Genomic DNA, 144,179 nt, shown 5'->3' on the forward strand with positions numbered 1-144,179 from the left:
TTCCTTGGATACCCGGGATTGGTTTGTTTCCTGTTTTTCCGCCCGCACACATAACTAACCACCATAGTACCTTTAAGGTGGGTGCGTCACTTTCTCCAGTTCTGGGAGGTCCAGGTGGCGGGTAGTGGGTGGATGGCGGCTGGCTGCGCAACATGACTTCTGACTTCACATCACACTGTGCAAGAGGAGTCAGGAGGAGGAAGCTGGCAGCGTCTGAGATTCCGGGTGGAGGAAGCTGAGGATGTCCATGCGGCGGGCGGCTGGCTGCACAATGTGACCTCTGACTTCATCTCACGCTGCGCAAGAGGAGTCAGGAGGAGGAAGCCGGCAGCGTCTGAGATTCCTAAGAACGCTCAATGCTTCCCAACATTAAAAACACAAAGGACCACCTGATCCAAAAATCCCCGGGATTGATCCCCGGACAATTTTTTACCTAAATCCCTGGATCCTGCCAATCCCGATCCTGGGATTGGCCACCCTAGTTGGAAAGAAATACATTACACGTGACTTTTACCCGGGATCAAACATGTTTGCTAAGATGATGTGACCCAATTGCAAGATTTTGCAAACCCTTTGGTCCTGGGGAATGAATAACCAACTAGATCTACAAGTCCAACATACTTAGCAGAATCACTTTTTCATCTCTTTCTTCATCTTCTCTAGATGCTTTTCTAGTAATTTTTTTAGGAAATGACCTGGCTCATGCTGTCAGTGTCTCAACTTTCTTCATTGGTTACAATTTCAAATGGTTTCAGTAGCTTGCATAAAATGAAGTGTATTTTCCACTGTGTTGCACTAAGGAAACATGCCTCTGCTCCCCTCTTCTATTTATCACATGGTTTGATAAGTATGCTTGGCTGACATGTTACTTTTCTTCCAGTCACTGAAGCATATTAAGGAGAGAATTCCACCTGGTTACTACTTTTTGCTTCAGTTGGTGGCATTGCAAATGGAACTGTTTTGGCAGCCTTTGCAATTTTGTTTAATAACAAAAATGTACAGATTTTTTGTGCCACAGCAAGCATGTTCTGCAAGCACTTTTAAAATAAATTCTGAGCCACCAAGTTTATTGTAATAGCAAAATATGCTACAGTATGTCACCCACTCATAATGCTCATACTTTTTTGCTTGTATTTTTGGAAATGGGAAATCCTGAGGACAGTCTTACAGTAGCATCCTCAATTTCTATGTCTAAATCGTCACCATCGTCACATTTACTAATACTCAGCCTCACATTTGCAGAGGGTCCAGAAAAGGTGGAAGGAGGCATACAGTGCCAGAATCAGTGATGTAAACTTAGACAAAGCAATTACAAACCCTTACACTCTCAACAGGAATTTGTAAAGTTTGTAATCACACAGTTTGTTCTTCAGCCTTAGCGTTTTGTTTGTGCTCTGATTTGTCTGTTTTACAAGGTGACACATTTACACTAAGAACAAGCCGGTGTTGAATGCAAAAAGTTGCAAAAGATATAATACATGAAACAGCAGAAGCAGGACTACCACTTGCAAAGAAAGGTCATGGTCTGAGTATTTCCATGCCACTGTGTGTGGTGTATGGCATGTTGGCAGTTTTACATTTTTCAGCAGTAAGTTTTTTCTTCTTAACTAGAGGTAATGCTTTCTTTAGATTGTAAAATGTTTAGATTTGGCCTCAGCCACAACAATAGAATTTTTCCTCCTGCTCTTCAGTCATCTGATCCTTGACTGTATTTTTATTAGTAGTTAAACCAGTTAATCTAGTTGAACTCCCGCACACCAAATTAAACTATAATGAGATAGAGAAAAAGAGATGACCTACCTTAACATTGCAGTTATATTAAAAGACTAATGATCTTTTTTAGAAAGAGCAAAAAAAAAAAAAAAGATTTATTTTCCTCTAATAATTTTTGGAGTGCAGATGATGGTTGGGATGCAACTGCACACAGTAGCTGACACTAAAACACACTATACACATTTTTGTAAGTTTGATTATAAAATACTGTTTTTATTTAACACACCAGGAACAGAAAAAGGTTTTCTCTGCAATCATTGTTTTGGGGTTCAGATAATGGAGTGATCCCACCGCACACAGAATAGTAATAAGAAAAATGATTATGGAGGAGGTACTTTTATGTGCAATCCAAAATATGCATGCTCCGTTCTGCGATCCGAGCTTGGCAGGAAGACCTAAGCCTGAACTTGGAAATACTAGTATCTATTAAGTAAGGGTGTGTTCATTTTTTTAAACCAGAACAGCGCAATGGCAAGTAAAGCCCAGATCAAGTGTGTCCACTCACATGGAGGTGACAAGGTCCATTGAGAGTGACCAAATGATGATGGGAGTGTGAGGAGTGTGAGGAATTTAGAAACAGTGGTCAGTGGAAACATTAGTATGGATATTGAAGTCAGATAACATGAGGGAGGGATGCCTGAAGAGAGGAAGTGGCAGCTACATGAAGTTGAACAGGTTTGAAGAAATGTACAGCATGAACAATGAATGTAGAGAATGAGAAGGAAAGTATAGAGGACAGAAAGACCTCTACACAACCACCATGGTGGCCCCCAGTCCACAAAGCGAGAGAATTGGTGTCTGAAGGGAAAATCCAAGTTTCAGTGGTGGCATGGAGATTCAGGGAGTTGGAAATGAAGAGGTCAGGCATGGGGACATGTTTATTACAGATTTATCTGGAATTCCATAGGGCACGGGATAAAGGGACAAGGCTAATGGAAGAGATGTAAATGACATGGTGTGGATGAGAGAAAAAGGGGGAAGAAAACTGGAAATAAGAATGGAAGCTGTGTGAAGTAGAGACATCACAGCTAAACCTTCAAAATGAAGATAAATATACTGTGTAGGTAAATAAATAATTATAAATACTGTAGAGAAGAGGAATATTCTGGAGATATAAAATCGGTTGGCACCATAGGAACATCAGCAACATCGTGATCACCATGACTTTCATTTTAACAGCAGCGCAGCCACCAGGTACACACTGGGGCGGGTAATATACATTTCCCCAGTGGCTGCTATTGTCTGCAGTGGCTGGATGATCCTGCTGCTGTGTTGATGCTGCAGTGATCAGCACATGCTAAACACTGGGGGAGGGTGCAGGGAGGCAGAGGGACCTTCTGGTCCCCCTGAGTGCATCAATAGCGCAAAATATCTCTTTCGTCATACAGCTGCACATGCTATGTATCTGACTGGTCAGATCCTGTGCGACCAGATAAGATAACGCACTTCCCTTTGTGGTCGCATCTGATGCGACCATGCCAGGCAAATGGTTACAAATGGTTACTAAAAATGTGTGTTCACTAATTACAATCAACCACCCAAATCCTCCTCCCACTACAAAGGCTGGCAATTAAATTATAAAACAAACATACAAAGAGTAAAGACTTGTTTTAGTTCAGACTATAAACTGCTGAAATACTGTACAGTGCATTTTGAAGAATTTACCAAAAATATTTTCAATACAGCCCTTCAGCTCCACTGGAAGCATAAAGGTACACGTGGGATTGTAGCATTTACCTGTGGGCAGGAAGTACTCTTATATAACTCTTAATTATGTTAATGACTTATTGCTATTAGCTGCAATACTTTGTTATATTATAATCTAAGGATGGGAGGGCTGTGAGTGCATTATATATCACTATATTTTCCTAATCTTTAAATTCTACTTTGTCATTTTGGTGAAATTCAAGAATACTATGTGGTTTCGGGGTTTTCCCATTAACCAAGATAAATTAAAAGCCTTACTTTTGTGTCCAAATGTTTGATCAAGTTGGAGCACAGAGTTCCTGGTATCTTGGGCTCCAAAATAATTAAAATATTCGGGCATAATCTTCCCAAGAAAATCCAGGATTTATACAATATCTATATGTCTGGTGTTATTAAGGACGAGATCGCAGAAATTACCAGGTGGATTAAAACAATGGGGTGATGATGAGCTCTCACACATTGGCCAAGACTTCATGTGCAAAATGATTACATAGAAACATAGAATTTGACGGCAGATAAGAACTACTTGGCCCATCTAGTCTGCCCTTTTTTTTTTTAACCGTATTTTTATCTCAAACCTTTTTTTATCCTTATTTCTTTGTAAGGATATCCTTATGTCTATCCCATGCATTCTTTATTGCTCTACTGTATTAGCCTCTACCACCTCTGATGGGAGTCTATTCCACTTGTCCACTACCCTTTCTGTGAAGTATTTTTTCCTCAAATTTCCCCTGAACCCCCCCCCCCCCCACCTCCAGTCTCAGTGCATGTCCTCGTGTCCTATTGCTTCTCTTCATTTGGAGAATGTTTACCTTCTGGACTTTATTAAAACCCGTGATATATTTGAAAGTTTCTATCATGTCGCCCCTTTCCCTTCTCTGCTCCAAACTATACATATTGAGATTTCTTAGTCTTTCTGGGTATGTTTTGTGATGTAGGCCATGCACCATTTTAGTTGCTCTCCTTTGTACAGTCTCTAATGTATTAATATCCTTTTGAAGATATTGTATCCAGAATTTAACACAGTATTCAAGATGAGACAGTACCAATGACCTATACAGTGGCATTATTACTTTTATATTTCTGCTGCTGATTCCTCTCCCTATGCACCAAGTATCTGACTAGCCTTCCTCATTGCTTTGTTACATTGCTTACCTACCTTTAAGTCATCTGAAATAGTGACTCCTAAATCTCTTTCCTCCTCAGTAGTTCCCAGTATAGTGCCATTAATACTATATTTAGCCTTTGGATTTTTGAGACCCAAGTGCATGATTTTGCATTTTTTGGCATTAAACTGTAATTGCCACACTCTTGACCACTCCTCTAGTCTACCTAGATCCTCAATCATTTGTTTTACCCCACCTGGTGTGTTTACCCTGTTGCATACCTTTGTGTCATCTGCAAAAAGTCATACATAGATTGGTCTGGGTCTCACACAAGTCATTCCTTTTGCTACATGTAAAATGGGATGCATTTGTCATCCTGGTGGTGAGGATGCCAGTGGTTCCATAAAAGTGTTAACACTCTTGATTAGAAGTCTCTGACCTAAAAATAATTCCAGACATGTGGTCAGGACACCACTCAATTTGGTTCTCAGTTGCAACCCCTCAAATGAGATCTTTTTCCATGAAGTTGACCATGTATAGTCCAAGGAGGGGTGTGACTCTCCGGGCTCTTGCAGAAAATCTGGATCTCTCTACTATATTGATTGCCTGTGAAGATTCTTAAAAATCAAAGGGAAAGGAAGTCCCTTTTTTTTAGGTCACTCTTACAGAAATAAAATCACATTATTAGTACCTATGGACTTAGAATCATTAATCTTTATTGGATATGCTTTAAAAAGGATCATTGGAAACCCACTGCTTGGCAAAACATTTTATATAAAACATCATATTTATCAGTAGAAGTTTATTTATGCCCTGAGAATTAGATAAACTGATTTTTTTTATTGAAACCTCAATAGGTTGTGTTTTTTTTATTTTTTCTTAATCCTATTGCACAAATGCTTAAGCGTTCTTGGACCCAGAAATTTCTTTGCACAAAAGGGATTAATCTCTTAATTGTCTATCAGCGTTCTCAATTATAAATGTATAAATTCATAGAACCAATACCGATTGACCGTGTCTCAGAAGCAGGCATATATAGCAAGCCAGGTAATTGGAATTTTAGCACGTATATTGGTATAGCAGATTATGTAGTAGATGGAACATACAACTCCACAAGTATGCAGCATTTGTTCACAATGTAACCTTTATGGTGAGAGAAAATCAGAAATGTAAACCATGTAACAGAATCTTTACACAGTGTAACACAAACTCATAATACAGCTTATATGGTGAGATGAGTTTCTAATTTAGAACAAATTACTAATACAATAACAAGAGTCATAGATATACTGCTAAATAATTAAAGACTAATGCAACTTATGATCAAAAGTTAAATCCCTGGGAATGTTTACCATCAGATGTGTATAATACAGATCATTTAAATGATAGTCAAAGCTAATAAAATAGAAGATTCTGATGACAATGAATGTTGCACTCAGTGTAATTATTTCACATGTATTAGATGTATACATATATACATACATATGTAGCAGGTACTTACCTTATAAATAGAGATGTGCGGCAGACACTTTTCTGAATTTTTGTTTTGTTTTGGATCAGGATCTCCGTTCATGTTTTGGATTTGGATTCGTTTTGTCAATCTGGATTTATAAAAAAAATGTAAACAAATATTTTTGATCCTACAGTATTATTAGCCTCAATAACCTTCATTTCCACTCATTTCCAGTCTATTCTGAACACCTCATAATATTGTTTTTAGGCCAACAGGATGTACCGAGGTAGCTGGATGACTAAGCTAAGCGACACAAGTGGGCCGCACAAATACCTGGCCCATTTAGGAGTGGCACTGCAGTTGCAGACAGGATGGCAGTTTCAAAAACTAGGCCACAAAGAACCCATAGTGCAAAGAAAAAAAAGAGTTGCAAGATGGAATTGTCATTGGGCCTTCCCACCCACCCTTATGTTGTTTCAACAGGACATGCACAGTTTAATAAACCCATTATTTCAGCAACAAGTGGTCCCACTGGAAAAAGCTAGCCAAGTTTTTCGAATCAGAGCTAGCTACAAACATACCACCTCCTTCTATGGTGACTTTTCACATTATGAGAAGATGCAACAGGAAGAGGACAGTGTCAATAAGGTGATAAAAAATTAGAGAGGCACACGCAATCAGGAACAACACACAGGCTTTCACCTCCACTCCTATATTGGTGTGGAACGGAAAGGACTTCAACCAAGAAAATATATCCTTACCATATTGCTAGACAAACTGAAAAACTAGGTGCCAAAGCCTCTGTATTTGTGTCCCCTTTTTCCATTATCAGGGACTAAGATAATCTTGGATTTAGTTCTGGGATGCAAATAAACTGGTGTATATCACAGGATCAAGATTGGATATTTCCCCCTCCACGGAGTCTGGAGATTATTTTGTTAAAATCTTGTGGGTTTCTTTTTACATTTTTGATTGCTTTTGTATGTACATACAGTATTTTGTGGCAGATGCCTTATTTTTGTTTTTCACAGCTCCCAGTTGCACGCATGTGAGCATACCTGTGTGTCCCAGTTACACGCATGTAAGCATACCTTTGTGTCCCAGTTACACGCATGTGAGCATACCTGTGTGTCTTGTTTATTCATATTTTATTTTTAAATAAATCGCCACCTTAGATGTTTGTAGCAGCCCCACTTGAGCCCTCTACAGCAGCCCCGGATCAGGCAAGTTGAATTCGAGTGGGTTAGGTACTGTATTAAGCAGAACTGTGCAGTGAATTTTTTGTTATTGAGCCCCTGCCCTAGTGGAGCTTACCACTGTACAGTCAAAACTCATTTCATACTATAAGTAGGACTATGGGAGAAAGCAATGATAACCTATGTGCCCACAGCATGCCTCGGCCTGGCAAGCTGGACATCTTCCTGTCTATAACCCACCATGAGACACTGGGCCTTATTCAGAAACTGTTTGTTCCTCACATGAGCTCCTGCCCATCTAGTGCTGCAGCGCGATGGAAGGCTGATGCAATGCAAGATAACTGAAACTCCAATCTTCTAACACCGTGAGGTCTTGCGATAACCCTATGCTGCCCTTAGGAAAAGAACCCTGTACAACAAATGCCCATCTTGTAAATAAATAATCCCAAAATGTAGAACATTAATAATAAATCAAAATTAAGGTTGACTTATTGGAGCCATTCATTTGAGTGAGTCCCAAACATGAAATAATTGAGAAGAACCTCTCTCTAATGCTGGGTACATGGTGCACACTAGAAGATGTAGAGGAGCGGGTTCAGACAGGGAACCCCTGGAATTATATGGTAGACATATAGACATTGGTGTGTTTGGAAAATCTAGTTTTCTCCGGCAGTTGCGCTGGATTATGATTAGGCCTCTTCTGAGTCTTACTGACTTTGGCCACAAACATGGACTCATTGGAAAACACTTTGTCAAAATTGAAATTTCCAATGAATACCATTTATTATTATTGTTTCTTAGAGTGGGCCTAATTCATGTTTGTACACAATGCTCAATTATCACGCAGTGGAGCGGTTATCGGCAGACTGCACATATGTTTCGATTGCAATATTCATGTGCAAGAGTGCCGCTGCAATCTTGCTCACAATGAGGATTTCATGGAAAAGTGATAGACAGAAAGTGTCTATTTCAAGGGGTCAATGGGAAGTTTACTGGGAGTAGTTAAAAAAACCAGGGGGGTCATCAGCTGCGAGCTCCTACATGCTAAAACATAGCGCCTACTCCGCTATTGCTGTCTCCAAACTTTGTAGCCATAGGCCAATACAATGTTCCCTGTTTTTGTGTATAGGCTGCAAATGTGTATGCAATTTTGTGATGGCTTCCGTGGACACCTCTTTTCATTTCTCTGTGGCAGCTTATCTAGTGAAAAATAGCAGCTCCATAGCCTAGAAAATCAAAATTGCAATTGAAATTACATACAAACATAAATTAGGTCCTGTATTTGATATGTCATAGTGCAAAATACAATTATTTTATTCTTTATTGTGGCATTGTATAGACTGCTATCATTATTCATTGACCTCTGCATGAATTGCAATAGTTTAGTTATCTGATCTAGCTTACTATGGGGGTAATTCTGAATTGATCGCAACAGCAAGTTTGTTAGCAGTTGGGCAAAACTATGTGCACTGCAGGGGGGGCAGATATAACATGGGCAGAGAGAGTTAGATTTGGGTGGGTTATTTTGTTTCTGTGCAGGGTAAATACTGGCTGCTTTATTTTTACACTGCAATTTAGATTTCAGTTTGAACACACCCCACCCAAATCTAAAGCTCTCTCTGCAAATGTTATATCTGCCCCACCTGCATTGCAAATGGGTTTTCCTAACTGCTAACAAATTTGCTGCTGCGATCAACTCGGATTTACCCCCTATGTTTCTTTCAGATTTGAGCAAAAACTTTTCTATAAATGACAAAAGGCTCCTTTTGATGGACTTAAAAGTTATATTTTTTGGATTTATCCACAATTCTCTTTGACATAAGTTATATATACTGGTTTATGTTGCATTAATTTTTTGGGGGGGAGATGTAATAGGGAAGTGTATTTTACTTTAAGCACTTTTTCTTTTTCTCCCATAGAGAGAGAGAGAGAGAGAGAGAGAGAGAGTGAGAGAGAGAGAGAGAGAGAGAGAGAAAGAGAGAGAGAGAGAGAGAGAGAGAGAGAGAGAGAGAGAGAGAGAGAGAGAGAAACAGAGAGAGATTTATATGGATGTCATAAACAAGACCCAGGTGAAGGTATTTGTGTTTTCTGGACTAACTGACAATGGTAATCTTACCCAATTCCTCTTCACACTCTTTTTACACATTTATATGGTGACCATACTGGCAAATATTGGCATGATGGCATATATTTATAGTAGCACAACCCTCCATACTCCGATGTACTTCTTCCTGAGCTACATCTCTCTGGTGGATATTTTTTTACTCCTCAGTTATAACTCCATAATGCAAGACCTAATTTCTGTATTTAAGACCATCTCATGCAGTTGCTGTGCCCTACAGTTTTATTTCCTTGCTGCCCTAGCATCTACTGAGGCTCTACGTCTCTCCAACATGGCATATGACCGGTATGCTGCTATCTGCCACCCGCTCCACTATGTGTCAATAATGACTAAGAAGAAATGTCTCTCTCTTGTTTCCCTTGTCACCTTTATGGGCTTCCTGCAGTAGCAGTGCAGACCAGTTGTGTGTTCAGTCTCCAGTTCTGCAGGTCCAACCATATAGACAATTTCTATTGTCACACGCCTTCATTGTTCAGACTCTCCTACACGTTCTCCTGTGACATAACTATTTACTTTATAGGTGCTTGTGGCATAGGTTGCTTGATGATAATCCTGGTCTCATACATTCTCATTATTTCTTCCATTTTAAGGATTAAATCTGCAAAGGGCCGGCAGAAAGCATTCGGCACCTGTTCCTCACATCTCATTTGCATCTGTATCTTTTTTGGGGGCTTTTTTTTAATCTATGCTCTCCTTCCAATGACTTTGAAAAACTAGATAAGGTGGCCTCTGTCCTTTATTCAGTAGTTATACCTATGCTGAACCCACTGATATACAGCCTGAGGAACAAGGAGGTGAAAAGGATCTTTATGCAAGCAGTGAAAAAATCTTACTGATATGATATTTTATAGTCAAGCCATTTCCATAGCGCATAGCTAAGACTGAATCATTTCTTCTAACAGAATTTCATAGATATCAGCTACTGTTTTCTAGACGTTTTGTTGTGTAGTATTCCTCAGATTTACAAGGGATTTAAGGACATCACTATTATTGCACCTACTGTATGTCACTTTATTGCTGACACAGAAAGTGCAGTAAAATTAACTATTTTTCTACGTGTGCACAAGAATAGCTAGAAATGTGTATTATTATTATTATTATTATTATTTTATTTATTTCTAAGTTGCCAAAAGGGGTCTGCAGTGCCTTACAAAGTACATAAATAGTGTGAAACAAACAAGAAAGAATTAACTTATGGTACAGAAAATTGCAAGGCATGTACTTAGTTTATACACATTGCGCATCAGCAGTCATGATACTCAATTAAGTATTATGAGTGCCACTCTTGGCATTGGGAAGGATATGATGTATAAGTGATGAAAGAAAAAGCATATGGGGTAGAGGGCCCTGCTCATGAGTATTTGCAGTCTTAATGGAAAAAACAGACAGGTGGGGTGATACAGATAGTGTAGACAGTGAGCAAGGAGCATGGAGCGATTGGTTACGATGAGAACTGCAAAGTCGGTAGAGTGTTTGAGAGGTAGGGAGCAGCATGGGCAAAATCATGATGGCAGGATTGGGAGAAAGTAATCAATTGGCAGAAGAAGTGGTGTTCATTTGTGGATCAAAGTGAGTGTTTTGCAGTGTGATGGGAAATAATATCAGATATGTAAATGAGAGAGGATTGGGTGAGGGCTTTGTTAGTGAGTGTGAGAAGTTTGAGTTGGATTCTGAAGGGAAAAGGGAGCCAGTGTATAGCTTGTAGAAGAGGGGAGGCAGATGTAGTATGTTTGAAAAGGAAGAAGGGTCATGGAGCACAGATTAAGATGAGAAAAGAAAATTATGGAGGACATATAAAATGAAGTTAAAGAAGTCAAGTCTGGAGATGACCAGTTAGTGGATGATTCTTAGTTGCCTCCAGGGTGAGAAAGAGACAGAACCTGTAGATATTTTTGAGATGGAAATAACTGTAACTGTAAGCAGTACAAAAAGTGTGGTATAAAGGAAAAAGAAGAGTCAAGAATAATTCCAAGACAGGGCACTCATCAGTCTAGAGCAGCTGTTCTCAAACTGTTGATCCTGACCACAAAGTGAGTAACAACCATCTCAGCATGGGGTTGCAACTGCATTGCTGACTATCAGGCTGATGACTTCTCTGTACCCATGGGTACAATGGGGGTATCTGGGAAGCAGCAGCAGGGGAGCATGAAGGGGATAGAGAGGAGCACTGATCACAGACTTTATGGGATGTGTCTGTGGATGGGGGAGAAGGGGAACATTCAGTGTAGGATATAGAGGGCAAACAGGTGAAAACTCATTAAATAAACTACCACTGCCACTCCCTAGTAGCACTCTGCCATCCTTATGACACCTCCTGCTATCCTCTATTACCCACTGCCTCTCTGTCACTCTCTTCCATACCCTTTCACCCACAGCCATAGCCCTGCCAACCTATGCCTCCCATTGTCCCTCTCTGTCTTTCTCCAGTCATCCTCTGCCATCACCCTGTAACTATCTGCCATCCCAATGTCACCTCCTGCCATCCTCCATTTCCCACTGCCTCCCTGTCACTCTCTGCCATCCCGTCACCCCCTGCTATCCGTCTGCCAACCTATGCCTCCCCTTTCACCCTTTGCTGCTCCCTATACATCCACTGCCTTCTTCCTGTCCCCCACAGCCATTGTAACCCACTGCATCACATAGTAACCCTCTACCTGTCCCTGTCATCCTCTATATGCAGACACTGCCACCCTCTGCATCTCCCTGCCACCCTCTGCCAGCCTCATCACTCACTCTTCCTCAAGCCACCATCTTTCAACCTCATCTTCCTATGCCTTCCTCTGTCTCTCCCTAGTCAACCTATGCCTCTCCCTAGTCACCGTATGCCTTTCCAAAGTCACCCTCTGCCTCCTTCTGCCATCACTTTTTTTCACCGTCTTCCACCCCATATCAACCTCTGCGACCCACTGTCACACTTTGCCTCTCTTAGTCACCCTCTGCCTCTACCTAATCATGATCTCCCTAATCATCCTCTGCTGCCCTCTGTCTCTCTGTCTGCCATCCCCCTGTCACCCTCTGTCACCCACTTCCTCCCCCTATTACCCTCTGCCTCTCCCTGAGAGACAGATGGAGATATAAATTGAATATACTGTAGAGGGGGAAAGTTCAAGAAAGGAAAGGTAGATCTGAGTGTCATCAGCATATAGATGACTCTGGAGGTGACAAGAGCTGAGAAATTCACCTAAAGAGGATGTTTAGAGGGAGCATTGAAGATGTTCAAACAAGGACTTTGGAAGACAGCTACTGGAAGAAGAAGTAAGGGCACAGTGGAGTTATCAGAGGAGATGGTGAAATAACAGTCAGTGAGTAGGAGGACAGCAAGAAGGGGGCAGTATAATGCAGACAGAGGGAGAAAATGATTTGGAAGAGGAGTGAGTGGTCCACAGTATGAACAGCAGGAAAGACATCTAGGAGAAATAGCACAGAGTAGTGGACTTTGGAGTTGTCAGTAAGAAGGGTATTGCTGACTGTAGTGAGGGTTGTATCTGTGTATTATAGAGAATGAAATCTCAACTGAAATGAGTCAAGTAAGAAGTGGTAGCAAGAAAGGTATTAATGCGGTTGTAGACAATGCTCTCAATATGTTTGGAGGCAAAGGGGAAGAGCGTGATGGGGCTGTAGTTAGAGAGAGTGCCAGGATCAAGGAATAGTACTCAAACCACTGTGTTTTGGTCTTTGTAAGACCACTCTCAAGATTTTGTTTTTAGTAAACCCCCCTTAAATCTTTTGGTTCTATTTCGGCATTGGATTTCTCTTAAATTCTAAAACAGCTAAAATCATGTAAATTGGACATGTTTCCGTTCCTACAGTATTGTTAACATTAAAAACACCCATTTCCAGTCTTTTCCAGTGATTTTTGACCATCTCACAGCTCACAGTATTGTTTCACCAATATTGACCAAATGCTGCATTGAGCAGACTGGCTACACAAAACAACAGAGCAATGGTGCCAGCAAATGGAATTTGTTTTAAAATATGTCATTTCTATTAAATAGATGGCACAGTAGTGGCAAACTGGTTGGTTGTTTAATAACTACTTTATACCACCCCATATAATGTTTTCATTTATCGAGAACTAGATTAGAGGCCCTAGGCAGTACAGAGAAATGGAAGTAAAGTACATGCAGCTGAAGACAGTTAAAGTACTAATTGATTTATAACAAAAGAAACTAAACAAATGAAAGAGAATGGAACAAATCGTAAAATCTAAGACTCTATGGGCCTTATTCAGACCTGATCGCAGATGTGCTAAATTTAGCACATCTACGATGAGTCTTCAGACATGTGGGGGGATGCCCAGCACAAGGCTAGTCAGCTCCGCATGTCTGGCACTACCCCCCCACAAGTACAATAGCATCGCACAGCGGAAATGCTTTTGTACTGGAACAGTAGCTTCCAGCCAGCGCAGCTCCTGTGCACTAGCAGGGAGATACTCGTTGCTGCCCAGGTTGCAGCAGCTGTGTGTGACATCACGCAGCCGCTGCGACCTGCCTCTCCCAATGGTCTGGACACGCCTGCTTTGCCCGTACCACGCCCCCTACACATTGGCAAACGCCATCGGCCAGCCCCCTCCCGCCCAGCAACCGCCTCTGCCTGTCAATCAGGCAGAGGTGGACTTCCGGTTCCGGTCTCATGCTGTGAGGACGCTCCACAGCTGAGCTCCAGTGAATCCTGACTCCGGCATCGGTATATCGGCTGCTCAGTCAGTCTCCAGGGGCTTTAAGCATCCCCACAGTTTCGGCGGCCACATCCCGCGGGTCCCCGCCGGTCCCCGCCGGCTTCTAATACCTCCGGTGAGCTACCCTTCGGCTGCAACAGACGCCCGCCGCTCGGCGCTTGGAGGCGGAGCCCACCTCGGTACGTGCTGAGTCGCGGGTTAAACACCTCGGTCTGTGGCGCTCCCAGCTCCTGCACTTACGGGGAATACCGCCAGCAGATCTCCTCAGAGACAGTCAAACACCCGTTCCTCGAGCAAGGTTGGTAACCATAGCAACCGCAGCACGGTGATTGTTACTACACTGTCCCTCCACGCTACAGCAGAGATCTCACTGCCTAATAATCGGATATGGTAGCATCACTCCAAGTGCTATCCCTAGCTTAAGCTATTCCTAGCTTAATCTGCTCACATTATTCCAGAGTCCCACGGCTGCGCATTCTCACAATTTCACAGTTCACATTAGTGGATGAAATAAGGCACGATTTGCACTGCACAGCACTACTTATCAATCTAAATGACAGTCTACCTCAGATTTTAGCCACAAGCTCAGTCCTTGCAGTCCTCAGACGTCTCACTTCAGTGTACCAGATCAATCCTTCTTCATACGACATCCAGCCTGTTCTTATTTCACCGACAGGGAGATTTATCATCTGATCTTTATTTACCCCCATTTGTCAATGGACCGTTTCCTTTCTCCCAACTCTGCAGCCACAACAACTCCTTCCTCCCTCCCGGTCAGACAAGAAAAAAGGAGAGCTAACTCTGCCATGGCTCCTGGCATTACCACCCCACCTTCATCTCCAGCTCCCAAAAAATTAATTGCGTCTCAATCTCCTTCTTGCAAGACTCCTAATAGCCGATCTCCTGATTCTCCTATCACGTACGCTGATCTAACTGAAGCCATAACCCAAGCTATTTCTCCACTGCTGTCGAAAGCAGTCTCAGATATCTCACTCCAGTTGCAACACCTCTCGCATAAAGTCTCTGTTAACGAAAATAGAATTGGGGGGCTATGTCATGATATGGCTGATGTTCAGGGCTGTGTTAAACGTCTTGAAAAAGAGAACTACCAGCTGTGGATGAAGCTAGACGACGCAGAAAACAGGTCCAGACGGAATAATATTAGGCTAGTAGGACTGCCAGAATCGGTAAAAGGAGACGAATTATCTCACTTTGTACAGATAACACTCCCTTCACTTCTTGGTATAACTGAATCGTGCAAAGATCTAGTAATTGAACGCGTACACCGTGTTGGTCCTCCGCCTCGATCCACTGAAGGACGCCCCAGAGTGACCCTTTTCAGATGTCTCAATTATCTTCACAAGGTTGCCATTTGGACTGCGTCTAGGAAAACCCGGCCCTTACAATGGGAGAACAACCGCCTTCTCATATTCCAGGACTTTTCCGCTGAGTTATCAAGAGCAAGGAAAGCCTTCAACCCAATCTGTTCCAGGTTGGTATCTTCCAAGCGTAAATTCTCCTTACTCTATCCAGCGAAACTTCGGATTTACGATGGAGACAAACACCTGGATTTCTCCACTCCAGAAGACGCAACTTCATACCTCCAAGAAGGTTCTACAGAAGACCAGGAGGACATCGCTGATGCCGCCTCATCCACTAATACTTGATCTTAAGGTTTATATCATAATGTTGTTTTACCGAGGGCCACTCCCTCTGTTCGCTTTTATCTAATTCACCTCACCTAAGGCAGCTTTATTATGCTTTAAATCTTGTGTTAACTTTCAGCTAGATGGTCAATCCCCTCCTTGGCTTTAGACCTGTTATATTTTCTTGTAATTCATAATCGTGCAACTGTCTCCAGCGTTGAGCCTTGCTCTCAGACCACCTAATAATTTACTAATGACTATCATATCTCATACGTTTATTGACATTCATTATTTAATATTGATATGTATCTTTTTGTGTCCTATGCCTACCATTTCTTTTCTCAGAATAGCTCTAACATAATATATAGAATAATTTTCCCCAGATGCCAGAGTCGGGATTTAATCTGGAGCGTTAACCCGGAATAGTAGCAATGTTTGGAATAATTTCAGTTATTATTTTGAAGTTCTGGCCCGGAAGTTTGTTTGCACGTCAAACGTTAACCAACTTAACTTGTACGTATTTATTTTCTCCCCATGCCCCTCCCCCCCCTATCCCCAAGCCCTACTCCCTTCTCCGAATCCAATCATTTAATACACGGCTGATCTTTGTATTCTTCTACCTCTCCTGGTTATTTAAATGTCTAACTTAAAGATTGGCACCCTGAATGTAGGTGGAATTAACTCCCCGTCTAAACGTCGCAAGATCCTCATGTATTTATCCAAAATGAATATCAATGTTGCATTTCTGCAAGAATCCCATTTGACTCTCCAGGAATCCATGAAACTACAGATGTCACATTGGTCCCTGATAGCTGCAGCCCCATACAACTCTAAATCTAGAGGGGTTGTCCTTTTAGCAAAACGTAACCTTAATATCACTCTACTATCTTCTGACATAGACCCTAACGGCCGTTATTTAATCGTCAGTCTCTCTATTGAGTCGCATACTTTAGTCCTTTGTAATGTTTACGCTCCCACTATATACAAAAGTTCCTTTTTTCAGATGTTAATAGCCAAACTAACTCCATTTTCCAATGATAATCTCATTGTTTGTGGAGATTTCAACTTAGTGTCTTCCAATTATTTAGACCGCTCTAACACTTCTAGAACCCCCCAACGCCTCCCTAAACTTGGTATTCCTACCTTTTTGGAAGCCTTGCAGCTAATTGATATTTGGCGTGCTCTAAACCCCATAGAAAGAGAGTTTTCCTGTCACTCCGCTGCCCATGATACATTTTCTAGAATTGATTATGCGTTTATTACCCAAAAGCTTTTTCCCTCAGTCTCCGATCCAACCATCGAACCCATTATTATTTCGGATCACGCCTTGATTTGGTTTTCCCTCTCTCTACGTCCCTCTCAGTCTCTACCCCCACAATGGAAATTCCCCTCCCACCTTTCCAACTCCAAAAAATTTTGTGACTTCATGCAGGCATCTTGGGATAATTTTTACTTCTCAAATGAACAACACTCAGAATTAGACCCCTCTTTATTTTGGCAAACAGCCAAATCAGTCCTTCGTGGTAATATTATTTCATACTCCTCTGCCTTAAAGAAGAATCATACCAAATCTTACCTAGAATTGCAACATGCACTTTCCACAGCTTTCCAAGTATTTAAATCCCACCCCTCCCCGTCTAATAAATCCTCATATTTAACAATAAAACTCCAGTTTAATGAGTTTCTCTCCCAGACGGGTGATAAATATAAATATAAAGTCGATTACCGATTCCACAAATTTGGAAATAAAACAGGGAAGCTTCTCACAAACATGCTGAAAGGTACCTCCCCCCCCATGTTAGTACATCCGCTAAAACTACCTGATGGGTCCTTAACTAATGATCCCCAAACCATCACATCTCTCATGACATCATTTTATGAAACATTGTATTCCAGTCCATCTCCCCCTACTGATGAGCTCCCCCAATCTTGGTCTTTCCCCCTTTTACCCCAAGTACCGTCTACATTTCTTGATTCCCTAGATGAACCTATCACATTAGAAGAAGTTCGCTCAGCTATTACCCACTTAAAACATAACAAAGCTCCAGGACCAGACGGGTTTTCTAATGAGTTTTATAAACTCCTGATTGATAAGATTGACAGACATCTTCTGGCATTATTCAACTCAATAATTAGCTCGAAATCCATCCCTCTATATTTTAATAATGCCACAATCAAAGTCCTTTTGAAGCCTGGTCGAGACCCTTCCATCCCAAGCTCCTACCGCCCAATTTCACTATTAAATTCCGACTATAAAATTTTTACAAAAATCTTAGCTGATCGCTTAAAACTCTCTCTCCCTCACATAATCCATCCAGACCAAACCGGGTTTATATGGGGCCGTCACTCGGTGACTAATGTCCGCAAAGTCCTCTCGATAATCCAACATTTAAAACTTCATCCTACTTTAACAAATAATATCATTTTGGCCTTAGACGCAGAAAAGGCGTTTGACCTCTTAGAATGGCCACACCTTTTCAGTTCCATGAGACTTTTTGGTTTTCCTTCATCCTTCATATCGGTTATCCAGTCCATTTACTCCTCTCCATCCTCGCAGCTCTATTGTAATGGTCACTTATCTTCTCCTTTTGCAATTTCTCGAGGCACTCGTCAGGGATGCCCCCTTTCTCCGCTACTCTTCGCCATTGCTATTGAACCATTGGCAATTTCTATTAGAAATTCCCCTAATATTCATGGGATCCAAGTCGGTAATATTCCGTTAAAGCTTGCTCTTTATGCAGATGATTTATTACTTTTCCTATCTAAGCCCTCTTCTTCTTTACCTAATTTGTTTTCATTAATAAATAATTTTGGCGCCCAAGCAGGATTCAAAATAAATATGTCTAAATCTGAAATCCTACAACTTGGAGGCCCCAATACTTTTACTCTTCATCCCACATCCCCTCTTCTTTCTCCTATGCTCAAAACCGAAATTAAATATTTAGGCTTACATATCCCCTCTGATCTCTCCTTTTTATATAGACTGAACTTCACTCCATCTCTCATCAAAATCTCCTCACTATTTGATTCATGGCTAAATCTCCCAATATCTATCATTGGACGAATAGCGGTAATTAAAAGTATAATTTTTCCTAAGATATTTTATTTACTACAAATGCTTCCTATTAGCCTCTCTGTATCTGACTTGAAACGCTTTGACCAAATTACCTCTCGATTTATATGGCAAAATAAACGCCCTCGAATTGCTTTTCAGAAATTACAATCTCACAAATCTCATGGAGGGATGTCCCTTCCAAACCTGAAATTATATACCTTAGCGATTCATTTCAGATACATTTCAGATTGGCTGCTCTCTAAATCCACTTATACTTCACTTTCTCTAGATACTGCCCTCTTCAGTCCATATTCTCCAAGTGCCCTTCTTCACTCCAATAAATCCGATATTCCTTCTAGTATTTTGCACCATATCATGTTTCACGACACCTACTCAACTTGGATTACTATCAATAAAAAACTAACAAGACATGCGACTTCTTCTCCCTATAATACACTCTGGGGTAATCCCTCATTCCATCCTTCATTATCCAACCCAATATTCCACACATGGAAAAATAAGGGCCTTTTCCTTACCTCACAGGTTTTCGATCCAGGAGGCCAAATAATACCTTTCTCCACTCTTCAAACGCAGTTTTCCCTACATACCTCTAACTTCTACATGTACTTACAGTCGCGACATTACGTTTATTCCCTAGATCCCAAAACTAGATGTCAAAACTCTCCTGATCCTATTAACTCCCTGCTTCGCCTATTACACTCTTCCCCCTACTATATAAAATATATCTATACTCTATTATTACCAACTTCCAATACTAATACTTGGCAATCACTGGCCCTAACTTGGCGAAATGACATCCCGGACATTGACTCCCCCCCAATTCTTTTTGCACATAGCTCTAACACATTGAAATTTCTGAAATCCTCTTACTTACAGGAAGTTCATTGGAGAACATTACATAGAGCCTATATTTCCCCTGCTCAAAGAAGTCATATGGTTCCAAACACCTCAGGCTCCTGTTTTAAATGTCATAGTTTTCACGCTAACTTTTTCCACTGCTTCTGGGAATGCGGGAAAATAAAACGCTTTTGGAATAAAATAATTGTTTACCTAAACTCGTTATTCACTACACATATTTTCCCTGACCCATTAGCATGTTTATGTGCAAATTTTAAAAATTGGCTCCCCAATAGTGATATCTCTCCATATATTCCGCTACTGACCACCATTGTGACACTTGCTAAGAAAATCATTCTCACCCATTGGATCTCTTCATCATCTCCCTCTCTACAGGAATTAAAATTAAAACTCCTACAACTGCTATATTTTGATAGAAATAGCACATTTCCCGATATAGATAAACATGTTGATCGATTCTATTCCAAGTGGTCCCCATTCATACTTTCTTTAGACTCGTCCACTCAAGACAGAATTATGAAAGTATACGAAAATACTGACTGGCACCATTTACGTACCATTGCAAACTCCTAATTCCACTACATGATGATATACTAATGAAACTGTTTATGTGACTGCAAACCATTATGATCCTCTCCTGAAGACAATGATTGGACCCTCCCTCTCCTCCTCCCTCCCTCTCTCATCCATATACCTCTTATTCAGCGATTTCTTTTATTTTTCCTATTTCTCTTCTGTCTTTCTTTTTCTTTACTAAACCCTAGTTATTAACTTCGTCTCAGTTTTGTGTGGATAACTTCATTAGAATCCACATTTCATAACCCACTTTACACCATAGTTATCATTGTATGTTTTTAATTCAATGTATAATAAGTGGAATTGTCTGTCGTGTTAAGAGACTATGTTCGGTTGGAATTCTGTTCTGTACATAACTGACGAAGTATCCTCTGTTTGTGTGTATACTTTTTCTCGCCTTTGTACAATAACAAAATAAAAATTGTATGTTTAAAAAAAAAAATCAGGCAGAGGTGATTACAGGGTTAAGACAGCCGTCGGCTGTCTGGCATGCACCGGTGCACTGTGGCACCGGTGCATGCGCATTTCAGACCTGATTACTGCTGTGTGAAAAAGCACAGCACCGATCAGATCTGAATTAGCCCCTATATGTGAGTCTACTTCTAATGCACTTGCAAACAGATCCATTCAGCAATTCACAGTCCTCAGAAGTCAGGATAATAAAAGATATTGAAGACCATCACCAAAGCCCCCTCAAAATTCATTATTATACAATAATAATTATTATCAAATTTATAATTATATGTTGCCAGTCAAGCACACACAAGAAAATATGCTTTAATAAGATCCATGAGCTGATAAAGGATGTCCTTGGACACATAGAAGACTGTCAACAATGCACAAAAAAATATAGCATTATATGAAGATTATTATTATTATTATTATTATTATTATTATTATTTACAAGCACATACAAGAAAAGATAATAAGACACATGATCAGTAAAATATCAACTTGCAAGAGACAGAAGACTTTCAACAATGCTCCCCCCAAAATAATTATATATTATACAATTATTATTATTATATTATTATTATCATATATTATTATATGCTACAGTCTATCACACACAAGGCAGGATAATAAGAAATATGGACTGGAATAGGATGGCCTTGCTAGAGACAGAAGACTATCAACAGTGTCCCAGTAAAGTACAGCCCATAATGAAAAGAAAAGTGGTGCATGATGTAATTGTCCTTGGGCTCTCCCACCCACCATTATATTTTATATAAAAGGAACATGCACAGTTTAACAAACCAATTACTTCAGTAACTGCCACTTTTGTGGCTGAAGTGCTCAGTTTTTTTCGGCCCCACAAACCAATACCTATACCTTGCCTTGCTAGAGACAGAAGACTATCAACAGTGCCCCAGTAAAGTACAGCCCATAATGAAAAGAAAAGTGGTGCATGATGTAATTGTCCTTGGGCTCTCCCACCCACCATTATATTTTATATAAAAGGAACATGCACAGTTTAACAAACCAATTACTTCAGTAACTGCCACTTTTGTGGCTGAAGTGCTCAGTTTTTTTCGGCCCCACAAACCAATACCTATACCACCAAAGGGAGGTAACAGAGATGTTGTTAAAGCACCTGGAGGTGAAATGGATTTATAGATTGTAGACTGTTGCCCCAAGAAACCTTAAGCAAACATAATTTTCTGAATATTTTTTGTGAGAATATATATTTTTTTATATACAGGCATAGTATATAGTATTCAGAGAGCTTCACTTTTTCCACATTTTGTTATGTTACAGCCTTATTCCAAAATGGAATAAATTCATTTTCCCCCTCAAAATTCTACACACAATACCCCATAATGACAATGTGAAAAAAGTTTAGCAAATTTATTAAAAATAAACTAAGAAATCACATGTACATAAGTATTCACAGACTGCTAAATACTTTGTTGATGCACCTTTGGCAGCAATTACAGCCTCAATATGAATATGATGCCACAAGCTTGGCACACCTATATTTGGGCAGTTTCGCCCCTTCCTCTTTGCAGCACCTCTCGAGCTCCATCAGGTTGGATGGGAAGCGTCGGTGCACAGCCATTTTCAGATCTTTCCAGAGATGTTCAATCAGATTCAAGTCTGTGCTCTGGCTGGGCCACTCAAGGACATTGACAGAGTTGCCCTGAATCCACTCCTTTGATATCTTGGCTGTGTGTTTAAGGTCATTGTCCCACTGAAAGATGAACCATCACCCAAGTCTGAAGTCGAGTACGCTGGAGCAGGTTTTCATCCAGGATGTCTCATTACATTGCTGCATTCATCTTTTCCTCTATGCTGACTAGTCTCCCAGTTACTGCTGCTAAAAAACATCCCCACAGCATGATGCTGCTACCACCATGCTTTACTGTAGGGATGGTATTGGCCTGGTGATGAGCGGTGCCTGGTGTCCTCCAAATATGATGCCTGGCATTCACGCCAAAGAGTTCAATCTTTGTTTCATCAGACCATAGAATTTTGTTTCTCTTGGTCTGAGAGTCATTCAGGTGCATTTTGGTAAACTCCAGAAAGGCTGCCATGTGCTTTTTACTAAGGAGTGGCTTCCATTTGGCAACTCTACCATACAGGCCTGATTGGTGGATTGCTGCAGAGATGGTTGTACTTCTGGAAGGTTCTCCTCTCTCCACAGAGGAATTTTGTAGCTCTGACAGAGTGACCATCGCATTCTTGGTCACCTCCCTGACTATTGCCATTCTCCCCTGATCGCTCAGTTTAGAAGGCCGGCCTGCTCTAGGAAGAGTGCTGGTGGTTCCGATCTTTTTCCATTTATGGATGATGGAGGCCACTGTGCTCAATGGGACCTTCAAAGTAGCAGATACTTTTCTGTACCCTTCCCCAGATATGTGCCTAGAGACAATCCTGTCTCGGAGGTCTACTGACAATTCCTTTGACTTCATACTTGGTTTGTACTCAGATATGCACTGTCAAGCGTGGGACCTTAGACAGGTGTGTGCCTTTCCAAATCATGATCACTCAACTGGATTTACCATAGGGGGACTCCAACTAAGCTGTAGGAACATCTCAAGGATGATCAGTGGAAACAGGATGCACTTGGGTTAAATTTTGAGCTTCCTGGCAAAGGCTGTGAATAATTATGTAAATTTGATGTCTTAGTTTTTTATTTTTATTAAATCCGCAAAAATCACAAAAAAAACACTTTTTTCACTTTGTCATTATGGGGTATTGTGTGTAGAATTTTGATGGAAAAAAATATTTTTTTCCAATTTTGAATAAGGCTGTGACATAACAAAATGCGGAAAAAGTGAAGTGCTGTGAATACTTTCCGGGTGCATTATATTTTTTGTCTGATATCTCGAGTTTTAATTGTTTTCTACTTTCATATCTTCTTCTATTGTTATACTGTATATCGTTTTCTTTTTTTTTTTTGGTTTGTTGGTATATTTATTGTGTAGGTTAATGCTTTATTGTGAAACCTTTGACCATTGGTTACTACCATCCATTCCTTTTTGAATACCATAATTTGAATCTTTGTGGTATATTTAAGTATTACTGGCTTGAATTAGTTAATTATTATATGGGTGTTATACATAGAAACACCTGTTAAAGCATTACCCTCAGATTCTAAGGGGGTTATTCAAAAATGAACGTAGATGGGCACATACGCACCAGATCTGCGTTCATCTCTACACATGCTGAGAGCCACCCACACAGGGCAAGGCCACCCAGAATGTGTGGGGCTGCCTGCTGATGCATCTGCAATCTAATTGCAAATGCATCAGCTCTAAGGTTGACCCATGGCAGTGCAGCCTGCCTGTGCTTTCAGGCAGTCGGCAGCCATTTTTTTGTTCAGAGCTGCTGCATGTGACGTCACGCAGCTGGCCCCAAAACATTCCCAGCCTGCCCACATTAACCCCACTACCCCAACGGCAGTGCACCACCCCAAAAACGATGCGGCCACTAGTAAAATTTATATCAGTACAAAATAAGCTGTCCTCTATTTGTCCGCTCCAGTGCTGAGCTGACCTCTCTGTAAACTCCAGTGCTGAACTGATCCTTATCTGTCCACTCCAGTGCTGAGCCGACCTCTCTGTCCACTCCAGTGCTGAACTGATTCTTATCTTTCCACTCCAGTGCTGAGCCAACCTCTCTGCCCACTCCAGTGCTGAACTGACCCTTATCTGTCCATTCCAGTGCTGAGCCGACCTCTCTGTCCATTTCAGTGCTGAACTGACCCTTATCTGTCCACTCCAGTGTTGAGCTGACCTCTCTGTCCACTCCAGTGCTGAGCTGACCCTTGTCTGTCCACTCCAATCCCCTCCGGCTCCTTGATACTAATATTGGGTGAGCTACTGTAGATACATTAACTCAGGGGTGGGCAGATATTTGAGCTGGTGGGGCCACTTAACACATTCCAGCAAATAGTCGAGGGCTGCAAACAAAATATACCCTCTATTCCTGGACACAGTTGCTATCTACTCTCCCTCCCTCCCTGATCACACTTGGCAAACCCCCTACCAATACTGGGCTGACCTATCCTCCCTTGCCAGGCAGGTTCCGCTGCCACTGCCAGATTTACAAGTATGGATGCACTGCTGCCAACAGTACCTTAGTCTATTCCAGTCTCCACTTCACCACTGGGCACAGTTACCAGCTGCCCTCCCTCCCTGCTTGGGTACAGTTACCAGCTCCCCTCTCTCCCTGCCTGGGCACAGTACCAGTTTCATTCTCTCCCTTCCTTCCGTGGACACAGTTACCAGTTCCCCTCGCTGCCTGGTCACAGTTTCCACCTTGCCTCCCTCCCTGGCCACAGTTACCAGCTCCCTTCTCTCCCTCCTTTCCTGGGCACAGTACCAGCTGCCCTCCCTCCCTGCCTGGGCTCAGTTACCAGGTCCCCTACTCCTCCCTGGGCACAGTTACCGGTTTCCTTCTCAACCTCCTTTCCTGGGCACAGTTACCAGTCCCCCTCCCTTCCTAGGCACAGTTTCCAGCTCGCTTCTCTCCCTCCCTCCTTGGGCATACTTACCAGCTTCCCCTTCCTCCCTGAATGCCTGGGCAGAGATACCAGACTCACTCTCTCACTTCCTGGGCACAGTTACCAGCTTATCTCCCTCCCTGGGCACAGTTACCAGCCCCCTCTCTCTCTCCCTAGGTATAGGTAACCAGCTCCCCTCCCTGGACACAGTTGCCATTCCCTCTGCCTACCCACTGCCTCCATGGGCACAGATGCCACCCCACAACCTCTCTCTCCATGAGCACAGTTGCTATTTCTTCCCCCCACCCCCTCCCTCCCTGGGCACAGAGCTGCCACCACCCCCTCATACCCCTTCTCCCTCTCCCTGGACACAGTTGCCATTTCCTCTATCCTCCCTCCATTGTCATACAGCTCCCTCCCCAAACCCATACTGGACACCCTTGCCCCCTCCCTCACAAGGCAGGTCCCACTGCCCCACAAGCCAAGCATGTGTACCATAAGTGATCTCTCTTATCAGGTTTCAGTTTCAGTGCTGTCCTGCCTGTTCTGCAGTGCTCTGCAGCCGCATCCATCTAAATTTCCCACTGCCCACATCCACGGCCACAATCCATCATTGGCTCCACCCGCAACACCACCTAGCACCTGACATAACAAGGAATTCTGGCCGGCTGTATCTGTGTGACCTTCGGCTTGGAGGCAGCTGCTGTAGTACAAAGTCAAGCAGCTCAGCTAACCGCTTGTCATTGTGTACTAGTGGGAGGCAGTGGGCCAGGCTATATCAATTTGTGGGCCACTTCCAACCAGCAAGTCGTATTTTGCTCATCCATACATTAAATGGTAGGCAGTTAGCAAATTATTGTTTTTTTATTTTTAGATTGTAGGAACTTGGAATTTACATCTATTGTCTAAGTATGTCACACTGATGCTGCTGTATAACCATAAGTGTCACACTGCTGCTAAGCATTAACTCTTGGTGCAACTGCACACTGGTGGTGTATTTTTTTGTCACTGCGGCAGTGAAGCGGCAGCCCAGAGCTCCATATAGGGCAGCATTAACTATGGTGAACAGCACGCAGTTGTTGTTGTTGTTGTTGTTTTTTTATCACTGCCTCCAATGTAGCCCAGAGCTAACAAAATACAGTGGCAACATTAACCCTTTTTTGGTGGCCAGTGCATGCTGGAGCCCCCAAAAGTTTTTTGCGAAGTTGTTTTTATTTGTGGGGGAAAAATTGGTTTTGTTTTCTACAACTTGTATGTGCTACATTCTTCGCTGGCACAGCCAATGTCCACAGTCCCTGGCACTATAAAACTGCATCATACTCACTGACCACTAATGGACATCAGTGACCAGAACTCTGGGTGAATGGGATGTTTAAACACCTCTCCTGACTTTGTGCTAGCTCTGGGGAAGCTAGAAAAACCTTCACTTCCATTTTTCAAAATGTGCAGGTCTTGTTTTCTTCTTACTTGGAGGGAGCTGATCGCACCAGAATGTTAATAATTGTGGTATGACACAAGCCCTCTGAAAACTATATCTATCTATCTAGTCTCTCTCTCTCTCTATATATATATATATATATATATATATATATATATATTGTAGCCTTTTGAGCCGCACTCCACACCACCCACTGCTATATCAATGTTTCATGGTTTATACCATTTCTTCAGGATACAAAAGCATAAAAATAAGTGCTCACCTTTTAAAGAGACCCTCCACCATGTGTTCTGTTGGACGCCGTCCAGGACCCGCGGCTCCTTCTTCTGGCTCTTACATGATGTCATCAACTCCGGTCAGTATGCACTCCACTCACGGAGCTTGCGTTCCACCGTCACCTGATAACACCCCCATCACCGTGGCTGTACAATATACATACAAATACATAGAAATTATAATACAATGTACGGACAGGCTGCATAACAATAATAATACATCAGTCTCAATAGCTACATAAGGTGACCTGCCCATTACTAATATATAATTAATTACCGTATTTTTCGGACCATAAGACACACTTTTTCTCCCCAAAAATGTTGGGGGAAAAGTATGTGCGTCTTATGGAGCGAATAAGACGTTTGCGGTTAGCGGGTAGTGGCGGCGGCCGGCGGGTAGCAGAGGCTGGCGGGTAGCGGCAGGTCCTGGATGCTACTGCTGTGCCGTCATCAGCAGAGTGTCTTGTAACTCCCCCGCTCCCTCATACCTCCTTCCTCCTGTCGGGTAGAGGCGGCCGGCGGGTAGTGGCGGGTCCTGGATGCTGCTGCTGCTTCTGTGCCGTCATAAGCAGAGCGGCCACATCTCAGCAGCAGAGCCGGCGTCAGGTGACTCCCCCACTCGCCCCCTCCTCCTCCCTACCTCCTCCCTTCTCAGAAGACGCAGGGAACCACTGGTACTGTCAGTGTGTGTGTGTATGCTGGCTCTGATGTGTGTGTGTCTGTGTGTTCTGGCTCTGACAGAAGGCTGCACTGTATTGAGTCTGAGAAATCACAGAAATATCTCTTAAAAGTCAGAATATTTTTTTTCCAGTTTTCCTACTCTAAAAACTAGGTGCATCTTATGGTCCGGTGCGTCTAATGGTCTGAAAAATACGGTACTCACCCCATAGGTATTTAACAGGATAACTTATTATAGGGGCATACATATAGGTTTATAGAGAATAGTACACTAGTAAAAAAAAAAACTCTACAAAAAAGAATTAAGTCCTAACTGTTAACTGAGCCCTTCTGGGGAAAGGATATTAAGTCTATAGATCCATTCAGACTCACATCTGAGTAGTTTTAATGATCTATTACCCCCTCTGATAGATTAAGGGATTTGGTTGATCATTCAGTACTTCAATGATACCAATGGGTACCTGAACTGCGCAAAATGGCGAGCTACAGGCTGGTCACTTCTGTTAGATATCAGAGCTGCCTTAATGGATGACCTGTGACCTGCCATCTTTTGGGCTTTCTGATGTAAGAAAGGTCACAGGGACATATAATTGGTAAACCACATATTTTGTTAAACAGGTTAACCAGTGTCTGATAGTATATTGTTTGCCGGAGTGCGGATAATAGAATTTATCTCCTGCTATTAGATAACTACAAGTAGTACATGAACATTTCACCACCCTTTCCTTGTATTTAGATGGTACTGCTTAGAATCTTGGTCCGTTATGTCAGTTTTCACTAATCTCTCCCTGATATTCCGGCGGCGAGTATAGCAGGCCATCAATTTGGTGTCCCCTAGTTTGAGTTCTTTGTCAGTTTGAGTTATAGGCCAGAGTTTTTTGGATATACTGTTAATATTCTAACTCCTATCAGTATATTCAGTGACCCATGGGATCATAGTTTTTCAGTTTCAGTAGATTTCTTTTGCAGGAGCTCCTCACTACTCATACCTAATAGCTTATCTTTAGATTTCAATAACTTCTAAAAGGTAACCCCTATCCAGAAATTGGTGGTAATCTTTTTTATTCTCAATAATTTGAATACGGTAGTCCACATTTTAGGGCTTTAGGGTGATAACTATTATTGTGGAGTAAATTGTTGCGGTCTGATGGTTTAGCATATAACAAGGTATCTAATTTAACATCCCTAAGAGTAATTTTCACATCCAAAAATGTGACTTCAATACTACTGATGGTGGTCTCTGTCATTATACTCATTAATGACATCCTCAAATGGGAACCCTTCCACAAAATCAATAGGTCCTTAATAAAATGGGTGAAGAATACAATGTTAGCCAAAATCTCTGGTCTAGCTAGAAATACATCATATTCTACTGCAAACAGAAATATGTTTGCATACGATGGGGCCACAGAGGACCCCATCGCACACCCCACATGTTGTAAATAAAATTTCCCATTAAATAGAAAATCATTTTTGGTCAATATTAAGTATAATAATTTCATAATGATCTCCGAGCTAGGCCCATCATAATTCAGAATATCCTCAATACATTTCTTGACAGCTACTAGACCAGTATCATGTGGTATAACAGTGTACAAATTACACACATCCACACTGCACAACCATACATCCTTCAAATCTTCAGATAATTCCAACAATTTCCTCAGAAGGGTAGATGTGTCTAATAGATAATTGGGGTGTTGCTGTATGTATGGCTGTAATATGGTGTCCAAGTAAACTGATATAGGCTGAAACAACAAATTTACAGCTTATATGAAGGGACAGCCTGGAGGGCATACAAATGGCCAAAGAACTCAAACTTGGGGAAACCAAATTGATGGCCTGCTATACTCTCAGCCGGAATATCAGGGATAGATTAGTAAAAACTGACATAACGGGCTGAGATTGTAAGCAGTACCATCTAAATACGAGGAAAGGTTGTGTGAAATGTTCATGTTCCACTTGTAGTTGTCTAAGAGCAGGAAAAAAAATCTATCATCTGCATTCCGGCAAACAATATACTATCAGACACCGGTTAACCTGTTTAACAAAATATGTGGTTCACCATCACAGATAGCCAGGAAGTGATGTACACCAGGCTGGCCAGTTACAATGTTTGCCCATTGTGTCAATATACTCTATGTATACACAATTGTATCAATCTGATAGCTCCCAGCGCATCGCCATGGTAACCGGCCAGCCTGGTGTACGTCACTTCCTGGCTGGCTATGATGCCGTAGCCAGAAGTGCAGGATGGGGAAGGTCTGGGAGTTCCGTGGTCCACGAAGCTGAGAGTCATTGGTGGGGGTAAGTGGTGCCAACTATGTTTTATATTTATATTCAATGTTTTGCAGTTTATCATTGTCTGAGGAAGGGGATATATTCCTGAAATGTAACCTGCACTGAATCAACTGGTACACCCAGATGGGTGTCTTTTATGCACACTGAATGCTTGCGAGTGCCGCCTCTTTATTGTATGTATGTATGTATGTATATAAATATATATATATATATATTAGAGATGAGTGGGTTCAGATCTCTGGGATCCAAACCCCTACCAAACTTCATGATCTGAGGTGGTAATCAAGTCTGGCTCAGCACTTCCCACCAGACTCGGATAACAGAATGAGGCAAAACGTCATCATCCCGCTGTCAAATTTTTGCAGGTTTTGTATTCCATATAAGGAGCCACGCGTCACCACTATTTTCACTCTGGACTTGGAGAGTGAGGGAGACAGACCTATGTCTCTCTGTGGGTGCTGATGTCAGGTGGAGTCAGTGTGTGCTCTTTAGGGGTGCTATCCTGTTGTGTCCTGTGCTGTTAGTGGTGCTAGACATGGGTGTTGCTGTCCTGTCGCTGTGTTGTACAGGGGCACTGATCTATATGCTGTAGAAAATACAGGGGTGTTGTATAAATAAAGGTACACTTTCCCTGTTTTGTACGCTGGAAAATTACAGGGGTGTTGTTAAAGTACCTGGGTGCTGGTCCTGTCCTGAATGCTGTAAATACAGGGTTGTTGTTAAAATAAAGGTACACTGGCCCTGTCCTGTATGCTGTAAACATACAGGGGTGCTGTTAAAACACAGGGGTGCTGGTCCTGTCCTGTATGCTGTAAATACAGGGTATTGTTAAAATAAATTAACACTGGTCCTGTCCTGTATACTGTAAAAATTACCAGAGTGCTGTGAAAATACAGGGGTGCTGTGTCCATGTCTTGTATGCTGCAAAAATACAGGGGTGTTGTTAAAATACAGGGGCTCTGGTCTTGTCCTGTATGCTGTGAAAATACAGGGGTGTTGTTAAAATACAGGGGTGCTGGTCCTGTCCTGTATGCCTTAAATACAGCGGTGTTGTTAAAATAAAGGTACACTGGCCCTGTTCTGTATGCTGTGAAAATACAGGGGTGATGTGTCCCTGTCTTGTATGCTGTAAATTACAGGGGTGTTGTTAAAATAAAGGTACACTGGCCCTGACCTATATGCTGTAAAAATACTGGGGTGCTGTAAATATAAAGGGGTAATGTTCTGCTTGCTGTAAGAATAAAGGGGAACTGTCCTGTGAAATGTAGAACAAAAATTTTGGGGGGGAAATAGTGAAAGATCAGAAACCACTTCCAGTTCCTAATACTATTGCTGAAGCTGCTGCTGCCACCACTCATGACATTGACAATGCAATTCCATCAACATCTTCTGCGAAGGCTGATGCCCAAGGTTATAGAGGGCATGTAAAGTCCAAGAAGCAAAAATTAAGAACAAAAAAAACAGAAATTATCTGATGAGAAAATTAATTAGCAATATGCCATTCACAACACGAAGTTGGAAGGAAAGGCTAAAGCCTTGACCTATGTTCAAGACTGGTGGTTCAACTTCTCATGAAGATGGAAGCCCTCCTCCCCCTCGTAAAAATTACAAAAATAAAGCTTGTTACAGCACAGGAAAAAACAACTGTGCATTCAGACTCAGAGATATCACAAATCCCCAAGGAGAGTCCAAGTTTATCTGTGGTTGCATTGTCTAGGTCTGACCTTCAAAAGACTGTATGGGAAGAAGAAGCTTCTACCACCATTTGCATGCCCTCTGCAGGTGCTGGGATGAGCACCGCCAGCCCAATTGCTGAAATTGAGATTGAGGATGTCACTGTAGAAGTACACCAGGATGAGGAGGATATTGTTGTAGCTAGCGCTAAGGAGGAAGTTGATGATGAGGATTCTGATGGTGATGTAGTTTGTTTGAATAAGGCACCAGCGGAGTCAGTTGTTGTCCATGGGATGAAAAATCCCATTGTCATGCCTGTCCAAGATGCCCAAAAAAGCCACCACTTCAGTGTGGAATTATTTCTCCACAAATACGGACAACAGGTGTCAAGCCATGTGTTGCCTTTGTCAATCCATAATAAGTAGAGATAAGGATGTTAACCACCTAGGAACATCATCCCTTATATGTCACCTGCAGCACATTAATCAGAAGTCATTATTAGGTTCAGAAACTGTGGGTAATAGCATTAGCAGTCCACTGACACCTAAATCATTTTTTCTTATTGTACCCAAGCTCCTGCAATCCACACCACCAACTCCCTCAATTTCCTCTTCAGTCAGAACAGAAGTAGTCCTGCAGGCAACGTCACTGGTATGACTGACGAGTCCTCTCCTATAGGGGATTCCTCCAGAGTATCCTTAAGTGCTACATCAAAAGCTGCCGCTGCTGCTGTTGTTGCTGCTGGAAGTCGATCATGATCACAGATAGGAAGTCAGAAGACCACTTGTACTACTTTAACTAAGCAATGGACTGTCCAACAGTCCTTTGTGAGGAAGATGAAATATGACAGCAGTCATCCTGTTGCAAAGGGGATTACTGAGGCCATAACAGTTAGGCTGGTGTTAGAGGTATCGGCCATTAGTGCAGTGGGATTTAGACAGTTGATGGACGTACTGTGTCCCCAGTACCAAATCCCATCTAGATTCCACTTCACTAGGCAAGTGATTCCCAGACTGTACAGGGACATTAAAAAAGGGGTGTCCTCAGGGTCCTCTAAAATGTGGTTGTACCCACTGTTCACTTAACCATGGACATGTGGACAAGTGGAACAGGGCAAACTAAGAACTACATGACTGTTACAGCCCACTGGGTAGATGTATTGTCTTTCAAAGCAACAACAGCAGCAGAACCAGCAGCAGCATCTCACAAATGCCAACTCATTCCAAGGCAGGCTATGCTGTGTATCATCAGTTTCCGTAAGAGGCACAACGCTGACAACCTATTGTGATATCTGACAACGCCATCAATATTGTGCGTGTATTACATCTGGGCAAATTCCAGCACGCCCCATGTTTTGCACAAACAATTAATTTGGTGGTGCAGATTTTTTTTTTTAAAATGACAGGGGCGTGCAAGAGATGCTGTATGTGTCCAGAAAAATTGTGGGCTACTTCCTAAATTCAGCGACTGCGTGCCAAAGACTTAAGAACCAGCAAACACTCTTGAACTTGCCCTGCTATCACCTGAAGAAAGAGGTAGCAGCAAGGTGGAATTCAACCCTCTGTATGCTTCAGAGGAATGAGCACCTGCAAAAGGCAATGCAAGCCGAAACATCCACCTATGATATAGGCAAAGGAGGGGGAATTCACATGACTCAAGAACAGTGGAGAATGATTTATGTGTTGTGCAAAGTTCTCCAACCCTTCGAACTAGCCACACATGAAGTCAGTTCAGACACTGCCAGCTTGGGTTAGGTCATTCCCCTCATCAGGCTTTTGCAGAAGCAGCTGTAGAAATTGAAGAAGGAGCAAAGATGGAGCGATTCCCCTAAGTTTGTGGGACTTGTGGATGGAGCCCTTCATTCGCTTTGCCAGGATTTAAGGGTGGCTAATTTGTTGAAATCAGAGCACTACATTTTGGCCACCATGCTCAATACTAGATTTAAAGCCTACATTGCATCTCTCTTTCCAGCGAACACAAGTCTGCAGAGGTGCAAAGTCCAGACTGGAGGAGCTTCCAACAATTACTTGCATGTCTACTGTCACTGCATATGATGCTGTCACCATTGAAAGAAGGTGGAGGATTATATCGGTGACAGCATCCAAGTAGGAATGTCAGACAGCAGTCTGTTTACTGTATACTGTATAATGTATACTGGCAGGAAAAATAGGCAATTTGGAAGCCCTTGAACAAACTGGCTTTATTTTACCTAAGTTGTCTCCCCTCCAGTGTGTACTGTGAAATAGTGTTTAGTGTAGCTGGTAACCTTGTTAGCGATCGGCGTAGGAGATAATTTCCACAAAATGTGAAGAAGATGATGTTCATCAAAATGAATTATGAATTCCTCCAGGAAAACCTTTACCAGCAATTGTCTACAGAAAGTACACAGGGACCTGTGATGGTGGATTCCAGTGGGGACGAATTAATACTTTTGATGATGAGGGTGTAAACACTGAAATAGAGAGGAATCAGAGTATAATCATGAGGACAAAATCTTTCCTATGTAGAGCCAGTTTGTGCAAGAAGAGATTAATTGCTTCTTTTTTGGTGGAAGCCCTAACAAATCGATCATTTCAGCCACAGTCATGTGGCAGACCGTGTCGTTGAATGAGTATGTATGTCCTGTTTATACAACATAAGGGTGGGAAGGCCCAAGGACAATTCCATTTTGCATATATTTTCTTTGTCTGCTACATCATTCCAGGTCTGCTGCCCTATATGAAGTGCTGCCCCTCTGCCCTATCAGTCCAGTAATGCTGCCCTACTGCCGTTTAAGTCCATGGGTGCTTCTGCCTGTCTGCTGTGCAATTCTCTTATAATTCCAGGGGTGCCCTGTCTGAACCCACTCATCTCTAGTAGATATATCTTCTAGTGTGCACTGTGTACCCAAAATTAGAGAGAGTTTATTGTCAATTATTTCATGTTAGGAACTCAAATGAATGGCTCCAATTAGTCAACCTTAATATTGATTTTTTATTAATGTTCCACATTCTGGGATTATTTACAAGATGTGGATTTGTTATACATGGTTCTTTTCTTTTCTTTTGTAAATGTTTTCTCTATAATAACTGAACAATATAAGGGCTGTGTAGGGTTATCGCAAGACCTTACGGTGTTAGAAGAACAGAGTTTCAATGATCTTGCATTGCATCAGCTTTCCATTGCACTGCAGCACCAGATGGGCCAGGACCTCCTGTGAGGCACAAACAGTTACTGAATAAGGGCCCAGTACGGAGTCTTATGGTGACTTACAGTCAGGAAGATGTCTGGTTTGCCAGGCTTAGGCATGATGGTAGCACAGAGGTTAGCATTGCTTCCTCCCACAGTTCTACTTGTAATATGAGATGAGTTTGGACTAGAGTGGTAAGCTCCACTAGAACAGGGACTCAATAATAAAAAAATCACTGCACAGTCCTGCTTAGTACTGTACCGAACCCGCCTGAACTCAACTTGTCCAAACTGAGGCTGCAGTGGGGGCTCACAAGGGGCTGCTAAAACATCTAAGGGGACATTCTATTTAAAAATAGAATATGAATAAAATAAAGAAGACACACAGGTATGCTCACATGTGTGTAATTGGGAGCTGTGAAAAATGAAAACAAGGCATCTGTCACAAAACATGTGAACAAAAATGCAATTAAAAAATGTTAACAAAGAAACCCACAAGATTTTCACAAAATATGTCTCCAGACTCTGTGGAGGGAAAAATATCCAATCTTAATCCTGTGGTATACACCAGTTTATTTGCATCCCAGCATTAAATCCAAGATTATCGTAATCCCAGCACACCAGGCTGATGAGGCCAGGTTACTTATTATTTTCTTGTCATTATGACTTACTGTTTGAATAATTTATTTTGCAAATGATGGGAGTAGGACAATGGGCAGCAAATTGTGGTCCTGGAGGTGGTAGAATGTTGAAGTTTAGGCTGCTTTGGCAGTCTTAAAACATCCTGACTGGCCCCAAAGTGAAGGTGGCGGTGATGTGATGCTGGTGCGGCCAATAATGTGCCTAGGATGGCCTGACCCCTAAATCTGCCCTTGTCCACCAGTCATGTTTCCAAATAGTTACATTTGGTATATCACAGTACATTTGTATGAGCCTAGAGCCTATTTAGAAAATGTGTGGCTTTCTGTGATTTATAGGATGATATGTCATTGTGCACCAGCCAGTTTTTTAGTTTTTTTCCTATTACATGGCAGTTCAGGAGCTATACATCCTGAGAACAAGTTAGTGATTTATCTGATTTTGGGGTCTATTTACTAAGCCTTGGCTGGAGATAAAGTGGACAGAGATAAAGTACCAGCCAATCAGCATCTACAGCACAGGTTCTCAAACTTGGTCCTCGTGGGCCCACACAGTGCATGTTTTGCAGGTCTCCTCACAGAATCACAAGTGAAATAATTAGCTCCACCTGTGGTCCTTTTAAAATGTGTCAGTGAGTAATAAATACACCTGTGCACCTGCTGGGTTACCTGCAAAACATGCACTGTGTGGGCCCACTAGGACCAAGTTTGAGAACCTCTGATCTACAGTAATTGCCATGTCACAGGCTGTGTTTAAAAATGACAGTTAAGAGCTGGTTGGTTGGTTGGTTGGTTGGTACATTCTTTAGAATACATTCCACCATTCTGTTTATTGGATTATTCTGGGATTAAATCTGTTTAAATAGAAGCTATAGCATTGGATAGCTAGACCTTCCCCACAGTCGTCAATGTGATGTGTGAATAACAGTATATACAGGGCCAGGTGTAATGAAATTTGAGTTGGCCGGAGGAGCGAGTTCCTGGCTGAACTCAGACATTTGTTTAAAGTGGCAATTATGTACAAGGAAAAACCATGCCTTGTTAATGAGTGCCACTTTAAAAAATGAACTGAGTACGGCCAGGAACCCGCACTTCCAGCCAACACAGACTTCATTGCATTTGGCCCATTAGTTAACTTTAAAAAATGATCTGAGTACGGCCAGGAACCCGCACTTCCAGCCAACACAGACTTCATTGCATTTGGCCCATTAGTTTTTAATGATATGATGCGAACGGGTTGCAATTACGTGACCGGCGGTCAGGAGACCACCGGTCACAATAATGGCCCCTAAATCCTGCCCGCTCACAAGCCCAATGGATAGAATGGGAATAGAACCTGTGGCGAGCCCTCAATGGCATTGTTGCACTCGCCCCCACCCCTGGCATTCCGCTGCTGGGATACCGGTGTCGATATGCTGACCAGCAGTCTTACCCAACCCGTTGTTAACAAGTGTCTGTAACATTATGTGTGCAAAGTTAAAAAAAAGGCACACAAGCAAAGGATTATAAATAGGTTAAAACAGGCAGGGTAGATATTTTAGTCTTGGATATAACATATCATCATCATCTACACCAACATTTTGTAATAAAATAAATAGAAGCTTTGAAAGAGTTTAATTTTATTATTTCTATTTTTGATATTACCAGAATTTTTTTTATTATTGATCCAAAATAAAATTTGATAGCAAATCACCATTTTTATTAAAATAAAAGGTGAAAATTAAAAAAGCTCAATATTAATTTATAACTGCTATAAAAGTAAAGCATTTCAATAAATATATTCCTTATGTACATGGATATACTGTGTAAAACTACCTTTTGGAACTTTTTACCATGTTGCTATTATAACCAGTGTCGGACTGGGGCATGTAGGGCCCATCGGCGGAATGCAGTGGTATGGGCCCATGTTAGGGGTTTGGCCAATCTGCAGAGGGGGTGTGGCCTGTCAACTCATTGGTTTGACTAACCATTAGAGAGTGCAACGTCTGGGCCTCTTACAAAATATATACAGTAAATTCAGCTGCTGCATGCATGATAATGTACCAGATTAATAAAAGATAAATAACATTAATGCATTGTAGAAAATACACTATTGTCCAATATAAGGTAACATGTGTATAAAGTATAATTCAAGTGCACAGTCTGTAACCTGATTCTTATAGCAGGAGGTGGGCTCCCAGGCAGTGGCGGCCACCGGTGGTTTCCCCTGTTCTTCTGTGGGCCAGTACAAGCCTGATTATAAATGTAAATGTTCTGGTGTCAACACTATGAATGTTGCCATAGTGACTGCGTACCATGTATTGCCAATTCATATTATTATTTTGGAAGTTAAATTGTTATTCTACTCGAGAACAAGCTGGTCCAAATATATTCCTGACCTTACTTCAACCCACGGCATGGATCAGAACACATAGATCATTGTCAGCCTGTCTCTAGACTATACTGTAGGTGGCACAAACTAAAACTACAGCACAATTTACCTATTCCATGGAATGGTGACAAAAAAGTCATACTGTGATTATGTCAGGCAACCTCTATGAAATTACCTGTTTTGCAAGAAAAATATCAATTGAGCAAATATATTAATACAATTTCTAACAACTACAGTATGTGAAAGAGAAAATTATTAAATGTAAAAAAATGTATTGCTTTTATCAGGATCATATGTGTCCACAAATTCAAATAAACAGGTTACTAATTAATTAGATTCCAATTTATACTAATGAACATTATATGCTCTGTGGCTGGGGATATTTATACTCCCAGGTTATTAAATGTAGTATATAAAACGAACTGGATTCACATAGAGGAGAAGCTTTGTATATCCTGTATATCACGCAGACAGGTAAGAGACTTCAAACACAGCAATAATTTTACTTTTGTTATTAATAATGATTACTTTATTATATTTAAAAACAAGACAAGAACTAGGTGACTTATACACAGTGGTGCTCACTAATACCAGGAGATGCAACAAAATATTTTAATTAAAAAGGAGTCCTACAGTAATTCTTAGTTGACAGCAATGGGGATGTAGGGAGCTCCTGCATTATTGATGGGGCGCCTGTGCTAAAGAAGAGGCTGCTAAAATTTTTGGGGCATTTTTCTTATGAATTACATTTGTTCATCTCAACTATGTAATGCTATAAATTTATTTTTGCTAATATCAGATTGGTGGGATTAATCTTGTTCCATCATAAGTGACTTCACGCCATTTAAATCTGATAGATTCTCCCTTCAAAGATCTTATAAACAAAATTCCTCTTTGTACCTACAGTAGTCAACTAATTTAAGTTTGTCTGATCCAAATTGATTGCTGTCATAAATATAATGGTATACAGTAGATTTTTTAAATCATTGCTTATTCTTAATGTTTGCCTCTTTAAAAAATTACTAAAATTGTATATTCTCATTTAATAATTTCTTTGTATACTGCCTTTTATAGGAAGGGTAAAATAAACAATTTTCCTATGTCATACAACTTGTGGCCATTTGTTTTCCTTATATACGTACAGATATACTAACACCTCTAGCACTGTGTACGATACAATGGATAAGTAAATTAGCAAAATTCAGTTATCATGAACAGTACACTTTGTTATAATATAGAATAAATAATTACCAGGTGCTCTAGCTGACACCCCTATGCTGTGATACTAGAACAATTACCAAGATCATTTCAAGAGTAAAAAAACAAAAAAAACTATTAGAAATAAAAATGTACAGAACAAATTTCTCACCAAATCTTGGCTGACTACTTAATGAATACCTTTATTTTTTCTAACAGTATATCATATGTCACAGAGCAAAATAAAATTATATTTTTTTCTTTCCTTTCACGTTGTATAGTCTATGATTATTAATTGGTCTGTGCATGAATTGTGAATGTTTAGTTATCCAACTTAGCTTATTATGTTTCTTTCAGATATAAGCTAAAACATGCTAAAAAATTCTAAAGGCTCTTTCTGGTTGTCTTAAAGTAAATTTTGAGGTTCTATAAATTACCTTAACCACAATTGTCATTGAAACAAGTTGTATATACTGTTTTTTTGTTGCATTTATTTATTTTTTTATTTTGAAATGATCTTGGGAAGTGTCTTTTAGTTTAACTATTTCACTTTTTCTTCCCTCCATAGAGAGATTTATATGGACCTCATAAACAAGACCCAGGTCTTTTTGTTTTCTGGACTAACTGACAATGGTAAACTTGCAACATTCCTCTTTATACTTTTCTTTTATATTTATATGGTGACCATACTTGCCCAATATTGGTGTAATCAGTGAGTAGCACTGAAAGGACATTTCATATTGAGTGATAAGGACTTGTTAATGTTTTTCCTAGTCATTTATTCTCTCTGAAACTTTACTGAGTGCCAATGTAGTATTATATTAAAATCTTAAAAGTTAATTGTTTTGGTGTTTTAATAATATTATACACAATTTTCTTTGACACAAGTTTTATACTGGTTTTATGTTGCATTTATTTTTAGATTTTACTTTTTATTCCATCTAGAGACAGAGAGAAATTCATATGGAAGTCGTAAACAAGACCCAGGTGAAGGTCTTTGTGTTTTCTGGACTAACTGACAATGGGAAACTTGCCCCATTCCTATTCATCCTCTTCTTACACATTTATATGGTGACCATACTGGCAAATATTGGCATGATGACTATTATATATATAAGTGCAACTCTCCATACTCCGATGTACTTCTTCCTGAGCTACCTCTCTCTGGTGGACATTTTCTACTCCTCAGTATTTACTCCTAGGCTGATGCATGACCTTATTTTTGAAAGTAAGACCATCTTATTTAGTGGCTGTGCCCTACAGTTTTACTTTTGTGGTGCACTGGCATGTAGTGAGGGTCTTCTCCTCTCCAACATGGCATATGACCGGTATGCTGCTATCTGCCACCCGCTCCACTATGTGTCAATAATGACTAAGAACAAATGTCTATCTCTTGTTTTCCTTGTCACTGCTCTTGGTTTCCTGCAGTCATCAGTGCAAACTACCTGTGTGTTCAGTCTCAAGTTCTGCAGGTCAAACCTTTTAAACCATTTCTATTGTCACACGCCTTCATTGCTCAGACTGTCCTGCTCTGACACGTTCGCCTGTGACATGATAAGTTTTTTCATTATAGGTTCTTCTTGCACAGGTTGTTTAATGATTATCCTGTTATCATATATACTCATTATTATTTCCATTTTACAAATTAAATCTGCTGAAGGCCTTCAGAAAGCATTTAGCACCTGCTCCTCACATCTCACGTGCATCTGCATCTTCTATGGGGCAGTTATGTTCACTTACCTACGTTCTGCTTCCACTGATTTTGATAAATTAGACAAGATGGCTGCTGTCTTTTATACAGTGGTGACTCCAATGCTGAACCCACTGATTTACAGCCTGAGAAACCAAGAGGTGAAACGGATCATTATGCAATCAATGCACAATCTTACTGTTGTAAATATTTTTTTGTCAAATATTAAGTTTCGTGCTGGGGCTCTCCTAGTCATATTTAGCAGATTAAAAAAATAAGTGATTTTATGGACAAGCCATTTTTATAGCACATAGGTAACATTTTCTTAGAAAAAAATTATCTAAAAAGTAACCAGAGTGACATAAATGGCATAATACTAAAATCATATAGCACAGGGAGTTCTTATTTATATATATATATATATATATATAATGGGAAAAGAGAGGTGGCACTCACAGACTTGTAAATGGTGAAAAAACGATCTCCACGCTGTGGAGACTTTATTGGAACAAACAGGTGACGTTTCGGGGACGTATCCCCTTCCTCAATCTGAGGATCGTTTTTTCACCATTTTTCACCATTTACAAGTCTGTGAGTGCCACCTCTCTTTTCCCATTGCATGTTGTTGGACCAGCATGTCCACAAGGAAGTGCACCTCAGCAAGGTAACAGGAGGAGTGCCGGGGCAAAATTTTGGATATATATATATATATATATATATATAAAAATACATACAGTGGGGAAAAAAAGTATTTGGACAGCCACCGATTGTGCAAATTGACCCACTTAAAAAGAAGAGAGAGGTTTGTAATTTCCATCATTAGTACACTTCAACTGTGAGAGACAGAATCTGGAAATCACATTGTATGATTGTTAAACAATTTATTTGTATATTCTTGCAGAAAATAAATATTTGGACAATCAAAAAGTTGAACTCAATACTTTGTAATATAACCTCGGTTGGCAATTACAGAGATCAAATGTTTCCTGTAGTTCTTGACAAGGTTTGCACACACTGTAGCAGGTATTTTGGCCCACTCTTCCATGCAGATCTTCTCTAGATCTGTCAAGTTTTGGAGCTGTTGCCAGGCAACACAGACTTTCAACTCCCTTCACAGATTTTCTATTGGGTTGAGGTCTGGGGACTGGCTAGCCACTCCAGGACATTGAAATGCTGCTTACAGAGCCACTCCTTAGTTGCCCGGGTGGTGTGTTTGGTGTCACTGTCATGCTGGAAGACCCAGCCATGTTCCATATTCATTGCTATTACTGAGGGAAGGAGGTTTTTGCCCAAAATCTCACGATTCATCCTCTCCTTAATATGGATCAGTCATCCTGTCCCCTTTGCAGAAAAGCAGCCCCAAAGAATGATGTTTCCACCCCCCATGCTTCACAGTGGGTATGGTGTTCTTGGGATGCCATTCATTATTCTTCTCCCTCCAAACACGACGAGTGGAGTTTATACCAAAAAGTTCGATTTTGCTCTCATCTGACCACATTACATTCTCCCAATCCTCCTTTGGATCATCTAGATGGTCACTGGCACACTTGAAACAGGCCTGGGCATGTGCTACTTAGCAGGGGTACCATTTGGGTGCTGCAGGATTTCAATCCATGACGACATAGTGTGTTACTAATGGTAACCTTTGTGACTGTGGTCCCAGCTCTCTTGAGGTCATTGACCAGGTCCCCCCATGTAGTTATGGGCTGATTCCTCACCATTCTCAAGTTCATTGATACCCCACGAGTTGAGATCTTGCATGGAGCCCCAGGTCAAGGGATATTGTCAGTGAACTTGTATTTCTTCTATTTTTTAATAATTGGACCAACAGTTGATCTCTTCTCGCCAGGCTGCTTGCCAGTTGTTGAGTAGCTCCTCCCAGCCTTGTGCAGCTCTACAATTTTGTCCCTGGGTTCCTTAGACAGCTCTCTGGTCTTGGCCATGGTGGAGAGGTAGCAGTCTGACTGTTTAAGGGCATGGACAGGTGTGTTTTATACAGATTACCAGTTCAAACAGGTGCTATTAATACAGGTAACTAGTGGAGGATAGAAGAGCTTCTTAAAGAAGAAGTAACAGGTCTGTGAGAGCCAGAAATCTTGCTGCTTGGTAGGTGTCCAAATATTTATTTCTCACAAGAATATACAAATACAGTTTTAAAAATCATACAATGTGATTTCCTGTTTTTTTTCAGATTCTGTCTCACAGTTGATGTGTACCTGATGGAAATTACAAACCTCTCTCATCTTTTTAAGTGGGTCAACTTGCACAATTGGTGGCTGTCCAAATACTTTTTTGCCCCAAGCTGCATATATAATCCCTGCTGTAAATTGTGGAAGGAAATAATTTGTTCCTTGTTTCTCTTTAAATCATCAGACTGGCACTTAAATAAAATGTTGACCTGTATGTATTGTGACAAGAACACTGGGATAGTGTTTGAGGGCAGGTATGTTTGTCCCAGGTTCTTGTCTTACATGTTTTAGAAAATGAAAACTTCTAGGAAAAATGCTTTTGTTTTTTTCAGAACCTTTTCAATTTGCTGTAAAAGCTGGGTATAGGCTCTAAGAGAGAGCTAAGGAGAGTTCTAGACATTGGGCCCCGTTCGGGTCTTTGGCCTCACAGAGGACTAATCAGGGTTTCAGCTGTGTAAGAGTGTTATAGGGCTGCTAGCCTGATTAGTATGGGGAGATTGCCTGGGAAGGCTGCAGGGTCTGTGTGAGAGGAACATGCTTTCTGATACAAGTGAGCTACACAGTATTTACTGGAGAACCCTGTGTTTTTTGTTTAGTGACAGTTAGGAATATCCTGTGTTTAGTTAGTGCCGGACAGGCAAGGTACTTTCTTTTGGTGTTTGTTTTATTTTCTGTTTCAATAAAACTGTCCGGGGCCAGTTGTACCAGAAACTGGACTTGTGTTGTTCCTCAGCTGCTGCGTGCTGCCATATTCCCCAGGAAGAGGCGCCTTGCACCCCTACAGTGTTACAGTATATAAAGGTATCTTTATCCTCTCGTCATTACCAATGATAATCCTTCAAATAACCTTTTCATCATTGCAGTGCGGCTGCTGTTGATTCATTCTGATGTAGGTACACGGTGAGAAAACTATACCTCATTAGTGTGATTGTGCAGTCGGGGCTTGCTTTATACAACCTGCAACCATCACCATTTCTCATGACCATTCAGTCACTTCTCCATGCACAGAGCAGTACCTTGTTACCTCATCATGCTAACGTACGTTTCACATCAAGCTTGTTCACAGCATGACCATAATTCCCTTTATTGAGGAATAATACTACAAATTATGGCCAATCACTGGTATCAAGCTCAATGAGTGACAACAATCTATATCCAGTGATGGTCTCCTAGGTTGGACATGTTACTTTGTATTCAGTTAGATAATTCCAACTAAGTTATTAATAATGTAGAAATTGTGTCTTTCATTATAAAGATCATGTAACTATTGAAATGTATTTATATAAGGAACTAAAAAGTAACTTTAGATTGAGTATTCCTATTAAATCCAGTATTTCTTACTATAAGAATTGTTACTATGTGGCTTAAATGTAACATTATAGCTTAATGCTACACAAGTGTAGTCCAATATAGAAAAAGACAAGACAAAAAAGTGGAGAAAGAAAGTAATAGAACTTATTTTTGTATCTCAGCATTAGTGGTATGGCTTATAATGTGAATGTTTGAGCCTAAAACAATAAGCTAAGCGTGTATATGTGTAGTATTTGTAAATTGATAAATTAGTGTGCTAGGACTGTGTATAAAGTAAGTATACATTTTTAGAATTATTACGTGAAAAACTTAATTAAATTATATTTTGTGTGAAAACAAAAAAATCACCTTCATCTACAGATCTTAGTAATCGAGTAAGACAGTAAGGATTTAGAAGCTACTTCAAGAACCTTGGAACCTGATCATGAAGGGCTTTGAAAGTGAGTAAGCCAATCTTGAAAACAATTTGCCATTTTACAGGCAGCCAGTGCAGGGAGTAAATAATGGGTGTTATGTGGCTAAAATGGGGCTTGTTGGTTAATAGTCTGGCAGCTACATTTTGTACCATCTGCAAGCAGTGCAATAATTTTGCTGGGACACCAAGGTAGTGGGCATTGCAGTACTCCAGGTGTGATGATACAAATGCATGTATGACTTTAGGCAGGTCTTCTGGGGTAATAAAGTACTTGATTATGGCTATGTTCCTCAGATGAATGAGGATTTGATTGTGCCTGACACCTGATGTTTAAGTGTCAGGAAACTATCCAGGACAAAACCAAGATTCTGCACATGTTCAATGTTTTGTAGTTCTGAACCCCCAAGCGTAAGTCCTGTCAGTTGGCTATGCTGCAGTCTTGTCCTGTGACCTATCATTAGGACTTATGTTTTTTCAGGGTTCAGTCTCAGCCAATTGGCACTCATATACTCCTGGAGCTCAGCTCAGCAGCCATTTAAGGTTGTTGTTGGGTTCAATTAAATATTTATAGAGAGCGCATATATTCCAATAACATTTATTGCATAAAAAATATTTTACTTCTTAAAAATCAGCATAAATAATGCATAGACATACATAATAACACTTATTATGCTAAGAAACACTGCAGTGTCTGATACTCAATTTCACAGCTCCAACATGATCTCAGGATTCCTATATATCAAGGCAGTCCAGAGTCAAATGTATTAAAAAGTCTCTTTTTAAGCTCCTGTGTCCAAAGATATTTTTGGGACCATTGTTGTTTAAATGGCCCACTCTCTTCCTATGGCTAGAAGAAATATATTTGGTGACCATAAAGATGTATGGTTTTAGATCCAAGTGTTTTAGATTATGATATAAGGTGCAGTTTCTAAATCAATAGGGCCTGGTACATAATCACCGGGAGCCCGCTGTGACCAGCCGCCGCTCTAATTTACTGCCAGCGTGTAGTGTGGTCCGACCATGTGCAATGACCGGATAGATCAATGCAGGATTTATCACCTCACTTCTCTGCTGACCGCATCGTGAAGCCACTTACAGGACGGAGTGGCCGGCAACCGAAGCGGCATAGAACAAGATGTCCGTTTACCAGAGGGGCCCCCAGATGGGCGATCTCCCTTCTCTCCGGTCAGATGAGCCTGATGGTGAATGTGTTATGATTCCAGTACTTCTGACCAGAGGAGATCTTATGACAAAGGCCAGAGTACTGGAGGGGAATGCTGGTTACGGGAGCAGGAAAGCCTAGTAACCCCTGGCGCCCTAACTCCGTTGTCTCGCCCGTGTTATCAGAAATCCCCTGCGAGACTATGGTTGCTTGAGCCCATGGCAGCCGCGTTTGAAGGGCGGATTATGTCTGCCCAACTCCGATGCCCCCTCAGGTCTTAATGGGAGACAAAGGGAAATCCGAGACAGGGTGATAACAAGGGGCCCTCTGACTAAACAACCAGGCCAGGGGCTACAAGCTAACTAAACTCAAACCAGAAGTATGTGCAGACAAACCGCCAGGGAAAAGGACAACCAAAGTCCACTAATCCGTTACTCCTACCCAGCACCGCTGGATACCAGAGTGGATTTGTGGGAGCGGAATCCTCCGCAAAAGCTCTGAGACTCAATATAACAAATAATAAATAGTAAGCGGTCAAGCCGCAACACACGGCTACGCCGCGACTCACGAACACCACAGGATGTTAAAGGTGCTCGGTCAGGACTCCAGGAACAGATCACAACTTCCGAGTACTGGACCACTGAGGACAGGAACGACCGGATAGAGCAGGACTGGAAACACTCTCTGCAACAGATACAGCAAACAGGAAGCTCAGGAACTAGCAGGAACCAAGCTCAGAACTCAAGCAGACTGAAAACCCAGAAATATCACCAGCGTCTGTGAACTGCAATCAGCCAGCATATAACAGAGAGGCCTAATTAATAATCCAGAGCAGCTGGCCTATTGCATGATTCCAACTGACAAGATGCAATTAGCAGCCAGGTGAGGCTGAACACATGGAACAAGCTGCAATTACACAGACTAACCAGCGGCAGCAGACAAGAGCATACTAAAACAGAGCAACAGGAAATCCTGGCATGCAAGACAACTTAATAACATAAAATAGAAATGAACCACTACCTGTGGTTCGTAACAGTATCCCCTCCTTAAGGGTGAGCTCCGAGCACCCCATGACACCCACGGGGAACATAAACAGAAGTATAACATGAAATACCTAACAAAAATGCAAAACAGGAATGAGCCACAGCCGTGGCTCATAACATTACCCCCCCCCTTGAGGAGGGGTCAAAAGACCCCAAAATTCAGACTATCCAGAAGAAGGGATACAAAAAAAAAACCTGACACATTGGTCAGACAGACACGAAAACAGAAACAAGCTGCAACCACAGCTTGTAACAGTGCCCTCCCCCTGACGGTGGCCACTGGACACAAGATAAGGGAAAAAAAATCTTTTTTTTTTTTTTTATCAAGGCAAGAGTCAAAAATTATTTCTTTTTCTTCTTCTTCTTTTTACAAAGCTCTTTAGGTCTGACCAAGGTAATTCCCCAAACATTGTCTGAACTGATGGTACCACCCAACAAGGCTGCGTTCAAATCAGAGACAGGTTTCTTACCCTTGGGAGCTGAACTTTCTGGCAAAGTACTATTATTAGAAGAAGAAGAAGTCAGAAAAGCACATCCTGCAGTCAAAACGGGCTGGGACTCTTGTGCCGAGTTTACAGTATTTGGTGGAATCTCAGCAGACAAGACGGGTGACTTAGAGGAACCTGAACCAATTTCTTTGGAACCATATCTTTTAATAATTGCATCACTGAATGCTGGGGGATCCTGAAGAATGGGATCTTCAGCTTTCATTAGGCTGGTCGCCCACTCAAAAGGCTCTCCTTTAAAAGAATAAATAAGATAGAGCACAAGGTTCTCTGGAGTGATGCCCAGAAATGGTCTAGACAACATAATAATGTAATAGTGTTTGTAAAGCGCCAGAAATTGGGCTAAGTCCCCATCAAAGATTATGGATGTTGAGATATCGGAGTCAGGATCTGTTTCCTTCCCATCTGACTGACTGAAGTGCTTTGCTAGGACCTGGTCACTATTGCCCTTACTTGAGGCTGAGACTCTCTGAACCCCACCCGGGGCAGTGACTTTCTGAACCCCACCCGGGGCAGTGACTTTCTGAACCCCACACGGGGCAGTGACTTTCTGAACCCCACACGGGGCAGTGACTTTCTGAACCCCACACGGGGCAGTGACTTTCTGAACCCCACCCGGGGCAGTGACTTTCTGAACCCCACCCGGGGCAGTGACTTTCTGAACCCCACCCGGGGCAGTGACTTTCTGAACCCCACCCGGGGCAGTGACTTTCTGAACCCCACCCGGGGCAGTGACTTTCTGAACCCCACCTGGGGCAGTGACTTTCTGAACCCCACCTGGGGCAGTGGCCTCCGGGAACCCCGCTGGGGCAGTGGCCTCCGGGAACCCCGCTGGAGTCAGCACCTCGGATTCTTTTACTGGGACCGGGCCGTTGGCCTCCCTGACTGGGATCGGGCCATCGGCCTCCCTCTCTGAGTCGATAATTATCGAAAGTTCTCCCGGGACTATGACTTCCGGGACTTTTGCTGAAGCAATAACGTTCAGATCCTCCACTAATGCTATGCTTCTTAAGTTCTTTCCTGGGGAAGCGACTTCTAGACCCTTCTTTTGGGCTGCGTCTCTCGAGACCCCACTTGGGGATATTACTTCAAAGATCCCTTCTGGGGTTTTGCTTCTCGAGTTCCCTTCAAGAACTATGGTTTTAGACACCCTTTCTGGGATTGCGCTTTTCAAATCCCTACCTGGGGTAACAGCTTCTGAGACCCCTTCCGGTATGGACACCTGAACTATAATATTTGATGTCCCTCTATAAGCTAGGGCATCGGGTACCGCTCCAGCACTCTGGGCATCGGGTACCGCTCCAGCACTCTGGGCATCGGGTACCGCTCCAGCACTCTGGGCATCGGGTACCGCTCCAGCACTCTGGGCATCGGGCACCGCTCCAGCACTCTGGGCATCGGGCACCGCTCCAGCACTCTGGGCATCGGGCACCGCTCCAGCACTCTGGGCATCAGGCACCGCTCCAGCACTCTGGGCATCTGGCACCACTCCAGGACCCTGGGCATCGGGCACCACTCCAGGACCCTGGGCATCGGGCACCACTCCAGGACCCTGGGCATCGGGCACCACTCCAGGACCCTGGGCATCGGGCACCACTCCAGGACCCTGGGCATCGGGCACCACTCTAGGAACCTGGGCATCGGGCACCACTCCAGGAACCTGGGCATCGGGCACCCCTCCAGGGACTTGCAACTCCGCTTCCACAGGAACCTCAAGAGAGGAGAGAAACATTCTCTTTTGATTCCTGAATCTATAATGGGGCTCCCTTGCCCAAGGACCCCAATTATAGGACAGAGAGCTTTTTTGTGTGGGTTGTGTGACAAGTACCTCTGCCACAGTAGAGACAGGAGTAGGTCTTGTATCATGACTCAACTTGGCCAGAGGGCAAGACTCGTCACCACACTTTGGCTTGCGCAACTCACAGGTCTGCAGATAATGGCCTAAACCCCCACAATATAGGCATAAGTTTAAGTTTCTGCGACGCAGACGCTCCTCTTCTGAGAGCCTGGGCCGCAGAAAACTTTTAAACCTTTTCTCTTCAATTAAACCAGAGGATTCTCTTGTCACCATACTGTGAACAAGAGTCTCTTTAGAGATAGATGTACTCTCAACGACTTCTGGCAAAATGAGCAAGATTTTAGTCAGAAGGTTTTGCAGTTGCTTTAGGGATTGCTGCCAAACTTGTAGTCGCTCTGGTCTCAAAGCACTGAATACAGAGTTCAGGGCTTCGAGAGATGCCTGCAGGGCTTGCATAGTAGACATAGGAGGATTTAAGACAAGGCAAGACAAGGCAAGACAAGGCAAGACAAGACAAGACTAAATTTTGCTAAACAAATCAAGACTTTTTTTTTTTTTTAAACACCGGACTGGATTCTAAACACCGGACTGGATTCTAAACACCGGACTGGATTCTAAACACCGGACTGGATTCTGCACACTGAATTATAGACAGGACTGGATTCTAGACTAGACACTGGACTGGGCCAAAAAAGAAAAAAAGTTTTATTTCTTTTTTGTGGTATGGCTGGTGATAATGTTATGATTCCAGTACTTCTGACCAGAGGAGATCTTATGACAAAGGCCAGAGTACTGGAGGGGAATGCTGGTTACGGGAGCAGGAAAGCCTAGTAACCCCTGGCGCCCTAACTCCGTTGTCTCGCCCGTGTTATCAGAAATCCCCTGCGAGACTATGGTTGCTTGAGCCCATGGCAGCCGCGTTTGAAGGGCGGATTATGTCTGCCCAACTCCGATGCCCCCTCAGGTCTTAATGGGAGACAAAGGGAAATCCGAGACAGGGTGATAACAAGGGGCCCTCTGACTAAACAACCAGGCCAGGGGCTACAAGCTAACTAAACTCAAACCAGAAGTATGTGCGGACAAACCGCCAGGGAAAAGGACAACCAAAGTCCACTAATCCGTTACTCCTACCCAGCACCGCTGGATACCAGAGTGGATTTGTGGGAGCGGAATCCTCCGCAAAAGCTCCGAGACTCAATATAACAAATAATAAATAGTAAGCGGTCAAGCCGCAACACACGGCTACGCCGCGACTCACGAACACCACAGGATGTTAAAGGTGCTCGGTCAGGACTCCAGGAACAGATGACAACTTCCGAGTACTGGACCACTGAGGACAGGAACGACCGGGTAGAGCAGGACTGGAAACACTCTCTGCAACAGATACAGCAAACAGGAAGCTCAGGAACTAGCAGGAACCAAGCTCAGAACTCAAGCAGACTGAAAACCCAGAAATATCACCAGCGTCTGTGAACTGCAATCAGCCAGCATATAACAGAGAGGCCTAATTAATAATCCAGAGCAGCTGGCCTATTGCATGATTCCAACTGACAAGATGCAATTAGCAGCCAGGTGAGGCTGAACACATGGAACAAGCTGCAATTACACAGACTAACCAGCGGCAGCAGACAAGAGCATACTAAAACAGAGCAACAGGAAATCCTGGCATGCAAGACAACTTAATAACATAAAATAGAAATGAACCACTACCTGTGGTTCGTAACAGTATCCCCTCCTTAAGGGTGAGCTCCGAGCACCCCATGACACCCACGGGGAACATGAACAGAAGTATAACATGAAATACCTAACAAAAATGCAAAACAGGAATGAGCCACAGCCGTGGCTCATAACAGAATGTCAGAGTCAGCTGTGTTAATCTGCCAGGTGGATTGATCACTCATAGCCAGACAGGATAGATGCGGCCAGGGTAGCAAAATGTAGGAGCCAGCAGATGTTTCCTAGAACGGTGTCTGATCCTTAACGCGTTTCTCCGTTATAACATTTAGAACGGTTTCCTCAGAAGGTATACATCAGTTGTTCACACTCTGATATTTAAGCATACTGTCATCCAATCGTATGCCGACACTCATTATAACGTTCAGGTGTGTTAAAGTGTTCTATGCATAGGTGCTCTTATAACAAAAGCAATTCTCTTTATAAAAGTGCATTATCGGGAGCATGTCCCTTATTAGCATTACAATACAGTGTAAGTCTCATATCATCATTTTATTGATATACATTTCCTAATAAAAATTAACTCAAATAAAAAAATAAATGTATAAAACCACCGTTTTATAACTATAGCAACACGTAGGTCTGTGGGAGAAAAAGAATATTGTGGAGATCAATATTAGAGATAGATGGATGTGAGGCACCACTAGTAATTTATGGCTAATATAGCCAAACAGTTAGAGCCCCTGACTAGCAGTCTCCAGCCCCAGGTTCGAGACCCACTCCCCACCTCTTTCCACTATATTTTTAATTTATTAGTTATTGATATATTCTTAATTTTTATTTATATACAAATTTATATCTTGGCTGGTACCTCTCACTTCCATTACTATCTCTATATATCATCCACTCTATAATAAGGCCCTATCTAAACAACCCAGATGGGTACGCATTTTTATTACACATAAAAATGTAACTCTTTAGCAGCCCAATTAAACTTTGGGTTCTCAGTACCTGGAGCAAAGGACAGGAACAGTTATGTATCATCTGCATAGCAGTGGTAGACCAGGCCATGGCGCCTGATTATTTCACCAAGTGGTAGCATGTAAACTGCAAAAAGCATTGGAGAAAGTATAGAACCCTGTGGGACCCCACGTGGCATTGGCTCTGGTGGCGAAGAGTATACTCCAGATGAAACTCTCTCTGACCTGCCAGTGAGAAATGATTTGAACCAGCTAAGGGCTGTGCCACCCTGACCATAGAAATTCTTCAGGTGCTCAATTAGAATCCCATGGTCCACGGTGTCAAATGCTACAGAGAGATCCATTAAGCACATATACCAGGGCAGTTTCAGTGCTATGTTTTCTTCTGAATTCTGACTGGAATGGACCAGAAATGTCATGGGTTGACAGGCGGGTTTCTAGTTGAGTTGCAACCTCTTTCTCAATAACCTTTCCTAGAAAAGGAAGGTTTTATACTGGTCTGTAGTTGGTCATGCAGTTAGGGTCTAAATTACTGTAGATTTTTTTAAGAAGTGGTCTGACTATTGCTTCCTTTAGAAGTTCCAGAAAAATGTCTGACTGCAAAGAGCATTGAACTATTTTTGCAAATGCAGGGCTGATTATTTCCATACACCCTAATATTCCTATCTATATACTGCAGTTGTCTGGTGGGAAGATATAATGTACCTTTAACATGGGTGCAGAAAGATGTGCATAGAATGAATGATGGTATCTGGTCTCTAGGTCCACCACACTTAGCTTGACATGCATTAGGCCAACCACTATTGGTCAATCTGCAACAAGCTGCCAACTATCTACGACCTCTTCATCTCCCACTCTTTTCACCTTCTCGCCCTCACTGAAACCTGGCTCTCCTCCTCTGAAACCACCTCCCCTGCTGCCCTCTCCTACGGAGGCCTCTCCTTCAGCCACACAGTCAGACCTGATGGTCGCCAGGGTGGAGGCGTGGGCATCCTTCTCTCCCCTAACTGCACCTTTCATGTCATCCCACCTGAGCCCTCTCTCACCTTCTCCACCTTCGAGGTCCACACTATCCGCCTCTTCTACCCCATTCACCTCCTTGTGGCAGTAATCTACCGGCCCCCTGGCCATTGTTCACCTTTCATTGACAACTTTGCTGCCTGGCTTCCCCACTTTCTCTCCTCCGACCTCCCCTCTGTCATCCTCGGTGACTTTAACATCCCTATTGACATCACTAATGCCGCTTCCACTAATCTTCTCACCCTTTCCACCTCCTTTGAACTTTCTCAATGGACCTCCACCCCTACTCACAAACTCAGCTAATCCCTCGATCTTGTCTTCACCCACCGATGTGATCTCTCCGATTTCTCAAACTCTTCCTCCCCCCTCTCTGACCACCATCTGCTTTCTTTCACCCTCTCATCCTCCTCTCCAAGCCCAGACCCACTACCACCACCAGACGCAATATCGGGTCTCTCAACCCCACTTTCATGTCCTCCCTTGAGACTTTCCTATCTCCTCTTTCCACTATAACTTGTCCCAACCAGGCAGCCTCCTTCTATAACTCTTCCCTAACCGCTGCTCTCGACTCTGTGGCCCCCCTCTCCTCTGTCCCCCTCCGCCGCTCCAAACCCCAACCCTGGCACACCAAACTAACACGTTTCTTACAAAAATGCTCACACTCTGCTGAACGCTCCTGGAGGAAATCTCACTCTCTCCCAGACTTCCTCCACTTCAAGTTTATTCTCTACTCCTATAGCTCGGCTCTTTCCCTTGCCAAGCAATCCTTTTTCCAAGCACTCATCTCTTCTCAGTCGTCCTGTCCACGCCGTCTCTTTGAAACTTTCAACACTCTCCTTCTCCCCGCTCCTCCTCCCCTCCCATCCTCTCTCACTGCCACTGACTTTGCCTCCTTCTTCATCTCCAAAATTGAGGACATCCAACACGACATCTCCCGTCGTCACCCCCCTGCTTCCTCCCTGCCCCCTTTAGCCCTCCCCTCCATATATCCCACCCTGTCCTCCTTCTGTCCCACTTCAGAAAAGGAAGTCCACTCCCTCAACTTATCCTCCCCCCCTCCACCTGCCCCCTGGACCCCCTTCCCTCCCGTCTTCTCCGCTCCCTCTCCCCCACTGCCTGCGCTCACCTCTTTAACATGTCCCTCTCCACCGGCATCTTCCCCTCACCATTCAAACATGCTCTGGTCTCGCCTATTATCCAAAAACCCACCCTCGACCCCTCATCACCCACTATCTACCGCCCCATATCTCTTCTCCCTTTCGCCTCCAAATTACTTGAATGACTAGTCTACAGCCGTCTCACAAGCTACCTCTCTGACAACTCCATCCTCGATCCACTACAATCTGGCTTTCGCCCACTCCACTCAACTGAGACTGCCCTGGTGAAAGTCACCAATGACCTGCTCTCGGCCAAATCCAGGGGCCACTTCTCTCTGCTCATCCTTCTGGACCTCTCTGCTCCCTTTGACACCATAGATCCTCCTCTGCACACTCCAAAACGCTGGCCTCTCTAGCACTGTCCTTCACTGGTTTTCTTCTTACCTCACTAACCGCTCCTTCACTGTGTCTGCCTCTGGCACCACGTCACACCCTTCCATCCTTCCTGTTGGTGTCCCTCAGGGTTCTGTCCTTGGACCCCTTCTATTCTCCCTGTATGCCTCTTCCCTCGGTGCGCTCATTAACTCATTTGGCCTTCAATACCACCTCTATGCTGATGACACACAACTCTACCTCTCATCTCCTGATCTGTCCCCCTCTGTCCTCTCTCTGGTTTCCAGCTGCCTCTCCGCAATCTCCTCCTGGATGTCTGAACGCTCTCTAAAACTCAACATGGACAAAACTGAACTCGTCATCTTCCCCCCAACCAGAGCAAGACCCCCGACCAATATCTCCATCATTGTTGACAACACCACCATCTCCCCCGTTCCCCAACTCCGCTGCTTGGGCGTCACTCTTGACTCCTCCCTCTACTTTACACCCCACATCCAAGCTCTGGCACAATCCTGTCGTTTCCAGCTACGCAACATTGCTCGTATCAGGCCATATCTCTCCCAGAGTGCAACTAAACTCATCATCCACTCACTGGTCATCTCACGACTTGACTACTGCAATGTCCTCCTCACTGGCCTCGCTTGCTCCCATCTTGCTCCCCTCCAATCTGTCCTGAACTCCGCAGCTAGGCTTATCTTCCTCTCCCGCCGCACCACATCTGCCACTCCCCTTCGACAAAATCTACACTGGCTCCCATTCCCCTACAGAATCCTCTTCAAACTCCTCGCCCTCACATACAAGGCCATCTCTAATTCCACTGCTCCCTACATCTCCAACCTCCTTTCCCTTCATAATCCCTCCCGCCCCCTACGGTTGACTAATGACCGTCGCCTCTCCACCGCCCTGGTCACTGCTTCACATGCACGAGTTCAAGATTTTGCCCGTGCTGCACCCCTTCAGTGGAACGCACTCCCCCGCTCCATTAGACTCTCCTCAACCTTGCAAAGCTTCAAACAGGCACTAAAAACCCACCTATTCATCAAAGCATACCCTCCCGATTCATAACCCAGTGCTGAAGCCGCGCCTCCACCCCCTGCCTCCTGCTGTGAACATCTCAGCTTTGCTGGCATACTGCCATCAGGCTACCTCCCATTTGCCTGCACGTCTTTTCATCTGTCTGTCGCCCCTCCCAACTAGATTGTTAGCTCTTCAGAGCAGGGCCCTCTTTCCTCTTGTTATCTAAGCCCTCGTCTCGACACCTTTTTACTCGCAGCTCTCCCCTACTCAACGACCATCTTTATCCTGCTAGTAAAGGCTCATCTCCATCTATGGCCACCAGCCTCTAGTAGTACGATGATCACTCCATCGATACTTACATCTTAGCTGTTTTATGTCTTGAGAATGTGTGCTGCTCTGTTACCTGTACTCTATTTCTCTTATTTATTTACTGTAATGCAATGTTTTGTCTCCCTGTACTGTCCTTTGTACGGCGCTGCGAAACACATGTGGTGCCTTATAAATAAAATGTAATAACAATAATAACATACATTAGGTCGACATGGTTTCTAGGTCAACATGGTTGCTAGGATGACATGTTCTAAGTCGACATGACCAAAGGTCAACATGAGTTTTAATTTTTTTAAAAATTTTCATACTTTACGATCCACGTGGACTACAATTGGGAATGGTAACCTTTGCCGAGCAAAGCGGTAGTGGAGCAAGGCCCCTAGCCGAAAGCATGGCAAGCGAAGTAAGCCATGCGAGGGGTCAAGGTGCACTAATTGGGATTCCCGGTCACTCTACGAAGAAAACGACACAAAAAAACGAACAAAAACCTCATGTCCACCTTTTGTAATGTTGATCTTGTTCATGTCGACCTAATAATTGTGTCAACCTATTTCAGGTGTCGACTAAGTTACTGTCGAACAATAGTTGTTGACCTAACACTATCAACCTAAGTATGGTCAACCCTATGATCCACACCCATGAATGATAGTTATGGTAGTGATGATAATAATAATAGTAGTTCGGTTCACTTTACCCATGTGTAAAAATTTTGATTGTGATGAGACAACAAGTCATAATAGAGAGGGGGTCCAGCCAGGATACCAGCAATCTGAATCCCTGCAGTCAAACGATGCCAGAATCTTGATATTGATTGGAATGCCGGAGATGGCATCCGTAATAGGAACACAATCCAGGCACCAGAATCTAGATCGACAAGATCCCAAATGAGTGTTTGCCAGGTTGTTGGACAGGTAAGCCATGCACCGGAGTGGTGGGGTGGTGGTTTAGGCTGCGGGGAGGGGGAATAGATTTCAGCATCCCTGGGGATGGCTAGGGTTAGGCTGCAGGGTTGGATTAGGGTTAGGGTTAGGATTTGGTAAGGGAGTGTCAGGGTTAGGGGGCATTAGGGAAAGGTACTGTAAGTATACCTTCCCCTGTTGGGATTCTCACCATCGGGATGACACAGTCAGTATTTTGATGGTGGGCATTTCGAACCCAACCCATAGAGATACAGCCAATTGTAAAATAAAAGGGGAGGGGGGACTTTTTATTAGGGATAGTAGTAATATAAATGAGATAAAATGAGGCAACAGGTTAATAAATCAATGAGAAGAAAATAAGAAACTAAGAGGATTCCAGATGAAGACAGAAACACTATCATTTTTATTCTCATTAAGTCAGGGGCATTTCTAGAGAAGAGAAGACCCATGTGAAGGCTCCGTCTGAGCCCTCTCCTCTCTAGCAGAACTGTATTTCTAGGAACTAGGATCCATAGTGATGTCCCAGAGTCTACAGATTATGAGCAGATCACCTGGAAAATGGCATTGTGGCAATTTTCCCATTGATTTTCCTACTCTGCATGCACAATACCCCAGGAAAATGGCACTGCACCATTTTCCCAGTAATTTCTGTGGCGCTGCTGCTGCGCCGTGGGACTTCGGAGGGTAAGCGTTAAAAATAATGAGTGCATGGTGTGCCACACACACTGCACCCATTCTAAATATGCCAATGCATTAAGGGTATCATTCTGATCTTATCGCAGCTGTGCGAAATCGCACAGCGGCTGATTATCAAATGACTGCGCATGCGTATGCAGCACAATACTCATGCGTGATGCCAGACAGCGTCAGAATCGGGTGAAAATTTAGATCACTAGGCATACGCAAGGCGATTGACAGGAAGTGGACGTTTGTGGGTGGTAACTTTTTGTTTTCTGGGAGTGTCAGAAAAAACGCAGGCGTCCCCAAGCGTTGTCAGGGCGGGTGTGTGACGTCAATTCCGGCCCCGATCAGCCTCTTTGTCTCGCACTGTAGGAGTAAGTCCAGGGCTGTGCACACACTGCACACACTGGAATAATCATTCAATGGTGAGTGAGTTTCAAATGGGTTTTCATACGTTCCGCTGTCTGGCGAAGTTTTTGCATGGGGTACATATGCTTTCACACACATGCACAGGGCGGGTTTTCACTCTCTACGGGCAGCTCCTATCTGAACCCAGACCTCTGCAACAACGCAGAGAAGTGATCAGGTCTAAATTGGTCTAATTCTAAGGAGTGAGAGAGCCTAATTTAAATGACCTCTGGCTCCCCATTTTAAAAAGTTCATTCATTCAACTATATAGATATAAATATTTTCACATTTTGCTGGCATGCACTTTTGGAGTGTTTTGTTTGTTTCCACAGAGAATAATTTCATGCAGTTTTTCATATACATTTTTCATTGTTTTTTTAAATTGAGTAATTTTTATTACTTTTCAAAACAAAACAACCGTAAACAAGAAAAAAAAAAAGAAACAAATTCCTAAAGAGAAGAATAGGTTTGTCTGCATAATGGCAAGAAGAAAATCATGCTGCAGGTGGCATATCTGGAGAGTAGGAGGGGTGATTAATATTGGATGCCTAGTTGACTCATAGGCTAAATGGCCTTTCACCTTACAGGAGGCAACTTAGGGGGTAATTCAGACCTGATCGCTAGGGTGCATTTTTTCATCCCGGCGATCAGGTAGTCACCGCCTACAGGGGGAGGGAGAATTTGCTGTGCAGGTGTGGGATCACATATGCAGGAGGGCGGCACAAAAACCCTCATTCCGAGTTGATCGCTTACTAGCTACTTTTAGCAGCCGTGCAAACGCAAAGTCGCCGCCCAAAGGGGAGTGTATTTTAACTTTGCAAGTGTGGGAACGCCTGTGCAGCCGAGCGGTACAAAAACATTTTGTGCAGAACAAGACCAGCTCTGTAGTTACTTATCCTGTGCGATGATTGCTGTGACGAAGGACCTGGAATTGATGTCAGATACCCACCCTGCAAATGCCTGGACACGCCTGCGTTTGCACAAACAGTCAGTTGAATGCCCTCTTCCTGTCAATCTCCTTGCGATCGGCTGTGCGAATGGATTCTGTGCTAAAACCAGTGCACAGCAGCGATGCTCTTTATACCCATACAATGCGTGTGCGCACTGCGGTCCATACTCATGCACCGTTTAGCCATTTTTTTACCTGAACGCTGCGCTGTGAAAATCGGCAGCGAGCGATCAACTCAGAGTGACCCCCTAACTGCAGTTTGTGCAGTCTCTGCACAGCTTAGGACTTACTCAGCCGCTGCGATGATCGGGGCCGGAGCTGACATCACCAATCTTCCCATAAAACGCCTGGGCCCTCCTTTTTTTTCAGGACACTCCCTAGAAATGGTCAGTTGCCACCCACAAATGCCCTCTTCCTGTCAATCTTCTTGCAATCGCCGGAGCAATCACATTTTTCGTACCATCCTGTCGCTGCCCGTCGCACCTGGCATTGCAGTGCATACGTTTGCGTAGTTAATACCTTATCACCAACTGTGTTTAAATTGCACAGCAGAGGTCAGGTCTGAATTAGCCCCTTAGTTCCCAACAGCCTTCCCAGTAGCTTTTCTTCTAGCCCAACATTACATTAGTTTGAGTATTCACCACTTTTCCCAAGCTGACCGGTCAAATCCCTTAGATACTGTAACTTTCTCTAGCAAACACCGACATGGAGAAAAGCAATCTCCGTGGCATATAAATACTTACAACTTCTCTTCTGCCAATTCTGTTTCTCACAGAGGCCCTCAGATATGGACTTCACAGCTTCAGGGCCTGTAGATACCTTATTTGTTAAAAGCTCACTTTAGCTCATGCTATATGCTTTCCTCAACTATTGTATGTATACAGAAATGTTCCTCATTTTTTGCATAGATCCTATTTGTCCCCACATGGGAGATTTATAATTGGGCTATCAACAACTCACACCTGTTTCAAATGTGGCCAGTGCCAGGCTGGTGGTCTTTTTCATTATTTTGGTTGGGATCATTGTTCGTCGATTTTGGTTGCAAGTGCTCAATTACTTCAGAGAACAATTGCTTAATTACATGTCATTAGCCTCTCCAGTCGGCTTTCAAATTTCGAAGGGAGGCAGACGCCTACTACTGGCGGTCAGTACATCTGCCTGAATGTCTCTCCTACAGGTGTGGATACACCCTTTGCCCCAACCTCATCTTTTATTAAAACTAAACTATTTTTCCTCTTTCGCATGGCATGGGTGGAGGTATTGCAAGAAAAGGAGAATAAAACTAAAAAATTCTTTGACATATGGAAGAGTTAATTGTGACCCTTTCCACTGGCATTCATACCCAAATTTGAAACTCTTTGTGTAGCAACAACTGGTATCTTTTACAAATACTTGAGGGTGATCCCCCAGTTTCAGTGTAACCTTTGTTGGTGGTGGTGGGGGGGGGGCTTTGAGCAAACTTCAAATCATTCAAATTTAATTTGATTTAATTGTAATTTTTGTACTTCCTTGTTTTGTCATCGTTGTGAGCTTACCAATGTCCGCTTTTCTTCTTGTTTGGTGGCCATATGATTACTTGTTCATATTATTTTCATGCTCAGTTGGCCTCCTGTACTTCTTTATGTTGGGCCTTTTTGAATAAGCATGTATTTATTTTCTATTATGTGCATTGTTCAATGTTTTACATATTGCTTCATTTAAAATATATTTAAAATACAAAAGAATAAAACATCAGAAATGCAAAGCAGTCTGGAGGAAAAGAAGTCCCCATGTCAGGCAATAATATAAACAAAGACATAAAACAGTAATAATGTAGGGAGAAAAGAAGAATATATATAATATAGAATGACCCCACCACGATAGTTCTATATCAGTTGTATTGTTGGGGTGAAGCTTATTTCGAGGATAGCCACCTGGACTATATATGATCATACTAAGATTCAGCAGTAGACTCCCAGGAAGAAACAAGAGCATTACTCTACTCATCCCTAGTCAACCTACTTTCTTTTAGTTCCTATTTTGTTGTCCGTTAGGTAAGTCAGAGGCATGATGGTATGACAACAAGAAAGAATATAAGCAAGAGAGAGCACGATTAGAACCTAAGTGAAGGAGAAAAGTTTTCAGTGGAGGCTGCAATATAATAGGGGGGCAGTGGGAACACTCAGTGGTTAAGGCATGATGAATCTGCAGGAGTCTAAAGAAACACATGGACAGGAGATTAAATGAATCATCAAGCTGCGTAAAAGATTTTAAAACTCCATGCTATTAGAGCTGACCTACCAATACAAACCCCTTACTTTCCCACATCATGCCAATCTGAAGGGAAGAGAGTTCAGATAGCTGGAAAAGCCCCAATGTCAAGTGTCCGGGTCAATGTCTTGTCAAAATTGAATAAAACATGGACCGCTCACCAAATTTTTAGGGCCTGTTAAGGAAGAGGGTACTCTTACATGTAAATGTGTCACATAGCAGGGCCTGAAGTGTGAAGTGGCGTTGACCAGGCATCACTTGAGAGACCAAGAGGGCTGGGAGGAAGTCCGGGAAATTGTCCTACAACCACAATCTCAGATGAGTCAGCTGAGCTGTACAGTAATAGAGCTGAAAATGAGGAATGGCCAACCTGCCTGAGGCCTAAGATCTGGTAAGTACATCTAACTGCATGCGTGGCCTCTTGTCCATCCAGATCAAAGAGGTAATCAGGGCTGCTGAGTTTCCAACATATTGAAGCAGGGAGATAAGCTGGGGCCTGATGAACTATATAGAGGGAATTGGGCCTAACTGCCATTTTAAATAAATTAAACCTGCCAGTAAATTTAAGAGGAATTTACACCATGATCTAATCTTATCCTTCAAATATGAGATCATTGGCAGAATGTTCAAATATACATACTCCTGCATGCCATTAGACACTCAGACACCCAGGTATTTAAATAAGGTAATCCAACAGAGGCGGACAGAAATTTGTTGAGTGAAATGGGGATTACCTCTGGGAGGAAGGATGGAGGATTTAGTCCAATTAATAGTATGGTTGTAATATTTCCCAAACTCATCTATCCTCCTGAATAACCACTGGCATGGGAATCACACAGTCCTTTAGGAAAAGCAACATATCATCAGCATATAAAGCCTCAGTGTCGATTGGGAGACTAGCATTTCTAGGATGTGCTCATAGAAGACATTTCAGTGGCTCAATTGACAATGCAATAAGGGCCAGGGATGGGTACCCTGAGAGATGTAAAAGGGAGAAGTGGAGCCATTCACAGATATACGATCGGTGGGTTTAAAATAGAGTCATTGGACCCACTTCAGATGGGTTTCAGTGAAACATAAAACATCAGCATCATACTGTTTGAGCAGTTTCAATACCAGGGAATGTTTATATTTGTTATTAATCCCTCATATGTTTCAGGTAAGTAGCTGCACCATGCAGACATAGAAATATATACATTTGTAACATAGCAAACAAAATCAAAACTCTCCCAATTGGACCAACCACACAAAATATAAATAGAGCAACGTGAAATAGCAACCAGCATATACATAAAAAGGGGATAAAAGCTTAACACAATGAGAACCCCAACAAACCCCCCACCCTGTATACCTCACCCAATGTAAGTATACTTGGATCCCCCAAAAAAGCTAACCTTAAAACCTACAATATCTTTGGAATCCTTACAAGCAACAGAGGCAATAAACCAAACTAACCACCAAAGCTTGAAAGCTTTCTGGAAAAAAACTTCATCAGTAATGGATTAATAACAAAAAGATATAGCAAATTTCACTGAGCATGCCCACCCAATCCAGGAGTAATTGAGAAGCCTATCATACTAGAATCAAGTAGAGAAGAAGTGTCACCAGTTCCCAGGACACATGCAGAACATCATCCCCAAACAACCAGGCTGACCATACTAAAAAAAAAAGCAAATACAGCAGAAAAAAAAACACAAATAATAAAAGTATCAGAATGTTAATCAGGTGCCAGTTGTCGATTGTCTGGAGCATGGCAGTCCACCTCACGAGGTGTAACCAAAAAGTGAGACTCCCCATCCGCCACCACTCGCAGTTTTAATGGGAATACTGTAGCATAAGAGATATTGAGGTCATGGAGTCTGTGTTTAATAGGGAGATACTTGGCTCTGACCTACACCACAAAGTCCGGGAATACAGTGACCTGCACCCCATTCCTTTCCAACTGCCTTTAGTTTGAGTCAAGCTTAGTACAGATTTACAGTTCTTACAGTATAGAAATTCAGCAATAAATGTGTGGGATGGAGCACCCAGAGGAAGGGGAATGTGATGTGCCAACTCCACTGCAGACTGAGAGAAGAAGGATTCCCTGCCACATGAATCAATAAGCCAGGACTACAAAAAGGACTCTTTGCAGAACCCTCTGCATGTTTCATGTAAACCTACAAAACGGATGTTGTTGCTGCGTAGTCTTCCCTCCATGTGTGAAATCTTATTCCGCATGGCAGTCATTTGCTGGTATAGAGTGGAGATTTTATCCTTCATGGGGCCTTGAGAGTCCTCAAGAGTACATATATATGGTCTCAGCCTCCCCAAACTGCTCATGGACACTGTACACATTCTGCCACAGCAGGGATAGATCACACAGGGCCCACTCAGGGCAGGGGCAGGACAGGTGAGATCAATTTGCTGAAGAGGTATGTCAGAGAGAAACCAGGTATAGAGAGCAGATCACCTGGCGAACTGTGTGTGTGAGACTCCTATCGGCGCTGTATCCACAACCCCCCCCCCCCCCCCAACCAAGGCATCCACATCAATGGGCACCATGAAATCTATATAAACATGGGTCCCGATAATCATGGGTCCCACTATTACATCAGAAAAAGCATGCATTGCTGCATAATGAACTTTATTGTTCAATATAATCTGGGTAAAACTAGTCTCTGAATACCAGTTGGACACAGGAGTCTAATGTTAATGCTTAAACATGTGCTTCTGTGTATAACACACATATAATAATTAACTCATTAAAGACTGTAACACTTAGATATATGACAAAGATTCAAATTATGTATTCAAACAGGCATGGATGGTGGTAGTCAATGGTCACAGGCATTAACCTACACAATACACACCAGTGGGGGGAAGGGGCTGTGTGGAGGCAGTGTGTTGGGTGAGGAGATGGACTGGGTGGAGCAATGTGATTTGAAGGGAGGGGCTTTGTGGCGGCAATGTAATGTGTGAGGAGGGAAGCTGTGCGGAGGCAGTGTGATCTATCAGGAGAAACTATGTGGAGGCCATATGATGTATGAGGAGGGGGCTGTCTGGAGGCAGTGTGATGTGTGTGTGGGGGCTGTGTAGCGGCAGTGTGATGTGTGATGAGGGGGCTGTCTTCATTGAGTGTGATGTGAGGAGGGGGCTGTGTGGAGGCAGTGTGATGTGTGAGGAAGGGGACTGTATGGAGGCAGTGTGTTGTGTGAGGAGAGGGCTATGTGGAGACAATGTGATCTAAAGGAGGGAGGGGGCTGTGTGGAGGCAGGGTGATATGTGAGGAGGGGGTTTGTGTGGAGTCAGGGTGATGTGCGAGGAGGGGGCTGTGTGGAGGTAATTTGTAGTGTGAGGAGGGGTGCTGTGTGGGGGCAGTGTGATGTGTTAGGAGGGTTCTGTGTGGAGGCAGTGTGATCTGTGAGTAGGGGGCTGTGTGGAGGCAGTGTGATGTGTCAGGAGGAGGGCTGTGTGGAGGCAGTGTGATGTGTTAGGAGGGTTCTGTGTGGAGGCAGTGTGATATGTGAGTAGGGGGCTGTGTGGAGGCAGTGTGATGTGTCAGGAGGAGGGCTGTGTGCAGGCAGTGTGATGTGTGAGGAGGGGGCTGTGTGGAGGCAGTGTGATCTGTGAGTAGGGGCTGTGTGAAGGCAGTGTGATGTGTCAGGAGGAGGGCTGTGTGCAGGCAGTGTGATGTGTCAGGAGGAGGGCTGTGTGGAGGCAGTGTGATGTGTTAGGAGGGTTCTGTGTGGAGGCAGTGTGATCTGTGAGTAGGGGCTGTGTGAAGGCAGTGTGATGTGTCAGGAGGAGGGCTGTGTGCAGGCAGTGTGATGTGTGAGGAGGGGGCTGTGTGGAGGCAGTGTGATGTGTTAGGAGGGTTCTGTGTGGAGGCAGTGTGATCTGTGAGTAGGGGGCTGTGTGGAGGCAGTGTGATGTGTCAGGAGGAGGGCTGTGTGGAGGCAGTGTGATGTGTTAGGAGGGTTCTGTGTGGAGGCAGTGTGATATGTGAGTAGGGGGCTGTGTGCAGGCAGTGTGATGTGTGAGGAGGGGGCTGTGTGGAGGCAGTGTGATGTGTTAGGAGGGTTCTGTGTGGAGGCAGTGTGATCTGTGAGTAGGGGGCTGTGTGGAGGCAGTGTGATGTGTCAGGAGGAGGGCTATGTGGAGGCAGTGTGATGTGTGAGGAGGGGGCTGTGTGGAGGCAGTGTGATGTGTTAGGACGGTTCTGTGTGGAGGCAGTGTGATCTGTGAGTAGGGGGCTGTGTGAAGGCAGTGTGATGTGTCAGGAGGAGGGCTGTGTGCAGGCAGTGTGATGTGTGAGGAGGGGGCTGTGTGGAGGCAGTGTGATGTGTTAGGAGGGTTCTGTGTGGAGGCAGTGTGATCTGTGAGTAGGGGGCTGTGTGGAGGCAGTGTGATGTGTCAGGAGGAGGGCTGTGTGGAGGCAGTGTGATGTGTGGGGAGGGGGCTGTGTGGAGGCAGTGTGATGTGTGAGGAGGGAGGCTGTGTGGAGGCATTGTGATCTGTGAGGAAAGGGCTGTCTGCAGGCAGTGCGATGTGTGAGGTGGGGGGCTGTGTGAAAGCATTATGATGGGTGAGGAAGGAGGCTGTGTGGAGGCAGGATAATGTTTGAGGAGGGGAGCTGTGTGCAGACAGTGTGATGTTGAGGATGGTGTGTGTATGTGGAAACAGTGTGATCTGTAAGGAAGGTGCTTTGTGGAGGCAGTGTTAAGTGTAAGTAGGGGAGCTGTGTGCAGGCAGTGTGATGGGTGAGGAGAGGGGCAGTGTGGAATCAGTGGAATCTGTGAGAAGGGGCACTGTGTGGAGGCAGTGTGATGTGTGAGGAGGGGGCTCTGTGGAGGCAGTGTGATCTGTGAGGAGGGGAGCTGTGTGCAGGCAGTGCGATGTGTGAGGAGGGGGTCTGTGTGCAGGCAGTGTGATGGGTGAGAAGAGGGGCTGTGTGGAGTCAGTGTAATCTGAGAGGAGGGGCACTTTGTGGGGGCAGTGTAATATGTGTGGAGGGGGCTGTGTGGAGGCAGTGTGATCTCGGAGGAGGGGGCTGTGTGGAGGCGTTGTAATGTGTGAGGTGGGGATCTGTGTGGAGGCAGTTTGATGTATGAGAAGGGGGGCTGTGTGAAATCAGTGTATTCTGTGAGAAGGGGGGCTGTGTGAAATCAGTGTATTCTGTGAGGAGGGGGCTGTGTGGAGGCAGTGGGGTCTGTGAGGAAGGGAGCTGTATTGGGTGAGGAGGGGGGCTGTGTGGAGTCAGTGTAATCTGTGAGGAGGGGCACTTTGTGGAGGCAGTGTAAGGTGTGAGGAGGAGGGCTGTGTGGAATCAGTGGAATTTGTAAGGAGGGGGCTGTGCGGAGGCAGTGTAAGGTGTGAGGAGGAGGGCTGTGTGGAATCAGTGGAATTTGTGAGGAGGGGGCTGTGCGGAGGCAGTGTGATGTGTGAGGAGGGGGGCTGTGTGGAGGCAGTGTGATGTGTGAGGAGGGGGCTGTGCGGAGGCAGTGTAAGGTGTGAGGAGGGGGCTGTGTGGAATCAGTGGAATTTGTGAGGAGGGGGCTGTGCGGAGGCAGTGTGATGTGTGAGGAGGGGGGCTGTGTGGAGGCAGTGTGATGTGTGAGGAGGGGGCTATGTAGAGGCAGTGTGATGTGTGAGGAGGGGGGCTGTGTGGAATCAGTGGAATTTGTGAGGAGGGGGCTGTGCGGAGGCAGTGTGATGTGTGAGGAGGGGGGCTGTGTGGAGGCAGTGTGATGTGTGAGGAGGGGGCAGTCTGGAGGCAGTGTAATGAGTGAGGAGGGGGGCTGTGTGGAGGCAGTGTGATGAGTGAGGAAGGGGCTGTGTGGAGGCAGTGTGATGTGTGAGGAAGGGAGCTGTGTGCAGGCAGTGTATTGGGTAATGAGGGGGTCTGTGTGTAATCTGTGAGGAGGGGCACTTTGTAGAGGCAGTGTAAGGTGTGAGGAGGGGGCTGTGTGGAGGAAGTGTGATCTGTGAGGAAGGGGCTGTGTGGAGGAAGTGTGATCTGTGAGGAGGGGGCTGTGTGGAGGCAGTGTGATGTGTGAGGAGGGGGCTGTCTGGAGGCAGTGTGATGTGTGAGGAGGGGGCTGTGTGGAGGCAGTATAATGTGTGAGGAGGGGGCTGTGTGGAATCAGTGTAATCTGTGAGGAGGGGGCTGTGTGGAGGCAGTGTGATCTGTGAGGAGGGGGCTGTGTGGAGCCAGTGTAATGTGTGAGGAGGGGGCTGTGTGGAATCAGTGGAATCTGTGAGGAGGGGGCTGTGTGGAGGCAGTGTGATGTGTGAGGAGGGGGCTGTGTGGAGGCAGTGTGATGTGTGAGGAGGGGGCTGTGTTGAGGCAGTGTGATGTGTGAGGAGGGGGCTGTGTGGAGGCAGTGTGATGTGTGAGGAGGGGCTGTGTGGAGGTAGTGTGATGTGTGAGAAGGGGGCTGTGTGGAGGCAGTGTGATGAGTGAGGAAGGGGCTGTGTGGAGGCAGTGTGATGAGTGAGGAGGGGAGCTGTGTGGAGGCAGTGTGATGTGTGAGGAGGGGGCTGTGTGGAGGCAGTGTGATGTGTGAGGAGGGGCTGTGTGGAGGCAGTGTGATGTGTGAGAAGGGGGCTGTGTGGAGGTAGTGTGATGAGTGAGGAAGGGCCTGTGTGGAGGCAGTGTGATGTGTGAGGAGGGAAGCTGTGTGGAGGCAGTGTGATGAGTGAGGAGGGGGCTGTCTGAAGGCAGTGTGATGTGTGAGGAGGGGGCTGTGTGGAGGCAGTATAATGTGTGAGGAGGGGGGCTGTGTGGAATCAGTGGAATCTGTGAGGAGGGGGCTGTGTGGAGGCAGTGTGATGTGTGAGGAGGGGGCTGTGTGGAGGCAGTATAATGTGTGAGGAGGGAAGCTGTGTGCAGGCAGTGTATTGGGTAATGAGGGGGTCTGTGTGTAATCTGTGAGGAGGGGCACTTTGTAGAGGCAGTGTAAGGTGTGAGGAGGGGGCTGTGTGGAGGAAGTGTGATCTGTGAGGAGGGGGCTGTGTGGAGGCAGTTTGATGTGTGAGGAGGGGGCTGTCTGGAGGCAGTGTGATGTGTGAGGAGGGGGCTGTGTGGAGGCAGTATAATGTGTGAGGAGGGGGGCTGTGTGGAATCAGTGTAATCTGTGAGGAGGGGGCTGTGTGGAGGCAGTGTGATGTGTGAGGAGGGGGCTGTGTGGAGGCAGTGTGATGTGTGAGGAGGGGGCTGTGTGGAGGCAGTGTGATGTGTGAGGAGGGGGCTGTGTGGAGGCAGTGTGATGTGTGAGGAGGGGCTGTGTGGAGGCAGTGTAATGTGTGAGGGGGCTGTGTCGAGGCAGTGTGATGAGTGAGGAAGGGGCTGTGTGGAGGCAGTGTGATGTGTGAGGAGGGGGCTGTGTGGAGGCAGTGTGATGTGTGAGGAGGGGGCTTTCTGGAGGCAGTGTGATGAGTGAGGAAGGGGGCTGTGTGGAGGCAGTGTGATGTGTGAGGACGGGGCTGTCTGAAGGCAGTGTGATGTGTGAGGAGGGGGCTGTGTGGAGGCAGTATAATGTGTGAGGAGGGGGGCTGTGTGGAATCAGTGTAATCTGTGAGGAGGGGGCTGTGTGGAGGCAGTGTGATGTGTGAGGAGGGGGCTGTGTGGAGGCAGTATAATGTGTGAGGAGGGGGGCTGTGTGGAATCAGTGTAATCTGTGAGGAGGGGGGCTGTGTGGAGGCAGTGTGATGAGTGAGGAAGGGGCTGTGTGGAGGCAGTGTGATGAGTGAGGAAGGGGCTGTGTGGAGGCAGTGTGAGGTGTGAGGAGGGGAGCTGTGTGCAGGCAGTGTAATCTGTGAGGAGGGGGGCTGTGTGGAGGCAGTTTGATGAGTGAGGAAGGGGCTGTGTGGAGGCAGTGTGATGTGTGAGGTGGGGAGCTGTGTGGAGGCAGTGTGATGTGTGAGGAGGGGGCTGTGTGGAGGCAGTGTGATGAGTGAGGAAGGGGCTGTGTGGAGGCAGTGTGATGTGTGAGGAGGGGAGCTGTGTGCAGGCAGTGTATTGGGTAATGACGGAGTCTGTGTGTAATCTGTGAGGAAGGGCACTTTGTAGAGGCAGTGTAAGGTATGAGGAGGGGGCTGTGTGGAGGCAGTGTGATGTGTGAGGAGGGGGCTGTGTGGAATCAGTGTAATGTGTGAGGAGGGGGCTGTGTGGAGGAAGTGTGATCTGTGAGGAGGGGGCTGTGTGGAGGCAGTGTGATGTGTGAGGAGGGGGCTGTCTGGAGGCAGTGTGATGTGTGAGGAGGGGGCTGTGTGGAGGCAGTATAATGTGTGAGGAGGGGGGCTGTGTGGAATCAGTGGAATCTGTGAGGAGGGGGCTGTGTGGAGGCAGTGTGATGTGTGAGGAGTGGGCTGTGTGGAGGAAGTGTGATCTGTGAGGAGGGGGCTGTGTGGAGGCAGTGTGATGTGTGAGGAGGGGGCTGTGTGGAGGCAGTGTGATCTGTGAGGAGGGGGCTGTGTGGAGGCAGTGTGATGTGTGAGGAGGGGGCTGTGTGGAGGCAGTGTGATGTGTGAGGAGGGGGCTGTGTGGAGGAAGTGTGATCTGTGAGGAAAGGGCTGTGTGGAGGCAGTGTGATGTGTGAGGAGGGAGCTGTGTGGAGGCAGTGTGATGTGTGAGGAGGGGGCTGTCTGGAGGCAGTGTGATGTGTGAGGAGGGGGCTGTGTGGAGGCAGTGTGATGTGTGAGGAGGGGCTGTGTGGAGGCAGTATAATGTGTGAGGAGGGGGGCTGTGTGGAATCAGTGTAATCTGTGAGGAGGGGGCTGTCTGGAGGCAGTGTGATGTGTGAGGAGGGGGCTGTGTGGAGGCAGTATAATGTGTGAGGAGGGGGGCTGTGTGGAATCAGTGTAATCTGTGAGGAGGGGGCTGTGTGGAGGCAGTGTGATGTGTGAGGAGGGGGGCTGTGTGGAGGCAGTGTGATGTGTGAGGAGGGGGCTGTGTGGAGGCAGTGTGATGTGTGAGGAGGGGGCTGTGCGGAGGAAGTGTGATCTGTGAGGAGGGGGCTGTGTGGAGGCAGTGTGATGTGTGAGGAGGGAGCTGTGTGGAGGCAGTGTGATGTGTGATGAGGGGGCTGTCTGGAGGCAGTGTGATGTGTGAGGAGGGGGCTGTGTGGAGGCAGTGTGATGTGTGAGGAGGGGGCTGTGTGGAGGCAGTATAATGTGTGAGGAGGGGGGCTGTGTGGAATCAGTGTAATCTGTGAGGAGGGGGCTGTGTGGAGGCAGTGTGATGTGTGAGGAGGGGGCTGTGTGGAGGCAGTGTGATGTGTGAGGAGGGGGCTGTGTGGAGGCAGTGTGATGTGTGAGGAGGGGGCTGTGTGGAGGCAGTGTGATGTGTGAGGAGGGGGCTGTGTGGAGGCAGTGTGATGTGTGAGGAGGGGGCTGTGTGGAGGCAGTGTGATGTGTGAGAAGGGAGCTGTGTGGAGGCAGTTTGATGTGTGAGGAGGGGGGCTGTGTGGAGGCAGTGTGATGTGTGAGGAGGGGGCTGTGTGGAATCAGTGGAATCTATGAGGAGGGGGCAGTGTAGAGGCAATTTGATTTGTGAGGAGGGGGGCTGTGTGGAGGCAGTGTGATGAGTGAGGAAGGGGCTGTGTGGAGGCAGTGTGATGTGTGAGGAGGGGAGCTGTGTGCAGGCAGTGTATTGGGTAATGAGGGGGTCTGTGTGTAATCTGTGAGGAGGGGCACTTTGTAGAGGCAGTGTAAGGTGTGAGGAGGGGGCTGTGTGGAAGAAGTGTGATCTGTGAGGAGGGGGCTGTGTGGAGGCAGTATAATGTGTGAGGAGGGGGGCTGTGTGGAATCAGTGGAATCTGTGAGGAGGGGGCTGTGTGGAGGCAGTGTGATGTGTGAGGAGGGGGCTGTGTGGAGGCAGTGTGATGTGTGAGAAGGGAGCTGTGTGGAGGCAGTTTGATGTGTGAGGAGGGGGGCTGTGTGGAGGCAGTGTGATGTGTGAGAAGGGAGCTGTGTGGAGGCAGTGTGATGTGTGAGGAGGGGGCTGTGTGGAGGCAGTGTGATGTGTTAGGACGGTTCTGTGTGGAGGCAGTGTGATCTGTGAGTAGGGGGCTGTGTGAAGGCAGTGTGATGTGTCAGGAGGAGGGCTGTGTGCAGGCAGTGTGATGTGTGAGGAGGGGGCTGTGTGGAGGCAGTGTGATGTGTTAGGAGGGTTCTGTGTGGAGGCAGTGTGATCTGTGAGTAGGGGGCTGTGTGGAGGCAGTGTGATGTGTCAGGAGGAGGGCTGTGTGGAGGCAGTGTGATGTGTGGGGAGGGGGCTGTGTGGAGGCAGTGTGATGTGTGAGGAGGGAGGCTGTGTGGAGGCATTGTGATCTGTGAGGAAAGGGCTGTCTGCAGGCAGTGCGATGTGTGAGGTGGGGGGCTGTGTGAAAGCATTATGATGGGTGAGGAAGGAGGCTGTGTGGAGGCAGGATAATGTTTGAGGAGGGGAGCTGTGTGCAGACAGTGTGATGTTGAGGATGGTGTGTGTATGTGGAAACAGTGTGATCTGTAAGGAAGGTGCTTTGTGGAGGCAGTGTTAAGTGTAAGTAGGGGAGCTGTGTGCAGGCAGTGTGATGGGTGAGGAGAGGGGCAGTGTGGAATCAGTGGAATCTGTGAGAAGGGGCACTGTGTGGAGGCAGTGTGATGTGTGAGGAGGGGGCTCTGTGGAGGCAGTGTGATCTGTGAGGAGGGGAGCTGTGTGCAGGCAGTGCGATGTGTGAGGAGGGGGTCTGTGTGCAGGCAGTGTGATGGGTGAGAAGAGGGGCTGTGTGGAGTCAGTGTAATCTGAGAGGAGGGGCACTTTGTGGGGGCAGTGTAATATGTGTGGAGGGGGCTGTGTGGAGGCAGTGTGATCTCGGAGGAGGGGGCTGTGTGGAGGCGTTGTAATGTGTGAGGTGGGGATCTGTGTGGAGGCAGTTTGATGTATGAGAAGGGGGGCTGTGTGAAATCAGTGTATTCTGTGAGAAGGGGGGCTGTGTGAAATCAGTGTATTCTGTGAGGAGGGGGCTGTGTGGAGGCAGTGGGGTCTGTGAGGAAGGGAGCTGTATTGGGTGAGGAGGGGGGCTGTGTGGAGTCAGTGTAATCTGTGAGGAGGGGCACTTTGTGGAGGCAGTGTAAGGTGTGAGGAGGAGGGCTGTGTGGAATCAGTGGAATTTGTAAGGAGGGGGCTGTGCGGAGGCAGTGTAAGGTGTGAGGAGGAGGGCTGTGTGGAATCAGTGGAATTTGTGAGGAGGGGGCTGTGCGGAGGCAGTGTGATGTGTGAGGAGGGGGGCTGTGTGGAGGCAGTGTGATGTGTGAGGAGGGGGCTGTGCGGAGGCAGTGTAAGGTGTGAGGAGGGGGCTGTGTGGAATCAGTGGAATTTGTGAGGAGGGGGCTGTGCGGAGGCAGTGTGATGTGTGAGGAGGGGGGCTGTGTGGAGGCAGTGTGATGTGTGAGGAGGGGGCTATGTAGAGGCAGTGTGATGTGTGAGGAGGGGGGCTGTGTGGAATCAGTGGAATTTGTGAGGAGGGGGCTGTGCGGAGGCAGTGTGATGTGTGAGGAGGGGGGCTGTGTGGAGGCAGTGTGATGTGTGAGGAGGGGGCAGTCTGGAGGCAGTGTAATGAGTAAGGAGGGGGGCTGTGTGGAGGCAGTGTGATGAGTGAGGAAGGGGCTGTGTGGAGGCAGTGTGATGTGTGAGGAAGGGAGCTGTGTGCAGGCAGTGTATTGGGTAATGAGGGGGTCTGTGTGTAATCTGTGAGGAGGGGCACTTTGTAGAGGCAGTGTAAGGTGTGAGGAGGGGGCTGTGTGGAGGAAGTGTGATCTGTGAGGAAGGGGCTGTGTGGAGGAAGTGTGATCTGTGAGGAGGGGGCTGTGTGGAGGCAGTGTGATGTGTGAGGAGGGGGCTGTCTGGAGGCAGTGTGATGTGTGAGGAGGGGGCTGTGTGGAGGCAGTATAATGTGTGAGGAGGGGGCTGTGTGGAATCAGTGTAATCTGTGAGGAGGGGGCTGTGTGGAGGCAGTGTGATCTGTGAGGAGGGGGCTGTGTGGAGCCAGTGTAATGTGTGAGGAGGGGGCTGTGTGGAATCAGTGGAATCTGTGAGGAGGGGGCTGTGTGGAGGCAGTGTGATGTGTGAGGAGGGGGCTGTGTGGAGGCAGTGTGATGTGTGAGGAGGGGGCTGTGTTGAGGCAGTGTGATGTGTGAGGAGGGGGCTGTGTGGAGGCAGTGTGATGTGTGAGGAGGGGCTGTGTGGAGGTAGTGTGATGTGTGAGAAGGGGGCTGTGTGGAGGCAGTGTGATGAGTGAGGAAGGGGCTGTGTGGAGGCAGTGTGATGAGTGAGGAGGGGAGCTGTGTGGAGGCAGTGTGATGTGTGAGGAGGGGGCTGTGTGGAGGCAGTGTGATGTGTGAGGAGGGGCTGTGTGGAGGCAGTGTGATGTGTGAGAAGGGGGCTGTGTGGAGGTAGTGTGATGAGTGAGGAAGGGCCTGTGTGGAGGCAGTGTGATGTGTGAGGAGGGAAGCTGTGTGGAGGCAGTGTGATGAGTGAGGAGGGGGCTGTCTGAAGGCAGTGTGATGTGTGAGGAGGGGGCTGTGTGGAGGCAGTATAATGTGTGAGGAGGGGGGCTGTGTGGAATCAGTGGAATCTGTGAGGAGGGGGCTGTGTGGAGGCAGTGTGATGTGTGAGGAGGGGGCTGTGTGGAGGCAGTATAATGTGTGAGGAGGGAAGCTGTGTGCAGGCAGTGTATTGGGTAATGAGGGGGTCTGTGTGTAATCTGTGAGGAGGGGCACTTTGTAGAGGCAGTGTAAGGTGTGAGGAGGGGGCTGTGTGGAGGAAGTGTGATCTGTGAGGAGGGGGGTGTGTGGAGGCAGTTTGATGTGTGAGGAGGGGGCTGTCTGGAGGCAGTGTGATGTGTGAGGAGGGGGCTGTGTGGAGGCAGTATAATGTGTGAGGAGGGGGGCTGTGTGGAATCAGTGTAATCTGTGAGGAGGGGGCTGTGTGGAGGCAGTGTGATGTGTGAGGAGGGGGCTGTGTGGAGGCAGTGTGATGTGTGAGGAGGGGGCTGTGTGGAGGCAGTGTGATGTGTGAGGAGGGGGCTGTGTGGAGGCAGTGTGATGTGTGAGGAGGGGCTGTGTGGAGGCAGTGTAATGTGTGAGGGGGCTGTGTCGAGGCAGTGTGATGAGTGAGGAAGGGGCTGTGTGGAGGCAGTGTGATGTGTGAGGAGGGGGCTGTGTGGAGGAAGTGTGATGTGTGAGGAGGGGGCTTTCTGGAGGCAGTGTGATGAGTGAGGAAGGGGGCTGTGTGGAGGCAGTGTGATGTGTGAGGACGGGGCTGTCTGAAGGCAGTGTGATGTGTGAGGAGGGGGCTGTGTGGAGGCAGTATAATGTGTGAGGAGGGGGGCTGTGTGGAATCAGTGTAATCTGTGAGGAGGGGGCTGTGTGGAGGCAGTGTGATGTGTGAGGAGGGGGCTGTGTGGAGGCAGTATAATGTGTGAGGAGGGGGGCTGTGTGGAATCAGTGTAATCTGTGAGGAGGGGGGCTGTGTGGAGGCAGTGTGATGAGTGAGGAAGGGGCTGTGTGGAGGCAGTGTGATGAGTGAGGAAGGGGCTGTGTGGAGGCAGTGTGAGGTGTGAGGAGGGGAGCTGTGTGCAGGCAGTGTAATCTGTGAGGAGGGGGGCTGTGTGGAGGCAGTTTGATGAGTGAGGAAGGGGCTGTGTGGAGGCAGTGTGATGTGTGAGGTGGGGAGCTGTGTGGAGGCAGTGTGATGTGTGAGGAGGGGGCTGTGTGGAGGCAGTGTGATGAGTGAGGAAGGGGCTGTGTGGAGGCAGTGTGATGTGTGAGGAGGGGAGCTGTGTGCAGGCAGTGTATTGGGTAATGACGGAGTCTGTGTGTAATCTGTGAGGAAGGGCACTTTGTAGAGGCAGTGTAAGGTATGAGGAGGGGGCTGTGTGGAGGCAGTGTGATGTGTGAGGAGGGGGCTGTGTGGAATCAGTGTAATGTGTGAGGAGGGGGCTGTGTGGAGGAAGTGTGATCTGTGAGGAGGGGGCTGTGTGGAGGCAGTGTGATGTGTGAGGAGGGGGCTGTCTGGAGGCAGTGTGATGTGTGAGGAGGGGGCTGTGTGGAGGCAGTATAATGTGTGAGGAGGGGGGCTGTGTGGAATCAGTGGAATCTGTGAGGAGGGGGCTGTGTGGAGGCAGTGTGATGTGTGAGGAGTGGGCTGTGTGGAGGAAGTGTGATCTGTGAGGAGGGGGCTGTGTGGAGGCAGTGTGATGTGTGAGGAGGGGGCTGTGTGGAGGCAGTGTGATCTGTGAGGAGGGGGCTGTGTGGAGGCAGTGTGATGTGTGAGGAGGGGGCTGTGTGGAGGCAGTGTGATGTGTGAGGAGGGGGCTGTGTGGAGGAAGTGTGATCTGTGAGGAAAGGGCTGTGTGGAGGCAGTGTGATGTGTGAGGAGGGAGCTGTGTGGAGGCAGTGTGATGTGTGAGGAGGGGGCTGTCTGGAGGCAGTGTGATGTGTGAGGAGGGGGCTGTGTGGAGGCAGTGTGATGTGTGAGGAGGGGCTGTGTGGAGGCAGTATAATGTGTGAGGAGGGGGGCTGTGTGGAATCAGTGTAATCTGTGAGGAGGGGGCTGTCTGGAGGCAGTGTGATGTGTGAGGAGGGGGCTGTGTGGAGGCAGTATAATGTGTGAGGAGGGGGGCTGTGTGGAATCAGTGTAATCTGTGAGGAGGGGGCTGTGTGGAGGCAGTGTGATGTGTGAGGAGGGGGGCTGTGTGGAGGCAGTGTGATGTGTGAGGAGGGGGCTGTGTGGAGGCAGTGTGATGTGTGAGGAGGGGGCTGTGCGGAGGAAGTGTGATCTGTGAGGAGGGGGCTGTGTGGAGGCAGTGTGATGTGTGAGGAGGGAGCTGTGTGGAGGCAGTGTGATGTGTGATGAGGGGGCTGTCTGGAGGCAGTGTGATGTGTGAGGAGGGGGCTGTGTGGAGGCAGTGTGATGTGTGAGGAGGGGGCTGTGTGGAGGCAGTATAATGTGTGAGGAGGGGGGCTGTGTGGAATCAGTGTAATCTGTGAGGAGGGGGCTGTGTGGAGGCAGTGTGATGTGTGAGGAGGGGGCTGTGTGGAGGCAGTGTGATGTGTGAGGAGGGGGCTGTGTGGAGGCAGTGTGATGTGTGAGGAGGGGGCTGTGTGGAGGCAGTGTGATGTGTGAGGAGGGGGCTGTGTGGAGGCAGTGTGATGTGTGAGGAGGGGGCTGTGTGGAGGCAGTGTGATGTGTGAGAAGGGAGCTGTGTGGAGGCAGTTTGATGTGTGAGGAGGGGGGCTGTGTGGAGGCAGTGTGATGTGTGAGGAGGGGGCTGTGTGGAATCAGTGGAATCTATGAGGAGGGGGCAGTGTAGAGGCAATTTGATTTGTGAGGAGGGGGGCTGTGTGGAGGCAGTGTGATGAGTGAGGAAGGGGCTGTGTGGAGGCAGTGTGATGTGTGAGGAGGGGAGCTGTGTGCAGGCAGTGTATTGGGTAATGAGGGGGTCTGTGTGTAATCTGTGAGGAGGGGCACTTTGTAGAGGCAGTGTAAGGTGTGAGGAGGGGGCTGTGTGGAAGAAGTGTGATCTGTGAGGAGGGGGCTGTGTGGAGGCAGTATAATGTGTGAGGAGGGGGGCTGTGTGGAATCAGTGGAATCTGTGAGGAGGGGGCTGTGTGGAGGCAGTGTGATGTGTGAGGAGGGGGCTGTGTGGAGGCAGTGTGATGTGTGAGAAGGGAGCTGTGTGGAGGCAGTTTGATGTGTGAGGAGGGGGGCTGTGTGGAGGCAGTGTGATGTGTGAGAAGGGAGCTGTGTGGAGGCAGTGTGATGTGTGAGGAGGGGGCTGTGTGGAGGCAGTGTGATGTGTGAGGAGGGGGCTGTGTGGAGGCAGTGTGATGTGTGAGGAGGGGGCTGTGTGGAGGCAGTGTGATGTGTGAGAAGGGAGCTGTGTGGAGGCAGTTTTATGTGTGAGGAGGGGGGCTGTGTGGAGGCAGTGTGATGTGTGAGGAGGGGGCTGTGTGGAATCAGTGGAATCTATGAGGAGGGGGCAGTGTAGAGGCAATTTGATTTGTGAGGAGGGGGGCTGTGTGGAGGCAGTGTGATGAGTGAGGAAGGGGCTGTGTGGAGGCAGTGTGATGTGTGAGGAGGGAAGCTGTGTGCAGGCAGTGTATTGGGTAATGAGGGGGTCTGTGTGTAATCTGTGAGGAGGGGCACTTTGTAGAGGCAGTGTAAGGTGTGAGGAGGGGGCTGTGTGGAGGCAGTGTGATGTGTGAGGAGGGGGCTGTGTGGAGGAAGTGTGATCTGTGAGGAGGGGGCTGTGTGGAGGCAGTATAATGTGTGAGGAGGGGGGCTGTGTGGAATCAGTGGAATCTGTGAGGAGGGGGCTGTGTGGAGGCAGTGTGATGTTTAAGGAGGGGGCTGTGTGGAGGCAGTGTGATGTGTGAGAAGGGAGCTGTGTGGAGGCAGTTTGATGTGTGAGGAGGGGGGCTGTGTGGAGGCAGTGTGATGTGTGAGAAGGGAGCTGTGTGGAGGCAGTGTGATGTGTGAGGAGGGGGCAGTGTGGAGGCAGTGTGATGTGTGAGGAGGGGGCTGTGTGGAGGCAGTGTGATGTGTGAGGAGGGGGCTGTGTGGAGGCAGTGTGATGTGTGAGAAGGGAGCTGTGTGGAGGCAGTTTGATGTGTGAGGAGGGGGGCTGTGTGGAGGCAGTGTGATGTGTGAGGAGGTGGCTGTGTGGAATCAGTGGAATCTATGAGGAGAGGGCAGTGTAGAGGCAATTTGATTTGTGAGGAGGGGGGCTGTGTGGAGGCAGTGTGATGAGTGAGGAAGTGGCTGTGTGGAGGCAGTGTGATGTGTGTGGAGGGAAGCTGTGTGCAGGCAGTGTATTGGGTAATGAGGGGGTCTGTGTGTAATCTGTGAGGAGGGGCACTTTGTAGAGGCAGTGTAAGGTGTGAGGAGGGGGCTGTGTGGAAGAAGTGTGATCTGTGAGGAGGGGGCTGTGTGGAGGCAGTATAATGTGTGAGGAGGGGGGCTGTGTGGAATCAGTGTAATCTGTGAGGAGGGGGCTGTGTGGAGGCAGTGTGATGTGTGAGGAGGGGGCTGTGTGGAGGCAGTGTGATGTGTGAGAAGGGAGCTGTGTGGAGGCAGTTTGATGTGTGAGGAGGGGGGCTGTGTGGAGGCAGTGTGATGTGTGAGAAGGGAGCTGTGTGGAGGCAGTGTGATGTGTGAGGAGGGTGCTGTGTGGAGGCAGTGTGATGTGTGAGAAGGGAGCTGTGTGGAGGCAGTTTGATGTGTGAGGAAGGGGGCTGTGTGGAGGCAGTGTGATGTGTGAGGAGGGGGCTGTGTGGAATCAGTGGAATCTATGAGGAGGGGGCAGTGTAGAGGCAATTTGATTTGTGAGGTGGGGGGCTGTGTGGAGGCAGTGTGATGTGTGAGGAGGGGGCTGTGTGGAGGTAGTGTGATCTGAATGGGGCAGTGTTAACTGTGAGTATATATATTTATATATATATTTTTACAGTACCAGTCAAAAGTTTGTACATACCATCTCATTCAATGGTTTTTATATATTTTAATTTTTTTTCTATATTATAGATTAATACTGAAGACATCAACTATGAAAGAACAAATATGGAATTATGTTGTAAACAAAAAAGAGTAAAACAATTCAAAATATGGTTTATATTCCTCAAAGTATCCCCTTTTGCTTTGATGACAGCTTTGCACACTCTTGGCATTCTCTCAATCAGCTTCATGAGGTAGTCTCCTGGAATGGTTTTGAATTGACAGGTGTTCCTTGTCAAGAGTCAATCTGTGGAATGACTTGCCTTCTTAATGTGTTTGAGACCATCAGTTGTGTTGTGAGGTAGGGTTAATACCCAGTGGACACCCATATTTGACTACTGTTGTAATCCATATTATGGCACTAACCACTCAACTCAGCAAAAAGAAATTACAGTCCATCATTACTTTAAGACATGAAGGTTAGTCGATACAGAGAATTTCAAGAACTTTGAATCTATCCTCAAGTCCAGTTGCAAAAACCCTCAAACACTATGATAACACTGGCTCTCATGCGGACCGCCCCAGGTAAGGAAGACCAAGAGTAACCTCTGCTGCAGAGGATAAGTTCATTAGAGTTACTAGCCTCAGAAACCGCTGCTTAACAGCACCTCAGATTATGACCCACATAAATTCTTCAGAGAGTTCAAGTAGCAGACAAATCTTAACATCAACTGTTCAGAGGAGTCTGCGTGAATCAAGCCTTCATGGTTGAATTGCTGCGAAGAAGCCACTACTGAGGATTAACAACAAGAAGAAGAGAATTGTTTAGGCCAAGAAACACAAGGAATGGACATTAGAGCAGTGGAAATCTGTACTTTTGTCAGATGAGTCCAAATTTGAGATTTTTGGTTCCAATGGCTGTGTCTTTGGGAGACGTAGAGAGGATGAGCGGGTGGTTTCTGCATGTGTGGTTCCCACTGTGAAGCATGGAGGAGGAGGTGTGATGGTGTGGGGGTGCTTTGCTAGTGACACTGTTGGTGATTTATTCAAAATTCAAGGCACACTTAACCAGCATGGCTACCATAGCATTCTGCAGTGCCATGCCATCCCATCTGGTTTGCGCTTACTGGGACCATCATTTGTTTTTCAACAAGACAATGACCCCAAACACGCCTCCAGGCTATGTAAGGGCTACTTGACCAAGAAGGAAAGTGATGGAGTGCTGCGTCAGATGACCTGGCCTCCACAATCACCCGACCTAAACCCAATTGAGATGGTTTGGGATGAGTTGGACTGCAGAGTTAAGGAAAAGCTGCGAACAAGTGCTCAGCACCTCTGGGATCTCCTTCAAGACTATTGGAAAACCATACCAGGAGACTACGTCATGGCTACTTTGAGGAATCTAAAATATAAAACATATTTTGATTTGTTTAACACTTTTTTTTGTTTACAACATAATTCCATATTTGTTCTTTCATAGTTTTGATGTCTTCAGTATTAAACTACAATGTAGAAAACCATTAAAATAAATAAAAACTGTTGAATGAGAAGGTGTGTCCAAACTTTTGACTGGTACTGTATATGTTACGCAAAGATGGGCACTCACCAGTGAAAAAGCAAGTTCAAAGGGTTTATAACACCAAGTTATAATTCATTTCAACATTTTAGTCAGGTTTAGCCCTTTTTTAAGACCAATAAACAAAATAGTAATTAATCCATAATCCTAGAGAAAGATATCAATATACAAAACTATATTACCTGAGTCACATTAAATAGCCACACCTGGTCTGTTCACAGAGCATTGCCACCCAATAGCTGAAGTCAAGTGCGTGTGAACGACTAGAAATACATGCATTACAACAGCCGGAAGTCTTTCAGTATTTGCTGATCGATCATATACATTTCCACTACATACAACAGAAGCTCAATATGTGCATCTAAACCCATAAATTCAAATATACAAAGTAAATTAATTGTCAATTGTCAGACGTTGCATCATGCAATATCTGCTAACAAGTCCCAGCAGATAAAGGAAGATGCCAATGTCATGACATCACTGCAGGATTTCTACAAACTTTAATAACAACAGAGCAAATGACATTCACCGTAATGTATGTGGGCGGTAAAGGGCTATCTAAATTTAATGAAGAATGCAGTGCCTACTAGAGGACACTTCATAAAGCACCACAAATAATTTCTAATTTCAAAAAAGTGCAGAATAGTCTCAGGTTTATCTAAGACACAACTATATAAAAATACACACCAAACAGAGAAAAATTACATGTATTAGAAAAAAGCAAAAATACCAAGAATTGACCTAATGCAAAAGCAGTATAGAAAAAATTATACTACCAAGGGGGATTAAAGGCTCTGACTCATCACAGGAATACATTTGGAGGATTGAATTCACCTCCAGGCAACCATTTTCAATGTGTAAATCCATTTTACTGCTCAGTTTTAGCATCCAGTTGATAATACGCCTTTTGAGAGATGACACTTGGGCCGATATTTACTAATATTCGTGTTTTTGTCGGATTGTGTAGTGTTTAAACTCGTCTTGTAGCGGGTGCATTTTCATGCAACTTTTTGAAACTATATACGCCAAGTTACGAAGCATTCGACTTTATGCTTTTCGTGTTTTCCGATGTCATTGCCAGTCTGGTTTTTTTGGACCATTTACGGCCGTCATTGTTGTTTGCGTACGTGTTTTTGTTGTTTTTGGTGGGGGGTTTTTCTAAGTTAAATACAGCAGGGTTTTCTTTTTCCACGGTCGCATTTTCACTTTTAGTTTAGTTGTTTCAGATGGTAGGAGTGTCTGTACACAACCATATAAATAATTCGCCCCAAACCGTCCACACCTCATGGGTTTAGTTAGTGGTGAGGAGGGAGGTTGTGCTGTGGAGGTTGGTGAGTAGTTGGTTTAGTGAGGAGCTTTTTGGGCGATTTCTGAGTATAGTATTGTGTTTGAAAGTAGTCTTGTCATTCTTGTAGTCTTGTTTTTTGTGGTTTTGTCTCATTTTTGGTCCAAGTCTTTTTTTTATAGTCCCTTGTCACTGTGTGTGTGTGTGTGTGTGTGTGTGTGTGTGTGTGTGTGTGTGTGTGTGTGTGTGTGATTTGTGCAGTGGTAGTTGCGGAGTGTGTTGTTTGTCTTTTTATTTTTCTGTGTTAAGTGTTTAGACACACAATTATGTGTGACTCACAGGTGGGTGAGGTGGAGGGTGTGAGTGAGGGGGAGGAGGTCAGTCAGGTGGAGGAGGTGAGTGTGAGTGAGGTTAGTGAGGTGGAGGAGGTGGGTGAGTTTGCTGCAGCAGCCTCAAGTGACAGTGATAGTGACAGTCAGACAGCTCCGCAGCCACGCACCACTAATAAGACTGGGCAGAATGTCAAGTTTACATATGCAGAAATGTGGCATTGGTGCGGGAGCTGATGAAGTACCAGCGGCAGTTATTTGGCCCTAAGTCCGCCAAGGTGCCAACACGGAAGAAGACGATGTTGTGTGCGAAAGTTGTTGCTGCTGTCAATAGTAAGGGGGAGGTCAAGCAGACGGAGGACATGTGCCACAAACGGTACTATGACATAAAGCGACGTGTCAAGTCCAAAATGGCCAAGGAGACGAAGTCGGCTCGAAAAGCCGGTGGTGGCCAGCCCTATATTGCAAGATATCTGGAGTATGAGGAGCTCATGCGGAGTGTAATACCTCCTGAAGTAGTCTCTGCAACCCATGTCCGGGATTCAGATAGGCCCAGGAAGAATGGTGAGCATGTGTATTTGCATGAACATTCTATGTTTTTGTTTTTATTCAATTCCAATGTGTGTCATGTGACGTTGCATATTACTCCCATCTTCAAGTGTGTGTCTGCAAATACCTTGTTTTGGGTTATGTTTTCTACAAAAGCCAATGTAACATCTTACTTTTTTGTATGTCATGTTTTTTTTCCACTATATTTTCCATGTGTGGTTTGGACTTGGTGTGTCATAGAATTGTCCTGCAATAATGTATTCCTTTTGCACATTTTGAAAGTTTAAATTTTGACTAGGTTTGAGATTTATGTTATCCATGTGCAATGTTGCTAAAACTGTGGTTGTCGTGTTAGAGGCTGGAGTAGTGGAAAGTGGTTTGAAAACCACTTACATGTGTAATGTCCTTATTACTGAATGATTTGTTTTTTGGAAAAAAACAACAACAATGTTTGTTCAGTTTGAGGCTGTATTTTTACGCAGACACAACACTGTTTTTTGTTTTTTTTGTGTGTGTATTTTTGGTTGCCTCATATAGTGGTAATGTGTGTTTGGAGTGCCACATCACAGAGCAATTTCTATATTGCATATGTAATATTTGTCCTATCATTACCAAATGAAGAAGTGTGTGCTTTTGGTTGTTATTGACTGTATTTTTACCTGTGTCCTATGTCTGTGTCTTGTACATGTTTTCCTGTGTTGCACTTTCCATAGTTCATATGGCTATTGGAGAATCTTTATTATTTCATGTAGTGGTTTCTTGGTTTACGGTCCTTAAGTTTTATAAAAATGCAAAACACGCTCTTTTTATTTAATTAATGTTTATAAGCATAATGGGTGGATGTATCCACAATAGCATGATTACATGATTTCTTATTTTGGTTTTGCAGCGTTGGAATAAAGCAGTACTGGTTGTACTGCAGTAACTCCCATTACATTTGATGATGTTGACACGGCGAAAGCAGGTAAAGTGTCCATTGTAGTATAGGGTATGTTTGTAAAGGAATGGCCATAACAACATTTCACTTTCAATACTAGGTCCATCAAAAGAAGTCTGGAGCAGCATAAGTTTGACTTCAGTAACACAACAGCCAAAAAAAAAAAATGGGGCAGCATAGAAAGCAAGGTCTGATGTCCAGGGCCAACCACAGCAGGCTACCCCGCTATGAAGATTATCGACAGTATGTTCGGGCCCCACACTCCAAATTTTGGACACACCTCCAAGACGTGAACCACACTCCCCTCAACTTGATTGTAAGTATCAAACTGTAAAAAATAAAATACAAATATATTATTCAAACTTTTACTTAAACACATTAAGTCCAAACACATCAAAATATGATATACTTACCAAAGTCAGTAAAAGATGAAATGGAATCTGAGCAAAATGGCCTTGTCCACATCCTGTAAATATATGTATGTTCACTTCAGCCATACAGTAACACATTGTGTGTAAGATGCTGCAACAGAAACTCATGTTTATTTTGAGGAAAAAAGTACGGTAATGTAACAATTTAACACATGTGTGTTTGAACTAACATTGCCAAATACATATAAAAGCATTACTATGTTTGTTTAAATACAAATATAAGGTAACACATTTTGGATTTCAAAGTGTTTTTATGGTGGAGTATGTGTGATCTACAAGAAAACTAATGTGTTTGCTTTCACAATTAAGTAACCAGACCCATTTGCCACAAACAGGCATATGTATGTATTTAAGTTATGAGTGATGATGTTGCTATGCAGGATATCTGGAAGCAACAGTCAATGACATGTATTCGATGTGTAGTGATTTGTTAGAATTGAACAAACATATGGCTAGCTAATGTGTTTTTTTTTTTATTTCTGCTTCTAGTCCTGGTAACAGCGTCCCTCCACAACATCAGCAAATAAGCAGCAGTTCTGGTACGACTACTCCAAATATCACGCCAATGTCATCACCACCAAGACGCTTCACCAGAGCATGCCAACATGACAGTGGTAAAGGCAAAGGGCAGGACAAGCAGCCAATCAAAATCAATTAACATTGTAAACTCACATTTTTATTTTAGAGAAGTAAATCACAATACTTAGTAAGTGTATGTTTGTTAAAAAATATATAACACTTAGCTCCTTGACAATTTGAACAACATAATTAATTATAAGTGGTACAAACAGCAACAGGAAATTTGTATGCACATTTATTCTTTACCATTTTTGCCATTTTCTGGAGGAGGGAAATGTTTGTGATGCACATAGATGTTAGCAGGAAGTAACCAGACCACTTGATTTTTTCCTAATCATTACTCTTTCTAGATCCCAATCAATCTCAGATCCTGCACACACAATAACTGGCAGCCAGCAAGAATGTCTTTAGCAGGAAGTAACCAGACCACTTGATTTTTTTATAATCATTACTCTTTCTAGATTCCAATAAATCTCAGATCCTGCACACACAATCATTGGCCGCCAGGCATAATCATCCATGACCAATGCAACTTACAATGTGAATTAAAACTGGTTTACATTTCTTCTGTAGACGACTTTACAAGAAAAACACAATAGAGATGTGTAAAAGTGTCCTAATATGTTTGTGTACATTTATAATTTTATATAACCAAAATGAATGATATTATTGTTTTGGCATGTTTGTGTGTGTAAAAAATGAAGAATCATATTTAAAAACCTGAGGCACAACCCACAAAATAAAAAAGATTTTAACTTTTAACAGTAATGTGTGTAATAATGGATATATGTTGAAAAATGTGTATTGACTTTTAAAACTCCAAATTTACTCCAGCAAACATAAGGCAATAAATTATATTGGATGAGACAAGTTTGTGTCCCTTTTAAAGGCATGATAAGTCAGGTGTGAATGATTTGTAAGTGTCAGCATATGTAAACACGGCTGAAAAAAGCAGGTCTATTTTTTTGCAGTTTTTTTTAACGAATCGCAAAAACATATGACCGCATTTGACCACTCAGAGACTAACACCCAAATACGAATTAATAGTGAATTCCCGTATTGTATGAAATAATAGCCGCGTTTGACCGATGGTCTATTCATTCATATTTCTGATCTTTGCTAATCAAACCATTACGAATAGTCGAAACACTGCCGAGATTGGTGCTTAGTGAATTCCTGGATTGGGACTTAGAAAAAAAAACCACAAATCGGACAAACTCGAATTCTTAGTACATATTGGCCTTGGTGTCCATGTTGTACAAAATGTATTGTTACAGGCTCATCTGAGGTACCTGTTAGAAACACTTGTCAAATTATTTATGGCTCTCCATTCTTTCCATAAAAGTATGGGTAGTCATCCTGACATAAGCATTGTCACATGGGCACAAAAGAAAGTAAATAACAAGGTCTATCAAGTAGTGTCATCTATATGTGATTTTAATGGCTTTTCCACTTAGTGGTTGAGAAAATGTTGGACTAGGGAGCAGGGATCTACACGTCACACACCCAGAAAACTTGTAACAACCTAGTTTGGCTGTCTGAGGCCAGGAAGTGTTGGGCTTCTTAGGCCGGGCTGTAGGTCACATAAAGAGCTGTTTTAAGTTTAAACCTCTGTGATCGGCCAACAGTGGAGGATACTGCAGCTCATTTTTTAAGACCGGATCTGAAGAAATAATATGCTACTTTTTTTTCCACTATCCATCTGATGTCCATTGTAGTGTAATCAAACCTGCTCACAAAAGTCATGCGTGTGCTTGTGGTCTCTGTTAGTCTCTGGTTGAACCTCTGTCTTGCTCAAGAAATAAAGCCATTAATTATGCCATTAAATGACCCTCTGTGTTTAAACCTGTTTCTTAAATCTGTTTCTTTTATGTAACAGTGTTAGATTTATTCTTCAAAACTCTCAGGAATTGGGAAATGGGCAGGCTAATTCTGAGTCAAGGGGGCTGGTTGCTTGTTGCACATAATGTAGTGCTCCTGTCTGTCACTTTATGAAAAGTGTTTGTGGAATTTTCATGGAATACTGTAATGTCCATAAAGGACAGATAATTCTTATAATATTTGTGCCTAAATCCTACTGGAGAGTCTGATGTATTATCCTACCATCTGCTCTAGAGTATCCAGCTTGGGACTGCCAGCTGGATGCCCCTCGTTGTTGGAAATTTTTTATAAAATTGAAGATGTGAGGTCAGATTCTTGTGGATATATATATAGAGAGATGAAGTTAATATCCTGATCCCGGGTTTTCAGGATCCTTACAACGGAATCCCGACAGCTGGAAATGTCAACAGCACTCGCCAGGGTTATTTCCACCCGTGAGTGTCCATGACACCCATAGAGTAAGAATATAACCTGTGGTGAGTGCAGCGGGATATTGACAGCCGGCATCCCATCCTCCGGGATGACATATATATATATATATATATATATATATATATATATATAAAAATACATATATATAATTATGGAGGTGCTATTATTCTTATATATTTACTGTCCAGCTGCACACCAGTAGACTTCTAATGTAATGTTAGCACTGATGTCTTTTACATAAGACTGCAGCTCCCCTTTTGAAATAATACTGGGATCCACGGGGTACCCAATTCTTGTTCACAGATAAAAGAAAAAGAGGTGCTCTATATTTCATAAAAGTTTTATTCACAAGCAGGTAATTACACATATGATTCCAGAAGATGAAACTCGTACCAGACTGAAAAGCCCTGTTGGCTGGCTACCACAAGATTTGTATCAAACTTATGTGAGAGGTGCGGGCCTGCGGGGTGCGTGTGGTGGTGCCTGCTGCCGTGCAGGTGTAGACGCGGTACTCACCAGGCGCCGCTCTCTCTCACCTTCAGGTACCGGAACCCTCGACGGACCTGGAAATCTTCAATCGGATCCGGACAAGGCGATTCCCTCTCGGAGCTGACCGACGACCGAGCTGAGGAGAGAATGGTTTACATTAAAGGGGGTATCGACCCTTCTTCCACTGGAACAGGGGATACCCCAGGGGTGGCCGCGACCTTCACCGGTTGGGTGAATGGTCATCACCGGCACAAAGCCTCAGCCACCCAGATTTCACACACTCGCGCTTTCGCACGTAGTGTGATGAAAAGGATTCTCACGTTCGTGAGCAATCCCGATTCCGGCGCTCGGGGACAGACAAGGGACAAACGCACACAGATGTTACTCACCGTCAGTTTCGCACTGCGAACGTCTTCTTCTCTTACAGGTCCCTGTAATGAGATAAACAAACAAGCAAACAGCCATGCGGGGCCTAACTCTAACCTAGTGTCACACCCTATGCTACCTACAACGGCAGAGCCCTCAAACTAGCTCTGTGGGTGTGGTGCAACAAAACTAACACACTTAACGAGCTCACACTTCGCCCCGCACGGTAACATACATCACGATACACAATGCAAGCGACGGTACAGTCCCTTTATCTACCCGACACAGAACACCCAGTAGTGGGGGCCGCACAGCTCACCCACCTACCGTACTCTCAGGGTGGCCTGAGCCTAATGCCCAGTGCCACCTTTAGTCACCCCGGGGAAAACACTGATTCGCTGGGCCTAGCGCCCCCTAACTGCACACAGGCCGGAGGCCTGACTTCGCCCACGGGCCTAGCGCCCGCCTAACTTGCTGCCCGTTGGGTGACCTGGGCCTTGTGCCCAGGGTCACCTTATCTGTACCTACTTGGCCAAAATACACTAGGGCCTAATGCCCTCTAATGCCCCACAGGCCTACTGCCTGATTTGCTCCCGGGCCTAATGCACGCCTAACTGCCCACAGGCCTGTGGCCTGACTATCCTTATGGGCCTAGTGCCCAACCTGGGCCCCCAGGCCTAGTGCCTGCCTATCTTGGACACGGGCCTGGAGGGCCCGACTACATGCCCCACGGGCCAGGAGGCCCGACTCAATGCCCACGGGCCGGGAGGGCCCGACTACATGCCCACAGGCCGGGAGGGCCTGACTGTGCCCACGGGCCTATTGCCCGAACACCCGGTGGTCTAGGGAGGAGCGGGTACCGGGGCACCTGAAAAGGGCCTACCTGACCTGCTGGAAGAGGCACCAGGGGGGAGCTTCGCCAGCTCTCTGCTTCCCACCCCTGGTGACCTCTCCGGCGCTCTCCTTCAATCTTCGGCCGCTGGCCCATCCTGGCCAGCGGCGCCGCTGTCGCCTCGCTGCGTCCAGCCGCCGCTGGACATCTTCCTGCCGCCGGACGTCTTCAGGCCTCTTCCGCGGCCACCTGAACTCCCACCGCGACGACCTCTTCCGGCTCCTTCTTGCGGCGTCTGTTCTCTTCGCGCTCTTCCGCGCCGTCCTCTGTTCTGGCTCCCGCCCGTCTTCTTTGCCGCTCTTCACCGCGGCCTTTTCTTCTGGCTCCCGCCCGGCGTCTGACGTCAGACGCCGGGGGCGGGGCCTATGACGCGGCGAGCGCCGATTGGCTCGCCGCGGCTGCTCCTGATTGGCCGGCGCCCCGCGAGCCGCGATTGGCTCGCTGGAGGCGCCGGATTCAAAAAGCCACGGGCGGCGCTTATCATTGGCGGCCCCAGCGGCGCCAAGTTTAAAACGCCCCCGCGCCGCTCTCCGCCGACGACAGCCTAGTGCAGGGAAACATCCGATCCCTGCACCAGGCACCCGCCGCCGCACACTCCGCGCTGGGGACAGACAAGCTGCCCCAGCGCTGCCCCCAGCTAGGGACAGCAACATGTATGTGCCCACAGTGCACATCCTTACATTCCCCCCCCCCCCTTTTTCCTTTGTAGTCCCTACAAAGTTCCTCACGACTTCCATTGTCCGCGGGTCAGGGAATTCCGAGGTCCCTCTGGCGAGGTTGTGCCCAGGGTCACCTTATCTGTACCTACTTGGCCAAAATACACTAGGGCCTAATGCCCTCTAATGCCCCACAGGCCTATTGCCTGATTTGCCCCCGGGCCTAATGCCTGCCTAACTGCCCACAGGCCTGTGGCCTGACTATCCTTATGGGCCTAGTGCCCAACCTGTGCCCCCAGGCCTAGTGCCTGCCTATCTTGGACACGGGCCTGGAGGGCCCGACTACATGCCCCACGGGCCAGGAGGCCCGACTCAATGCCCACGGGCCGGGAGGTCCCGACTACATGCCCACAGGCCGGGAGGGCCTGACTGTGCCCACGGGCCTATTGCCCGAACACCCGGTGGTCTAGGGAGGAGCGGGTACCGGGACACCTGAAAAGGGCCTTCCTGACCCGCTGGAAGAGGCACCAGGGGGGAGCTTCGCCCGCTCTCTGCTTCCCACCCCTGGTGACCTCTCCGGCGCTCTCCTTCAATCTTCGGCCGCTGGCCCGTCCTGGCCAGCGGCGCCACCGTCGCCTCGCCGCGTCCAGCCGCCGCTGGACATCTTCCTGCCGCCGGACGTCTTCAGGCCTCTTCCGCGGCCACCCGAACTCCCACCGCGACAACCTCTTCCGGCTCCTCCTTGCGGCGTCTGTTCTCTTCGCGCTCTTCCGCGCCGTCCTCTGTTCTGGCTCCCGCCCATCTTCTTTGCCGCTCTTCGGTGCGGCCTTTTCTTCAGGCTCCCACCCGGCGTCTGATGTCAGACGCCGGGGGCGGGGCCTATGACGCGGCGAGCGCCGATTGGCTCGCCGCGCCTGCTCCTGATTGGCCGGCGCCCCGCGAGCCGCGATTGGCTCGCTGGAGGCGCCGGATTCAAAAAGCCGCGGGCGGCGCTTCTCATTGGCGGCCCCAGCGGCGCCAAGTTTAAAGCGCCGCCACGCCGCTCTCCGCCGCCGACAGCCTGGTGCAGGGAAACATCCGATCCCTGCACCAGGCACCCGCCGCCGCACACTCCGCGCTGGGGACAGACAAGCTGCCCCAGCGCTGCCCCCAGCTAGGGACAGCACCATGGATGTGCCCACAGGGCACATCCTTACACTTATACCTAATCAACCTTGTCCCATTGACACCCCCTCATGGGTCATGACTCATGTGGTATAACCACTGTATAAAGCTGAAGACAGCATGGCCTGTCCCTTGGTCCCACCGGATAGACTGCCAGTATATACAGTATATTAAATTTTATTATCCTCTTTTTCTATTATGCCAACAAGTGTCTGTAGCTAAAAGTCAGACAAGCAAAGCAATATAACAAGGACAAATCAGGCATGGTAGAAATGTTAGTCTTGGAAAAAATTACCTTAAAGAATCAAAACGGATCAACACAATCATGATAATCATCATCATCATCATCATCATCATCATCATATCATCATCCTCACCACCACCAACCACATGTTGCAATAAAATAAATAAACGTTTTGAAAGTGTTTGTTGTAATTATTTCTATTTTAGATATTTCTGGTATTTTTTTAATATTGATCTTATATAAAATTGGATTACAATTCTGCAATTTTATTAAATTATGTAACAAACTTAAAAGGTGAAAAAAACAAAATAGTTCAATATTAGTTTATAACTGCTGTAAAAAATAAAGCATTGCAATAAATATATTCTTCATTTAAAGAGATATGTAAAACTGCCATTCGGAATGGGATGCGGTTATGTTACCGGTAGTCGAGATCCTGGCTGTCAGGATACCAACGACGGAATCCCACCAGCTTAAAATGCAGACACATGGTATCCTGAGATACAGGGTCTATTCCAACTCTTAGTTGGCCACCCTGTTGGCATTTCTGCGGAAGGGTTCCCAACATAGGTATGCTGACCGTCGGGATCCCTACTGCCGGTTACGCATACCCAATCCTTTGGAACTGTTTACCATGTTGAGATTATTACTGTGAACATTATGGTATTAACACTATGAATGTTGTTATAGTGACTGCATAGCATGTATTAATTAATTAATAATTAATATTATTATTTGGGAAGTTGTTAATCTGCTCCAGAGCAATTCAATCGATATATATATTCCTGACTTTACTTCAAACCACTGCATGGATCACAAAATATAGATCATTGTCATTCTGCCTCTTTTATAGACTATACTGTAGTTGGCACAAATGTAAATTACAACACAAATAACCCATTCCATGGAAGGTATCACAAAATTAAAACTCTGTGATTATGTCCAACAACCTCTATGATTGGCTGGTTTTTCAGGAAAAATACCAGTTGAGCAAATATATTAATATAAAACCAAACAACTACAGCATGTGAAAGAGAAATTAATTTAATGTAAAAAAATTATTTCCTTATAACAGGGTTATACTTGTCCACAAATACAAATAAACAGGTTACTAATTAATTAGATTCTAGTTTAAACTAATGAACGCTACATGCTCTGTGGCAGAGAATAATTATACTCCTGGGTAATTAAATGTAGTATAAAAATGGAACAGGATTCACGTACAATAGAAGCTTTATAAATCTTGTGTCTCAACAAGACAGGTAAGAAGCTCCAAACACATTATTTATAATGAATATATGTATTTTTTTATATTAATTTTAAATATACAAATACCATATAACTTAAGTACACTGTTACTCACTGATACCAACAACTTAAGAAAAATATTCCAGCCCATTTAATATTAATATTTTAATTAATATTTAAACTAGGTGTCCTACAGTACTTTTTATTTTACAGTAAAGGGAATGTATATTGAATGGTACTCCTATATTATGGATGTCGCTCCTGTGCTGCTAACATATTTTGGGAATTTTTCATGAGAGCTGCATTAAGTCATCACAAATATGTAATGCTTTGAATTATTTTTGTTTTGTCCATTTAAAAAATTTTTTTTTATTTCTGATGACAGGTGTTTTGTTCTGGTTTGTTATTTCAGCTGACTAAAATTTATTTTTGGATAAAATAATGCTCCAAACACATTGATTACAAAATGATTAAATCATTAATTATTGGTTATATTAGTCTAATACTGTATTGTCATTGTCTAAGTGAACCATTTTAAATAAATAATTTTAAAAAGAACATTTTCAAGAAGAATCATGTCCATGATGAATATTCAAGAGGTGAGGTTTATTTTTTAAGGAAAGAATACCTAATTCAATATGAGTAAAGTCCATTATTATTGAACATACAGTAATTAGTCACCATAGACTTATCATGCTGGACGATGCTATGATCAGATCAGCAGGACTCATCTTGTCCCATAAAATGTTACTTCACTCCTTTTGTACCAGATAAACCCCCCTTCAGAGATCTCATAAACATAATTCCTGTTTCTACCTAGTCATCTAATTTGAGTTTGCCTATTATTTCTAAATTATTGGCTTTCCTTATTGTTTGCATTTTTATGATTCCCTAAACTATGCTTTTTTAAATAATATATTTTTCTTTTTATACTGCCTTTTAGAGGAAGGATAATCGAAGTAATTTTCCCTTTTCATGCAAATGCAGCCATTTGTCCTCCTCATACACATTCACATAGATTTAGCACTGTGTAAGCTACAATGGATAAGTAAATGAGCAGAATTCAGTTCTCATGCACAGTATAATTTGTTATAATATAAAATAAATAATCACCAGGTGCTCATACTGACACCCCTACACTGTGGCACCAGGACAATGCCAAAATCTTGGCTCACTACTTTATCAATACCTTTATTTATTTTTATAGTATTTGATATGTCATTGAGCAAAAGACAATTATGTTTTTTCTTTCTTTTTGCATTTTATAGACTGCTATTATTATTAATTGGTCTCTGCATGAAGTGCGATAGTTTAGTCATCAACTCTAACTTGTTATGTTTCTTTCAGATATGAGCTGAAGTATGCTAAAAATGACTAAAAGCTCCTTGTAATGGACTTACAAGGTAAATGTTGTGGTCTTATTAATGTCATCAATGTCAGGTTGTATAAACTGAGTTTATCTTGCATTTATTTAATTTTTATTTTGAGATGATCTTGGGAAGTGTCTTTTACTTTAAACATTTGACTTTTTCTCCCCTCTAGAGAGAGAGAGAGAGAGATTTATATGGAAGTCATAAACAAGACCCAAGTGAATGTCTTTGTGTTTTCTGGACTAACTGACAATAGTAAACTTGCAACATTCCTCTTCATACTCTTCTTACACATTTATATGGTGACCATACTGGCAAATATTGGCATGATGGCAATTATCTACAGCAGCACAACCCTCCATACTCCGATGTACTTCTTCCTTAGCTTCCTCTCTCTGTTAGACATTTTCTACTCCACAGGTATCACTCCTAAAATGATGCATGACCTCATTTCTGTAAGTAAGACCATCTCATTCAGTGGCTGTGCCATACAGTTTTACTTCCTTGCTGCCTTAGCATGTAGTGAGGGTCTTCTACTTTCCAACATGGCATATGACCGATATGCTGCTATCTGCCACCCGCTCCACTATGTGTCAATAATGACTAAGAACAAATGTATATGTCTTGTTTCCCTTGTCACCTCCATTGGCTTCTTGCAGTCAACAATGCAGACCAGCTGTGTGTTCAGTCTCCAGTTCTGCAGGTCCAACCTTATAAACCATTTTTATTGTCACTCTCCTTCATTGCTCAGACTGTCCTGCTCTGACACCGTCTCCTGTGACATGATAACATTTTACTTGGTAGGTTCTTCTGGCGTCTGTTGTTTGATGATTATACTGGTCTCATACACTCTCATTATTAGTTCAATTTTAAGGATTAAATCTACTGAAGGAAGGCAGAAAGCATTCAGCACCTGCTCCTCACATCTCACGTGCATATGTATCTTCTTTGGAGCAGTTATGTTTACCTACCTACGCTCTGCTTCCACTGATTTTGAAAAACTAGACAAAACAGCTGCCATCTTCTATTCAGTGGTAACACCAATGCTGAACCCTCTGATATACAGCTTGAGGAACCAAGAGGTGAAACGGAACATTATGAGAACAATGCACAATCTTACTGCTGTAGATAATTCTTTGTAAAACATTAGGATTCATATAGGGCTCTCCTAGTCATATTTAGTAAATAAAAAGCATACTTTATATAGCTAATTTGAGGTAAGAGATTTAATGTTCATTCAAGTTTCTTCGCGAATTACTTACATTTAATGATTTCTGTCTGCTCATAAGAAGTTTTTTTAGAATTCAGATACTGGTTTTTAGATGTTCTGCTGTGCAGTATTCCTCAGAAGTATGATGGATGTAAGACCATCACCATTATTACACATTTTTTACATTATAAGTAACACAGAAAGGGTAAACAATTTCATAATGTTCTATATGTGCAGAATAAAGCATTATAATATGTCCTCTTATTATTTTTATTACTATTTTTTTGTAACACGCACAAGGAGTCTGCCACATCTTACGAAGTACATAAACAGAAACAGTGTGAAAAAAACAAGAAAGAAGTGAATTACAGTATAGAACATTGCAGAACAGGAATAAGGTTTGCACACATCGGTGCACCAGTAGTCATAATACTCAGGGTGCCAGAACCCAAGGGTTACTGTAGGTGCGGATGTAGGCACTGTGGAAGAGATGACAGTATAAGAGAGGTAAGGGAAAACACATGAGGGAAGAGGGCACACAGATATACAAATGAACCTGAAAAGTCTTCTGATGTGTCTTAGTCAAATTGCATTGCATCTTAGATGCATTTTCAGCAACATAGATGCCCAATGCTAGGAGATTTTCATGGGACCTGTTGTGCCAAGAGGGGGTCTTTGGCATGACTTAAGCAAAGATGTACGAGTACACAATTGTAAATCAGTGGACCGAGGGCAATACAAGGACAGAGAAGTGATATATATGACATGGAAGCCAGGTAAAGCAATGGTCACAGAGGGGGATGATGCTACGCCTCTACAACTAAGGGCAAGGTGATTTGGGCTGCTAGGAGAGAGGATGTACTACATCACGCACTGGAATAGGTATAAATAAAGACAAGAGACTCCAGCCGTCTAAATCCAGTGGCACTGCCATATAAATCCAGTCCAGTGATACTGCCGTATATGTGTAGTGGTACTGCCGTATAAATCCAGTGATACTGCCAGATACTGTATGTCCAGTGGTTCTGCCATATAATTGCAGTGATACTGCCGTATATGTCCAGTGGTATAAATCCATTGGTACTGGCGTATAAATATAGTCCAGTCACACTGCCATATATGTCCAGTGATACTGCTGTATATTTCCAGTGGTACTGGCGTATATGTCCAGTGTTACTGCCGTACAGGTCCAGTCCAGTGATACTGCCGTATATGTCCATTGGTACTGCCATATAATTCCAGTGATACTGCCATATATGTCCAGTGGTACTGCCGTATACATTTAGTGGTACTGGCATATAAATCCAGTCCAGTGATACGGCCATATATGTCCAGTGGTACTGCCGTATATGTTCAGTGGTACTGCCATATATGTCCAGTGGTACTGCCGTATAAATCCAGTCCAGTGATACTGCCGTATAAGTCCAGTGATACTGCCATATAAAACCAGTGATACTGCTGTATATGTCCAGTGGTACTGCCGTATAAGTCCAGTCCAGTGATACTGCCATATGATTCCAGTGATACTGCCGTAACTGTCCAGTGGTACTGCCGTATAAGTCCAGTGGTACTGCCATATAAGTCCAGTGGTACAGCCGTATAAATCCATTCCAGTGATACTGCCGTATAAGTCCAGTGATACTGCCATATATGTCCAGGGTACTGCCGTATAAATCCAGTGGTACTGGCATATAATTCCAGTCCAGTGGTACTGTCGTATACGTCCAGTGATACTGCCATATATGTCCAGTGGTACTGCCATATAAGTCCAGTCCAGTGGTGCTGTCATATAAGTTCAGTGATGCTGTCCTGTGCTGTATATTATTTACTCCAAATGAAGAGGTTATTAATATTTAATCCAAATCATTTTTACAGGGTTTTCCCTTTGTGGTGTAGAGGTATGCTCAACTTTGCTGCATTTTGTTATATAACTCCAAAAAATAATGGGGAACAAAAATTTGGAGGATAAAATAGGGAAAGATGAAGAACCACTTCCTCCTGCTGCTGCTGCCACTGCTGCTGTTGTTGCTGCTGGGAGTCGATCATCATCCCAGAGGGGAAGTCGGAAGACCACTTGTACTACTTCAACTAAGCAAATGACTGTCCAACAGTCCTTTGCAGGGAAGATGAAATATCACAGTAGTCATCCTGTTGCAAAGCAGATAACCGAGGCTTTGACAGATATATTGGTGTAAGACATGCATCTGGTATCCGCCATTAGTACAGTGGGACTGCAGTGCCAACCCTAGATGGGCCAGGTGTTTGTGCCGCACACTTGTATGACTTATCTTAGTCATACAGCTACCTCATTGCACCTCTTTTACTTCTGTGCATGTGTTGTTTGGGGCCTATTTTTTTTAAGTTCCATCCTGTCTGTCACTGCAGTGCTACACCTAGATGGACCAGGTGTTTGTGCCACACACTTGTGTCTCTTAGCTTACTAATACAGCCACCTTGGAGCAACCTTTTGGCCTAAAAACAATATTTTGAGGTGTTCAGAAAAGACTGTTAATGAGTGGAAATTAATGCTATTGAGATTAATAATACCATAGGATCAAAATTACCCCCAAATTCAGTGATTTTAGCTGTTTTTATGTTTTTTTATAAAATCATCCAGATCCAAAACCAAAACACGAAAGGGTGGTTTTGGCAAAACCAATCCAAGTCCAAAACACGAGCATGGAACCAGAACCAAAACCAAAACACAAAACATGAAAAGTGCCCACCGCACAGCTCTACATATAGTATATTATAATAAAAGTCTTCTATTGGTGGATCTGATGTGGTTCTACTGGGTGTATCCAATATTATTAAAAGCTTCCGTGTTAGATAAAGGTGACTCCTATTACCAGTATACAACATATAACACTTATACACACAATATAAATGACACTGATAAAAGATATATATGGTCCTTTTATGTGGAAGATTTAATTATGCCTAATGAGCAAATGTCTCCAAACATCCAATGAACATAGGGTGCACTGTTTTATGGCTTACTCCGTAAGTTGGATGGATGTACTCAAAATATAATAAGAAATTCAATGTAAAATATAATATAAAGTTCATTCTCAAGATGTAATTGCCCAAACTTCAATTCCAATGTTCTATGATCAATGTATGTCCGTGAACGTGTCACTGATCCAACAAGTAATCCCATAGGAGTCAAGGTAGGTGGGAGGATTTCCCTGGCTTACCTCCTTTTGATGTCTCATGGAGCTGCGTGCCCACTTCAGTTAAATTCTGAGCGTTTTACCACTCCATTCCGAGGATAGAGTGTCTCCTTAGGACGAGCTGGTTATATTACTCATATGCCTTGTTTTATCTTGTCTGGAGAACATTATCTACATTGTCTGGATCACTTCCTACCTGGATTACCCGTTCCCTGAGTCTCAGCCTTTGAGGACATCTGCCTGGAACGGAGCAGTAAATGTTCAGGACTTAATTAAAGCGGCCACACAGCCCTACGAGATGTCCAAAGGAGAAACTCTATCCTCAGAATGGAGTGGTAAAATGCTCAAAACTTAACTGGAGCGGGCAGACAGCTCCACAGGACATCCAAAGGAGGTAAGCCATTGAAATCCTCCCACCTACCTTTACACCTACGGGACTACTTGTTGGATCAGCTTCACGGACATACATTACTCATAGAATTCAGGAATTAAAGTTTGGGCATCAGATCCACCAATAAAAGACTTTTATTATAATATACTAATGAGTTACTAGAGTTATTTATCAGGTGAAGAGAGCACTGGAGTCTCTTGTCTTTAGGTAAAGCAATGATTGATTGATTGATTGATTGATTGGATTGATTGATTGATTGATTGATTGATTGATAATTAAATAAACAAAATAACTAAAATCCAAGAATCCAAATGTGAGTTTCCTTCTAATGCGATTGCAAACTGATCCATGTGGCATATGACAGTCCTCAGGAGTCTGTGCTATGCAAGATGATCACATTGCCTTGCAAGTGACAGAAGACCTTCAACAATGTTCCAAAAAATACACTATTATATGATTATTATCACAATTAATTATTATACACTGCTAGTCAAGCACACAAAAGAAAAGGTTTTGAGAACCATGAGCTGCTAAAGAATGGCCTTGCAAGAGAAAAAGTCCATCAACAATGCCCCCAAAACATACAGTATTATAAAAGTATAATTATTTATTTTTATAAGCTGTTAGTCAAGCACACACTAGAAAGATAATAACAAGCATGAGCTGGTAAAGGATGGTTTACAAGAGACAGAATACCATTAACAATTCTTACAAATAAATACAGTATTATATGATGATGATGATGATGATTAAATTTTTATATGTTGCCAGTCAAACACACACAAGAAAGAACAACAATAATAATAATAATAATAAGAAGAAGAAGAAGAAGAAGAAGAAGAAGAAGAAGAAGAAGAACTAATTTAAAGGTGTAAAGGTGGGGGAGTGACAGTTAACACCTAGCTCAGAAAGTAACTGAACTGTCAACCCCTCTGAAAGTTTTATCTGCTGTTATTTTCAATTTACTGTACTTGTAGGCTGTGGTACTGTTAATCTCTTTATTATCTGGAGCCATATAGCATTAAGCCCCTGTTTACTTCAGGAAAGAGATATTTGAGTAGAGCAGCCAAGACAGCAGCAGCCCTCTCACGCCAAGTATAGAGATGTGTGCCAGACCATTTTTAATGGATTTAGATTTGGCTCTGATTTGTCATCTGGCTTTGGATTTGCTCAACCGAAATGACTTGCCTTGGATTTGGATTTTTCTTTACAAAAATTGATGAAAAAAGCTAAAATCACATAATTTGGGACTTTTTTTTATTCCTAGAGTATTATTAACCTCAATAACATTAATTTCCAGTCATTTCCAGTCAATTTTGACCACCTCACAGCTCACAATATTGTTTTCACCAAGGCTGTAGCGAGCTGGCTGGTTACTAAGTGACAGAGCAGCTGCACACACACACACGGCAGTTTATACCACATCTATGAAACATTACCACACACTGTATAGATCACAGGGCTTATAGATGCACATGAACAAAATGCACTTGAGTAAAGCAAATCAACCAACCAGTACAAAAACTAAATTTATATGGAAAATGGTGAGGTTCAGTGCCACTTGTGGTTAACCCCTTAATTAGTTCAAAACTAGTTAGTCTGAAAAAGAGACACTCCTTATGTTGTAGGGTGTCAACTAACCCCAAGTAAGTAGCAGTGATAAACTGCTGGGTGAGAAATGTACACAAATATGATGGGGATATCAGCGACCGCTGGTGTCATTAGAGTACTAATAATCAATAGTATATATTTTATTTTTCTATTTTTAAACTTGCTGTTTAATAAAGTCATTGTGACTATTACTCTGCGTCAGTTACTGTGTTTGGGGGAAAAAGACCGGCTGCCTCTCTGCTGAGTGGAAGTCAGAAGTTACAGAACAGCACACAGCAACCCACTCCAGAAGTGAGTAGACCTTAAGACCTTCGTATCTGTTATTAGTAGTGATGAGCGGGTTCGGATCCTCGGGATCCAAACCCGCCCGTACTTCATCTTTTTTTTCACGGGTCCGAGCGACTCGGATCCTCCCGCCTTGCTCGGTTAACCCGAGCGTGCCCGAACATCATCATCCCGCTGTCGGATTCTCGCGAGATTCGGATTCTATATAAGGAGCCGCGCATCGCCGCCATTTTTCACTCATGCATTGGAAATGATAGTGAGAGGACGTGGCTGGCATCCTCTCACTTTGTTTCAGGGGGCTGCAAATTTCTTTATTCTGGGGACCACCAGTATTATAGGAGGAGTACAGTGCAGAGTTTTGCCGACCAGTGACCACCAGTATTATACGTTCTCTGCCTGAAAAACGCTCCATATCTGTGCTCAGTGTGCTGCATATATCTATGCTCACACTGCTTTATTGTGGGGACTGGGGACCAGCAGTATTATTTAGGAGGAGTACAGTGCAGAGTTTTGCTGACCAGTGACCACCAGTATACGTTCTCTGCCTGAAAAATGCTCCATATCTGTGCTCAGTGTGCTGCATATATCTGTGCTCACACTGCTTTATTGTGGGGACTGGGGACCAGCAGTATTATATAGTAGGAGGACAGTGCAGAGTTTTGCCGACCAGTGACCACCAGTATTATACGTTCTCTGCCTGAAAAACGCTCCATATCTGTGCTCAGTGTGCTGCATATATCTGTGCTCACACTGCTTTATTGTGGGAACTGGGGACCACCAGTATATTATTTAGGAGGAGTACAGTGCAGAGTTTTGCTGACCAGTGACCACCAGTATTATACGTTCTCTGCCTGAAAAACGCTCCATATCTGTGCTCACTGTGCTGCATATATCTGTGCTCACATTGCTTTATTGTGGGGACTGGGGACCACCAGTATATTATATAGGAGGAGTACAGTGCAGAGTTTTGCTGACCAGTGACCACCAGTATTATATGTTGATCTATTACTGGCATATAATTCCACACATAAAAAAATGGAGAACAAAAATGTGGAGGATTTAATAGGGAAAGATCAAGATCCACTTCCACCTTGTGCTGAAGCTGCTGCCACTAGTCATGGCCGAGACAATGAAATGCCATCAACGTCGTCTGCCAAGGCCGATGCACAATGTCATAGTAGAGAGCATGTAAAATCCAAAAAAATAAAGCTCAGTAAAATGACCCAAAAATCTAAATCAAAATCATCTGAGGAGAAGTGTAAACTTGCCAATGTGCCAATTACGACACGGAGTGGCAAGGAACGGCTGAGGCCCTGGCCTATGTTCAAGGCTAGTGGTTAAGCTTCACCTGAGGATGAAAGCAGTTTTCCTCCTGCTAGAAAACATAAAAGAGTTAAGATGGCAAAAGCACAGCAAAGAACTGTGCGTTCTTCTAAATCACAAATCCCCAAGGAGAGTCCAATTGTGTCGGTTGCGATGACTGACCTTCCCAACACTGGACGGGAAGAGGTTGCACCTTCCACCATTTGCACGGTCCCTGCAATTGCTGGAAGGAGCACCCGCAGTCCAGTTCCTGATAGTCAAATTGAAGATGTCATTGTTGAAGTACACCAGGATGAGGATATGGGTGTTGCTGGCGCTGGGTAGGAAATTGACAAGAAGGATTCTGATGGTGAGGTGGTTTGTTTAAGTAAGGCACCAGGGGAGACACTTGTTGTCCGTAGGACGAATATGGCCATTGACATGCCTGGTCAAAATACCAAAAAAATCACCTCTTCGGTGTGGAATTATTTCAACAGAAATGCGGACAACTGGTGTCTAGCCGTGTGTCGCCTTTGTCAAGCTGTAATAAGTAGGGGTAAGGACGTTAACCACCTCGGAACATCCTCCCTTATACGTCACCTGGACCGCATTCATCAGAAGTCAGTGACAAGTTCAAAAACTTCGGATGACAGCGGAAGCAGTCCACTGACCACTAATTCCCTTCCTCTTGTAACCAAACTCCTGCAAACCACACTATCAACTTCCTTAGTGTCAATTTACTCCTTACACAGGAAAGCCAATAGTCCTACAGGCCATGTCACTGTCAAGTCTGACGAGTCCTCTCCTGCCTGGGATTCCTCCGATGCATCCTTGAGTGTAACTCCTACTGCTGCTGGCGCTGCTGTTGTTGCTGCTGGGAGTCGATCATCATCCCAGAGGGGAAGTCGGAAGACCACTTGTACTACTTCCAGTAAGCAATTGACTGTCCAACAGTCCTTTGCGAGGAAGATGAAATATCACAGCAGTCATCCTGCTGCAAAGCGGATAACTCAGGCCCTGGCAGCCAAGGCGGTGAGAAACGTGTGTCCGGAATCCACCGTTAATTCTCAGGCAACTAGAGACTTAATTGAGGTACTGTGTCCCTGGTACCAAATACTATCTAGGTCCCATTTCTCTAGGCAGGTGATACCGAAAATGTACACAGACATCAGAATAAGAGTCACCAGTGTCCTAAAAAATGCAGTTGTACCCATTGTCCACTTAACCATGGACATGTGGACAAGTGGAGCAGGGCAGACTCAGGACTATATGACTGTGACAGCCCACTGGGTAGATGTATTGCCTCCCGCAGCAAGAACAGCAGCGGCTGCACCAGTAGCAGCATCTCGCAAACGCAAACTCATTCCTAGGCAGGCTACGCTTTGTATCACCACTTTCCATAAGAGGCACACAGCTGACAACCTCTTACGGAAACTGAGGAACATCATTGCAGAATGGCTTACCTCAATTGGACTCTCCTGGGGATTTGTGACATCGGACTATGCCACCAATATTGTGCATGCATTACATCTGAGCAAATTCCAGCACGTCCCTTGTTTTGCACATACATTGAATTTGGTGGTGCAGAATTATTTAAAAAACTACAGGGGCGTGCAAGAGATGCTGTCGGTGGCCCAAAGAATTGCGGGTCACTTTCGGCATTCAGCAACCGCGTGCTGAAGACTGGAGCCCCAGCAAGAAGTCCTGAACCTGCCCTGCCATCATCTGAAGCAAGAGGTGGTAACAAGGTGGAATTCAACCCTCTATATGCTTCAGAGGATGGAGGAGCAGCAAAAGGCCATTCAAGCCTATACATCTGCCTACGATATAGGCAAAGGAGAGGGAATGCACCTGACTCAAGTGCAGTGGAGAATGATTTCAACGTTGCAACCCTTTGAACTTGCCACACGTGAAGTCAGTTCAGACACTGCCAGGGTCTGTGAGGAAAAGGCTAAGAATTCCAAGCCCACCCACTGGTGGTGAGGCAGGGCAGTCTGGAGCGAGTGCTGACATCTGGTCCGGACTGAAGGACCTGCCAACGATTACTGACATGTCGTCTACTGTCACTGCATATGATTCTGTCACCATTGAAAGAATGGTGGAGGATTATATGAGTGACCGCATCCAAGTAGGCACGTCAGACAGTCCGTACGTATACTGGCAGGAAAAAGAGGCAATTTGGGGGCCCTTGCAGAAACTGGCTTTATTTTACCTAAGTTGCCCCCCCTCCAGTGTGTACTCCGAAAGAGTGTTTAGTGCAGCCGCTCACCTTGTCAGCAATCGGCGTACGAGGTTACTTCCAGAAATTGTGGAGAAGATTATGTTCATCAAAATGAATTATAATCAATTCCTGCGTGGAGACATTCACCAGCAATTTCCTCCAGAAAGTTCACAGGGACCTGAGATGGTGGATTTCAGTGGGTACGAATGAATAATCTGTGAGGAGGGGGATTTACGCAGTGAAAGGGGTGAGGAATTGGACGATGAGGAGGAGGTGGACATCTTGCCTCTGTAGAGCCAGTTTGTGCAAGGAGAGATTGATTGCTTCTTTTTTGGTGTGGGCCCAAACCAACCAGTCATTTCAGTCACAGTCGTGTGGCAGACCCTGTGGCTGAAATGATGGGTTTGTTAAAGTTTGCATGTCCTGTTTATACAACATAAGAGTGGGTGGGAGGGGTGGGTGGGAGGGCCCAAGGACAATTCCATCTTGCACCTCTTTTTTCTATCATGTGCTGTTTGGGGACTATTTTTTCAAAGTGCCATCCTGCCTGACACTGCAGTGCCAATCCTAGATGGGCCAGGTGTTTGTGTCGGCCACTTGTGTCGCTGAGCTTAGTCATCCAGCGACCTCGGTGCAAATTTTAGGACTAAAATTAATATTGTGAGGTGTGAGGTGTTCAGAATAGACTGAAAATGAGTGGAAATTATGGTTATTGAGGTTAATAATACTATGGGATCAATATGACCCCCAAATTCTATGATTTAAGCTGTTTTTGAGGGGTTTTTGTAAAAAAAAAACGAATCCAAAACACAACCGAATCCGACAAAAAAATGTCAGGTAGGTTTTGACAAAACGCGTCCGAATCCAAAACACGGCCGCGGAACCGAATCCAAAACCAAAACACAAAATCCGAAAAATGTCCGGTGCACATCACTAGTTATTAGTGCATCACACTTTTATTGCAGCTGTTGCACCCTTCTACATATAGTTGCTGAAGTACCAAGTGACCAAAATGTCCGGTAATATTTTGGGCCACAGCCAGCATCTACTGCACGGAACTGTTTTTTTTTTAAATAATTCTGAACCACCAAGTTTTTATGTGGCAAAATATTATATGTGTTGAATTTTACACACTCATAATGCTCATACTATGTTATTTGTGTCATCAGAAATAACAAATCCTGAGGAGATAGCATGATAAGCCATTTTGCTATCACATGCCTGATAGCATCTGGTTGACACTGGTATGACTGTAAAGGCCCATATAGACGGGCTGATGCAGGATAGATGTGTGCTGAGTGAACCACTCAGCACACATCTCTCCCGCCGCTCAGCACACCGCGATCTGTGTTGAGCGTGCAGGGGGAATGGGGGGCCGCTCACTTCACCCAGCAGGTGAAGTGAGCGACCCGCTAGATTGGCCTGCATGCAGGCCAATCTAGCAGCAGCGATAGCGATGCGCGGGGCTGCGCATCGCTATCGCTGAGGGGGTTACACGGAGCGATAATGCTGAAATTCTAAGCAATCTAATCAGATTGCTTAGAATATCGCTCGGTGAGTACCCCCCTTTACTGAAGCGAAACAGAAAGTAGCCCGCCTGTGAATGAGCTGGTGTGTTAGATACTGCTGCTGAAGATCATACACACACCCAGTAGGCTGCAAAACTCATGTTATCTTTAGTTGGACCAATACCACTTGTCCATACCTCCTAACTTTCATCTACAGAGAACTGGGACATCTGTGGGGGGAAGCCGCGTGTGGTCCCAAATAGGGGATATAACCTCAGGTAAAGGGTGTATGGCGGTAATGCCACAATCAAAGGTCACGCCTCCCATGTGTCACTGACCTAGGTTGGGGGTGTTGTGAACTCTGGGGTTCTTCCGATGGTAGGGAAGAGGAACCACAGTTGGGTCGGAACAGGGATGGCCTGATATAGGTCTTCCTCATACAGGACTCTGACAGTAAGGCTTGGTGAAAATATTGAAAAACTTTATTGCAGGAAGGGAGCAACACAATGTCACATAGCAGCGAGGGGACTTATGGGGGAATGTTCAGGCCTATAGAAGAACTTGTAAGCAATGCTAAAGATGATAATAAATAAAGTACTTGTGAGCGATGGTGAAAGACACTGAGAACGATGTTTTAAAGATGCTGATGATTGAAGAGCTTGTGAGCGATGTTTTTAAAGACACTGATGGTTTGAAGAACTTGTGAATGGTGTTTAAAGACACTGATAACTTGTAGAACTTGAGAGCAGTGTTTAGCCAGCAGCCCACGCTGACTACAAGAAGCACTGGTGACTGGACCGCAGAGGAACACACCAGCCGCTGGGAACGCTGGCAACTGTGCAGCAACTGGCACCTGGAAATGCCGGAGACACTGGAGTACGACTGCAGAGAGATACGTCGGGAACAAGAGCATTGGCATCCACTTCAGGGGAAAAGACGATACTCAGGCACCGAGGCTCTGCCCGGCATCTGACTTGAATCTCCCTCCTCGGCTGGATTGGCAGAACAGTCTGATGATGTCACCTGCTCCCCGCCCACATGATGCCGGGTGTCATGGCGGCGCCCCTGCCCCGGGGAACCATGGGAGCCGCGCCAGCCAGAAGCCGGAGCCCGTGGACCACCGAAGGCGGAGGCCGCAACACAGACCAGCAGGCATGCAGGTGAAAGCGCGGCGAATGCAGCCTCTGGCGTGTGACACCATGTCCGTCACTGTGGGGGCATGCCCAGCAATCTGGGAGCTGTTCGCATGCCCCCAGTCTTTCTGTCTCCTGTGAATAGATGTTGTGCAATTGGAGGCCTAGATTGATTTGTAAAAGGCTCATTTGTTACCAACTCTACTACCATAAGCAGGGATTTATTGTGAATACAATGCTAGATGTGTATTTAGCAACACCAATCTGGTCTATGGGGTAATTCAGACCTAATCATAGCAGCAAACTTGTTAGCAGTTGGGAAAAACCACATGCACTGCAGGTGGGGCAGATATAACATGTGCAGAGAGAGTTAGATTCGGGTGGGTTATTTTGTTTCTGTGCACAGTAAATACTGGCTGCTTTATTTTTATACTGCAATTTAGATTTCAGTTTGAACACAACCCCACCCAAATCTACTCACTCTGCACATGTTATATCTGCCGCCCCGCAGTTCACATGGTTTTGCCCAACTGCTAACAAATGTGCTGCTACGATCAGGTTTGGATTTCCCCTCTATGACACCAGAGACTCTAACTGACGTGTTTTCAATTGGCTTTATCACAGGTAAATGAATTGCCCTGAGTGGGGACTCACATCACTATAGGCATTAAGCCACATGAGACCTAAATTGATTGGATACCAGTGGGCTCTACCACAAGTTATCCAATCTCCCTGTGTGGGGACTCTATTTGTCATTAGCAAACACACACCTTTTAATATTTATTACTTTATGTCTATATGTTAATTGTCTGTATTTGAAAGGTCTTTCTCATATTTTGTCGTCTAAAAATAAAAATAAAATTTTAGTTATGTATTGTGTGGATCAGTGTCCCAACCAAGAGAGTAATTTTCTCTTAGTTTTTAATTTAAAACTAAAGCTTGGTAAAAAAAAAATATATGGGGGATATACACTGTATCAAAATCCTAAAAAGTACAAGACGAGAAGTTGTGCATAGCAACCAATCAGCTTCCGGCTATCATTTGACAAGTACATTCTATAAAATAATAAGTTGAAGGTTATTGTGCGCTATGAGCAACTGCTCCACCTCTCCGGTTTAAAAGTCTTCTTTAAAAGGTAGAATCATACACCTGCTTATTAAACCAGCATATGGGCAAACCATGGAAGTTTACACCTGCTTAGTACACCAGCATCCATGGAAGCTTACACCTACTTAGTACACCAGCATATGGGCAAACCATGGAAGCTTACACCTGCTTAATACACCAGCATATAGGCAAACCATGGAATCTTACACCTGTTTAGTACACCAGCATATGGGCAAACCATGTAAGTTTACACCTGTTTAGTACACCAGCATATTGGCAAACCATGTAAGCTTAAATCTGCTAAGTACGCCAGCATATGTGTTAGGTTCCTGGTGCTCAGAACAAGGGAGATGTTGCGTAGTGAGTCCTGAGCACCAGAACATGAGGCTGAAATAAGGTGTGGTGTGGAAATAGCCCCTAGCACCCTACCTCCGTTGTCTTACCCGTGTGGTCAATTCACTCCTGAGTGACTATGGTTTCTTGGGCCCACGGCAGCCGCGTTTGAAGGGCGGATTAGGTCTGCCCAACTCCGATGCCCCCAGGTCTTAAAGTGAGACAAAGCGTGAACCGAGACAGGATAATAACAAGGGGACCTCTAACTAAAACAAACAGAAGGCTAGGGGCTACTAACAACCCTAAAACTAAATATATGTGAGGCACGCCGCCAAAGGAAAAGAACAACCAAGGAAATGCTGTCCACTCGCCGACACAATACTGTTGTGTACCGGCGGTGACAGCATAAGCAGAACCCTCTGCAAAACACCAGTAACCAAATATAACCAAAGAATACTGTGGCCTAGGCTGACGGACGCGGCGAAGCCGCTACTCACGGAACCGGTACAAATACTGGCAAACGGACAGGAGCCCCCAATGCATCCGACACAGACTCTCAGAACCGGAGGACAGGCAGAATACCAAACGATAGACCGGTGGACACCAAGAAGCCAGACACTCGCCCAGGCACAGACAAAGCTACAGGACTCCTGGACAGGAACGCTTCACGGCAGGACACAGGATCAGAAACTGGAATCGACACAAGAACCGACACTCAGGAACTGACACTGGAAGCAGCTAGACAGATACTGCTAGACAGGAGCTCAGGAACTGGCAGAGGCTAGCTCAGAACTCAAGAACTCTAGAACTCAGGAAATATCACCAGCGTCTGTGAATTGCACTGATCCAGAATATAACAGAGTCTTAATTAATTATGTCGTGCAGCTGCCCTGCTGCACAACTGAGAGGTGCAATCAACAGACAGGTGAGGCTGAACACATGGGAACAAGCTGCAATCACACAGACTCACCACCGGCAGCAAACAAGAGTCTTCTAATACCAGAGCAACGGGAAATCCTGGCCTGCAAGACAGCTATAAACATAGAATAGGTGTGAACCACTACCTGTGGTTCATAACAGTACCCTCTCCTTAAGGGTGAGCTCCGAACACCCCATGACACCCACGGGGAACATAAACAGAAGTATAACGTAAAATACATAACCAAAATGCAAAACAGGCATGAGCCACAGCTGTGGCTCATAACAATATGGGCAAACCATGTAAGATTACACATGCTTAGTACACCAGCATACGGACAATCCCTAGAAATTTACACCTGCTTAGTACACCAGCATACAGGCAGTACCTGGAAATTTACACCTGCTTATTACAGCAGCATACAGATAATCCCTGGGAACATACACTTTATTAGTACACCAGCAAATTAAGATTAAAAAAGTTTTGTTTACACTGAAAATTATTTATGTGTGAATTTTATTGTGTAGAGCCAGTTCATACCTAACATCCTTGTTTGGCCTTTATGATTTTTTTTTTTAAACATTGCTTTTTATTGAAAATGTTTTTAACAAAAAAAATGTGGGCACAGAGACAAAAACAAAAGGGAAAAGACATTAACGAAGCCAGGTACAATTAAAACATGTAGGTTGAGGCCCACATATACTTTAAACAAATCCTTTACATAAGTATACAAAATGTTTCTGCCCATATGACAGATGAAGTACATAGCAATTTTACAAATCTGTATGAGGAGAGCATAAAACAGAAAGATCAATAGGAATAATATAAATAGTTAAGTGTCCCATTTTTTCCTTATATAGGTTCCAGCCCAACCACTTCATAAGAATGGAGGTCGGGGAAGAAGAGTATTTAGCATCTGCTGTCTCGAATATACAGTATAGGGCCGCATGTAATGGCTTGCGAGACAGCCGGAGCTCTGAGACTCCTGACGAACTTGTACATTTTTTTAAAGCAGCAAACATTTACAAGGCAACACCAACCAGGTTTTGCCTTGTAAATGTTTGCTGCTTTAAGAAAAGTTTGAGTTTGGTCGAAGTCTTGGAGCTTCGGACGTCTTGCAAGCCATTACATATGGCCCGTAGAGCTTATGAACCTTATTCTGAATAGCTGAGATGTAGGGTATGGAATCAGATGTCCATAATTGGGCAAAAGAGGCTTTAATAGCAATCAGGATGTGCCCAAGAACATATTTATCCCCTTGGGAAAGCTGTCCTGAACATACATGAAATAAAGCAATAACTGGGTCTGCCTGAATATCAATTCCAGCAACTGTACTAATGATATGAAAAACTTCTCTCCAAAGTGGCTGTAGAAGAGGACATGCTGTAAATATGTGATAAATATCACCAATCCCCATAATTTTCTCCATCACAGTTTGGAGACAGAAGGTCAAATTTTATGTTGTCGCTCTGGAGTAAAGTATGCCATCTGAGTCAGTTTTAAAAACATTTCTGAGTGGTTGATACTCGTGGACACTTTGAAACAGGTGCTAAAGATGATGTCCCACTCATCTTCTGTAAAGGTCCTGGCTAAATCTCTCTCCAACTTAATCTGAGAAATCAGTTTGCCCTTCTTACTACTTATAAGATTATACTGATACCACCAGGAGATTCCCCCTTTATGTGAAGAGGAATTAAGCCGGGCTTTAAGAAATGATGTAAACAGTGGTTTCTTTCTAGGTGAGGGAAGATACTACTGAAAGTAATTTCTCATTTGTAGATATTTAAAAAGTCTTGCTTTTGAATATTGGACCCTATTCAGAAAGGAATGCAAATTATGCTTATTAGCAGAATTTACAATCCTTTTGATCGCATGATGGGGGCCGCCCATCGCAGTGCAAGGCCATCCAGTATGCTACCCTCCACCCCACCCCCTCTTGCAACCACGTTGAAATCATGATCATATAAAGTAGGGAAGCATCCTGCTGGTGCAGGAGGCCTGTCGCCATCTTTTTGATCGCAGCGGCTGTGTGTGATGCCCCCGTTCATCTGATTCCGCCTCCATTTTCCTTACACTGCCCCTGCAACGCTCCATCTCCACCTAGGAAACTGAGCGTTGCCGCCGCCCTCCCGCCGGCAGTAAATGCGGGCGCATGAGTAGGATGGGCCCTGTGCATGCGCCCACATCGTCTTTGTAATTTTTGTGGTTGGATCGTGTTTTGTGATCCAATCTGAATGAGCTTCATTGTGCTAATCTTGCAGATAGGAAGAAGTCGCTAAAATATCTCATAAAAATATCTCCTATCATATTTAAATCACCACTTATCCAATTGTCTACAGTTAAATTTGGGATTAAAGATATTAAGGACATTAAAGACAAAAAAGGAGACAGTAAAATTATCTCATCACAGGAGGAGACTAGTCTATGACACACATTCATAGTAGTCTGATTTGCTTTACAAGAAACCAACAGTTTACGTTTAACAGAAGGTGGCATCCACAAAAGATCTGGTAGAGATACCGGATGGATACTATAGCTCTCTATGATAACCCAGGGTTTTAGGGAAAAGCTACCCCTCCTACAGATTTAGAAAGAGCTAATGTACTCTTCGCAATTTTCTGTTTAGAGCCATTCCAAATGTATCTGGTCCAAATCTGGTTAACTTTATTGTCAATATATTTTGGGAGTTGTCTAGGAATAGCGCAAAACAAATACATTAGTTTAGGCAGGAGAACCATTTTTGCTGCCACAGTCCGGCCTAACAAAGAAACCTCCTGCATCATCCATTCTCCAGTCAGCCTCTTAAAGGCCCTCAATAAGGGACCAAAATTACAGTCAATTGTTGTGTATTATCATCACTTGCTAGGTTAATCCCCAAGTTTTTCAAGGAGCGGGGCCATGTATATTGATAGGAATCTTTACACCTGACTAAGTAGTCAAAATGGATCTTACAGGGGAGGGCTTCAGTTTTATTAGTATTTAAGTTATAATATGAGCTTTCTGAGTAACTTTGTAGAGCCACATGTATCTTTGGTAAGGAGGCTTCTGTATCTAATACACATAACAAAATTTTGTCTGCAAACAAACTGATTTTAGCCGAATGATCTCCAATTGTTGGGCCTCTAATCAATTCCTGAGTCCTAATCCATTTTGCTATAGGATCAAATGCCAGAGCCAAAATAAGGGGGGGACAGAGGGCACCCCTGATGTGTACAGCTAGAAATATCAAATCCCGAGGAAAGACATCCATTTACAAAAACTCAAGATGGTGTTGAGTAATGTGCTAAAATAGAGTCCAAAATCCTGCCGTCAAAGCCAAATTTAGTCAAAGTGGATGCAGAACCCCCATTGTAGCCTATCATAAGCTTTTTTGGCATCTAAAGAAAGGACTATAAGGGATTCTTTCCTGGAAACACAGTGCTCAGTTATATTCATCACTCTGTGTATATTGTCTGGGGTCTGCCTGCCCATCATGAATCCCACCATCTGTATTTCGCAATGCAGTAGGCCTATAATTTTGAACAAACGTTTTACTTTTCCCTGGTTTTGGAATGGCAATAATTTGTGCTTCTAACATTTCTTTTGGAAATTGTTTTGATTCTGAAGCTTCATTAAGGACAGATGAAAGTATCGGGGCCAACTGTTCTTTGAATGGCCCATAAAACATAGAGGGATACCCTTCTGGTCACAGGGCTTTATCACTTGGTATATCTTTTTCCACTTCTTCTAATATCCAGGAAGTGTTAAGAGAGAGACCGGTTCCTGGTGAAAATGAAAGGAGATTAAGCTCTTCAATAAATTTCTTTATACCAAACTTTTGAGGTTGGATAGTGGAGGGTATGATGCAAAAACATGAGCTATTTCAGTAGGGTCTGGCTCTCACCCCTTTGTCAGAAAATACATTCTGAATCCTCTCCCTAACTCTCTTACCTTTCAATTTTCTTGCCAACAATCTGCTAGCCGGATTCACAAATACATAGAATTTTTGGTTAAGCTTATTAAGATTACGCTGGACTTCAGCGAGGGAAAAAGCATTCACTTTACAGTATCTCTAGCCTCAAGTAATGATTTAAATGTGACTTTATCAGAAGGGTTAGCTTTGTGTGCCCCCTCATGCTTGGCAACATCTAACTCATCCTGCTGTATTTATCAATCTTTGTCACAATTTGAAATGCAGATCCCTGACAAGGCTAAATAATTGTCTTATATAAAACCCTTTAAGAGGTCTAAGAACAATGTACGCTATTTACGTATGGAGTACCGTAAGGGTACGCACGTTGCGTAACACTCGCTTAGCCGTGGTCGAGACGCTCAAGCGTTACGTTCGCTCACGGCCAAGGGAACACAGGCAGGCACGCTATTGGCTGCCGACTAACGTAATAATTCGCTATAGCGTAGCGGACGCTCGGGACCACGAGGAGATCACCAGCGGCGCAGACGCTCACAATGTTAAACCTTTATATCTAAACCATAAACAGTGTATTATGCAGCAAAACCTTAGTGTAGTGGTAGGGTGTAAATGCAACACAGTATAACCTTATTAACTCAAAAGCTGTTCGAGCGTCACCGACGCTCTGAGAATACTTAACACTATAAGAAATACACAGATACCGTGCTTAGGGTCCAACGCCTTATATATATATTATGAATGTTATACTTGCAAAAGAATGAATGCAATACAAGTCATACACTACAATATAACATAGACTAACTAACCAGATAACTACACAGGAAATACAATACAATACAATTACGTTTTAAGGGAAAATAAGAGAGAAAGGGGAGAAGAGAGAGAGAGAGAGATATGGCTCACAATAACAGTAAGAACAATATGATTGCGGAGAAAAACTTACGCACAAGGGGAAACGATCGCAAGCGCCTCTGAATATCCAGCTCCCGATTATCAGCAATGAGAACCGTTGAAGAGAGTGAGCTGGACACCATCGGCTTGTCTATTTATGCCCCACACACAATACAATTCAATGGTCCCTACAATCTCATTGTTCATTGGACACAGGAATTCGTCTTCGCATTATAACAAAAGGTCATAGGTTGATTCATACAGGTGGGCTGTGTCTACTTCCAACTGCTCAGGTGGGTGGGAAGCTAGGTTTCCCGCCGCATGGCTAAGTAAGTGCAAATAATAGTAAATGGACATAAACTTCTTATGTCCATAACTATTCGCACGAGCGATTAATCCGCTCCAAACCAACACCGGAATATTGCTAATTAAATACTCTTCCGATGGATACTAAACACCACTGTATGACCCGTGTTGGACCCTTCGTATCAAACAAAGAGGGATCTCTTTGTCCAGGAACATGCTACATTAACTAAACTTTCAGAATCTATCAAAGGGACCGTGATCTACAAAATACATTATATAGCGAAAATATGTAACGATTGAGTCGCACGCTACGAACACATAAACTCTACCGTAAATGCGCACATCGTGCGCCTGCGGGTGCACGCGACAGCGAGTATGCGCACGCACGGGAGAGCGTACACATGCGCAGCACGGACCTGTATGAGGTGCAAATATGGCAGTCTGCATAGAGATATTTTTCTGACTTTGACAGTCCACCCTTTGGCAGTCAACAATAACTGCCACTTTCTAAAACATTTCAAAAAGAGAAAAATATATGTCAGGGGTTAATACATTTCCATGGTTGGGTAGGGGAGGAGAGAGGAGAAGGTGTGAAGAGGGTATGACCTATTGAGATAGCAGAAGCATGTGTGTATGAATCCATGTTTGGGGGGGTCATGTATCATCGTGCCGTACGTGTTGTACATCAAGCTTCGAGGTATTGCGAAGTATACATTTGAATTCCTTCTTATCCCGTATTAAGGGTCTGTGGATGGGCTGTCAAACTCTACCGAGCTCTTTTCGGCTGTGGTTGTAACAAAATGGGGGAGCACATTTTAGTTGATGAGACATGAATGGGGGAATTATGTGATTGCTAATATCTGTGCCTGTATTCCCTATCGACTATGTGTGTCATTACCTGAGGGTTGTAGAAATGAAGATAAAGAACACTTATGGTAAATGCAGTGGTATTCTATGTCAGGTTAATGTACATTTGTCGGTTGAAGTCTTGTTCGGTGTCTGTTGGTTGCAGTCTTCTTTGTGCTTTTGCCCATAAGGTGCGAGCAAAAGCTTTGTCAATGTCCATAGGCTTACAAAAGTGTTGGGCTAGCGTAATTTTAAAATTTCTAGGGAAACTGGGGGTCTATGGCATTGTTCATCAAAAATCTGTGTATAAGGTTGTCAAAACTTCTTCTTTAATTCATCTTTTGTCTGTATATCGGCTCATCAAATTCCTTGTCCAAGTGGGTCTTTTTACCTTGGAGAAAAACGGAAAAATAGGTGAAAGAAACGGACCGTATAATCGCATTTTCATCACTTCATTGTTTCTACCGTTGGGTCATAAATCAAATCCATTGGAATTACAGTTTCCTCACTCCTCAAACTCATTACCCTGGTACGACGTTTGCACTTCATTAACGCCTGACCGCATCTAAATATCAAACCAATCGATATGACAACACCTAAGATACATAGAAGAAACTTCCCAACATCCATTATGACTCCTTGAGCCCATTCTCCTAAACCAGAGAACCAATTTCGCGGGTTCAACCATGACACCCAACCAGTCAGCTCATTACCTACAGCAGCAAGAGTGATATTGTGTCTCCTGCGAAATTCCCACTTCAATTGGAGAATATCATCCATCTTTTGGTCTATGACCTCGACCGGGTCCTCGGTGCTATTTGTAATATATGTGCAACATTTCACGCCGTACTGCGTTGGCAGTGTGACACAATATCCGCCTGTCACTGCTGTGAGATAATTAAGAACCATTCTATGCTGGACCAGTTCTGTTTTATAAGCTTGAAGTTCTCTTCCAGTATACCTAAACGTGTCATCATACATTTCAGTGATATTATCTAACAAATTTGCAAGCGCAGAGATGTATCTATAGTTCATCACTCCTCTAGCGGTGCGAGTGAAATCTAACGCAAGTAGAACCTGAATCCCGGTGGATTCATGGATCATGTCAGAGGATGAATGCTCTGTCCTTTCTGTCAGTTGCCTTTTAACGACGTGCTCGTTATGGGTATGAGTATAAGGAGCTTGGGCACCACGGGGTATGTCTTTCATTTTGTCATGTGATACAGTCATTACTTCAGGCAGTACTTTTCCAATATAACACAATCCTTCAGAGTTTGGGGCAAGCCACTTATACGCCTTCCTCCCGCATATGAAATATGCATCAACGGGGAGAACATATGGGACAGAGTATGACATAACCATATTACACATCTTCCATGTGAACTCTCCTAACCCTAATTCTCCCATCTGTTTAGTACACGTATCAGTTTGTACAATATATGCGCAGTATCCTGGTGATACCTTTCCAACTCTCGTAATCCTACTTCCTAGGGTATACCTATATCGGAAAGATTTTCCTCTACTGGCTATGTGGCGTATAAGTTCTGTATCTGTCGGCATTCTATCTGCTCTATATGAAAAGGTCATGGTTTGGTTACTCCATGACACTTCCCAATTTCCCGGCTTTCGGGGATTGGTAATGTTAAAACATATTAGGGATCTATCCACATGATATTGGTGGAGCTTCAAACTAGAAGGACTGGAGATATTAAACCTCCTGTCCACCGGTCTCCCACCCTTTAGCTCAAGTACCTCCCCTACCGTTAAAGGAAATGGTACTAGCCCTGATTTGCTATGACCTTGAGGTACTTGAGAGCATACCCAACAATCTGTTTGATTTAGCACACTACCCACTAAGGAGTGATAGTCACTCAATGGATGCCGGTCCATATGGATATTAAAACTGGATTGGCATTTCTTAATGCACCCATCCTCAACTACATTGTCACAGAGCCTACAGATACAATTTTCTTCAGCTAACAATCCTTTACAATTCCTTCTATTGTCAATGCTATCAGATCGTTTTCTGATACTCGCCTTTACTTGTTGGTTAAGTTGTTCTTGGAAAACTACGCCTCCATCTTTATCATCAGAACCCATTCCAGAACCTCTCTCGACCTCCATGGTACTCTCGCCGGAACAGACTGCTCTGGTCAACATCATGGTCAACAGGAAAATCTGGATCACAGTCTCTTGGGGCAAGTCCATCTTATAGGAGGAAACGGAGAAGAATGAGAAGGGGGAAAAAAATAATTGAGGGAGATGGGATGGGAAGTTGGAGAAAAACAATAAAAGGGAAAACAGGGGATCGACAACTGCTTTTGGTCTTGTGATTTTCAATGCTCAGGTGCCGCCTTAGTCCTCCTGGAACAGACACTCCAGTGATACAACCTCTACCGTCTGTTCCTTATCACGGGACCTCTCTGGATCAGCGACCTTCTTACAGTGGGACGAATGAACCCAAGTCTCTCTCTCAGCAACCTTCAATGCTGTTGTGCTAGTCAATAAGACCTGGTATGGTCCTTCCCATCTGTCAATAAGGCAACCTGAGCGTAGAAAATTCCGTATCATTACATAATCCCCAGGTTCAATGTCATGACAATTACTATCTGGTAAATCAGGAATCACCAACTTCAAATTATCATTTTGATTCCTTAGCTGTTTACTCATGTTAATCAAGTATTTTACAGTCACTTCATTGTTACACTTCAAATCATCCTGAGGGTTAATCATAACATGCGGTTGTCGACCAAACAAAATTTAAAAAGGGGACAGATTAAGAGGGGACCCGGGAGTGGTTCTGATGCTGTACAGTACAATGGGTAAAGCTTCTGGCCATGTCATTCCTGTCTCTGCCATAACTTTGCTCAGTTTATTTTTAATAGTGCTGTTCACTCTTTCCACCTTCGCACTCGCCTGTGGACGGTATGGAGTGTGCAGCTTACTATCAATTCCCATCAACTTGCACATTCCTTGAAAGACATCACCTGTAAAATGGGTACCCCTATCACTTTTGATTATTCTAGGGATACCATATCTACATACAAATTCCTGCACAATTTTCTTAGCAGTAAACATAGCGCTATTTGTGGCCGCAGGAAATGCTTCGACCCAATTTGAGAAAAACATCTATACAAACAAGTACATATTTCAAATTTCGACAAGGGGGTAATTGAATAAAGTCAATCTGTATTACCTGGAAAGGACCGCCTGCAGGTGGGATATGAGTTGGTTCTGTTGGTATTGCCTTTCCGATGTTCTTTCTCAAACAGGTAAGGCATGACATTGCTCTCTTACTCGCATGAGATGAAAATCCTGGGGCGCACCAATATGCTCTTACCAACTTGCACATCCCTTCCTTGCCCAGATGAGTCAGCCCGTGAGCTGCTTCAGCCAAACATGGAAGGTATGCTCTGGGGGCCACTGGTTTACCATGTCCATCCGTCCAGAGTCCCGAGGACTCCTGGCCATATCCCTTTGCCTTCCAGACTGCCTTTTCCTGTGTGGAACACAAATTTTGCATTTCACACAGCTTCTGTGTGTTGATGGTATTAAATACCATCAGTTGCGTGGTGTCTGTCTGTCTGGGGGTACCAGCTGCTAACTTAGCAGCTTCGTCTGCTCGGCTGTTACCAAGTGATACTGGGTCCTGGCTATATGTGTGTGCTTTACACTTGATAACAGCCACTCTGTCGGGTTCCTGTATCGCTGTTAAAAGCCTTTTGATGTGATCTGCATGCGCTACCGGTGTACCAGCTACCATCATGAAATTTCTGAGGCGCCATAGGGCTCCGAAATCATGGACTACCCCGAAGGCGTATCTAGAGTCGGTGAAGATATTGGCTGACTTACCCTTAGCCAATTCACATGCTCTGGTTAGGTCGACCTGTTCAGCAACCTGGGCTGAGTGAGGTGGGCCTAGCGGTTCCGCTTCTATGGTGCCTTGGTCGTCTACGACTGCGTATCCAGTACACAAGTCTCCCGAGTCTGACTGTCTATGACAACTACCATCCATGTAGAACGTGAGCTCTACATCTTCCAGTGGGTTGTCACTGATGTCAGGCCTTGCGGTAAAATTTTGGGTCAAATATTCCATACAATCATGTGTGTCTTCCTTTGTATTAAATCCTCCTTCCCCACCACTCTCATCCTCCACCCTTTGTGCCTGTCCAGGCACACCTGGGAGATATATTGCAGGATTTAATGCACTGCATCTCCTTATGGTGATGTTTACGGGGGCCATTAGTGCCAATTCCCATCTTGTAATCCGCGCTGATGAGACGTGCCTGGTTTGGGCAAAATTTAACAAGGCTGACACTGCATGTGGTGTATGAATTGTGAGGTTGTGACCTAGCACGACATCTTCGCTTTTCGTTACTAGCAATGCTATCGCAGCAACGCTTCGCAAGCATGTGGGGAGGGATCGCGCTACTGTATCTAGCTGAGCGCTGTAGTATGCTACCTGCCTGCTGGCATCACCGTGTTTTTGGGTTAGGACGCCTGCCGCGCAACCAGCACTTTCTGTTCCGTACAGCTCAAAGGGTTTCCCATAGTCTGGCATACCTAATGCTGGTGCCTGCGTTAGGCACTGTTTAAGTTTCTCAAATGCCATTTCGGACTCGTCTGTATGCGAAATCCGATCAGGTTTGTTTGAGGAGACCATCTCCTGCAAAGGTAACGCTAGAATGGAAAATCCTGGGATCCAGTTACGGCAATACCCACACATTCCTAAGAATGTTCTGATCTGTTGCTGAGTTTGTGGCAGAGTCATGTCTCTAATTGCTTGGATTCTATCAGCGGTCAGGCGTCTCAGTCCTTGTGTTAGACAGTGTCCCAAATATTTTACCTTAGTTTGGCATAATTGCAACTTGTCTTTGGAAACCTTGTGTCCTGTGTCTGAAAGATGAAACAGGAGCTGTTTCGTATCCTTCAGGGATGCTTCCAATGAATCTGAACACAGCAGTAAATCATCCACATACTGTATCAGTACTGATCCATTCTCTGGTTGGAAAGACTGTAAACAATCATGCAAAGCCTGGGAAAATATACTTGGACTATCTATGAATCCTTGTGGTAATCGAGTCCATGTGTATTGGACTCCTCTTTATGTAAATGCAAACAAATATTGGCTGTCAGGGTGCAGAGGTACCAAAAAGAAAGCGGAGCAGAGGTCAATAACAGTGAAAAATTTCGCAGTGGGAGGTATTTGCATAAGGATGACAGCTGGATTTGGCACTACGGGGAACTGACTCTCAACTATTTTGTTAATCCCCCTTAGATCCTGCACTAGCCTGTAACCCCTCCCCCCACTCTTTTTAACAGGGAAGATGGGACTATTGGCAGTGCTGGACGTTCTTACCAGAATGCCCTGTTGTAGCAAGCGCTCTATTACGGGATAAACTCCTAACTCCACCTCTGGCTTCAGAGGGTATTGTGGGATTTTTGGAGCTATCCTACCATCTTTTACTTGTACAATTACCGGAGCTACGTTTGCCATTAATCCAGTGTCCTGTCCATCTTTAGTCCAAAGTGACTCTGGTATCTGAGATGTCATTTCTTCTACTTGGGATGGAGTCCTATTTGTCATAATGGTATGTGACATTAATTTTGATGGGGAGTCTCACATGTCTCGTACTTCCTGAGCATGATTCTCAGGTATGTCCAAGAATACACCTTCAGGAGTACAATAAATGACGCACCCCATTTTACACAATAAGTCTCTTCCCAGGAGATTAGTTGGTGCCGATGCAGCCAGCAAAAAGGAATGCTTGGTATGCAAAGGCCCTATTGTAATCTCGGCTGGTTTGCTAACAGGGTAGTGCTGGACTACTCCTGTTACTCCCATGGCTGGAATTGTCTTACCAGTGGTTCTCATGCCCACTGTCGAATTTATCACTGATTTGGCCGCCCCCGTATCTACAAGAAAGTTTAATGATTTACCAGCTACATTAATTGCAATTTCGGGTTCACTTCCAAGGCTTGCAATCAATTTTACTGGCTGCAGATTACAGGTATGGCCACACTCCTATTGGGTATAGTGACCTCCCTGAATCCCGCTGGCAGCAACTATTTGTGAAGGGGTTAACTGGGAACTGTCAGAAGCTTGCCAGCCTCCTTTTGGGGGATATCTTTTTGTTTCCCCTATATGTGGCTCATAACTCCGTTTCTGCGGACCCTGATCCCAATGTCGTGTGTCGTGTCGTTGTCTAGGGGGTTGATAAGATTTTTGTATATTTCTTGATCTACAGTCTCGTGCTATGTGTCCCTCTCTGTGACAAACATAACAGGTTACCACATTTGACTTACCCACAGGGTTTGGTGATTTATACAAAGGCTGCCTTGTGGTCAGGGCCTGTATACTTACGGCCATTAATTTATCACCTTGTAGTTCCCTGTGTCTGGTGATATTCCGGTCGTGATCAATAGCAGCCTCTCTCAAAGTAGCCACAGACAGACCTCACCAATATGGTTGTGTGGTCTGTACCCTAGTCTTTAATGACTCTTTTAAACCATCCATCAGTACCGATACTGCTACTTCCCGATGGTTTATGTTTGTTTCAATGTCCTCTTTGCCTGTGTATTTTGCCATCTCTAATAATGCCCTGTGAAAATATTCTGCAGCTGTTTCTGATTCCTTTTGTTTAATGGAGAAAATCTTGTTCCATTTAACTACCACTGGGAAATACTCCTTTAACTGTAAGCTTATTCTTTTTACATTATCTTTGTTGTACACATCTGTAAGAGGTACATCCTTATCTAATCCACAGTCAGCTAAAAATTGAGCTGCGTCGACATTGGAGGGTAAACAAGCCCTCAGCAATATCTGCCAATCTTTGTTATTGGGCTCTAAAGTGTTACCTAGGTCTCTGATGTATTTTTGGCTAGCAACTAAGTCTTTTCTGGGGTCAGGGAATTCAGACACTATGGTCCTTAATTCCATTCGGGAAAACGGGCTGTACATGGCAATGTTCCTAATAGGAGTGGCTCCTGTAGTGTCCGTTTTCCCATTTGGCACTGCTATTACCCTAACAGGAGTAATTCTAACAACCTCATTCTGTGTAGGTTCTACAGCCTGTGGTGATATAGTTTCAGCATAGTGTATGGTGCCGTACTTACCCGTTGATACGACCTCACCTATCCCTCCGCTAGGGGCTTTTGTTACTAATCTCGTGGGTGGAGCCGTGCCTACTGTTGTCTCTGCTATTGTGGCTGCTAGAGAGAGCGCCGATATTGTTGCCGATTCGTCCTCTTGATCACACTCCAGGGGAAAGTTCAAAACAGGGTACAACTTGCACGGGTTAATACTTGCATTGGTTAATTGGTTAACATTATCTTTAACATTTACACAGTTGCTAAGTGTTTGTTTGTTACACCTTAGTGCGTCATTCTCCGCAACCAATTTCTCTCCTGATATGTATGGTGGCGGTGGGGCCGTGGCTATCAGTTTCCTGATAGGACCAGATCCCGCCGCCTGAGCCAATCCTCTCTGTATCTCACCCTCCTGTTGCCATAACTGCAAATAATCATAATGTTTGATTTGTCTCTTTGCTGATTTAATGAGACATATCCTCCTCCTTAAATTTTGCAACACTTCTGGGCTGAAGCTGCCTACTCCTGGGAATTTCTCCCCGTCATGCACAGTCATTTTCTCCCATTCATCACATAAAACTTCTGTGTGTGAACCGTATTTTTCACACATCACATACCTTGCCGACCCGACTGGTCGGTTCACTGAATCAACCCGAACCGAGGTTGATCGTCCCCTACCTGAACAATTGGCCCCCATAACTTGCAGGCGTTGCACTTAGCGAACCCTTACAAACAAACCAAAATGTTCACGATAGGCCAACGGTGGCGGTTTACCGAGTACACCACTCACTCGCCCACGCCGACCAATACGACCTACACACTGCCTTGGTGCTGGCGTACTTGACCCAGGGCCCCTATGAACCTCTATTTACTGGAACATGCGAGGGATATCCGCAGAACACTTACTCTTTCCAGTAACTATTGGTTGTTGGACAATTCCTGAGTGACCAACGAACTTCCCTTTAGAAAAATAAAAAATTACACAAATCACGTCAGAATGTACAAATAGCGTTTATGACCCTTAATGGTACGCAAATGGTACTGGTCAGGTTTACTAATGCACACAATTACGTGTGGTACAATCGTTCAGTACATAAGCAACTAATGTTATGTACGGAGCGACCAACGGAATCGAAAATTTCGGCTGCGAATTCCTTCAGCAAGAGCTTTTATGGCCTATATGGGTTCTGCACCATCCCCCGCGGTTGTGCTCTTTTCTCTATTTATAGCGGACTTCCTTGTCTGCTGTACTTGGACCTCCTGGTCTGTGCTACAGTATGACCTCCTGGTCTGCTATACTCTAATGCTCTGATTTATGTTTAACAAGGGATGCCTCCCTCACCACCATGTACGTCACTTACACGTATGTACCCTGCGGGAACCCGACTTCCGGTGGTTCAACCTCAAAAAATTGTATATAACACACTCACTCACCACATGTACACTTTTGTTTCTATTTCTATTTCTGCGCAGAAATTTTTTTTTTCTTTAGACCAGATGTGTTGTGAATTTGGAGAAGGATCTGTTAATCTAAATCTCGGACACTAAAATTGATTTGCGCTATTTATCGCCTGTTGCGCTATCTATCGCGTTGCGCTATTTATCGCCTGTAAAATCAACACTATCGTGTGACTTGAGTTACGTGGGCGTACCTAGATGCTACGCTGCGTAATTTACGCTGCGTGCGTCGGCCTTTGCGTACGCGAGTCTCAGTCCTTTGTTAGAGACACGTGGACGCAAAGCAAATGTCCACCGTAACACAACTAACACGTTTATCAATGTAGATGATCCTTGATCATCTACCGAGCACCACACCAACTTCTCCTTGTATCTCAGGCAAAGCTGTGTGTTTTCTATACCTTAATGTATTACTTTTTACTATTTTAACTATGAAATAGCGGCAAATCTCTTAGCACGTTTATCAACTATAAAACTGGCAAACAGGAGAGTGATATATGAAAATACACGAAAGAAATGCAGATATGCGTGTGTGTGTACGCAAGATAGAAAAATAAACAGTTTTTAAAAGACACTAGTGTTTTGTTCTTACCTCCGGTGCCGGATTCCCTCAGCACCCTTTACTAAGCGAAGCAGACGTATAGAGATATGTGAAGGACTGGACGAGTCCCCAATTGACAAGGCTAAATAATTGTCTTATATAAAACCCTTTAAGAGGTCTAAGAACAATGTACGCTATTTACGTATGGAGTACCGTAAGGGTACGCACGTTGCGTAACACTCGCTTAGCCGTGGTCGAGACGCTCAAGCGTTACGTTCGCTCACGGCCAAGGGAACACAGGCAGGCACGCTATTGGCTGCCGACTAACGTAATGATTCGCTATAGCGTAGCGGACGCTCGGGACCACGAGGAGATCACCAGCGGCGCAGACACTCACAATGTTAAACCTTTATATCTAAACCATAAACAGTGTATTATGCAGCAAAACCTTAGTGTAGTGATAGGGTGTAAATGCAACACAGTATAACCTTATTAACTCAAAAGCTGTTCGAGCGTCACCGACGCTCTGAGAATACTTAACACTATAAGAAATACACAGATACCGTGCTTAGGGTCCAACGCCTTATATATATATTATGAATGTTATACTTGCAAAAGAATTAATGCAATACAAGTCATACACTACAATATAACATAGACTAACTAACCAGATAACTACACAGGAAATACAATACAATACAATTACGTTTTAAGGGAAAATAAGAGAGAAAGGGGAGAAGAGAGAGAGAGAGAGATATGGCTCACAATAACAGTAAAAACAATATGATTGCGGAGAAAAACTTACGCACAAGGGGAAACGATCGCAAGCGCCTCTGAATATCCAGCTCCCGATTATCAGCAATGAGAACCGTTGAAGAGAGTGAGCTGGATACCATTGGCTTTCTATTTATGCCCCACACACAATACAATTCAATGGTCCCTACAACCTCATTGTTCATTGGACACAGGAATTCGTCTTCGCATTATAACAAAAGGTCATAGGTTGATTCATACAGGTGGGCTGTGACTATTTCCAACTGCTCAGGTGGGTGGGATACTGGGTTTCCCGCCGCATGGATAAGTAAGTGCAAATAATAGTAAATGGACATAAACTTCTTATGTCCATAACTATTCGCACAAGCGATTAATCCGCTCCAAACCAACACCGGAATATTGCTAATTAAATACTCTTCCGATGGATACTAAACACCACTGTATTACTCCTGTCTTACCCTTCGTATCAAACAAAGAGGGATTTCTCTGTTCATGAACATTCTACATTAACCAAACTTTCAGAATCTATCAAAGGGACCATGATCTACAAAATACATTATTAGTGAAAATATGTAACGATTGAGTCGCACGCTACGAACACATAAACTCTACCGTAAATGCGCACATCGTGCGCCTGCGGGTGCACGCGACAGCGAGTATGCACACGCACGGGAGAGCGTACGCATGCGCAGCACGGACCTGTATGAGGTGCAAATATGGCAGTGTGCATAGAGATATTTTTCTGACTTTGACATCCCCTAACCACTTCTTTGAGAGAGCACCAAAAATTAAAAGTGGATGTTTCCCTTTTAAATAGAAGTCCAACTAAGAGTGAATGGCCTGTTGAGCCTCTGGCTGAGTAAGGATTCAATTTCCCAGATGCCAAGAACTAGGGAATGTCCGTCTCTTTACAATATCCCACATAATAAATAAGGGTGAATGGTCTGACCATGTCCTAGACAAGTATCAAAAAATAAATAACACTGAAGCACACTTGGAGCAGCTGAAACAGGACACATATTAGAGGCTATACACTGGCTATAATCAGAGTATACTAGAGGAACAACATGAAAGTGAGATATCTCTTCTGAATTTGAGAGCCAACTACTTCACCCACTTTCGACTCCTAATGATCACAGTGCACCCCCCTAGGTCATCTATAGACTGCTGGAACGCCTGCAGGATGGCCTTCTTCATTGAATTGCAACAAAATACTTCCCTGTTACCACAGTAAGGGCATAATTATCCACAGTGGGTTCTAAAGCTTTATTGTCTGCAACTGCTAGTGTAATAATAATAATAATAATAGTAATAATAATAATAATAACACTTTTATTTATATAGCGCTCTTTCTCCAACAGGACTCAAGATACTTTTACAGACATTAAAAACAATGCACATAGGGGGTAATTCCAAGTTGATCGCAGCCGGATTTGTGTTAGCAATTGGGCAAAACCATGTGCACTGCAGGGGAGGCAGATATAACATGTGCAGAGAGAGTTAGATTTGGGTGTGGTGTGTTCAATCTGCAATCTAATTTGCAGTGTAAAAATAAAGCAGCCAGTATTTACCCTGCACAGAAATAAAATAACTCACCCAAATCTAACTCTCTGTGCACATGTTATATCTGCCTCCCCTGCAGTGCACATGGTTTTGCCCAATTGCTAACACAAATCCGGCTGCGATCAACTTGGAATTACCCCCATAATACAGAAGATTTAAGTATTCAATATAAAATATTTTTACTTAGACACAAGGCAATTAACTAAACTACACAAACGCACATCTCTTTGCTTTCCCCTAAATATATCCAACCCGACCGCTTTGCTTTTCACAAGATCCACGTCTCTCATCCACACTCGTTATTTGCTCCCAATGTACAAATATTTAGGAGAGCACAGACAGAATTGAAAGAATCAAAAATGTAATTTGCACATAAAATATAAAACACATAAGCAATATAATTGGATGCTAAACACCTCCCATGAAGAATTGGAGCACAGTTCTTAAGTCATCTGGAAAAGGGCTCAATAATATGTTATTTGATTGAATATCCAATAATGAGTTTATAGATAAGCCACAGGCAATAAATGTTTAATAAAAGTTTGGCTGCAGTCACCAGTGTACCAAACTTCTCCTCATATTTGTAGTTTAATGCTCACCGCTGTAGGGACTCCTTTATAAAACTCCCAGTGATGCAGATCAGCGGTATTGATCAATGTAGATCTGCTACTGTGTACGGTGCAGTGGTGAACCAATGCAGATCAATCAAAGTAACACTGTCGGAGACCTCTGGCAGTGAGGCAGCTTCCAGGACCTAAGAAACAGGGTAGCCTCAATAACATTAATTTCCAGTCAATCCAGTTTAGGCCTAAAGGTTGCACCAAGGTAGCTGGATGACTAAACTAATCCACAGCAGTGGGCTGCACAATACATGTATGAGTATGAAATAAAATGTATTACTGTGGTACCACCTTCACCAACAGTGTCGCACAATATGTGTATGAGTCACAAATAGTAACCAAACACTGCAGTTTAATTTCACCAATAGTGTTGCACAACACGTGTATGAAAATATATTACTGTGGTGCCAACTTTACCCACAGTCTCACACAATGGCCCTCTTTCCAAGTTGTTCGCTCGCAAGCTGCTTTTAACAGCTTTACACACGCTAAGCCGCCGCCTACTGGGAGTGAATCTTAGCTTCTTAAAATTGTGAACGAAATATTCGCAATAATGCGAAAAGACATCTCTGTGCAGTCTCTGAGTAGCTCGAGACTTACTCTGCCAGTGCGATCAGTTCAGTGCTTGTCGTTCCTGGTTTGACGTCACAAACACACCCAGCGTTCGTCCAGACACTCCTCCGTTTCTCCAGCCACTCCCGCGTTTTTCACAGAAACTGTAGCATTTTTTCCACACGCCCATAAAACGGCCTGTTTCCGCTCAGAAACACCCACTTCCTGTCAATCACACTACGATCACCAGAACGAAGAAAAAACTGTGAGTAAAATACCTAACTGCATAGCAAATTTACTTGGCGCAGTCGCACTGCGGACATTGTGCATGCGCACTAAGCGGAAAATGCGATGCGAAAAAAAGTTACCAAGCGAACAACTCGGAATGACCACCAATATGTGTATGAGTCAGAAACAATGATCAACTACTGCGGTTTAGTTTCTCCAGCAGTGTCACACGAGGGTGGTCATTCCGAGTTGTTCGCTCGTTGCCGATTTTCGCTACGTGGAAAATGCGCATGCGCATGGTACCCAGAGTGCATGCGCTTAGTAATTTTACTAAGAACTCAGTAGATTTACTCACGAGCGAACAACGTTTTTTCCACGCTGAAGCGTTCATTGTGTGATTGACAGGAAGTGGGTGTTTCTGGGCGGAAACTCAGCGTTATCACGGCGTTTGCGGAAAAACGCAGGTGTGCAAAGGAAAAACGTGGGAGTGGCTGGAGAAATGGGGGAGTGGCTGGCCGAACGCAGGGTGTGTTTGTGACGTCAAACCAGGAAAGAAACTGACTGAACTGATCACTATCCGTGAATAGGTCCGGAGCTTCTCAGAAACTGCTAAGAAATATGTAGTAGTAAATCTGCTAATCTTTCGTTCGCTATTCTGCCAAGCTTAGATTCACTCCCAGAGGGCGGCAGCCTAGCGTTTGCAATGCTTCTAAAATCAGCTTGCGAGTGAACAACTCAGAATGACCACCAATATGTGTATGGGTATGAAAATATATTACTGTGGTGCCACCATCACCCACAGTGTTGCACAATATGTGTATGAGTCAGAAATAATAATCAAACACTGCAGTTTAAATTCTACAACAGTGTCACACAATACGTGTATGAGTATGAAAATATGTTACTGTGGTACTACCTTCTCCAACAGTGTCGCACAAAACATGTATGAGTCAGAAATAGTAATCAAACAGTGCCGCTTAATTTCTCCAACAGTGTCGCACAATACGCGTATGAGTATAAAAATATATTACTGTGGTACCACTTTCACCCACAGTGTCGAACAATATGTGTATGAGTCAGACATAGTAACCAAGAAAAAGGTTTGAAACTGGCGCTGTAGTGGAACTTACTATGTAAGATCTTGAGTCTAAAATAAAACATAAACACCACTGGAAAAGAGGAGTGTGTGCAATCTTCCTCAAAAGCTGTAGCACTCGTGTTCTTTTCTCATTAGAATGGAACTTACATTCCGTTTCTTTCACGAGTGCGCATAAAGGTATCTTTCACACTGTCCTCTCTTCTAAGCTTGAAAATACAGCAGGCAAAATGACACAACCAGATAAAACTTACATTAAGTTTCTGTCCCGCATACATGTAACAGTATCTTTTTTTGGTCCTCTGGTCACAAAGACATGGATCTCCTTCAGGTTTTCCAAATGAATTTAATCATAAAAAGGTTCCACATAAAATCACAAAACAAAGCAGGGGCTCTCCATACGTGCCGGTAAACCTTGGAGCATACAGGATTTTAAAAGGACTCACACACACGTCCTGGCTGCAGACTCAGATCAGTGGTATGGATGGTTAACCAGTCCCAGGTACTCCTAGGTGATTGTCCGACTCGAAAAGTTGCCGCCCTGCAGTTTGTTCTGAGTACAAAATAATAATATACTGCAGTCTGACTGGCAGTGTCTCAGTACATATGAAAATAAAATAAAAATTGTATAGTACACTTGAAACAAAATAGATATCTTTTTATAATTATATTATAGGCTTTTAGCTTTTATTATTTTAATTTTACACTAGGGCGGAGCCCCTGGATGGATGGACAGATTGCCCCTTTCAGATACAGCAGACAGTGCATCCCGTCAGAGCACCCCTTGTCAAATATACTAGACTAGGTGCTTCATCGCGCCCTACGGGCGCTCTTCACACCGTCGCAAGGGGCTACGCCCCCTTAACCCTTGCATGCCTTTCTGGGGTTCAATATTTGTATTATATGGAGTATTACCTGCATTCCTTTGTTAGTGGTTAAATATTGCACAATGAAAGGGCGTGCGATGGTGAAGGAGGCGCAGCCCCTTGCGACGGCGTGAACAACACCTGCAGGGCACAATGTACAGAATGTAGCAGGTGCGGGAGGGGGGGCTGTGGATGGGGGAGGGTGTCTGTAGATGCTGCGGGTAGAGAGGGGGTGGAAGCGGGGGGGGGGGCCCGGATGGGGAAGGGTCGGGAGATGCTGCGGGTGGGGGAGGGGCAGAGGAGTGGGGGCTGCAGATGGGGGATGGAGTCCCGAGGCACTGCCAGTGGGGGAAGGGCAGGGGTGCCAAGGGTGGGAGAGGGGCAGGTGCGGGGATGTTGCGGATGGGTGAAGGGTTCCGGAGGTGCTGTGGGATGGGAAGGGGCGGGGGTGGGGTAGGGGGTCCGGAGGTGCCGTGAGTAGGGGAGGGGCAAGTACAGGTGGTGCGGCGGATGGGGAAGGGGGTCCGGAGGTGCTGCAGGTGGTGGAGGGGCAGGTGGTGGAGGGGTGGATGAGGGGGCACCGCGGATGGAGGAGGGTGTCTGCAGATGCTGCGGGTGGAGGGGGGGCAGGTGTGGGGGGAGACATATATGGGGGGTGGATGGTGGAGGGGGTCTGGAGGTGCTATGGGTGGTGGAGGGGCGGAGGAGTGGGAGCCGCGGGTGGAGTAGGGGGTCTGGAGGCACAGCGTGTGGGGGAGGGGTGGGGTGCCGCATGTGGTAGAGGGGAAGGTGCGGAGGTGTGGTGCATTGGGGAGGAGTCTGGAGGCGCTACGGGTACTGTACCTGCCAAAAAGGTAGTTGGAGGGTATGCAGTAACAGGGCCAGGACAGGGGTGACAGGGTCAGGACAGGGGTGACGGGGCCAGGACAGGGGTGACAGGGTCAGAGTATGGGTGACAGGGTCAGAACAGGGGTGACAGGGCCAGGACAGGGGTGACGGGGCCAGAACAGGGGCGACGGGGCCAGGACAGAAATTACAGGGACAGGATAGGGGTGACATGGCCATGGTAGGGGCAGCAGGACCAGGACAGGGGTGACAGGGCCAGTATAGGGTTGACAGGGCAAGCACAGGGGTGACAGGGCCTCAGAGCCGGCCCTAACCAATATGATGCCCTAGGCAAGATTTTGGCTGGTGCCCCCTAGCACCGCTGCTAATTCTGCAAGAGATGCCTGACATGAGTCAGCTGGCAGCTCTGCTAACGTCGGGCGCTTTTTGTTTATAAAAATGCATCGTATTTGCTTTACTATGTGGCTAGGATGCACAAGCAGCTTCTGCTGATTAAAATGATATGCAGCATGCCTATATTCTGTATGAAAATGCGGCTGTATCTGTGTATGAAATGCTACATTACAGTGATTTCCAGGAATACACACAGAATATAGGCATGCCGCATATCATATTTAATCAGCAGAAGCTGCTGGTGCCCCTAAGCATATCAAATGGCCTAGGCATTTGCCTAGTTTGCCTATACCTAAGGCCGGCTCTGCAGGGCCTGGATAGGGGTGACAGGGCCAGGATAAGGGTGAAAGGGCCAGGATAAGGGTGGCAGGTCAAGGCCAGGGGTTACAGGGACATGACAGAACACAGGGCACGGGAGAGATTGGTATTAGGGACAGAACAGTGGTGACAGACAGATGTGTCTTACCGGAGTCACTGCTGCTGGCTGCTGCTGTTCCACTCCAACCTGTTGGCATCTGCTGCTGGTGGAGACTTGGCATGGCTGACTCTCTTAGGCTGTAGTCCTGCTTCCTCTGCCCGTCCGCATCCCTCCCCCCCCCCTCATCAGTCACACACCGCAGACCTCGCGCAGCTGCCGGGCACTGTGGTAAGGTGAGACTGGAAATGACTGGTTAGCCCCCAGGAGATGCTGCGGCTGGAGGGAGGAGGGGGTCATAGCATGCACGTGGCGCGGACCTCACGGCTGCCGGGCACTGTGGTAAGGGGAGACTGGGAGTGACTGGTTAGCTCCCAGGAGACGCTGCGGCTGGAGGGAGGAGGGGGTCAGAGCCTGCAAGCAGCTCGGACTTCTGCAGCGCTACCCGCCGGCTAAAGTGTGTGAAGAAGCTGGGCGCACCTCACTGCGGGTGGCAGCGCTGCAGCTAGCGGTGGGGTTGCCGGGGCTGGAGATAACAGAGGCAGTACGGAACCTGCACAGCGGCAGGTGCCCCACTAAACTGCAACTAAGAAGCGTGGAGTGTGCCAGAAATTGACTCTCCTCCGCACCAGAGAGACCCTGCTGAGTATGCTGATGTGGGGGGTCAAGCACACAGTGAGCCGGTGCCCGTCTGTCTGTATGGAATACCCTCTCACACACCCCCACACCTCCCAACCGTCCCGATTTTCGCGGGACAGTCCCATTTTTTAGGGTCTGTCCCGCTGTCCCACCCGTGGGCCACAGTGTCCCGCAGTGGTGGTGGTGTTGGGGGGGTAAGGGTCAGTTGGGAAGCTCCTGTACTCTCTGTTCTGCTTAGAGCAGCGGTGAATTTAGTGGAGACAGAGGGAGAGGGGGCATCAGGGGGTACGGATTAATGGGGGGTTCCAGCAGCAGAGCCGGATTAAGGGGGGTAGGGGGTACGTACCACGGGCCCCACAGTTTTAGCCCCCCCCCGGCTGGAGTAGCTCTGTCCCAGCTCAGAAGCTCCCCCGTCCTGCCAGTAACAGCGGCAGCATTGTGCTACAGTCAGCGCATGCTGCTGCGTGTAGGCAGGTCTGTGGTGTTGCAGGGAGGCAGCAGTCTCCCTGCTTTCTTCTGCCTGTGCGGGTGTGTAGGGGGGGAGCGACCACCCCCTCTGGATTTACCTCTAGCTGAGGGGCCAAAATTCCATAAAAAATAAAAAATAAATCTTGGAATTTGCATAAGGGGGCGTGGCCTCGCGGGCGCGATTAGGCCACGCCCCCAATCCCACACCAGGCACATCAATGAGATAGGGCCCCTTGTCTTAAGTGCCCTGTGCCCCCCGGACTCATAATCAGCCCCTGGGGTCATGCCAGCAGCTCACAGAGCGCTGGGCATGCCCCCTCACTGACGAAAACGGGTGCCCTCCCGTGAAGCCACGCCCCTTTCGTTGACCACGCCCCTTTTCGCCGTGTGTGTTGTGTGTGTGTGTCCCTCCTCCTGTCTGAAGAAAGCTGGGAGGTATGCACCCCTGCCTGTGACATGCCCATACCATCTGCTTCTGCTGCTGCTCTCCTATAGATTTGCCCAGTTCTGTGACTCATTTGAATAACTCCACCCACCACTGTAACTCCGCCCAGCGTTACAGGCACAGAGTCACAGATTTAGACAAATATATAGGAGATGACTGACAGAACACTCCTGGACTGATACACCATCCCCACAGCAGCCAACAGCCCCATGCCCCACAACCCAGCACTGAGACAGACAGTTAAGTACACTCCACAGCCAGAGTGAAAATGGTGCCAATCACCAGAACCTTTATAGAACCCAAAACCCTGCGAGAATCTGACATTGGGATGAAGACATTTTACCTCTTTTTGGGATCCGAGTTTGATGGAAATTCCCAGCAAGACTCGAATCTGGACTCGGATGCCAAAATTCTGGTGGGTCCGGTTGAATGGTTACAGAAGCATCTACATCATCTGATCTACTCCCGTGTTACAGATGTGTCCTTTTTCAGCCTGCTGGTTTTCACCTGCTGTGTGCATACGCAAAACAGCAGAAACTACCCGCAGCTTACTGCGATTAGTGGGTGCATATGCAATTTATTAAAAACTGTGAAAGATGAAAAAAAGATTTAGCCATTATGCAAATTGGCTCTTAATTGTAGAGACTTTCTATCACATGTAAAGGCAGGGGTGCTCTGACATTTTGGTTGGTGGTGTGAAATATTATTTTATTTTTGGGGTCAGGGGTGCTGCAAGGGGGTGTTGGGGAGCTGCTGGGGGGTAAGTATTTTTGTCCCGGGGGGAGAATAGGCCAAGGCGCTAGAGCTGAGGGGGAGGTGGGAGGATAGACAGGTGCAGGACTGATCCCAAAGGAAAGGCCAGCCCATATTAACCAGCCCAACACACTGTCAGAGACTCACAGCTAGATGCAGGTGGGGGAGGAAGCAGGCAGAGGAAGCAGGCAGAAAAGGGTTGTTTGTGTGGGGAGGGAAGAGGCTGCAGGGATTTTCTCCATCCTGACTCTACCACGCAACCCAACCAGTATTGACTGGCGCCGCTTTCAAATGTTTTGGGTGTGCAAGCTACCCCATTGCCCCTACCTTATTCTGACACCTATGTATACACAAAGTACTGAGTGTATTAGGTTCAGATAAGGTGACATTTTTCTCATTTCTGGAAAAAGCAGGAAGATGTCACTATATCGCTAGTCGGGATCCAAGATGTCACAATGCCAGAATCCTGACTAGTAGGTAAATACCAATACCGGAATCCATGACACCCAAATACGGAGAATAAATCCTGTGGTGTATGCAGCGAGGCACCGTGTCCGCAGCATGGCAAGCGCTTGTCCCATTGCTGGCATACCCGTGGCCGGGATCCCGCTGTCGGTATACTGACCGTCGGGATCCCGGCTGCCGGTTTTACGTACTGATCCCAAAAAAGCATGCCCCAGACTTTGAGATACTATGCCAAGCTGAAGGCTTGAACATTTTGCCGTATTTCCTGTATATTGTTTACAAATGTTTATCTAATATTGGGGGTCATTCCGAGTTGATCGCTCGCTGCCGATTTTCGCAGCGCAGCTATCAGGTAAAAATCCGGCAAAACTGAGCATGTGCATGCGGCGCAATGCGCACTTGTGTCATATGGGTACAAAGAGCATCGTTGCTGTGCAATGGATCTAGCAAGGATTCCATTCGCATGGGCGATCGCAAGAAGATTGACAGAAAGAGGGCATTTATGGGTGTCAACTGACCATTTTCTAGGAGTGGTAGGGAAAATGCAGGTGTGTTTGCAGGGCGGGTATCTGAAGTTAATTCTGGGACCAAAAAGACTGAAGTGATCGCAAGGGCTGAGTAAGTCCAGAGCTACTCAGGAACTGCACAAAATATTTTTGCAGAGCTTGACTGCACAGGGTTCGCACACTTGCAATACACTCCCCTGTGGGCAGTTACTGTGCGTTTGCACAGCTGCTAAAAGTGGCTAGCGAGCGATCAACTCGGAATGACCCCCATTGTGTGATGGGATTTGCTTGTTCAGGTGAATCTGCCTAGAAATTGAGGAAGTTAGATCTTCACTTTAGAATTGTTCTCATGAAACATGATGTAGCAATTGGATAATAATAATAACAATAATAATAATAATAATAATAATAATAATACTTTATTGTCATCAATAGTTCAAGAAAGAAATGCATGAACAATCAACGAAACTAAAAGCAAGCATATACAGAGACCATAAGAACAGAACGAAAAGAGCACTCCTGAACCCAAGACATTCCCATTTATCAATTTATCTCGGTTCTATCCGGTTTAACATATTTATTGCTATATTATATATTAATAAAATACCTTACCTTTGCACCTTAAGCACTTTTTTGTGAACTTGATTATCACTAATTGATTAATTCAAATTTATATAAATATCAGTACTAATCACAAAAAAGTGATAAAAGATCTAACACTGACATTTAGAGAGGCTTACAGCCAGAGCAGGCCCTAACCATTATAATGTCCTAGGCAATATTTTGGCTGGTGCCCCCATTTCACCTAAGACCCTGCACCCCTTTCCTAGCACCATCACCCCTCACTCATAGCAGTCCTCATGTTTGGTGCTCCTACCCCTAATATTTTAAATAGGAACAGTGCACACATTCGGCGCACAATCCAAAAAGGGGTGTGTTCATGATGGGAAGGGGCATGGCCACACAATAGCACTTCCAATTCAAATTACGCCACACAGTAGTGGAACTTTATTCACATATCATGCAATGGTGTCCCTTATTCACGTTACATCACACAGTAGTACCCCAGTACCTTATAGACGTTACTCCTCCTTGTAGTGCCCCTTATTCCCATTAGTTACATCACACAGTATTGCTCCTTATTCACATTTCACCACACCGTATTGCTCATTATTCACATTAGACCACACAGTAGTGCCCTTTCTATACGTTACGCACACAGTAGAGCACCTTATACACATAATGCCACACATTAGTAATGCATTTAATCACATAATACCACACAGTAATGCCCCTTACACACGACACACATTATTGATGTCCTTATACACTGTGGCTGAATCTGCATATGAAATGCTACATTACAGTGATTTCCAGTGATAAACTGTAACATTTCATAAGCAGATACAGTCACAGTCACACACAGAATATAGGCATGCTGCATATCATTTTAATCAGCAGAACCTGCTTTTGCCCCTGTTTTAGGACTTCCCTAAGGAAAAACCCACAGAATAAAAGGCCCCTGGAACCCTTAGAAATCTATGAATACTTGATGTGAACAGGAAGTCAGTGTCACTTCTTGTGGAAAATGATGCATTTCAAATAATTTCCATTAGTGCTCTAGATGGAAAAGCAGGTAGAGAGTCGTAGAATGCAGAGCAAGAATGTAGTCATCGATCTATTCTTACATTTTTTTAAGACATTTCTGCAGACCAAGGCCATGTAAAGAAGCAGTCTACAACTTCCTGTTACCCTTCTCCTGGCCATGTAACCCATCACCCATTGACATGTGGTATATTATGATCTTAGGGTTGGTCAAAGGAAGGAAGCCCAAGGTATATTTTTGCATCTTGGCCCACCTGTCACAGAGATTGCCACTTTTCTTATATGATGTTTGAATACATTTTACTTTTATTTTCTACTTCCAGACAAGCTGTGTAAAGTGATTTGTTTTCAATTTCTTTTTTTCTCTCTGTCTATTAGCTCGGTATATTAGGTTGACAGAGACATTCATAATGTCTACATGATGTTAAAGTCATAGCATTTGATTATGTCCAACATCTATGAAATAAACAATTTTGCAGGACAAAGTTCAGTTGAGCAAATATATTAATATAATTCATAACAAATATGTTAAACATAAAATAAGTCAATGTAAATTAATGCCTTAAATCACGGGTTATCTAGTACACAAATTAAAATAAACAGGTCCCACAATGATTTGTTTCTAATTTACAATAATGAGCAATGTGTGTTCTGTGCCAGAGAATAATTATACTCCTGGGAAATTGAATATAGTATAAAAAAAGGAGCAGGTCTCACACACAGTACAGGAGAATCTTTGTACATGATGGATCAAAAACACACAGATAACAAACTCCAAAATCAGGAATAATTCTACCATTATTTATAATTATTATTTTATTTTAGATTACATTTAAATACAAGGCAAGAACCAGGTGACTTAAATACTCTGTTACTCTCTGATACCAGGAACGTCAGAATATTCAGTATTTGATATGTCACAGTGCAAAGAGCATTCAAATCTTATCTTATTATCTCTTACAGCATTGTGTTGGCTGCCACTATTATAAGCCTGTGTACAGTATGGATTGTGTTTGTTCTGTTTTATATATATATATGTATTTTGACAAGAACACTGGGATAGTGTTTGAGGGCAGGTATGTTTGTCCCAGGTACTTGTCTTACATGTTTTAGAAAAAGGAAAACTTCCAGGAAATTGTTTTGTTTTGTTAGAACTTTTTCAGTTTGCAGGAAAAGCTGGATAAGTGCCCTGAGAGAGAGGGAGGGCAAGTTCCAGACATTGGGCCCAGTTTGAGTCTTTGGCCTCACAGAGGGCTAATCAGGGCTTTCAGCTGTGCAAGAGCCTTATAGGGCTGCTAGCCAGATCAGTGTGTGCAGACTGCCTGGGGAGACTGCCGAACCTCTGTCGGAGAAACATGCTTCTTTATACAAGTGATCCATACAGTATTTACTGGAGAACTCTGTGTTTTTGTTTAGACAGTTAGGAATGTCTTGTGTTTAGTTAGTGCCGGACAGGGTAGGTATTTTCCTTTTGATGTTTGTTTTATTTTCTGCTTAAAAAAATTGGTTGCGGCCAGTTACACCACAAACTGAACTTCTCAGCTGCTGCTTGCTGCCATCTACCCCAAGAGACGGCACCCTGTTACCCTACAGTGTTACTATATATATATATATATATATATATACTGGAAAAACGGCTGCGGCACTCAGGGTCTTGTGAAGAAGTCAAACTGTATTGCTACATCACAAAGTAGAACACCAACATTTTGAGGTGTCTAGCCCCGTTGTCAAGATGGATAGCGGGGCTAGACACCCTGAAACGTTGGTGTTCTACTTTGTGATGTAACAATACAGTTTGACTTCTTCACAAGACCCTGAGTACAGCAGCCGTCTTTTCAGTATAATTACTCCTACTGAGGGCACCAGGGCAGGCATCAATTACGCGGAGTGCCGGGCTAGTCTTTTGATAGATATATATATATATATATATATATATTTATATAAAAGATTATTTTTCTATCAGATAAAAAATGGTAAAATGACTAAATGCTCTTTGTTTTGGTCCTATTGATGTCATTATCCACAATTCCTACTGACATGGGAAATATAATGATTTTATTTTGCAATTTTTTTACTTTTTTATTTTCAGATGAGATTGGGAAGTGTCTATTACTTTAATAATTTTACTTTTTTCTTTTTATTTCCAGAGAGAAAGAGAGAGAGAGCAAGATAATGAAAGAAAGATAAATCTATTGTATATGGGAGACTGGTTTGGGATGCAGTTAATATCTCGAAGGACAATATTCTGAAGGATGCCATAAGCCCCCATCTAAATCTTGATAGTGCTCGAGATCCCATCATCAAAATCCTGACAGCCAGAATCCTGACCATTGGCGTCCTGCCACGGGGGAGGGGGGGTAGTTGGAGTGTTAGGTTTAGGCTTTAAATGGAAGATTAGGGTTAGGGTGCAGAGACAAGAAATGTATGGTTAGTTACCGGGGAGGGAGGGTTAGGTTTAGGCACTTAGAAGGGAAGGTTAGTATTAGGCAACATGCATAGAGGGCTAGATTAAGGCAGCACGGAAGGAAGGGTTTGGGTTAGGTGCCACCATGGAGAGTTAGGTTTAGGCAGCAGGGAAGGGAGGTTTAGACACCACTAGGAAGGGTTAGGTTTAGGCACCACCATGGAGGGTTAGGTTATGCACCCACAAGGGAGGGTTAGGATTAGGGTAGAGGCAGGGGAGGGTTAGAGTACTTTCCAAGGGGCTATCAGGATTCTAATGGTCGGAATCCCGCTGTCGGTATGCTGACAACCAGAATCTCATCCATTGGGATATCCACTGGTTTTATGTTGCAAACATTTTATCTTTGAGATGTCTACATTAAACATTTTACATTTTCTCCCCTGTAGAGAGAGAGAGAATAATATGGACGTCATAAACACGACCCAGGTGAAGATGTTTGTATTTACAGGACTAACTGACAATGGTAAACTTGCCCCATTCCTCTTCATACTCTTCTTACACATTTATACGGGGACCATACTTGCCAACATTGGCATGATGGCAATTATCTATAGCAGCACAACCCTCCATACTCCGATGTACTTCTTCCTGAGCTACCTCTCTCTGATAGACATATTCTACTCCTCAGTTGTAACTCCTAAGATGATGCATGACCTCATTTCTGCAAGTAAGACCATCTCATTGACTGGCTGTGCCCTACAGTTTTACTTCTTTGCTGCCCTAGGTTGTATTGAGGGTCTTCTACTTGTCATCATGGCGTATGACCGATATGCCGCTATCTGCCACCCGCTCCACTATGTGTCAATAATGACCAAAAATAAATGTCTGTCTCTTGTTTCCCTGGTAACCTCCATGGGCTTCCTGCAGTCAGTAGTGCATACCAGTTGTGTGTTCAGTCTTAAGTTCTGCAGGTCAAACCTTATAGACCATATCTATTGTCACTCGCCTTCATTGATCAGACTGTCCTGCTCTGACACGTACTACTGTGACATGATGACTGTTTTCATTGTAGGTTCTTCTGTCATATGTTGTTTGATAATTATCCTGGTCTCATACATTCTCATTATTCATTCAATTTTACAAATTAAATCTGCTGAAGGCCAGAGGAAAGCATTCAGCACCTGCTCCTCACATCTCACGTGCATATGCCTCTTCTTTGGTGCCATTTTGTCCACTTATCTGCGCTCTTCTTCCAGTACCTTTGAGAAACTAGACAAGGTGGCCTCTGTCCTTTATTCCATGGTGACCCCAATGATGAACCCACTGATATACAGCCTGAGGAACCAAGTGGTGATACGGATCATTATGCGAGCAGTGCACAATCTTTCTCAGAAATCAGCTAATGTATGCTAGATGTTTTGTTGCACGGTATTCATCAGATTTATGTGGGATGTAAGGACATCACAATAACTGCATCTGTGTGACATTATTGCCAACATTTAAAGGACAGTAACATTTCCTAATGTACAATGGATATAGAAGGTCATTTAGACCTGGCCAGTTGTGCAGCCCGCAGCACATTTTCCTAATGGAGGCAAACTGCAAAATCACAGCGGCCGCATAGCAGCTGCCTGACCCCACATATTACGGTTGCATCCCCAATGGATGCAACTACAATGTGATTGATAATGGCAGGCGTTCGTGGCATTGGGTGTGGGATGGCGGGGTGAGCTGAAGGGAATGGATGGGGACATTTTTGGGGTGACTGCATGATTTCACATGCAGCCTCTCTGATCAAAAATGGTGGCCAACCGCCTGCCGGGGTCAACCTTAGTTCCCGATGCATCCACAATCTAATTGCGGATGCATCAGGAGGTGGCCTCACACAGGCTGGGCAACCCTGACCTTTGCTGGTCAGACACCAGCATGTGAGGAGATGGACTCAGATCTGGATGCAGCGATCTGCGTCCATCTCTAAGTAAGGTCCATAAGCAGGGGCTGTGATAGAACCTTGTTAACTTACTCTGTGTTTGAACCACAGGCCCATGCGCATGACAAGGGGGACACAGCCAAAGCTCACTGGGTATGTCATGGGTGGCCTGGCCTCGCAGCATGTCCTTTATACCAGCCTTGGTTGGGATGGAGGGAGGGTGGGTGGCCAAGTGAAGAGCCGGAAGGCTATACCTGCTCTGTTAGCCCCACTCTGGTCAGACTGCCCATCCTGCCATCAGCCCATCCCACATTTGCCAGTAGTACAGGATGGCCAGTCTAGTCCTAGATAGAAGAAGGCCTTATAATGTGTCCTCTAATTCTGTGTTTATGATTTGTTTCTATTAGCAGCATGAAATGCTTATATTATTCTTTTGATGGTTGAGATGTTCATGCTGTACAGTATATATCCATATACAGTATGTGTAATACAGTACAGCAATCATTTTTATTTGTTCTGAATAAATAAAAGGATACTTTGACTTTGCATAACTTGGTTTACTTAGTATAATTGTTACATACCTTTACTGTTCTTACAGAACATAAAAATACAGGACAATTGGCACCCAAAAAATTAAAGTTATAAAAATAGACATTCTAGCCATGGAATCCTTCATAGGGTCGTAGAGGTCCAGGGTCTTAACGTCATCTTTAGCATTAGCATCAGGGTTATCAAGAGCTGCACAGGGCCTGGGGAAGGGAGATGATGGTAAGGAAAAGGGAGGACTTGAGTGGGTGGGGGGTGGGGGCGGTGTGTGGAGGGGGGTACTGGGTTTAGCTTTTGAGAAAATCTTGTTAGTGTGTTACAGATGGGTACTCTGTTATCTTGGCTGATTGAGGGGTTAGTTGCAATCGAACATATGCAACGTGCCTGGGCACAAGGTGTCGCACCTAGTCGAAGAGAGGCGCACAGAGCGTTTGGCGTTACCTTTGAGTGTAATACCTAAAATCATCCACCAGATGTCTCTTTTTAAAATCACATGCGCATTCATGTGGTCTCCATTAAAATACAATACTGAACTACAGCATAAAACTACTTTACTGGTGCGTCTCATTACGCTTCATTATGATACAGTATATAACAGTATATACAGTACAGACACAAATAGTACAGCATATACAGATGCAAACAAACATGTTACAGGTACAGTATGGTCTGTTGATGTTAGGGATATGTGAGCATCCAAATCCCGTAGTATTAAGTATAATGGAGAGAGATAAAAGCTCCTCCCTAAGTTCCTGGATGCCAAATCACTATGTGAATAGTTTATACAGACGCAAATGAACGTGTTAAAACACTTGTGTATGCAGATGCAACTAATGTGTGAAAGGAATAATGTAGCTCACTGACTTTACAGTATGCACAGTGCACTAAATGAGCGTCTGAGTCCCCTAACAACATAAACGAACACCAATGGGAAGGAATCTTTGCTTGCATTACTTTTTCACATGAACTTGTGTATCTTCCACACCGCGACGTGGGCTAGCGGTGAAAGCTCTCACCTCCCACGCTGAAGGTCCCGGGCTTGATTCCCAAAATGAAAATCCACATTTTTTTTCCCTGACATTCACTTTATTAATTTTTTTTTATGTAATCCATTGTAAAACATTCAATGGAAAAGTGCACACAGGTTTCACATAAATCAGCGTAAATCTGCAGGAGTGACTAATTAATAAATTAGTGTATTCTGACGCAACTAACCTTTCAAGCAACACAGTACTATAGATCATCAGGGTTAGAGAATCTATGTTGTACTTTATACAACTCGGTAATTTACTAAGAATTTGTATTCTCTCAATCACTGCCGACAATAGCCAAACACTGCATTCCATGGAAGCTGGGCGGACAAATGGAGGGGACCCAACACATGGTTGCTTGTCATTTCCTTTTGCAGTGTCACATAAACTAGTAGTTGGTCTACCCAGAAAGCCAAGAGTCTCCTATTTTGTATGGAATGAGTCATCAGTCTCTGGGACATACAGATCCAGGGATATCAGTAAGCAAAGTGGACTTATTTTCCATAGACTATAATGGGCCCATTAATTAAGACCCACCATGGGTTCCAATGCTTTCCATGAGCCTTTTGGGAGTCACAGAAACTTGGGGTTGGTATCCTCCGGTTGCTAATTGTCTCCCCTTCCATACCAACCTGATTCTGAGCCTATTGGAGCCTCAGAATCAGAGATATTTAGCTTTAAACTCATTTTAATTGAATTGAATTTAATATCTCAATTAAACCAAACGTCAATGGACCATTGCTTTAACACGTTCATTTGTGTCTGTCCACACTGCTTTTATTTATTGATTTATTGGTTTCTTTTTTGGGGTCCTGACAGACAATTAATATTTTCAACAGCGTCTCTGACCTCTGCTGGTTAATCCTCACCTCCTCCCTCACTCTTCCCCTTCCCCTTTGTGCTGTTAGGTTACTCGGACATACATATTTCAAAACACAGTATTTTTCATACCTCCCCATTCCCCTTTCCACCACCTCCCCCTACTCTCATCCCCCATCATTGTGCTATGCCAGACATAACACAATAAAGCCTGGCTGGATCAGTGAGATACATGCAGGGCTTCATTGTGTACAGTATTAAAAGAGTTAAAAGTGTTTTTAAAAAAAATTGTGTGGGGTTCCCCCTCCTAAATATAACCAGCCTTGGGCTCTTTGAGCCTGCCCTGGTTGTTTAAATACCGTGAAAAAATGGGACATGGGTTCCCCGTTTTTAGCCAACCAGCACCGGGCTCTGTGTCTGGTCCTAGTTCCAAAAATATGGAGGACAAAAGATGTAGGGGACCCTCGTATTTTTAAAACCAGCACTGGGCTCCACTAGCCAGACAGATAATGCCACAGCCGGGGGACACTTTTATTCTGGTCCCTGCAGCTGTGAAATTAGTCCCACAACTAGTCTCCCCTGGTTGGGGTACCCTGGGGTAAGCGGGGACCCCTTAAATCGAGGGGTCCCCCATCCAGGCACCAAGGACCATGGATGAAGCCCAAGGCTGTCCCACCCAACACTGGGTGGTGGATGGGGGGCTAACAGCCTTTGTTTGTGTAAAATAAAGAATATTGTTTTTTGTCATAGAAGTTCCAGCAAGGCTCCCACGTGTAAATGCTGATTAACATACAGGACTAAAAGCAACAGTTTAAAAATACATTTCATACACTTTAAATAGAGCCGCTGCGGCCACTATACTTAATCCTCAACCTACACCATTAGCGAACAGAGCCCTGTACCGTGTATGTACTGTTAGGTTCCTGGTGCTCAGAACAGGGGAGATGTTGAGTAGTGAGTCCTGAGCACCAGTACGTGAAGCTGAAACAAGGTGTGGTGTGGAAATAGCCCCTAGCACCCTACCTCCATTGTTTTACCCGTGTGGTCAGTTCACGCCTGAGTGACTATGGTTTCTTGGGCCCACGGCAGCCGCGTTTGAAGGGCGGATTATGTCTGCCCAACTCCGATGCCCCCAGGTTTTTAGCGTGAGACTAGGCGTGAACCGAGACAGGATAATAACAAGGGGACCTCTGGCTAAAACAACAAAAAGCTAGGGGCTACTAACTACCCTAAAACTAAATATATGTGTGGCACGCCGCCAAAGGAAAAGAACAACAAAGGAAATGCTGTCCACACGCTGACACAATACTTTTGTGTGCCGGCGGTGACAGCATAAGCAGAACCCTCTGCAAAACACCAGTAACTAAATATAACAAAAGAATACTGTGGCCTAGGCCGACGGATGCGGCAAAGCCGCTACTCACGGAACCTGTACAAATGCTGGCAAACAGACAGGAACCCCCAATGCAGCTGACACAAACTCTCAGAACCGGAGGACTGGTAGAATCCCAAACGACAGACCGGTGGACACCAAGAAGCTAGATACTCGACCAGGCAAAGACTAAGCCACAGGACTTCTGGACAGGAATGCTTCACGGCAGGACACGGAATCAGACACAGGAACTGATACAGGAATCGACACAGGAACTGACACTCAGGAGCCGACACTGGAAGCAGCTAGACAGACACTGCTAGACAGGAGCTCAGGAACTGGCAGGGACTAGCTCAGAACTCAAGAACTCGGGAACCCTGGAAATATCACCAGCGGCAGAATATAACATATTGTCTTAATTAATTGAGAGGTGCAATCAACAGACAGGTGAGGCTGAACACATGGGAACAAGCTGCAATTACACAGACTCACCACTGGCAGCAAACAAGAATCTTCTTAAACCAGAGCAACGGGAAATCCTGGCCTGCAAGACAACTATAAACAAAAAATAGGAATGAACCACTACCTGTGGTTCATAACAGTACCCTTTCCTTAAGGGTGAGCCTTAAACCTTAGCAGGGAAAGGAAAACACGACACCAGATTGTATTTAAAATGCCGGGTTCTGACACCACAACATATTATTACTGAAAGGGGGTTACAATAACAAAGCAATACAATACAAAAGAATAATGGCTACAGTCAATCGTACATACATCTAACAAAAATAAAAAATAAATATCTTTTAGTGCTGCAATAAGAAGCTGCAATGGAAAGTACTTAATAGGTCACCGGCCTATATACAATGTGAAAGAAAAAAAAGTTACAATCTCACTTTGCACTCCAATATCCCAAAAATCCAGATTGTCCCCGTGGATGGATGTTATTCACAACAAATGAAAAGAAAAACAGAAAACACAAAATAGTGTAATACTGTAATGATTGAAGATATT

General features: G+C 44.6%; 3 protein-coding genes across 3 annotated transcripts; all 3 read left to right on the forward strand.

The window, feature by feature from the left end:
* The first annotated feature begins 31,408 nt into the window (after positions 1-31,408).
* Positions 31,409-92,606, forward strand: LOC134933968 (olfactory receptor 5B12-like). The gene is made up of 6 exons (XM_063929499.1): positions 31,409-31,750; positions 39,825-40,772; positions 78,261-78,424; positions 83,767-83,891; positions 90,834-90,891; positions 92,576-92,606. Exons 1-6 carry the CDS (start codon positions 31,409-31,411, stop codon positions 92,604-92,606), a joined length of 1,668 nt encoding a protein of 555 aa, XP_063785569.1.
* Positions 92,607-92,792: 186 nt separating this feature from the next.
* On the forward strand, positions 92,793-93,740 carry LOC134933969 (olfactory receptor 5B12-like). The gene has a single exon (XM_063929500.1). The coding sequence runs from the start codon at positions 92,793-92,795 to the stop codon at positions 93,738-93,740; it is 948 nt and encodes a 315-aa protein (XP_063785570.1).
* Positions 93,741-137,962: 44,222 nt separating this feature from the next.
* LOC134933971 (olfactory receptor 5AP2-like) lies at positions 137,963-138,883 on the forward strand. The gene has a single exon (XM_063929501.1). It carries the CDS (start codon positions 137,963-137,965, stop codon positions 138,881-138,883), a length of 921 nt encoding a protein of 306 aa, XP_063785571.1.
* Positions 138,884-144,179: the final 5,296 nt, after the last annotated feature.

The sequence above is a fragment of the Pseudophryne corroboree genome, chromosome 6 (genome assembly GCF_028390025.1).
Source record: "Pseudophryne corroboree isolate aPseCor3 chromosome 6, aPseCor3.hap2, whole genome shotgun sequence".
In the NCBI taxonomy this organism is placed as follows: Eukaryota; Metazoa; Chordata; class Amphibia; order Anura; family Myobatrachidae; genus Pseudophryne; species Pseudophryne corroboree.

Coding starts and splice junctions, on each gene's coding strand:
- LOC134933969 (XM_063929500.1), top strand. CDS start 92,793: ATGGAAGTCATAAACAAGACCCAAGTGAATGTCTTTGTGTTTTCTGGA.
- LOC134933971 (XM_063929501.1), top strand. CDS start 137,963: ATGTTTGTATTTACAGGACTAACTGACAATGGTAAACTTGCCCCATTC.
- LOC134933968 (XM_063929499.1), top strand. CDS start 31,409: ATGGAAGCCCTCCTCCCCCTCGTAAAAATTACAAAAATAAAGCTTGTT. Junction 40,773..78,260: donor CAATGCACAATCTTACTGTT/GTAAATATTTTT, acceptor TCTATATTATAG/ATTAATACTGAAGACATCAA. Junction 83,892..90,833: donor AGCATGCCAACATGACAGTG/GTAAAGGCAAAG, acceptor CCTCTTTTATAG/ACTATACTGTAGTTGGCACA.